The sequence below is a fragment of the Platalea leucorodia genome (assembly GCF_965183815.1).
Source record: "Platalea leucorodia genome assembly, chromosome: 10".
Taxonomy (NCBI): domain Eukaryota; kingdom Metazoa; phylum Chordata; class Aves; order Pelecaniformes; family Threskiornithidae; genus Platalea; species Platalea leucorodia.
The window spans coordinates 9,242,868-9,351,374 of NC_138832.1; the positions used below are offsets into that span (position 1 = coordinate 9,242,868).

General features: G+C 47.8%; 1 protein-coding gene across 1 annotated transcript; it reads left to right on the forward strand.

The window, feature by feature from the left end:
• Positions 1-381: 381 nt before the first annotated feature.
• On the forward strand, positions 382-68,810 carry GPC4 (glypican 4; the record flags this gene model as incomplete). Its single annotated transcript, XM_082322979.1, has 9 exons — positions 382-742; positions 31,789-31,947; positions 46,177-46,568; positions 57,288-57,453; positions 63,315-63,445; positions 63,650-63,796; positions 64,195-64,331; positions 66,540-66,715; positions 67,712-68,810. The coding sequence occupies 9 exons, from the start codon at positions 382-384 to the stop codon at positions 67,918-67,920; spliced, it is 1,878 nt and encodes a 625-aa protein (XP_082179105.1). The 3' UTR covers positions 67,921-68,810.
• Positions 68,811-108,507: the final 39,697 nt, after the last annotated feature.

Consider the following 108,507-nt stretch of genomic DNA (forward strand, 5'->3'; position numbering starts at 1 on the left):
TTTGGATGGGAGCGCGGATGCCGGGTGGGAACTCCCCGGGCCGGGGGGTGCTCAGCCCCGGCTCCGGGCTGCGGCCAGCCCTGCTGGGAGGCGAGGAGCTGGGAGTCCCCTGGGCTGCGGGCAGAGCCGGGGCCCGGGCCGGGCTCCCCGCCGGCGGCGGGCGCAGCGGTGGAAGGGGAGCCCGCCCGGGGCCAGGCCGGCGGCGCGGAGGGCGGGCGGGCAGCGCGGGGCTCCGCCCCGCCTCGCTGGGCGGGCGGATCCCAGCTCCTGATTTTCCCGGGGGCTGCAGAGGCTTGTCCCGGCCCTGCGCGATCCTGCTTGGCTGCCGCCCTCCCCGCCTCCCTCCTCCTCCTCCTCCTCCTCCTCCTCCTCCTCCACCCCATGTGCTTCCTGCCGGGCCAAGTTTGCAGAGCGCCGCCGCACGCCGGGCCAGCGGAGCGGAGCCGCGGCGGAGCGGGGTGCACGGCAGCGGGCGCGGCTCCTGCGCGGCGCGGCGGGGCAGGCTCGGCGGAGGGCCGGCTCCGGCCTCGGGGCGCTCTCGCCCGGCCCCGGCGGCCCCTGCCCGCCCGCACCATGCCGCGGCGGCGCGGCTGCCTGCCGCCCCTCCTCTGCACTTTAGCCGCCCTCAGCCTGCCGCTGCTGCTGGCCGCCGAGCCCCGCGCCAAAAGTTGCTCCGAAGTGCGGAGGCTCTACGCCGCCAAGGGCTTCAGCCAGAGCGAAGCGCCCAGCCACGAGATCAGCGGTGAGTCGCGATCGTCGCCGCCGCCTTTGTGCCGCCCCCGGCCCGGCTCCCCCCGGAGCTGGGTTCGGTTCGCCCCCCCGGAGCTCGGCGCTCATCTCGCCGGGGCGCTCGGAAGGAGCCGGGGCGGCTGCCCGGAGCCCGGAGCCCGGGGCGGCGGGCGGGACCGCGCCTGTTGCCGGCCGGGCTCCCCGCCGCCCGGCGGGCGGAGCGGCGCGGCGCGGGCGCTGCCCGCCCTTGGGCCGCCTTTCCCCGGCGGGGGAGCGCGGCGGCGGGCGGCCCCGTCCCGCCCCAGGAGCCGCTGCCCGGCGGCCGGCTGGCGAAGGCGCGGGGAAAGGGTTTCTCCCCCCCCCCCCCCTTTTTTCTTTTTCTTTCTTCCCTCCACCTTCGTCCCGAGGCACTTGCGCATCCAGGGGACAGGAGTGCTCGCAGCCGGCAGCAGTAGGAAATGGTAGCTAATGTGCTCCCACCCAAAACATTTTATTCTTTTTGTTTCATCCTTCATCTCCCTCCCAGGGCCGCTGCTTTTATTTCCCCTCCTGAATGACCTACTGGACCGCATTCTCCGCGGAACAAAGGAAGTGCCTTTTTAGCTGGAATCCTCGGAGACCACCAAGGACTCCAGCTCATGCACTGCAATTTCGCACTACTTTCAACAATAACAAAAATGCATGACTGAATGGCTCAAAAATGTGGAGTGTTAGAGGCATTCATTTCGGTCTAGGACACTGTCACAACACAGACAGACCCCAAGTAAATACCTTTAGACGGCTAAGATAGAAGCTGGGGGTAATCTTTACCATTGGTGTGCCCTCCAGATATGCATACATTATCCTTTTCACTGACAAAACTAAAATGATTTCAGCGCTTTTATATTGTCAGACTAATGATATGTGTTTAGCCTACATCTGTTTGAATAAAATTGCGGGTGCGTTTACTTCTCCAAGAAATATTTTAATGAGAAACGTCTGACTGGTTGCAGTTAAAATGCTCTCTCCCCTTCACCCTCCCTGCTTCGTAAAATGGTCTCTAATAAATAGGCTGGGATTTGAGTTGAGTCCAGCCCTCGTTGGTGTAGGATCGGGGCGTGAGCAGGCTTCCTCGTACGTCCAGAAGGTTTGACCTAATCCTTATTTTATTTGTTGTTGTTTAAGATGACTTGATGAGCTTTGGGGGATGTTGGGAGTAGGTCCTGCTGACAGGGCTTCCATCTGAGGCTCTAAAGCTGTTGTCTGTTTGACCCTGTGCTTTTGAAATAAGGGGTCAGAGAAATGTGATGAGCGAGGTAAGATTATTTTACAAAAGAAGGGCTTTCAGCAATGACACGCTGAAAATATCCGCTGGGTTATGTTGCCTTTCCAGGGGTGCAGGGAGTGTGTGTCTGGCCTTGCTTGGAAAGCAACAGGTCTTGCAAAGTTACATTTGAAATGTCATCCTGCCCTGCAGGGTGTTTTCGGAGAGGATGGTGGAAATCTTTAAAGGAGGTGTGTTGTGTACAGCTTTAAAGCGTGGTGTACCTCAAGTGCGACTTAAGATTAAACCTCGAGTGGGGTGCTACACCTGCTGCAGTTTCACGTTGCCCCTGCAAATACATGTGGTTTTGGTGTGCGTTGTGTTTAGAGGCTCCGGATCCCCTCTCTCGCCGCTCAGCTGGCGTACGCGGACGGGCAGGTGGTAACCGCTCACCCCGCTGCTGGTTTTTGGCTTTCTGAGCGTGCGGGGCTTCACCTGCCATTGCCTTTGCGGGGTCGGCACAGGGAGCCGGGGTGCTGCGAGCTGGGTGGGAGACGCAGCCCGTGATGGTGCTGGAGGCTGAGGTCTGACACCAGGGCGAAAGGTCCGTGGTCTGCATTGTGTCTTGAAAAATCAGTTGCTTGCCAAACCTGTGATTTCAGTTGGCGTTTCAGGTGATAGCCGTGTGTTTTCCTTCAGGTGGGGAAGTGAATTGGAAAGGCAGTTGGAGCCTGGCTAATCGGTGAGAACCAGATAAATGTGTGTGGGAAAGAGCTGTGTGTTTGGACGAGTATCCCGTTGGGGTGATGGTGGAAGCTGGTGATTTCTGTTTGGTAGCCCCTCTCTGCTTGCTAAACCGCGGCGGAGAACAGGTTGGAGAGGGTTCAACAGGCTGCGATGCTGATGGGATAACGTACGGAAACATGCTGTACTGGCATGAGCTCAAGCCTGAAGTCTGTGAAGTTCTGCTGTAGATTTTTGTACCGGTTTGGTGGATTGTGCTTTATTCTCCCGTTCTCCTACAGAACTGCTTTAGATCACAGGGCACAGACAGAAACTTCCTATCACCTTTCCAAAAAGGTGTCCTAAAAGCTGTGGCAAATTAGTTTCTGTAAGCGTAATGACTTCTTTACTGTCAAAGCGGGATTACTGATCCTACGAAACGTTGGCCTTGAACTGCCGCAGCGAAGCAGCCGGGCAGCGTGGGCAGATGTGCCTCTGCACCGGGCTGCGTGACGGCAAGTGAAACTCATCCCCGCCGGGTGGGCACAGGAGTCACTCAGGGTTTAGCAGCATCTCACGTGGACTTTTTTGCCACGTTTATCTTCTCCTGGAGCAGTAGGTGTGTGCAACTTTTTTTTTTCTCTCAAGAAAGGGCCCATTCCAGCAATCTTTTTATCTGTATCATTGCTATTTCAGTCACATTAAATGGCTATTGCTTGTCCATAATTATCTAGGAGTTCAATTTAATATTTGTTTAGACCAGCTTTGGGATGTAATTAGAATATGCATAAATGGCAGGTTATATCTTGCTGAAATACATAAGCATTTCTGAAAGAAGTGTGCAGCTGGTCAACTCATTGCTTGCTTGGCAAGAAGTGTATAATGTGTCACTTGTAGTGTGGAACATATAGAAATTATTTCCTTTTATGTTAACTTGGTGTTAGAGGTATAAAGACAGACTGTTGCTAGAAAACTTCTCGGAAGTCGTGGCCCATTGGTACTGCGTTGTATCCAAGAGGTTGTTAGTAGCTTCTGCACCTATAGCCCTTTGATGTATAGGTTGCAAAGCACATGACAGTGGTGAGATGCAATCTTGCTGCCCTTGGTGGAGAGATCAGTGTTTGCGTAGAGTTGATGTAGATGGTTGGTTTGTGAAACTTGACTCTTGAAAATCTCTAGATAGTAGGCAGCGTGGGGAGAGCACCAGCCTGTAACTGGTTTTAAGATGACTTTAAAAGTTTCCTGAGGAAAGGGCCCATCTCGGGAAGGTCTTGGTCCTACAGCCTGTGGCTGCTCACTTTGTTCAAGCGCTACCTGGAAAGTATCATTCCGTATTGAACCCACGTGTCTCGGGGCTGTGGTGGTGATGGAGCAAAACTCCCCGGCAGTGACCGTCTGCAGGGGCCGCTGACACCGGTTGGTCTGGTGCGGCTGCAGAACGAAATGCAAAGCGAGCTGGTGTCGGTGGCATCCGGAGACCCACAGTAGGTGGCTGTGATTTAAAAACAAGAAACCCCAACGTTTCTTTCAACAGGCTCCTTCTTGCCCTCAGGTGTTAAACGGATGGAAATTCCTTCCCTTTTCCTGCTAATTGGAAGAAATAGATGTTTCTTTTCCTGGATTGAAAGGGAGAAGAAAAAAAAAATCTTGCCTGTTGGTGGAAAGCATTATCAGTTAACCTGCGAATTTCCTGCAGAAGTGTCATGCCTTCCCTCGCTGGCACTGCAGTCCTGCTTTCGTGGTGGCTTGCAGGCAGGCTCCAGTGCGAGACGCCCTGTTGGAGAGCACAGCGCGAGCCTGGAGCCTGCCTTTGCAGGCAGCTGGGCACAAGCAGTACTCCGTGTTCAGTCTTAGTAAAGATGCTCGGTGTAATCTTTCTCTCTGTTTAAACCAAATTAATGGAATAGCTGCATTCATTTGTTGGGAGCGATGGAGAGTGGTTCTTTCACCGTGACAGAGGAACTCACTTGGCACTTGATTTTTTGACTCGTGGGATTTTGCCCAAAGTAACTTTGGCAGGGGTGCCCTGATGTCCTGCTGCTCGCTCGGCCTCAGCGTGTTTGTGGTTGTCAGCCGGGTGCCATGGCTGATGCATCGCCCAGATGTGCCACCTCGGTCGATTGGGAAAGTTGCTTTGTTGGCATTGCTGTTTTATGTATAAAGTTCAGCGAACGCTTTTCTAGTTTTCACGTGCTTCTCTTCCATGTGGCCTCTTCCAGCCGAGAAATCGTTTCTGGATCTCGTCCAGGACTGCGTTACTCGTGCTGTCTGGCACTGCTGAGCCTGTTGCAGTCAGTTTGCACAAGACGGCTCCTGGGCTCGTTGAGGTATGAGAAGTACCAGATAATACCTGGTCCTCCTCACCATCCGTTTCAAGGTGTGGAGCTACCTGGCCACCAGCTGTAGCTGCTTGCAATGACTCTTGTCCAGCGAAGGCAGTGGTCCCTGGTGGGGAGGGTGGTTTCTCCTGCCCGGCGTGCATTAATGGAGCGATTGCCTGACCACCCATGGGTGGGGAAGTGACCGTTGGAGAACGTCCTCATGGCAAAGGAAAGTGCTGGCATGGAAAAGTAAATGAGAGAATTGCTTGAAGTATTTTTAGCTGCTTCTAATGTCATTTAGCAACTGGAAACAGCGGGAGGGGGGAGCTGGCAGCATGCGAGTCGCCCGCAGGCCACCGGCGAGTGCCCCGGCATCCGGCGCTGGCGGCTGGGTGCCTTGGCGAGTGTTGGCGAGAGCCGGCGGCGGCCCCCGGCTGACTCACGGCTCCGGCCGCCGCTCGCCTGGGACTCTTTCTCTCTGTAAATCTGCAGCGCGGGGTTTTGTTCGACTGCAGCAGCACGCCGTGTCCTAGCAGCCGGCAGCGTGAAGCATGTGGTTAGCAGCAACTGCTTGCAGTGGTCCGGGCTGAGTGGGAGTATCGTTTTCCTTGGCAGACACTTCATAGAAAGTTCTGTTTTTTCTGCCAGAATAAGCAGTCATTACATTCCATACAATTCATAGTCAAATTATTATCTATTGTTAAAATTGCCTTAATTATCAGATGTTTCCTTAGACATGTAGCTGTTTTTTAAGAGGCTGAATAGAAGTGTGTACATTGTGCAGGAGGCCTGAGCTGCACAATGTTTTCAGTACTGTTTTGTAGTTTCAGGGAGATTTTCTGTGGCTTTCGAATGTCAACAGACTTTTTATTCTCGCTAAAACGGCAGCAGAGCAAGGCCGGCACGGCAGCGAGGCACTGAGTTTGCCTCAGGTCTGTGCCTCTTCCCTCCACCACGGTATTTATCCGCGGTACCTGTGGACCCAAGGAAGTTTAGGCTGAAGCATCGCTGCTGCGTGCGAGCAATAGGTGTGAGATGGCTCTGATGGGAGAGGGTCCCAGACAAGCATCTTCTGTCTTGGAGGCGCAGGTAGCGTCTGCCCAGGACCTCTGTCAGGAGGCTGGAAGGGTCCCAGGTTATTCAGGGGGGTGGTGTCCATGGTCTTAGCCTGCTCTGTGGTGCTGGCTGGTGGCTCGTGCAGACCCCACCGTCCTGGTTATGTGCAATGGGTTGCCAACCCTGGCAGTGCCCCAGAGCCGGCGTGTGTGGATGGAGAAGGGCTGCCAGTGCTTCTCAAGAGGTGACGGACATGTGGTTCTCGCCTCCACCCGTAGCCGTTCCCCTGATAAGCAGAGAGGTGCTCACCACGGGACTTCCATGGATGTGCACGTGTGTGTTGAGTTGCAGGGCTCCATCAATATCTCCCTCCTGCTCTCCTCCTCAAACCATGGGATGAAGCATCAGGATTATGCCGTCTGCTCCAAATCCTTCGCCTCCTCCCAGAAGAGGAGCTACCCTCTCGAACTGATTCCTTGCGATTCCTTGCTTTTGTTCTGCTTTTTTTTTTTTTTTTTTTTTTTTTTTTGGGCAAGGAAATTCTTGTTAGCCAAAGAGGTCAGGCTGCCAGCTCCGGTCTCCGGGGCAATAACCTCCTCGCATTCCTCACATTCCTCCTGCCTTCTCTTTCTTTTGAGATTATGAAGATAACTTCCTTCTCCCATTGCTAAGCAATTCGAGGGCCCGGGAAAGCTCTTAAATTTCTCCCTTGCTCCCTAAATTACCTTGTGTGCTCCAAGATGCCCCATAGCAAACCCCGCCAGTGCCCTGGAATGGGCAGTTTGTGCTGTTTGCTGGGATTTGTGCATCTTGGGAAGAAAGCTGCTGCTTGTATTATTTTTTTAATTGCCAAGCATTTTAATTAAAAGAGAATGACTTTGTTGTAGCCCGTCTTACCTGCTTCCTGCTTTGTTAAAGACTTTCCTTAGTGTTTCATGAAACTATTTCGCCTTTCCAGCAGAGATTTCGGGCCATCTGTGTTTTTCTTTGCCCATGCAGCATGCGTGCGGCCCTGCGGAGGCTGCAGCTGAAGCGCCGTGTTTGTTCCTGGGGATTTTCTTCTCCTTTACAGCTTTCTGGTTCAGGAAAGGTGCTCAGATAAAAGCAGCACGTTAGGAAGAAGGGAGCCGGTGAGGAGGCGTCGGAGGCTTCACATGCGTGGGGCTGGTGGCAGCCACGTGGGCTGTCCACAGGCTTTGCCCTCGCAAGAATGCGGCTATGATGGTTTTTTTTTTTTTTTTTAGGACACCATTTTCTGTTTGCAAACAGCCATGGCCAGCGCAGGCATCTTCCCTGCCGGTTCGTGCCTTGTGGTCCGTCACGTCTCATGTCCCTGTGGGGCCTGGGAGAGGGATGAGGTGGGATGGGGAAGGGGTGGTGGTCCCCAAGGGCAGCGGTGCGTCACCCCACCGGCAAAGCGCGGTGCTTGAAAGGATGGAGATGGTGCTTAAAAAGTGTGCGTGGGGGGTACCTACCGATGGGATCGGCCTTCATTAAGGGCTGCCCAGTGTTGATTTTAACATGAAATTAGGATTGTAGTGCCTCTTTCCCAGTGTAAAGCACTGCCTGATTTTTCCTCCCACCCCAAAAAAAGCACTCTTAGGAAGCACTCTTTTCTTGTTGTTCATTTTTTAAGCAGAATAATAAAATCTGTTCGTTTTCCGCCTTTCTACTCATATTTTCTGTGGCTTACACCATTGGTGGCCGATGGATTTGTGTGAGTATCCTGTAGGGACTTCTCTCCCTGATGGTTTTGGTGTAGGAAAGGTACATGGACAGCAGAGAGGAGCTGCCCTGAGCGAAGGATTTCGAAGGAGTATTTCTCTTAATGTTTCCAATTTAGAAGTTGAGAATTGTCTGGATTTTAAGCAAATTCAGATGGGAGCAAACAATGATGAAATGTTTAAAATATGTTTCAACATTTTTGTGGGAACAGGAACTGCTCTTATACAGGCGAGGCTGCAGCTTTCGGGAGGTGAAAATATGTGGCCCTTACACATTGTCAGCATTGTTGCTGCTTTTTTTTTTTCCTTCTTTTTTTAAAAATGCTCATAGGAAATTGGCTTTGGTAATTGAGTTTCTACAGAACCACAACATCCAATAGCTGTTCCTTTCCAGGGGTCACACTTAGGTTAGTTTAAGCAATGTGCAGTCAGTTTAACCTCTTGTGGTTTGTAGTGCTATTCTAGAAATTACTGGTGATTTGGGGTGTGTTAGAGTAACAACTTCACAGGAAAACCCCAAATGTCAGGGTGTCTGGTTTTCAGAGAGCCCTGACTGCTCGCCCTGTGAAAACCGGGCACCTCATGGTACGTCCCTCGAAGGGATGTGCTCCCGCCGGAAAATGTAGTTAAAGCCTTTACGGCCCGTTGACTTTCCTTTTGAAAGAAGCCGAAATAACCCTTGGCGAATCGTTTACCTGCGTTGACCTATAACATCCTCCTGCATCGAAGCACCGTGCAGAGCCCGTGCTGGATGCTTGGCGCTGGGTCGCATCGCCCTGCGCGGCCGGTCCCCCGGCAGCGGCTCTGATGGAGAAGCACCGGTGCCCTGGACCCCCAAATCCCAGGGTTTTAGAGGATTTGTTGGCAGCGGAGGGCCAGCTTTAAGAAATTATGAGCTGGGGCTTTAGCTTGGTAGCATTGACAGTTTGGTATAAAAAGCTCTGTGTTGCAGGCTGCGATGACAGGGGGTGATAAATCACTCTTGGCTGGTGCTACAGGTTCTAATAACGGTGTTTTAAAAAGATTACATGGGTTTTAATACAAACTTTTTGCTTCTTTGTACTCTCCTCTTTTTAAAGAGCAGAGCCTGTTTTGATTCAGCATTCTTGGAACATAAAGATGGAGCCAGGATTTTTACTGGGCTGAAATGCAGTTTTTTGCTTTTCCTACAAACATGAGGATCTTGTTGGCGTGTCTTTAGAGCCAACTGGCTGGCAGCGTCTTCTTTACAAGGGAGCTTGCTTGCTTGTTTGTTTTAAAGGTGACTTTGCCCCCTGGAAGATTAAAGAGCAAGCAGCTTCACCCAGCTCTGGTGGGTGCTATTAGAAAGAAATTTGTGATAGGGAGAGACTTGGCATGACAGCAGTAAGGGGGAAGAATAACCTCCGGCACCCTCCCTGGCTTTCCTTGGCCTCTTCCCATGGGAGGACAGGGCATTTATGTGATCAAAGAAACCAGCACAATTGTAAGCCTGATGGAAAATAATTCCCTTGCCAGGTACGTGCGGGCACCTGGGCAGGCTTTACCTTTGCTCTGAGTAGTGCAGGGTGGATTTTTTTTGCCCACCTCCCAACCTTTGGGTTTCTAAAGCATGGTGGCTGGCAGTTTTGGGGGAGCACGGGGTGCCCGGTGGGATGAGGCAGTGAGGCACCAGTGGCAATGCCCCACTGCCAGGGCAGAGGCACCGGGAGCGGGCGGCTGGCAGAAACCCAGCACGCAGATCAGAGGTCAGAGTGGTGCCACTGGTTTGGTTTGGACTGGAGGAAAACAAACAGGCTTCCCCTTGAGTTTTGGCTCAGTTCAGAGACGGAGCTGAGGGTGCCATAGGACCGTATACTTTTCTTCTCAGTGGGGGGAAAAATGGCTTTGATAGCGTCTGCTAATGGTTCAGAGCTGTTTACATAATAATTGTGGTTTGCTTTCATTAGCTCTCATAATGAGATTGCTTTCTTCTAGTGCAGTCGCTTGCTGTTTTGGTTTTACATGCTCCAGCCTCCCCGCTCCCTGAGCATGGCAGCGGGCTCGCGCCGGGGCGAGGAGGTGGCGCGAGGGCTTTAAGCCCACCTGGCCTCCCTTCCCCGGCTCCGAGCACCGAGGAACGCTCACAACTTGTCACTGCGAAGGAGAGGGCTCGAAGGGGGCTTGTGTCGCTGGGAGAACTTCTGGAAGACCCAGGTAGCGGTTTGGAGCATCGTAGCAGTTTGGAGCATCGTAGCAGTTTGGAGCATCGTAGCATCTTAGCGGAGTTGGGTTTAAATCCATTTTGGGTGATTTCTCAGTACAGTGCTCATCTTCATATTTAAAACCTCTTGGTTTTAGCTGTTAGCAAGGAAGAGAATCCACAGACCTGCTTCCAGCAGGAGGAAGAAGCCAGGTCCTTTCGCCTCCAAGTTCCACTGTATCAGAAGCCCTGATCTGTGACGGTTGATGTGCATCACGGATATTGTTTGTGTATACGAAGCTACCGGATTAACTGCGGCAGCCTAACCTTGATACAGAACTTGTGTGCTGCTGATGTCTGAGTAATTGTGAGCGGCGGCGTTGCTGTACGACAGGCTGCCAGCGCCTGCCTCCCGCAGCATCCTGCCATCTGAGCAGCGGTGCCGAGAAACTGCCGGGTAGCGCTGGGGGATAACACCCACTGCTGAGCTCTTATTAAATAAATAATGTCACCGGGAGGAGAATACAATAGCATGAGCGCTACCTTTTGAAAAGGTAAGGTTGGGTGTTGTTTTGTTGGGTTTTGTTTTTTTTTTTTTTTTTTTTCCTTTAAGGTTAATAGCAGATGTGCTATGGCTTCAGAGCAGCGCTGACAGCAGAGCCGAGTGCTGGCAGGCAGGGCACAGCCAGCATAGCTGACCCCGCGAGCGCAGCACTGCTCCAGAGCAGGATGAGTCCCCGCGGGGCAGTGGGTGCTGTCGGGAGGGTGGGGGGCTGCGTGAGGTGCCGCTTGCCTGTCCTGGGGGATGCACACCCTCTCCCCTTCGGCTGCAAGTGACTATTTCTTTAGAAATATACCCCAAATGATGTGCTGCCAGTGGTAGATGAAGGGCTTGGTTGCTGGAGGGAGGGCCCAGGCAGAGGATGAGCTGACCCTCTTCTTCTTTGCAAAGCAGAACTTTTTTTTTTTTTTGGGGTGGGGTGGGGTGGGGAAGGTGGACTGCTCTTGGCCACTTGGCTTCTGCTAATTAATGTGAGTTAATTGGGGTTGGTTGGAGAGCCATGGCTTGATGGGTAGAAAAGGCTTGAAGGGATGGGGCTCAGGGCTGCTTCAGCCCTGTTGAATCCAGCCCGCCAAAGGGACGTGGAGATCCCGGTGGCAGGCGCCTAGCTAGCAAAACTCCGCATAACTCAACCCTCCGCTTTATTAAAGGCTCCTTTATACCACTTTTTTTGCCATAACCCCCGTGAGAACAGCCAGCCTTTTCAGCAGCCTGAAACCTCCCTTACCGGGAAGGCTCCTGTGCGGGGAGCAGCCTGGCTGGCACGGTGCTGCTCCAAACCAGCTCCGAAGCTGCTTTGAAAACACAGTCTGTGAGCGGGCGAGGATGCCAGGTGAGCCTGGTGCTCCTGGCCAGCCTTTGCCAGCCTTGCCGAAACCAGGGACCATCCAGCTCACCGGCCAGCCGGCTCAATAGGATACTGAAAAATAGTTGTGGCGAGTAGGGGTTAATTTCTAGGTATCAAAATATGCATAAAAGGTTAAAGGAGACTTCCTCCTTGTCAGTGAATTACGGCTTTAAAATATTTGCATTCTTTCCTGAAAGATTTAGGAATAATTATATAGCACTCAGGGGCAAGGCATTGCCAGATAAACTTAACAACTCTATAATTTGTACTCGAGGCAGGGTTTCCTGTAAATGATAGCTTTGTTTAATTTTACAATACTGCTTCCAAATGTTTGCCGGGTATGAATTGCCAGCTAAACTGGACTTGTGAATCTGGAAGAGTATTTATTTGTTTGTTATTGCAGACAATAAAAGCTGCTGTATTTGGCCAAAACTTGGCATCTCCTTTAAAACTTCTAGGCATCCCTCCTCAGGCAGGTTTGGTGGGGTGGGCGGCCAATGTAGGGTGTGAGCAGCTTTCCAGCTTCTCCGAACAAAGTCCCTGAGCTGCTCTAGGATCTCCTCCTGCTCTGCCTTTCTTTTTCTGGGGTTGGGAAAGGAACGCTGCAGTCGCAACGCACATACTTTATTTCCATTACTCAAAGCCGGAGTCATGCATAGTTACAGCCAAAGACACTTCAGCAGCTCTGGGGATAACAAGATAGCTGACAGACTGGAATGCGGATTTATCAGGGGTAAAAACTGGCAAAATTCCTTATTTCTGATTCTTCTTTTTAAATAGGCCCTTCATGCTCCTGCTGCATGAGCCCACCGCGAGTTTTAACCCCTTGTGTTCTCCCAGCTGGATCCGGGGATGTGCGCTGGGGCCGCCCCTGTGTCTTCTGGGATTAAATTGCTCAGTCCCTCTTAGTTTCTAGATGATGTTTTTAAACTGCGAAGCTCTTCCAGAAATGTTTTCAATGGGTTTGTATTTTAAAGTGCAGGCTTCTGCACCAGATGTGTGTCTGAGTGACCACAGAACGTAAATGTTACTGTATGTTGCCTTTGGACTGGCAGTTTGGGAGACTACCGGGCAGTTAACATAGGAGGATTGTGCCATGAAATCCGCTTCCTTGGGATTTGATTCATATTAATTTCTTTCAGAGCAAATCTCTTTATTGGCTTTGGTTATGTTTTGATGTAGAGCTACTTTTCCTGTGCCTTTGTTAGGACCTGGATATATTTATATTGCTATGAGAAATAGGTAATCTTTGGCTCTGTAGCTTTTCAGTAATATATATATTAATATTCTGAGATGTTAAGCAATTTCTTTTTGGGGAAACAAGTTATGGCAGAAGGAACACACTTGGAAGTTAAATAGATTAAGTGAAATCCCTCAAGTACAGGAGCTAGGTTCAGAAGACAAGTCAAGCTGTTTAGTAGAAGAGTTTCAAGTTAAAATTTAACCTTTCCCAAATCATCTGTGAGCAGCTCGTGGTGCAGCGAGACCTGCCTGGTGCCAGCCCAGCACGGGAGCCCGGGGAGGGGGCTCTGACGTGGCCGGCGGCGGGGTGGGTGGATTTAGAGCTGGTGGTTGTGCCTGTGGTTGTGCGTCTCGACCGGCAGAGAATGAAGAGAATTTCACTTTTTATTGGAAAAGGAAAGGATTGCTCAAGGATTGCGAAATGCTTTATTTTGGAAAAAATGTCATTGTTTGAAAATAGCATGAGAGCAGGAGGGGGGCTGTCCCTAAGCCTGCCACAGTCTTGAAAATGTTTTTCTTACCTGGGGGCTCGGGTGAAGCTTCAGGGCTTCAGTGTTAGCTCGGACTTTTGTCCCAAGGTGTCCAGGCTGGAAGGCTGCACTTCTCCCACCCCTGCCTCGCCCTTTGGTGGTGAAGGATGGGAAACTTTGTTTGTTTGTTTGTTTTGTTTTTAAAAGAGGTAGAGTTTAAAATAAGGAAAGTCTTGACCGGGCAAAAATGCTGATGGCTGGCTGCACTGAAAGCACCTGAAACCTGGTCGTGGTCAGCACTTGGGCTCCCATGGGAGAGTTGCTGGCTCCTGGTTCTCTCCCCTCTGTGCTTTTTGCCCTGTCCCTATGTTTATCCCTTTGGCTGTGCCCCGACCACGTGGATCTGAACTCGCATGACCCCTCACCGCTTTGCTGTGTGTGCTTCTCTGGGTGTTTCTTAGCCTGTTTTATCCTGGTGCATCCAGGGGACAGGTTCATCCCCACGGTGGGAAGCTGCTGTGCTCACAGCCCATGTCCCGTGGGGCCGCGGTCATCCGCTGGAGACACCCAGCCCACGCAGGAATGCCACCGACGGCAGCCCCCGCGCCAAAGCCTTGTCTCAGCCCTGCTAGCATCGCTTCGTGTCGCCTGCGGGTTGCTAAATGCCTCCCTGCTGCAGGGACTGCCCGTGTCTCCTCCGGGCTTTTTTTTAGCCGCAGACTTTTTATAGGGTGTTTTTGCTGACGGAGGGTGCTGGGATGGCACAGCAGCAGCGGTGGGGAGGGTGGGAGCCCCTCTCCTTGCTTGGGAAGGACTAACGCAACTGGTAAATGCATCCCGTCCTTCTAGTCAACCATCCCTTCCCTGGGGCTTGCAGCATGCTGGGGGCTGTTTACCTTCCCACCACTGGATTTTGGATGGTACCGCCTGGGAGGTGGATGGCAAAGGTCCTGTTTGCACTCGCTCCTCCCTCCAGGTTGCTCAGGGCCGTGCTTAAAAAGACAAAATAAACTCCTTCGATGCCTGTCAGCAAAAGCCTTGATGCAATTGTCCCCTGGTAGGATAAGGTGCTTTCAGCTGGGCGTGTTGTTTTTTCCATCCTGCTGAAGCTGTTTGCACAAGCCCAGCTGCCGCGCATGAGAGGGGATCAAAATTCAGGTCTGCAGTTGGAAAGTCTCTGTGATACCTGGGGCTGAGGTCTCCCAGACTTGCTCTTTCCAAAATACCTAAGAAAAATGTGACCCTGTGTTGGCTGGAGGGGATGAGACCTTCCTGGGTGGGTATAGGGTTTGTTGCTGGCTGCAGGGCAGATCCAAGCTTTGGGTCCTTTTCCAGGCTAGGGAAGGGTTTCTGCAAAAGTAGAAGCAAGGCCTGGGTGGCTCAGCTTGCATGGGCAGCATGAGGCACCCAACGTATGGGATGGGCAAAGCCACCTTAGATGTGGGGAAGGAGAGGTACCATGTTCCCGTGCAGAGCAGCTCCGACAAGGCAGGTGCCCATGTGGTGAAATGTGTTTGGAGGACGGGTAGGGAAAGCAAAAAGATGGTCTCGTCTTAAAAGGCTGAAGTGGCCTCTTGTGCCCTCCTGCCCTCCCTGCGGGCAGTTGTCTTCTGCAGCTGCGTCCTTCATCTGGGATGCTGCTGTCCCTCTTGGGAGGATTTTGTTCAAACAAGCTTGGTGGTGCAGAAGCTGGCTTGCAAATTGTTGAAAAGATGTTGAGATTTATCTATGCTAACCTGAGGAGGAGGAAGAGGAGTGCTCGTGTGAACCTGCCGGCAGATAAGGCACGTGTTCACAGCTGCGCCAAGGAGAGCGGGGTAGATAGGGTGTCCCGGACAGGGAGGAATTTTTAATTTTGTGATACCCTTATCTTAATCCTTTCTCCCCTCTCTCCCCGCCTCCTCGTCGCCTCTTCTAGGGTAGGTTAAACTACTCAGCCTCGCCTTTTCCACAAATACTGGTCGGCTGCTGGTTCCAGACCTGAGGAATACATTGGGAGTCTGTTCCAGCAGCGGGATGGGTTTTCAGACGTAGGTCGCGTTTTGCTGGCTGAGCACAGTGCACTGCTTGTGTGAGCTGGGTGGCTTCTGCAACAGATGCCCAGGCTGTTAAAAAAGTAACGCTTGGTGGGAGTAGCAGGCCAAGGCTTAAAAGTACGTTTTTCAGGTAAAAATCTTATTTACAAACACAGCTGCGGTCTTAGCTCTGAGGTGGTTTGTTTAAGGGGAGATAAAGCTGAGACGTGGGAGGTGTAGGGGATGGTTCAGACCATCACCGGTGCTGGGGGGCTGTGCTCCCATCCCAGTGCCGCTGCTCCCGGTAAATGCCCCCGGGTGGGGAGGCAGCGACCCTGGCATCAGGCTCTGCCACGGCGGCATCTCCCGGCGGACGTTCTGCCTGCCATGCCCGGGGTAAAGCAGAGCTGGGCTTGATGCCTCCTTCTCCGTGGCTTGGAAAGGGTCTGCACCCCTTTTTTTCAGGGGGGCTAAACTCAGGGCTGTGCCGTTTGCAGGAGGGAGGATTTCCACTGGCACTTTCTCTCTTCCCTCCCCTGGCTCTTAGCTGTGCATGGTGGCCCAATTTCAGGGCGTTTCAAAGGTCTTGGGAAAGCTGCACCTTGGGTTTTTTGGCACTGGACTTCCCTGTCTCCTCTTGTGCCCCTTATTTGCCTTTCTCCATGCAATCCTTCAGGCTCAGCCATGTACGTTTTCGGAGGTTTGTCTTATTTACACGAACAGTTCTCAGAAAGTTCAGCTGAAAAGCAGCTTTTCTTCTGGGAACAGCCAGGAACCACTAGTGTGCGATCTTTGTGTATAAAGTTGCCTTTCTCTGCTTATAAACAGTGGCCCTAGGATGGATGTGCAGTGGACCTGTTTAGATTTAAATCTGACCCACCTCCTTGTTTTCAGTGCTGGTGTCCCCTTTGAGGAACGTGTTCTTTCCGGCCTTTTGCAATAACACATGTGTGAGGGTTTTTTTAACATTTAAAATTGGAAAGTCATGTCAAATTGTGGTGTCCTGCTGCAGACAGCAGCGTATGTTTTTTTTAATAGTTTTTTTCCCCCCCATCCAATATCACATACATAGATTGCTCATTAATTTCCTATGCAGCCTTTCTTCTGATGGCCTGGCAAGCCAGGAGCTGATAGCTGCAGAGAGCCCATCGTGTGTCCCAGTAGCCCCTGGTAGCTCTGGGAGGGGGTGAGCTGGGAAGCACACGTGCATGCCTTGGTCCTCCAGCTGCAGTGGAAGAGCTGCTGCAAGATCGAGCTCTGCTGACCGTCCCTCCCAGAGCCCTTCATCTGGGCTTGTTTCCCCAACCCTGGTTTGCATCAGATTGATGTAAGCTAATTATTTTTGAAACCGCTTTAATGGGTGCCTCTTTCTGGTCCAGCTGAAATTGAGGAATTGTTTCTACAGTCATGAGCAGAGGGAAGACGTGGGGCAGAGCCACATCACCTGTGGCCTTCCTTCCCGGGAAGGTAGGCTGGAGCGAGGGGTTGGCAGCATCGCTGGGGTCATCGATGAAGCAAGAAAAGCCTTCCTGTGCTTATGTGGGCAGGGCTGAAAAATGCAGCGTCCATTGAACTTGCTGCTTTACTGGGTGTTTGTAGTGTGCAGCTGTGTAGTGAGATGTAGCGTGGGTTCCTGCAGATAAACTCAAAGTCGAGTTGTGGCTGGGATGCTCTGGAGAAGCATCTCTGGGTCAATGGTAGTGGTTCCTCCAGACTCCTATTCTGGAAAGCTGCCCTGCTGTGAGAGGTTCCTGGCTGAAACATTGGGCCCAAAACTGCAACATGCTGTAGGTCTGGCTTGCTGTGGAAAGGGCTTTGCCTGCATCCAGGCTGAGAAGGTCGTCTTGCGCTGAGCTAAACTGGGGGAACAACCAGGGAGCTGCAAGCGTTGGACCCGTGTCGGTGCTCTGCCTTCCCTTGGGTGCCAAAATGGTCTCCATGTTGCTATGAAAATGTCTTGTGGAAAACTTTCCGCTTATAACTGAAGTCTCATTTATGTCTGCCCAGGACCTGCTCTTGGACTGAGTTTTGTTTTCTAAGCAAATGAGACTTTTTGGTCCTTGGCGGGGGGGAAATAACTTCTCCACCAACTTGGAGCCTACCTGCCCTCAGGGAGCTGGTGACCGGGAGCCAGTCAGGGTTTCTGGTGGAGGAGATGGTTTGTTCAGCAGGAGCGGCGTAGGGCTGAGCGGGGCAGTAGATAGCATAGCTCTCACAAACTGTTTTAGCTTGTGGGACCTCTAAAAATTAATTTCCAGGGGGGCCACAGCCCCTTGCATTGCCAGCTTCGGACCACTGCCTATGTGTGTGCTTCCACGGACCCCTCCAGTCGCCCCTGGACCGTAGACCACAAACTGAATGTGAAATGCTTCATAAGAGCCAAACTGTCTTGGAAAAAAAAAAAAAGCGTGGATGCAAAATGCATTTGGAAATCTGGCCTTTTGTGTATCTTTTTCCGGAGTCTCTTAACCTGCTCTAAATTCTTAAGTTATCTGCACTGTTACTGTGCTTGGCAAGCTCTGCAGGCAGGGGAAGGGCTTATTAATGTGGGTTTTTACATAGATAAATGCGGTTGTAAGTACTATTGACACATGGAAATGTTGGTGGATGCTTAGAGAAGAATCAGCTGCTTTGTGATAGCTCTGTGCCAGTTCCTTCGTTTGAATATCTTCACAAAACCCTGTTGTAGCAAAGCACATTGTAAAAAAAGGATGCATATTTTTGTGGCTTAAAAAGAAAAAAAAAAAAGCAAACCCAAAAACATACACGCGCACCCCTCTTTAGTAAAAGTTTTGCGCACATCGGAAACAAAGGCATCAGCATTTGCTTGTCAGAGCTAATAAAGTTTGCTTGGATCTTAATTTTTCTGCTTGATTTCACAAAGTAATTGAAACTTCCTTTTTGCTGCAAGCTCTTTTTTTCCTTTCTTTTTTTTTTTTTAAATATTCTTAAAAGACATCTTTTGGTCAGTGAGTTGATGGAATTTTGCTCAGAAGGCAGGCACGGTTTGAGCGCACTGAGCAATTGGTCAGTCAAAGCTTATAGGACAAATTACTTGTGTCTGCAAGTCATTCCTCCAAGTTGAAAACCACCTAGACCAAATAAACCTTGAACTAGAGGTTTTATAGGAGCTTTTGAGCATGTAAGTGAAGCTTTTGTAATTGCAGTGATCTGATAAAACCTTAAAAACCAGGGTTCCCATAAAGAAAATAGTAGTTCCACTTGAGGTGATAAAACCCACATCTGGTAAGCTTTGCTTGCTACCTCCTGATGACCTGTGAAACAGCAAATAGTCCCCGCTGCAGAGGAGAGGACGCCAAACTGCCAATGCCATGCCCTTGCTGTGCAGGACACGCACCAAAAAAAGTTAATTTGAGAGCAAAACCAGTGGCTTTTGAAGAAGGAGCATCCTCCAGCTCACATTTGCAACTGCACGACTCTGGTGTCTCGCTGCCCACTGCCCGGTTGGCACGGCGCAGGGAGTTTTAGAGGTTAGGATAAGAGGGGCCCGGGTAATTGAAAGCAAACAAACAGCAAAGACAAAAAAAGAAACATAAAACAGCAAACCCAAAGCCACAAATAGAAAACAGACTTTCCAGATTGATTAGTTCAAATTTGTTTATTTGAAGTCCCAAAAGTTCGCGTCGTCGCTCTTTCGGGGTGTCTCTCAAATTTGGCAATATGTTCACCATGTGTTTTCAGATCAGCTTTTCACAAGAAAGACCTTGCTTTTTGGTGTGTTGGTGTTGCCTTAAACTTTAAATTGAAAGGAGGGTCACAGGCTCCAAAGACTAATTTGTAGTCTTGACATGCAGGTGCTGCTCTTGAGAAAATTATGCTCTGTAAAACTTTGGTTTCGTGGAGGGTTTTCCTTGGGCGCATTAAAGAGTATTGAGCATTAAGATGTTACCTGTCACTTTTTTTCCCCATGTCTCTGCTGGAAACAGATTTAGGAATACTGATGCGTGTACTGGCTTTGGGAATCAGTGGACACCTGATAAAGTCTGGTTTTACTTTCGGTTTTCAGGATGTTTTGGACTGGAAGGTGCTTCCTACATTCAATAACAGATCAATAGTGCAGCTGTAATATATATATATATAGTATATATACGCATATATGTATATATATGTGTATATATATGTAATATATATATATAAGCAAATATATATTTGCCTTTTTTTTTTTATTTTAAGAGATTTGGCTTAAACACCCCCAAGCCCCCAGACAGAGGAATTACAGCTCCAGCCTATTAACTGTTGGCCATTAATGTCAGGTCTAAATGCCTTGATTGTGCCTGAGATTCCTAAGCTGAATCCTTTGCATAATGTTACTATGGCAAGAATGCCTCCCAAGGACAAGCAGTAACTTCGCAGTGCTTTCTCCATGCCTCTCCAGGAAGGGGTAAGTACAGTTTGGGTTGCGCTGATACCATCTCATGCCTTGGCGCTATCAAAGCGGGTGGAAGCTCCCCGCCGCCCCGGCAGCCCGGCTGTGATGTTCTTTCACATCCAGGCACGTTGTTTATCTTTAAGCAAGGCTTGGATAAACTTCCAAAATAAATGAATGTAGTAGTCCAACTCAGTCTGCTTTGGCGGAGGTTTTCTGGAGTGACTCAAATGTTATAAATATGAAAGTAGCTAGACTTCAAACGCTGCTCTTGGACAAAGTTTTCATAGTTGTCTCCTAAAGCAGCAAAAGGGAACCTTTCCTTGAAGAAAATCTTTATTTTCTTTCTATTTAACCCCCCTCCCCCCTTTCTCTTTTCATCTGCACCCTTCGTTCACGTCTGCCTTCCTGATTAAGAACTAATCAGTGAAGATAGATTAGTCCGGGAGCGTTGCAGCCCTTGGGACCAGCGCAGCTCCGGCGGGTCAGGAGCCGGGAGGCACCGTGGGGTCACCGTCGCCGCGGCGGAGGCTGGCTGAGCTGCGCTCGAGTGCACGGAGGAATGCGGTAACAGGATTTAAAGGAAACGTACAGAACTAACGAGGATTAAGGCTAATTGTCCTACGAGGGGCGGCAGGATGTGACCACGCGGGGAGCAACTCTGTTCTGCAAGGGGAAAGTCTGGTAGTTAGGGTCTTTTTGTGGAGGACTTGGGTAGGTTTTGGTTGGTTTAGTCGCTGTATGGAGAAATGGAAAATAGTGGATTCGAAAGGAGGGGGTAAAAAACAAAACAAAACAAACAACAAAAACAACCCCCCAAAAAACCCAAAAAACCCCCAAACAAACAAAAAAACCCCAAAAACCCCACCAAACAAAACCCAAATCCCAAGTTCTTCCTTAAAGACTTCAAGGCTGTTGGAGCAAATATTTCTGCAGTTGGTGGGAAACATCCTACAAATGAATGATTCTCGCCATGCCTGGGCTCTATTTTCTGCTGGCATTGCACAACTGTCACTTTGTGCAGGGAGCTGACGTCCCCCAACTGCTGAACGCTCGTCCTGGGGCTGAGCTGGTAGGAGGCCTCTTACTGAAGGACTTTGCATGCCAGTGTGTTTTGAGAAAAGGCATGATGCAGTCAGAGGTGTTTTGGGGACCTAGCCTCCCCTCGTAGGTCAGGCTGGTTACTCAAGTCTTGCAGAAAGGCCATGGGTATCCCTTGGCTTGAATAAGGGAGGATTTGGGGAGCAAAGGCCCTCAGGGTTGGTCCTCAGTGAGCCAAAGTGGCGTGAAATGCTGGCTGGAGCCAACCATCCATCAAGCGGGACCTGAGGGAGCTGGCCGGCCAGACCAGAAGAGTGGATCTTATTGTATTTCTGTGCTCGGGGAAAGATTTCTCCCTGCCTGGAAGAAAGTGAAGTTTGCACATGGCCCGGATGGAGGGATGATGCCCTTTGGTGCCACGGGTGCCAGCAGGACGCACCGGCAACGATGGAGCACAGGCACAGCTCTAGGCGGTGATGTTTTACTGCTGGGTGAAAACTGATCTCTTCCAAACCAGAAAAAAGAGCATTGCACCCGGTTGGTCTCCTCTAAATGGTGGTGTCAGACGCTTATCAGCCTGGCAGCCCCTCCTTATTTGCATCAGTGGTGAGGGAGAGGAATCGGTGGTGGCTGTGGGGTCTGCTGGGCTGGGTCATGGGGCAGCACTCGCCCGTGGCTCTCGGCAGGTGTGGACGGGCAACCTGCCTGAGTGAACTCGTTCTTCCTTGCCCTCGGGTTTTAGCCATTCCTGACAGAAGCAGTCCAAAGCTCACGGTTTTCTGTCTTGTGAGGTGCCTTTGGGACGACGGGGATGTGCAGAGGCAGGCGAGGGTGCCCAATTGCCTGGCATGAGCTGACTGTTAGATTATAGCTGGACTTTGCTACACCTGAACCCTTAAAGCTTTTTATCTTTTTGTTTATACTTTTGATTACTAGAAGTCATAACTCCTGCCCCCCAAAAAACCCCAAGAAAATGATACTCTTACAAATTGAGAAAATGGAGTGTTTCTCCTCGGTGCAGAGGTTTGGCTCACTTTTGCCCTCCCCTCAAGTGGGATTCCCGGGGCTCAGTGGCACTGGGTGCTGTGGTGTGGGTGGCTGGTGGCACGCAGGGCAGCAGGAGGAAGGAGATAAGGAGTCGGTGCTCTGGTCCGAAGTCCAGGCTGCCTTTGCAGGGTGGGAAGCAAGCCTTGCTGTTGGCAGTTGCGTGGAGCAAGGGACTTGCATGGGTTTTGCTGTCAAAGCAAGGGGAGTAAAAGTAGACCTCCTGTCCACGTCCTTAGGACTCTTGGGTGGCCCTGGCTGGTCCTGGCTCTCTGCCGAGCCTGTGCATGCCGCTCGCTGTGCTCCCTGCCCAAAACCACCCAAGGCAGGGTGAAGGAGCGTGTCCTTACGGATGAAAAACATCACCCTGCTACTTTCCAGATATTTGTGTATTTGTATGCTGCCCTTCAGAATAGTTGTTTGCAGCTTGGTGTTGTGTGGTCCCCCTGCCTTTTCCTTTGCTTCTGTGTAAAGCTGGTCTCAGAATTGCAGCAGGTTCTGCAGTGCCTGTTTTGGGTCCCGCAATAGAGAATTAATCTCTCTGGAAGTTAATTAACATCTCTCTTGCGTTCCAATTTATAGATTAGATTATTGTTTGTATAAAGCCCAGGATATTTTTTTAATTTTATTTTAAGTCGAAAACAGGAAATTGTGGCTGAATTTCATAAGCTTTGTTTCTTATTTAAGGAATTAAAAACATCTCTAGGTTTTGGGGCTTTTTAAAATTTTTGCTTGGGTCATAGCTGCCAGTTCACATGCCCTTAGTACTTCTATTCCCGTTGGTACACTTTTAATACGTGCAAATGGTAGCTCCGCTTTGTGCGATGGTGCATGCTTGTTTTTGCTTTTGCAAGCAGGAGAACTTCACTTCTGTCAAGCCCCTGCGTAGCTGGCGACATCAGAAAGCTGGGATGTTTGGAGGGGCTGACCGCACGGCCACGGCACCAGTGCCTTGGCACAGTGGTCCTTGCCTTAAAATGTGCCGGTGCCACCATTTGGGAGAGCTGTGGCTTTCCATGGTTGTGCAGCTCTCAATTGGGGAGATCTCTATTAGACAGAGTGCCTCTACAAAACCATGAACACCTTCTTTTGAGGTTTTTTTGGTCATTTGTTTGGGTTTTTTCCAAAAAAAGCATGATCCCCAGAATCACTAGGGCTGTATGACATTGCTGAAGGTTTCAGGGGTCATCTGCTGCCAAATCTGGGACTTGCCAGCAGATGACCAGTCTGCTGGCACAAATAGGTGAGCCTGGGTGCATCTCACAAGAAACTACTGTGCAGCTCTGAAACATGTTTTTGTGCATTGATGCTGGAATCGGCTATGTTTGAAAAGGAAAAGAAAAAAAAATAAAATTACTGGAAAAGTGGTTGCCAGCGGCGTACTCCTGTTTCGCCTGCCTGCCCACGTGTGGTGCCTTCCTGCACCGGCGAGCATCCCAGGAGGTGCCCGGCAGAGGGTCTGGGGAGCGTGGAGGGAGAAAATGCTGTTAAGAAGGAAAAATATTCCTGTTCAAATGACAGTGTGGCGGAATCCGTTTTGGTTAAAAGCTGCTTTTTTGGCAAATAGCCCAAAGCTTTGTGGAAAAAAACCAAACAGGCATTTTTTTGGATTTGTTTTGCCTTCTTAATGGGGAATTGGAGGAAAAAATGAGACGTCTCACAAAGAAAGTAACTGTCTCCCAGCCAGATCTCTTGTATTTACTGTTCCTTGTGCCTGAGGCTTCAGTAATTCTGTGTATTTGCTGTTCCCAATGGATTCTTCTCCCCCCGCCCCTTCCCCTTAATTGCATGAAATTATACTCAGTGGGGTTTTTTGGGGTTACCCCGTAAAATCTGCTGGACAATTTCTGTTGAATGCTGAAGCCTGATCGCTGGCTGTATGCAGCTTTTTTTTTTTTAATCATGACTTTTATTTTTACCTTTATGTATACCCAGAATTACTGCCTGCAGGTGTTGGGCTTTCAAGCTGTTCTTTGGTGGCTGATGGGGGGACAGAGGCACCACCTGTTTCAGCCATCCTGGAGATGAGTCTCTCGTGTGCCTTGTGTATCCGTCCTCCTCACCAGAGGAGTGGGGAAAAAAACAAAGATAATTTTCAGTGTAACTTGTCTGTTGTGTAACACCTCCCACTTAGGGCATGTAGGCAGAAACACGTTATGAAAATTAATTCATGCCTAAAGAATTCGGTGATAATAAAGAGAATTTGCATTTCCTAAGTTCTCACTCAGTGTTGTCAAGTAGGGTTTTTTGGTTTTGTTTTTTTAATTAAGAAACAACTCTTGGTTTTCGTTGAAGGTTTCTGTCTTAGCTAGAGCCAGGGAGAATCCTCTAGTTAACCAGAGCTATTTTACTCTTCAGGTTTGCTTAAATAATAAGTTTAATTATGTACTATTCTTTTTTTTTTTTTTTCCCCCTTTGCCTTATTTGTATATTCAGGTCTTTGTGTGGTTTCTCTCTCTTTTGATGTTTGCAGAAATGCGTTATCTTCATCTGTCTGGTTTGTGTTTGGTGTGCCACTAATTGACTCAATATCCTGTTTGTTGGAATGAAAGCGCGCTCTATCATGGCATATTTTTCCAGGGTGTAAAACCTCGCAGTATTCAGGCCACCCCGTCGGGAAGGAAATTGTTGGTTGTGGTGTGGAAATGAAGCAGCGATGGTATTTTTCCTCAGGTGAGCAGGGTTTTAACTTTAAATGAACTCTTAAAACCCCGCTAAAGGTGAGATCCTGCATCCTCCTCGTTTTGGACATCACCTGCAAAGGGCGCAGTTGCGGGCTGCAATGGGCTGTAGAGTGTTTTTGGATTTCATCCTTGGGACCCTCCACCTGAAGCTCTCCGTTGCCCCAACCTCCAAGGGAGAGCCAGGCAGGAGGGGACCTCGGTTGGCTGGTGGTGCTTCTCTGGGGTGCTGCGGAGAGCGGAGGCAGGTCTTTGTCTGTTGTTTGGGGCTGAAAAACTGCGTTAGGAGCGTGGGAAGGGCTCTCCTGGTCTGCCCCCGCCCTGGAGGGATGTCCCAAAATCACTCAGGTCGGCCTCAAGAGGCAGCATTTGCCTGGCCTCGGTCCTTCAGGGCCCTGGCTCTGTCATCGGCTGGAAGATGAGCTTTGTGGTAGTAATTTGGACTTGGACGGGTGGAAGGCAAGAGCCCTCTTTGTGTCCTAAGTTGCTCTTTCCAATAAAAAATTAAGGTTCCTAATGTGCGTTTGGCTTAATGTACACACATGGATATAAATCTCTCTTGTTCTCTTCGGTCCCTGACCCTCTTGGCAGTAAATTTGGGAACCTGAAGCTGTCAACAAAGCAGAACGGGAAAAATAGAAGCCAGACAGACCTCGGTTGTGTACGATATTTTAAGTAACTGTAGGTACGCGCTATGGAAATAATTAGGATTATTTGTTGTGTTGAAGGGAGGTATGTCACTGAGGTATTGTGTGCGCTGGCGTTCCCTGCGCCTGCAAGATGGATTAGCAGCTGAGTTAACAGATGCAGTAAAGCTCGACTGAAAATAGTTCGCTGTTGTTAAGCGTAGGTGAAAGGGCTTTGGTTTGGGTATCAAAGAGTGTATTTTGACTACTTGACAAGTTTGCAAAAAAAAAAAAAATCATTTCAATATCATAAGCTTTCTCTGTGAGTCTGGGGAATTTTTCTGTGCCACTAGAGTAATCAGCAAAAAACTTGAATGCAGATTGATTAATAACCTAAGTGGAAGCGCGGGGGAAACAAGTGGCTTTAACATTAATAAGGCAAATAAACCATTTATATAAAACGGTTGCTAATCGAGTGGGACGTTAAATATGCTGCACGCTGGCACACGCTGCCGAATTGCGGTACTTCCATAACCCTACTAGTCAGCTGTGGGAGCCGACTGCATGTGAGGATGTCTTCTGGCTTAAAAACTCCGAAGTGGCTGGAAAAAAAGGGTGCAGGTGGGGATGAGCATCTGCAATGGTCAAATCCAGGACCAGGGCTTTTGTGGCTGTGGAAGGGCTGGAGCCCCCGTGCCTGGGTTTGGGTATGTGGGGTGCTCTCCCTCTTTTGGTGCCTGTTGGGTTTGAGATCCCAGTGAGAACTGCAAATGTTTTGAGGAGGGAAGGAAGGAAAGCTGAATCTGGTTGCGTGATGGTGGCCTTTAGGATGGGAAACGATTCGTATTGGAAATGGGGTGTGTCATTTTGTGTCCGATGGTGGAAGATGTAGGAAGGAGGCTGCACAAAGCACTTCTCCTGGAAGTGCATGGACGATGTTTGACATAGTGGTTTGGGCTGGAAATAGCACCGTGTGCTCAGGAGCAGCGAGGGAGGTGCAGCTCCAAATGTCCCAACCTGGTTTGATCCGCTCTGACCAGGGGGTACCCACAGCACTGCATCGTTTGCAGGATGCGAGCTTAGAAACTTCTGACTCCGCTGCCCTTAGTGGATGCATCACCCCCGTTAGCAGGACCTCAGTCCTGTTTTACATCTCTTTCTTCCTGGCGTGCGACCATCTCCGCAGGAGCATTCTCCCCAGGAAAATAAACACAAGTCCCACATCAGCACTGCTTTAAAGCAAGCGGAGAAGACTGATCACCTGGTGAAAAAGAAGTACTCTGATAAGAGCCATCAACTAAAAATTCAAGCTTGCTGCTTGTGCCAAGAAAGCGTGCCTTCAAGCAGTGTGCGTGTGTGACAGCCTGGGAGGAGGCAGTAGGGTCGCTTTTTTTCCCTCCCTTTGGTGTTTGCAGATTAGTGTCATTTCAGCTGGAAATATTTCTATGCCAAGAAACTATCTGCGTTTCCGTAGTGCTCTTCATTAGCAAATATCTAAAAGCGGCATAAGCAGTGATGGGGGTGACCCAGCCTTGCCTTGGGGTGCAGGGACTGTTGTGGCTGTGGGATGTGCGGTTGTGCCGATAGCCCGTAGGGCTTATGGCAGCACTGTTGCAAATGGGCGAGACCTCACGGGCCATTCCTGAGGGTGCCGAGCATCCCCGGCTTGTTTCATAGCCAGGAAAATGGCAGATTTTGGTATTTTGGGTACAATTAAAGGTGATCAGATTCGGTGGATGGTTCGGTAGCCTCTTCTGTCTCGATGACTCTGCGGAGCCGATCACAGGCTCACACATTTCTTTCTTCTTCTCGCCCCTTGTTAACGTGGGGCCGGAGCAGGAGAGCTGTGCTCAGGGGTGATGCCAGTGTTTCTTGTCATCTTTGTTGGGGGTTTTGTAAAGCCTCGGTAGCATGTCAATTATATATGATGGGTGGAAGCCTAATATTCTGTGATAATTAGAAGGCAAGTCTAGTGTGAAATCGGATTAGAGCCCGGCATTACAGTCCGGGATTCCTTTGGTAGCTGGTTCAGAGGAAGTCATAAAACTCTTTTAGATGCCAGAAGCCGACGTGTGCTGGAGGGGAGAGGCAGAGCGTGAGGCCGAAATGGTGGCTCTGCTTGCCGGTCCCCCAGCAGCGTTCGCCTCCCACTCCTCCACCAGCCTGGCTTACCCCAGCCTGTTTTCTCACAGGGGAGCAAAGTCCAACAGTAACATCTCAGACCATAAACTGCTTTTGGCTTGTTTACCGAACTGCAATGAAGGGCTAGACTGTGTACAGGAGTGTTTTAAAGAAATACCCGCCCCCCGCCTCCCAGCGAACCACTCCTGAAAGTTTAGCTAGTTTTACAGCTAGGTATACTTAAAGTATGAACTTGGTCAAGGCGAGGAGAAGCGGGCTGGGAAGGCATGTTAGGCATCCAGAAACAACATTTTGAAAAGGTCTTGGAAAATTGTTCGGTGAAGGGAGCTGCTTTTCAAGATCACAGAGCCCCTGAGTTTGCGCTGCACACTTACTCATTCGATGAAAACTTGTTTTCCGACACATTGCAAAATAGTTACTGGATTTGGAAGAAACTCTGTGTGCCTGGAGTCTGCTAAATGTGGCATTTCTGTAATGGCTTAAATCATAAGTTTGCAAGATTACCTTTCTGAGCACATTTCCTTGGATGTACAGATGGTAACATTGTGTACCATTGCATTTCTATCTTTAAACCGCCACCTCCGTTGCCCAGAGGTGTGCTGTTAACTAGCCAAGGAGCAAGTGTCTTTTGTAATTTTGGTCCCTCATTTCTCTCTCTGTATTCGTATGTAATATAAAATAGAGAGAAAGTCTTGCTGTGACAGGCCATGGGAAAGATCTGCTGAAAATCCATGACAAGTTGCAGCGATGGTGTGCATATGCGGTAGATATTTGGAGTCGCTCTCTGCTACTTAAGCTCTCTTTGCCATGCAGCCCCCGACGTGATGACTGCACACCCTGCCAAACAATTCAATAAAAAGCCTAACTTGAAAGGAAGCTGTGGCAGAGTTATATTTTTGCTGTGCTCACATGGTGATAAATTACAAAAGCTGCCGAGTCTTTAACACTCAACAGTAGATGAAGAGTTGCCTTGTATGGGCATTGTTTGATGAGTTTTAACTTGGGAAATAATTATTGCCGAATGTGTCCTTGACAGTGAGTGCACACCATGAGTGTTCTTTACACAATATACATAAACGTTAAATCTCTGTTTAAGTGGGCCTAAATACTCATATTTTTCACTCCTTTTCCTTAGAGGAGTTCACTGCCAGTTGGAAAAACGAAGGGCATTGTCTTTGGTCTTGGCTCTAGGTTGGTGTTTTGCATGGGCATAACTGGTCCATGCTCATGTGGGCCACTGGCAGCAGCTGCTTTCCAGGCTTTGTTTTTGTTCCTCTGTATGCCGTGGTTGTAGCACTGTTGTGTTTTGAAGCTGTTGTCTGATGGTGCCATGCTTCGGGGTCTGTCCTTGGAGGTGTAAGCAGTTCCCAACACCACAGCTGCTCGCTGAAGGGGCATGTGATGGATCCATCACCCGGGCGGGCGATGGGACGCTGGGATGTTGCGTTGCTCTCCCTGCAAATTCAGGTGTGGGTTGAGTCCTGTGGATGGATGCTCAACGGATCAGCTCTGCTAGCTGATTTAAAACAACGGCTAGACGTGAGATTTCTTGCAAACCATGTCAGTGCCTGTTGCTTTGCTTAAGTGAGGATATATTCTCAGGGATGCGGAGGTGGTAAGGACAACCCTCCCCATGGGAATACAGGGGCCCCAGGGTCTTCCAGTGCCTTTCCCTTGGTATCTCCCACTGTGGTGTAAGAAAACTGCAAGAAAAGCAGCCCACAGCCCTAAACTTTGCGTTTTTTAACGCTGGGTAACACAGTGCATCCTCCTATGATTAGCACTGAGTAGTCGGAGCTCCTCAGCTCCAGACAGAGCTAATTCTTGATCACAAGCCAAGACCACATAGTGCTGACATGACTGAGAAATATCTTCCATAATTAGATTGCTTGGTCATTCATTTTTGAATGTCTGAGTTGCATTTTGGAGCATAATTTCTTACTGATGAACCAAATAGGATCGGTTCAAGCTTGATTTACTGTCAGTAGTGTTCTCCTTGCTTGGCTTTGCACGTGTGTCCCAGGGAGGCACCGTGCAAATCTGGGACGAGGGGGATTGAAGAAAAATTATTTTGCTCTGTAACGTTAGGTGGGATGGTAACTTTAGTTTAATAGTATAAATAAACAATATAATATATATATAATAAATAGCATAAATAAATAGTATAAATAGATATAAAACTGTTACTTGTATTTGTGAAATACATTGGGCTTTTAGTTTTTAATCATAAATAAATTGCAGTAGTTGTAAAAAACCCACTGTTTTAGGGATCCAAGGGCATCTGTGGACAACTTCGAAAGTGTCTGCAAAGTGTAACTAGGAAAGGAAATCCCACTGTCAGTAGGTTTGAATTTGCCAAGTAGGGTAGAGGCTTACCTCTCCAACACAAAAGAATGGGAAGTATGTAAGTCGTAACCACCAAAGGCAGGCATGCATCACAGAAATGGTACTGAAATCATGAAGTGCGTTTCAGGCAACATATTTCCAACATATCCCCCCCCCCCCCCAAGAAATTCAGAAAAAAACCCTGTTTCAACACTTTTAAAATGAAATTATTTTGACACTGTAAAACTAGCCATTGCTCTAGCTGCAGTTATCACTTTGCCGCTTTTTATTTGTTTCCCGTTGTGTCAAAGAGCCTTAGTCCTGAATTGGAACCAGAGCAAGGAGATTCGAAGTGAAATGAAGTGCTGGCGCTTGGGCACTTTCTTTTTTTAATGCTTGCTAGTAAGGCAGGCTAATAGAGGAGTCCCCAGGTGTGCTTCGGGATGGATTTGGTGGGCAGGATCCAAAAATCCTGGGTGCACCTTTTGCTCTCTTCTAAATGACTTATCAAGCTAAATGGAGCTGCATCCCTCAGTGCTGCACCCCTTAATGCTGTGTGTTTGCCGCTGGAGGTGCTCCTCTGAGACGGGAAGAAATAGAGTCCATGAAAGGAAAATATATCTGTAAGGAGACAGCGAGATTTTTCAGTGTTTTCTGAAGGCTGTGCCTAAGCAGTGCTGCTTCCCGTAACAGACTTTGAGCTTTCCGTAATTCAAGAGCAGTGGACGGCTTTGTGCAATAAATTAGCTGTGGCAGAATTATCTGTTGGTCAAGGTCTCTCTGTAATGCCAGGGAAAACAAACAAACAAACCCTGTAACTCAAAAGGAAAATAGATTTAGAGGAGAGGTTCTTAGGAATTATAGATAGATAGATATAAAAATATTTATATCTTATTTTAAAATGGTCCTTAAGTGTCTGAAAGGAGAGATAACTAACGTTTCTGGGCTAGAAGGTCATGCAAAGTGATGCAAAGGTTCTCTAGCTGGGCAAATGACGTTGTGAGATCTTGCACAAGGCAGGCAGAGAAGCAACCGCTCGTGTTAGAGCAGGCTTTGTTTTGCACTGTGCAAAAATCGCTTTTGTTTCTCTAAACCCACTTCTGGTGCTCTAGCAGGTAGGATGGCTCTTCAGTAAGTGCCTGGTTCACAGCTTGTCGTGAAGAGGTTATTTTCTGTGCAGGGGGCTGACAAGTTCTTTGCACCTCTCGCTGTGAGTGTCTGAACCTTGGTGGTGGTTGGAGGTTGTTGGTGGCTTCTAGGGTGCAAGCAGGTAGGGAAGAGCCTTTGCTTCTCCATCTGCTTCCTTGGGCTGAAGGATAAGGTTTGGCAGCAGGGTGTGAAATGGGAGAGAAGGCAGCAGCTTACATGTAGGCTGTGTCTTTTAAAATACTTGGAAGGATGAGTTTCTCATCCTAACTGCTTGTTTTGATCATATCTTCAGCGTTGACAAAGATTAGCACAATTTGCCCAAGTTTACACTGCTTCAGCATCAGCCTGCCTGCCTGTGATGGTGCTGTGTTGTGGGACCTGTCGGAGAAGCTGGAGCTGAGGATTGCTACGCAAAGAGTTTGTCGTGGCCAACAAAACCTGACAGCAGTGTTTTATTGGTGGTGCTAGAAGGGGACAGCTTCATCCTGCACTGCAACGAGATGCTCTAAAAGCGTTGTATAGGGCCAGATCCTGTGCCCGGATTGTCTGTGAAATTTTGAAACGGAGCTATGGTAGATACGGAAGCACTTCATGGTTCTTCTGACCAAACCAGCTTGAGCCAGATGTCTTTTAGGAGAGAATTATCCTTCAGGGTGAAGGAAGAAAAATCTGTTTGAATTCTCCAAAAACAAGCACTGAATTTTGCCCAGGATGATGACAGAACACTGTAAAATTAGGAGCTGGGAAATATAAAGCTTTTTCATGAGCTGTTGCATAAAGCAAGTATATTTTAATATCAGTAATAACTGTTACTGAGAGAGATTACTTCTCTTGTGATAATTGGAGGTGGGGGGTGAAGAAAAAAGGATTTATCTTGGTGCAAAAAGGACCATTGCTATTGATACTGTGTTGTGTGTTAACCAAATGAATTGGAAGTAATTAAAATACTCAGCAAAAACTTCATGGAAGATAGCATAGTATATACAGGTCCATTTGCTGGTTCTTCAAATTATGCTGTGCAAGATGAGTATCTGTTTATTCTGTTTATTAACTGAATAAATAAGAGGACATTTTTTAATATTCTTGCAGAAAGACAAGGCGTGGTATTTACATGTGTTGCTATAAAGTTCCTCTACAGAATCAGGTTTTGATGTGCCTGGTGCAGCGCTTGCAGTGAGGGGGGTCTCCTTGGGAGGAGATGGTGCTGCAGGTCCTCGCACCCCCTGCCTCGCAAGCCAACCTCTTTGCCCTTGCACAGAGAATCCTTTTAACTCGGGATATTTTCTTCTCTGCTTTTCAGGTGACCACTTGAAAGTCTGCTCGCAAGGCTACACATGCTGCTCTCAAGAAATGGAGGAGAAGTACAGTCAGCAGAGTAAACATGACTTCAGAAATGCCGTCGTAGAGCTTAGCAATCACTTACAAACCATGTTTAGTTCCCGATACAAGAAGTTTGATGGTAAGTGCAGAGACCTTGAACTTTCTCTCCTTGGGATAAAATGTAAAAAAATTCCCATCCTGTTGTTCTCTGTGCAGTTGTTCTGCTCTGCCTCCCCCTTTGCTGGGGAAGTTCATGACTCATGGCTCGGAGGGCAGAGCATGCCTTGTTTTGCAATCTTGTGAGAGAGAAATATTTGCTGATTAAGGCTGCTTGTTTCCCAAAGAAAGAGATCTTTCTTTCTGATTAATCTTTTGAAAAAACATTTTGCTCTTAATGTGAGATTGCAATTAGTTTTGTTGGTACATCCCTGCAGCACGTGTAATTGTAACGAGCGCATCTTGCAACCCCAATCCACAAAAATTGCTTTCCCAGCGTGTTGTGAACCAACAGGATTCATACCCATCTCACTTAGCCTTTGGGGCTAAGCAGAGCAGCAGATAAATACAGAGCTGGTTTTGTGCGGAGGCCGAGGGTTCAACTGTGATGCAGGGTCAGAAGCAAAATGAACAAAGTCTCGGCTGAGTTCCCATGGCTCGAGTGACCCTAACTGCTGACTGATAAGCAAATGAGTGGTCTCGGCATTGTCCTCGGATCCGCAGCAGTGTCCCGTCAGACTGGGTCTCCATAGGGCATGCCCGGCTCATGGGAGCTGCAGGAAGAAACTCCCTCCGGAGGCAGCTGGCACACACCCTTCCAGTGTTGCCCACCTTGCAGCCAGGCACCTTTCTTTTGAGAACCCCTTGGTACATCCCTCTTGCAAACAGCTGAAGTCGGTGCCCAGGCACTGGGCACAGCATCTATCTGAGGTCTGAGCAACATCTCTTGGTTTTGCTGCTGAGCTCTTGGTCGTGGCAGTTCCCATGGGGCTCTGCAGGTGTCTCGGTGCTCCTGGTCACTGTGGCCGCTGCGCCTGGGCATCCCCAGGAGGGAGGAGCAGGGCATCAGGCTCCTCTCCGGGTTGTCCTTGTTGGGGAATGAGGTGACGCCCAGTTGCACATGGAAATATCTGAAGAGTCAGGTGGCCTGCGTTGCTGAGGCTTTTGTTCTGCTTGTACATTGTCATTGGCGACTGGTAGTAGAGGGCAGTTCCACCGCACAGCTCCTCTGGACCTTTTTCTGCCTTGTTCAGTCACTGGTTCAACATGGATATTCTTCTGATATCCCGAAGTCTGTTCCTTGAACCTCCCAGGGACCTCCTCTACTCTGCTGCAGCAGGTAGCAACCCCTTTCTTTCAAAAGGAGTTGGCACTCAGGTGAGCAAAAAAGTCCCTGGGTATGAAATTGCAGTGAGTCAAAGTGGAATTACGCAATCATCTTGATAGCATCTAAATCTGCTAGCTAAATATTTCCTTCTTAACCTCTGTTGTCTCTACCTGCTGGTACACCAAAGGGGTGATAGAGAGAGAACCAAAGTGTCTAGACTTGCAAGCTTATTAAATGCAGAACAAGACACTTAATGAAATCCAGCCCATAGATAAGCCCTTTCAAAGAGACCAGAGGAACAGCATCTGCTTCACCTCAAATGAACGACGAGGCTTTTTGAAATGCAGCATTGAAAACAAAGCACGATTCACTGTATTAGCATCCCTGACGTGGTGCAGACGTATTGCTAGGTGTGTCTGCCCGTTTGTAGGGTGAGAGATGGCTGCAGGGCTGCATGACGGCAGGGAGATACTAAGCTAAGCTGAGCTGGATATCTGTCAAAGCACAAGGCTTCAAAATGGGTGAGCTTTGACAGGGAGCCCTGTACGAGCTGTTTTGTTTGTGCTGCATGGTTCTTCCGTCAGCCCCTTGCAGCGTGCCCTGTGCTTGTCTCATCCTGATCTTAGCCCTTGGAGTCCTTCACAGGCAAATCTGGAAGGGGATGGTGTGATCCTGTTGCTGGAAGCTGGATTTACTGTGCCCAGCCTGTCCCTGAAGGGTGTTTCTCTGCCCAGTACGAAACTAATGAAGGAGAATTAGCAACCTCCTCAGCTTGTCCCAAAGCCTAATGGCCCTGTCTTTGAGCATTTGCTGATATCAGATCTCAATCTTCATTTGCTGCATACAAAGCTGATTTAGGGATTTTTTTAGATTAACTGATTACCATCCTCCATCATTTACCTCTTGGAAGACTTTTAATCATGACTACCCTTCTCCCTCCAGCCCAGTCACCTGGAGGCTGAAGGCACCCCCTCTTCAGCAGCATTCTTGCTGGTGGCTGGGGCAGGTTGGGGAGTCTCCGGTCTGAGGTTCTCAGACTCTGCCCGAGATTGCTGTGGTAGTTTTGTTGGTTGGTTTTTAAGAGCCTCCTGTTGAGTTATCGTCTGCTTGTGGTTTGGTGTTTCCTTCCTTTGGTCCTGGTGCTTGGTTATTGGGTCAGCTGTGGTCTGTTCTGTCTTGCATGTTTGAGTTGTCCTTGTCCAACATAATTCTTCCCACTTTTTTTGGTGTAATGTGCCCAACCTAGAGGAGAGGGAGGTGATCAAGACCCACGTATTTGTCCTGATCTTTCGGTATGAGACTGGAAAAGCACGCGATCCCTTCCAGGGCTCTTCCTTTGCATTGGCCCATGCTCTGATTTTAGCATTTGAAGCTCTTTAGAGCTACCTCATTGATAGCAGCTAAATCCATTCAAATGAAAATAAAGCTGACACAAAACGAGCCATGCACCTTCCTCTGTTTAATGAGAAATCCTCTGCACAGCAGCTGTGTACAGGGACTGAGCAGGCAAGATGAGTTGTTGCAGAGACTGGATTCACTTCACTTAACTGGTCTCCCAGCAAGTGGGACGAACGCTCCTCTCACAGGGTGATGCATCTGCATGCTGCAAAAGGCCACTCCAGGATGCAGCTCAAGCAACAAACTGTGTCCTCCAGCTCTTTCAAAATCGTTGTTGCGGGTTCTCTGGCTGCTAATCTCAGCCTTGACATTCAGGTCCGAGAGGAGAGGCAAACCTCCCTTATGTGCTTGACCTTTGCAGCAGTTGCCACTGCTAAAGGACAGTCGAAGTGGCGGCACGTCCTTTGGATGGAGGCTGTGATGCCCCGTGGCTTCTGGAGCCTTTGCATCAGCTGTTGCCGGAGTGCTGTGTGCCGTTGGAACTGTTGCCAGAATTGCTCTGATCTGACACCAAAGCCGTATAGAAATGTATTATCTCCTCTTAATCGGGAACATGGAACAAGCTGCTGATTATCCATCCCCAAAGGGATGACCAGAAGTCATTTTGGCTCCTCTTGCGTAATGCGACAGAGTCAGATCCTCCTGCGCGTGTTTGGTTTGCAGACACTGGGAGAAGACTGGAGCTTTGGAGTCCCGTATCTTACATATCCTGTCTAAATATTTGCTTACAGTATGGCTCTGTATGCTCCTGGGGGTCTCTCCAGTTGTAATTTAAACAACTAATCCAATCCCAGTGTGGCAGTAAGGGATATATTTTCAGCAGTAAGGGAAATGCTTTTTTAATAAAACAAAAAATACTTTGAGAGTTGTCAGATTCCCCATTGCTAGATGTTCTTAAGGTGAAGATTTGCTGGTTTTTCTGGCACACATGACCTCAGATACATGTTTACAGGCTTCACTGAGAAATTAATGGGTGAGATTCTCTGGTCATCTAAGTGTTTCCCTCTGTGACAATGACAGCTGTGGGAAAGGCACAGAGCTGTGCAACTGCGATGGCACCTCATGCCACAGACGTGCTTATAGCAGTCAGGGCTTGAAAAAAAAAAAAAAAGTCTCTGTGTTTGTGTGTGTGTGTGTTTAAAATCTCCTTTGCCTTGACTCATCTTCACCAGTTAGTGACCTCCCCTTCCCTCTCCTAGGGATTAATAACATTAATAGGATTAATGGTGACATTAAGACTGCATAACTGCTTGGTCCCATTTATTAAACTCGAACTTTCACCTCTTCTGCCCTTTCCGGCTGAAGTTTTCCATGCCGGCGTCTGTGCTAGCCAAGCAATGCTTTGGGGAAATTGCTCAGCTGTTTTGAGGAACTGGAGCAGGGACAGGACATAGCCCATAACTCTTCTTCAGCGTTTCCGCTATTCTCTTGCTTCCTAGATCAGATGTTCTTAGATTTTCTTATTAAAGACGCCTCCTGAATCTCTCAGAAGATGTAACTGTTGTGCCAGGCCTTTCTGGGGCGAGAAATGATTTTTTTTTTTTTTTTTTTTTTCAATAGGCTGGTTGCAAGGTGATTAGGGCAGACAGAGCCCAAGCCCCTGTCAGCAGAGGGGCCGCTGAGCCTCTGCCCTGCGGGGCTGAGTCTGGCAAGCGACTGCTTGTTCTCCTGCCCCTGCGTTTCACAAGCGCTTTTGCTGTTGCACTTAAACCAAGTCTTGTCCCTTTCTTCTGCACGCTCTGGATTTAGGGAAGGCAAGGAAGCTTCTGCAACTCTTGTTGTACAGGAATGATATATACAGGAGACAAATGTGAGATGGTCCATCCCCGGGCTGGGCTGGCAGTAGGTTTGGTGTTCTCAATGCTCAAGTGACAGATTTGTACAAAATGGCACAGCCCAAGCCAGCATCTGGGAAGCTATTAAATGCCGAGAGTCCCGTTTCCGATCCTCTCCCCCTGACTTTTCCATTAGCATTTAAGTTAAAACAAATATAGAAGTGTAAAACGAAACCCCTTTGGGACAATGAGCAGGAAGAAATCGAACCCAGGCAGCAGGAGCCGGCCAGGGGTCCCCGAGGCCGTGGTGCACCCACCCCTTTGCAGCGTGGGGACCGGGCAGGGGGTCTGGAGAGGGACCCCTGTTTGTGGGCTCCATGTCTGTGTTGGGCAAAGTAGCCACAGGTATAATGCGTGGTCATGGCCTGCGTCTTTGAAGCATCCCAGGGTGCCCTTGATCTTCTAGTGCGAGCCCTGTTGTTACTCCTGGGTGCACACATTACTTCCAATAACTGGGTTGTGGCTGAGTCAGAGTGACTAGTTGTGGGGGCATTGGCCAAATACCTTCCAAACTGCTGAAACTGGGGAAAAAAACACTGTAATCTCATTTCTGAATTCAGATTTCATTGTTCAGATAACCCTTGGCTTTCAGCCACTGTCTCCAGGTAGGAGTTAGCAGGGAGGTGTGCTGGGACAGCGGGACACGGGGCTGGGAAGTATTAATAACCGGGTATGACACAGGAGGGGTGAGGGAGAGCTTTTGGTGGTCTCCTCTGTGCTGCTCTGGGCAGTGCGGAGGCGAACGGTGAAAGATGAGCCCCGCAGGTGCCCAGCCCACCGCTCCTATAGTTAGAATTTGGCAGACCATCAGGACGCTCCGCTTTACCAGAATAACTGCCCTTTGGGGACCTTCATCTCGTATTAACTCTTTTATTGGAAACTGCTTGCAAGAGCAGAGACCTGAGGCCTCATCCTGCTCATGTGCCAGGGTCCCCCGTGTCCGTGACACCCAGGACCGTGGGGCTAGTCCTGGCTGCCAGTGCATTTATCCCTGCAGGAGGCAGCTCCAGGTGTTGTGGGACCGCAGGAGGGCTGAGAGCAGAGACCTGTTGGGCCTTTGATGCTTGCTGTGCCAGAGCTGCGTGGTGTTTGTGCTTCTGAATAAATCTGTGTGGTGGAGAGAGCTCTGCCATTACAACCCGTTCTCTGGCGAGTGCCCCCGTGACAACTGCATCATTAACATACAAATAATCCAGTGGTTTTGTCTATCTGCTGCCACTCACGTCTAGATGAAGGCACAGCCTCGTTCTTCCCTCTCCAGAAGGGGATGGCACCAAACCTTATACCAACCAGGGCAGAAAACAGTGGGAAGGTCCCTCAAATTTTGCAGAAGAAGCGGTTGCTGAGAGCCAGTCGTTCAGACTTGGTTTCAGTCCTGTTCTTGCCCGTGGTGGGGATGGAGTGATTGAGGAGAAGCAGGAGGGAGCAACCACCAACACACTTCCTTTGGAAAATCCCACTTGTGGGCTTTTGTTTGTGCTTTCCCACTCACTGCAACAATAATGAAACAAATTGTCTGCTGTCTGTACAGTGGAAGTCTGTTTATTCATTGTTTTCTTTTAACTGGCTCCTCTCCATCTGGAGATTTTTAAGTAGGTACATAAACCACTGTGATATTTAGTCTTGTTTGTTGAGAAGGGTGATGCTCCTCTGACAGTGGGGGACCAGACCTCTGTTTTGGGGGGAGGAAGGATCCTGAGGTCAAGTCATCCCAGAAGGAGGAGATCTCAAAGGAGGGGAGGCTCCTGCCCTGTAAGGTGGGGAAAGAGGGACTAGATTTTGTAACTGAGCAGACTTCAGCAGTGGGCAAACCACTCTGTGTATGGCCTTAGAGGGATCAAACAGTCTTCTGCCGTCTCAGGTCTAAGCAGTTCTGCTGTTAAGATCACAGGTAAACTGTTCTTACCCTTTTGGTTTTTTTCCAAAAGCAAAGACGCGGGCAGCAGGCTTTATACCCGGCTACAGGAAACGTGCCTGGTGCTCTCTGGTTACTAATTGCTGTCAACCAGTCAATGAGCTATTGTTTGTCTGTTTAAAATTAACTCTCTCTTCCTCCTTCCCGCACAAAGGAGCCGCCTAGCCTATGCGCGGGCTCTCATTGCTTGCGTAGTCTTGGGAGCTGCTGCCCTGGGTGCCCGTTGACTTGGTGGTGTTTTGGGGGTCTCGTGGTGGGCTTGGGGGTGTGATATTCCACCGGTGCAGAGCTGGAGCTATTTTGTTAGTGTTAAATGTATTGTAATGTCTTAGTGTCCAGCTGTTTGCATGCTGGATGAACAAATAAGAGAGGTGGCTCTAGCTGGAAGAGCTCTCTGTGCAAATGTAATGAGATGAGGGGAACTGAGGTAACGGGAACGAGAAAGCCACCCCCACCATTCAGCAGCACGGGTCCTCCTCAAGCTCTGCAACAGCAGTTATAGAAGAGAGTCTTGGAAAAATATGTCTGTGTGAAATACCTTAGTGAGTGTCCCAGAAAGCTCATCTGAATGAGGCTATGCAGGAGGCAACCTGAAGGAACTTGCTTTCAGATTTTGCAGGCGATGTGTGCTGTTTGGGGTGGGAAGTTGGTGTGTTGGTACCAAATGGACCTGGGTCAGCAGGCCAGAGCAGCTGAGAAATAATAAACATGTTTGAAGGGTCAGTTGAGATTGAGGACTGGGTGCAGTGAAAATTGGATGTGGCGGGGAGTGGAGGGAAGAGCAAGAAAATGGAAGGAAAAGAAGAAGCAGCAAGGGAGGTGCGTTGGGGAAGAAGGCTGTTGAATTGTGGTCATGAGGAGGAGGATGGAAGAGCTGGGAATGAAGGACCTGCTGCTCAGGGAGGAGGCAGCGTTGGGAGTAGCAGGAGAAACCCGCTATAGCTGACCCAGAATGGGATGCGTGAGCAGCGGCAGTTCCTGGAAATGGGGATGAGGAGGCTGCGAAGGCTGGGCTTGTCCTGCTGTGTGGGATGGACCAAGAGGGGACCAAGGGCATTTCTGCTGTTGCTGCTTTCCTCATTCATGGGATGACTGTTATGTGCGGCAGGATGCGATGTGCTGCTGTTTGCTTCTTGAATCACAGACAGCAATCTCCGTACTATTCTACCCTCCCCCCCCGCCCCCACCCCTTCGTTGCTTCTTATTCCTTTAATGAGCTCAGTCTCAGTGTGATGGTGGTGATCTCACGCTGTGTTTTAGCTTCTTCCCTGCTCTTCTGGGCTCTTGCCAGCCCTGGGGTGCAGATGAAGATTATGTTCTTGGGCCCTCAAGAAACAAGAAGTTCTAGAAATCCTGTTTTTTGGTCTTTTTTTTCCTCCTGTGAGGCTGCAGCCTAGTTGTTGTTATTGTATTGAAACCTTTCACTAATCAAGCAAAGTTTGGGGAGTTGCTGTTGGGCCTCCCAGCTCTCCAAGGTTCACATGTCGGGGCTGTTGCTGTGACACTGGCATGATTTAAGCCTGTACTTCTTCAAACTCCGCGAAAGAGTTCTTCCCATGTCAGTAAGTGCTAACACATGTTTGAAAACAGGACAGAGAAACAGCTTGTGGATTTGCCCTGCCCTTCCTGAGTTCATATTCAATAAATGTGTTAACACTACGTATTCATCGGTTTCTCAACACTTCTGGAAAAAGGTTGTTAAGCTATGGTTTGTTTTTCCTTGGTGGAAATTACAAATGCAGTATATGCAATAAAGGAAGTGAAGGTGTATTAAAAGTAATGAGGCACATTTAGGGAAAAAAAAAAAAAAATCTTTTTCCTTTGGAGTAGGTGGCATGGCTGCAGATGGCTTCACCTTCGAGGTGAAAAGAGCTGTTAAACATTTGTCTCTTTTCCTCCAAATTCCTTTTATCTGTCTGGATTGAATTTTGCTTCTCATGGTAGGAGCAGCTGCAGGGTGGAGTTTGCATCCACAGATGTACCTCTGTGAAGGCGCTGGGACGGTGCCGGCGCCGGCCCCTCCGCGGCACAGCCTTCGGGGCCACGGCTCGGGCAAGAGCGTTTGTCTGGGAATCCATCTTGCTGTTGTGAACGTTTTATGAGTAAACCATTTTATGAGAAAATATAATTAATCTCTTTGTGGCAGTGTTCTCCTGTACACACTAGAAAGCATAATTGTCTGTACAGACAAGCAAATTAAAGGTTTTGGTAAGACAGACGGTCCTTAATTAATCATAATCTGGACAACATATTAAGAGTATACCCGAAAAGCTGAGTGGCAAATTATCTGAAACTAATTAATTGTGCCCATAAAAATTTAGCATGTTCCTTCTGCGTGCTTGAGCCTGGTTTTATTTGTTTTTTAAGGTGTGTTGAGTAATTGCATGTCTACCTGGTATCTGTTTGCATAGTTAATTTGGAAGCCTCAAACAGAATAAGGCCAATTGAAAACACAGCTCTAAACCAAGCAAACCTGGTGCATGGGAAACGTAGGATGTCCGGTGGCCTTTGGGAGCAGAAAGGTGCACGGTAGCCCTGATCTCCTTTTGGGAGGAGAACATGGCCAACAGATGAGCATCTGTAGAGAGCACATTGACTCAGCGGCCTTGCTGAGCTCTTGAATAAGACTCTGCCTTTTTTGCACCTTAGTTAAGGTTTTCTCTGCTCTAAAAACTGTGGATTTTTGGTGCTGAGCCCTGGGTTGTTCATCATTTGACTCTTTGCAGTTGCTGCAAGAGGAGCAAGCCGGGTGTCGTGGAGCGCCATACTTCTCTCCAGGAAATTGTTCTCTGAAATAAATGTGTTTCATTCCTGAAGATCAGGAGATTCAAGGCAAAACTTTGCACTCCTACGGTGGTCAGCTATGGGTTCAGCCCTAAGGACTCCCTGCCTGGGGCATGGCTGGAGGGGCAGAGGATACCCGTGCTTTGGTCCTGCCAAGGGGCAGATGGTGCTGGTGGTGGCAGGAGGCAGCTCAGGCCAGGCAGTTTTGCTACTTCTGTCACCAGCATTCATGGGGAAATGCCAAACCTGCCTGTGGGTGAAGGGGAACGTGCCCCTTTGATGTGTTCATCTAATTTCCAGGAGCCGCCTTTGATTTAGGTAGGACTGTGCCCTACAGCAGCGGGCTCTCCTCATCAAAAGCCCTCTTGTACAAAACCCCCACTCTTAATATATCTGAAAATGTTAGCACGAGGAATAGGAAAATGTTGCATCCCTTCTTACTGAAAAAGATATTTTCAGATGAGACCTATGAATCCAAGATCAAAAAAGATATTGGGCACAAAAATCCAAGGAAGCGGATGTATTGTCTGGAGGTGGGATTTGCCCTGTGCCTCGTAGTGGGTGGAGTGATTGTGTTTCTTCAAGTAGCTCATGTATCCGCAATTTGGAAGAAACATTGTTTTGAGTTTATTCTGGCAGTGGAAACTGATGTCGTGTGGAAGCACCTTGGGGAGGTGCGGTGCTCTCCTGCGCTGGGTTACTGGCAGAGCTGGTCTGCCCTCAAGCTGCAAACAGGTAATATGTCTTATTATCTGAAAAAAGGAAATTGCTAAGTAACTATGGTTGTGTTTTCCCGCTGTGCTCTTTTGTGGAAGGGTTTGTTCAAAAGCAGAGATTTCCTTTTCTTTTCCAGGACTCTTACTGCAGAAATAGCAGATATGTCACATCTAGTCTTTCTTACTGTTTCATGACATCTCTAGGCTTTCCCTGGGTGTTGGGCATTGAAATTCTACCCTGAAAATCAAACGGGTTAAAAGAATAAACAGAGCCCAGAACTGTAGATTGTCTGACTGCAGATTACAGTCTTTTCTATCTCTAAAAGTTAGCGGCATTGGAAATGTCATCTTCCTTTGAGCAACAAAGTCCGTAGCATCCACAGGATTTATTTTGCAATACAGACAAATTTTTAAGTTTCTTCTTGGTGTTAGGAAAGGTTTTTTGGCTCTGGTCCAACCGGACAGATCGGCTGTGTTCTGCAGACGGCAGCACTGGTACCCTCGTCCCTGCGCTCGTCCTCCTGAGCATCACCCCGAGCGACAAGATGACTTTGCATCAGCAGGTCTTAGCTGACATGGGTTGAGGTAGTAAAATGTGGACTTGCTCCCATATCAGGTTGGACCAGAGCTGGCCAAGCAGCATTAGCCCACTGCCTTGTCTACGGTCCGTCCTCTCCGTGTAACCCAGACATCTCTCCATGTTCTGCTCTTAGCTAGGAGAACCAGGGAGACCTTTAAGCCACGTGCTGCTCCTGCGGAGCCCTTCCCAGCGTTGTACGTGTTTGTCGACAGAGGGGCCAACCCTTGTTCTGGGAGTTTAAACAAGATAACTGGTAGGGAAAAGAGAGCCTGCCATCCCTCTGGATAGCAGCGTCTCGGAGAGCACCGGCAAAGTATGATTTGTCGCCTGTGAAAAATGTTTGCGTTTGACAGCTTTTCACAGGAAGCCTGTCAGAGTGATAATTTAATGAGTACAGATTGCTTGCAACACAGCTGTAAAACGTGCTTTTACAGTGCTGTAAAATAAGCAACCGAGGCCTTTGTGTGTTTGCTTTGTTTGAGAACAAGTCAGCTTCTAATACAAATGAAAGGTGGTCATTTATTTTACCCAGCAAACAGTCAAGACATAAGAGAGGAACCTGCCATTTTTCTTCTTGTGGTGGCAAGGTTAATGCTGGGTTATGTTGGTGTTTGCTAATCAGCTTGTTTCTGTGAAGGGGAGAATTAATATCTAATTAGATGTAGGGAGTTACTAGTCAGATTAGCATTTAAGTCATAAAAAGGACTTTTGGGCTCTCTTCTCTTCTTTGCGGATGTCTATGCTCGTGGTTTGCACAAAGAAAAGCTTCATATTCATTGCTGTGCCCAGGCTGATTTCTTGAAGGGGAGACAGAAACTGAGGGTGCAGGCTTGTAGTATGCCAACAGCTAGAGTAAATAATTTATATATATATACATATATACATATGTATGCATATATATTTAAAAATATTTAATTAATCCCTGCTGCTGACCAAGTTAAGAGTGCCGGTGCAACAGCTGTGCATTGCACGGAGGAAGATGTCAGCTAGTTGCCATGTATGTCCTGCCACTGGGTCTGTCCCCGCTTGCTGGCATGGGGTGGCCCCTCGTCGCCGGTGCCGTGCTCGGCATCCCTCCTCCCCACCTTCCCAGCCTCATCCTCATCCCAGGAGCCTCAAGGTGCCAGCAGGGCCACCCATGGGCCGCGCCACCGGCGCCAGTCACCAGGGCGTCCCATCCAGCACGGTTCGGGGATGCTGGCGGGGAAGCTTCGCAGGGCAGGAGGGTGGGTGCTGACTCTGTGCTGCAGGCACACAGCCTCCTCTGTCCTGCTCCCCTTTTTATTTGGAAAGCGGCACTTGAGAATGGGTGTTTTCTGCCTATGAAAATGCTGGCTGGCGCTTGAACCAGAAATGATGGCTTTGCACGTACATGGTGCCTCCTTCAGCAGTGTTGTGTTGGGGTTTCAGAAGTGGCTGGTGTTGGTGGGAAGTTTTCATTTCCTTTATTTACCTTCCTTTTGGGCAAGGAAAAGCTGGTGGCTGGCAGAGTGCAGGTGCACGGGTATTTGCTGCTAATTAGGCTGCTTTTTTTTTTTCAGGTTAATGAACATACCATTTCTAGCCCACGTGAAAAATTGCTAAGAGATGAAGTGCTCTAAAGCCTGGATACAGTTTATTCAACTTACACTTTGGAGTGGAACTAATAAAATGAGTTTGGGCAGGAGAATAAATTGGTTATGATAATATGGATGTGTTACTTAAGATAACTTTCCTGGCTTAAAACATTACTTTGGGTTCCCATAGACTGGTGGTTGGAAGTACTAATAGATTTCTTATCAATGTAATTTCAAAATCTTAATTCTTTTTGAAGAGTTTGCTGATGCATCTGCCAGCTCTTGTGCCTGGCATGAAAGTGTTTAAACAACTTATTTGGTGATGCTGAAAGGTCTGAGCAAAGGAAGGAAGTGAGCCTTCAAAATGATTAAGTGAATTAGAAATTAATATATACCAAGCTAATCTCTATAGTATAAACTCAACAGAAAAAAATCTTCCTGGAGAGGAAATGCCAGTCATGGGAACGAAAGTGGAGGTTCCTGCTGATATTGGACAGAGGACGTGTCGGGTGTTTGAAATCAATCTCTTCTTCCCTGGATCATTTCTCTTATGCTCCTAAGAGGCTGCATTATATACAGCCATGTCAGGCCCCGAGCTCCATGACTTTGTTCATCAGGAACTCGAAGAATGTTTCAGTTTTTCCAGAAAATGTTTTCTGTGTTAGGCTTTGTTTGTACTGGAGCACTTTGAAGACGAAAATCTGAACTTCAGCATACTTGTAATACATTTTAACAAGGTTTAAATTCACGCTGGGCCAAAATATTCCCCCCGCCCTGCCCCTTCTAACAACTTCTGGCTCTAAACATTACTCCTTTGAGGATTAAAAAAACCACAGAGGCATGTTTTATTAAAAAATATTTATTGAATATGAGTCACAGAAAAGCAGAGGTCAGAATCCTCAATTGCTGGTGGCATGCGTAAAATAATACGCTTCCTTGCCTGCACTGTGCATGGCGGTGGAGAGGCTGCGCCCGCATCCTGGGGTGCCGGCGTCCCCTGCGGGGCTGGAGCAAACGGCTGGCAGCCCAGCGCGCGCACCGCTGGCACACGATGGGTTGTCCAAGCGGCACCTACCCTTGCTCTCCTTAGCTCCTTCCCAAGCCAATGTAGTATGGAGTTTTGTTCCAAAATGGCCCAAATGCATTTGGTTTAATGGACCCCTCTCCTATTTTTTATTTTAATTTAACTCATTACACCAAATCTCCAAGGCAAAGGCTTTGCAGTAGGGTGGTCTTTGCTTAGACCCATGTGCCAAGGCTTTGGTGGCACTGTCTTGGTGGGGGATGTTCTGTAAACTGACCTGCCAGATGCATCGAACGTGCCAGACATCGTCAGGTCAGCTTGTTGTTGGTGTCGGAGACTTATGTGGCACTGCCAAGATGTGGTGACGGCGCTTTGGCAGCGGCCACTCTGGCACCGGGCTGTCTGGTGCTCTGGGAGGGAGAACCGACGTGGGGATTTGCTTTTAGAAAGCGATGAAACCCAAGGGCCCTCGTCTGTCCACTGTCATCTGAAAAATCTCTTTGTCATTCTTGTGCCAAGTGTTTAGCCCTTGGATTTTGAGCAAATTCTGGCTTAACTGTGTTGGTTTTTTTTTTTTTTTGTACTGCCACAAACATCTGAAGCCCTGTCTGCAATCAGGACCAATTAGGTAATTAGAGACAGGCCCTGCCCCAGAGCTGACAAACTTGCAAGACAGGAGAAAGAACCTGCAGGTAGATTTTTGGGTTTGTTTTTAAAATGTATTAAAATTTGTTAATTTTTGAGGCTGGCTTATGATCATTCCAGAAAATGAAGTGACAAGAACTGAAAAGAAAGACCCATTTGTGCAAAACATCTGTTTAATAAAAAAAAAAAAAAATCTTATTTTCTTTTTGCTTTCTGATAGTCTTGTGCTTTGAAATTGCATCTTTTAAGACGACTGAATGGTAACATAAGAAACTGGCCTTTTTTTTGGTGGTTTTGTTTTTTTCATTTTGCTGACTTTTGTCATGGTTTCAGATTTGCATCAAAAGAGATTTCACTCATGCAAGTCTTTGGATCTGGAGAGAGGTTGGGGGGGGTTGGTTTAAGAAGAGTAATCAAGAATTTTGAGATACATAAATTGCTTGAAAAGTTTTAGGCAGTCCTTTAACTTTCCATTTCATTTGGGTGATGGTCTTATTGTACGGAATTTTCCAGTTAAGCAGTGGTTGTAGAAGTGTGCGAACACACAACCCAGTGCCGGCATTTACCATGGCTTCTCTTCCTCTTTTCTAGAGTTCTTCAAAGAACTTCTTGAAAATGCCGAGAAGTCGCTGAACGACATGTTCGTGAGGACATACGGCCGTTTGTATATGCAGAACTCGGAGCTGTTCAAGGACCTCTTCGTGGAGCTGAAGCGGTACTACGTGGGTGGCAATGTCAACCTAGAGGAGATGCTCAATGAGTTCTGGGCGCGCTTGCTGGAGCGCATGTTCCGGCTGGTCAACCCCCAGTACCACTTCACGGACGAGTACCTCGAGTGCGTCAGCAAGTACACTGAGCAGCTGAAGCCCTTCGGGGACGTGCCGCGGAAGCTCAAGCTACAAGTGACGCGAGCGTTCGTGGCCGCCCGCACCTTCGCGCAGGGCCTTGCCGTCGCGAGGGACGTCGTGAGCAAAGTGTCCGCGGTGAGCTCCATCTCGTGATTATTCCCATGTCCCATGGACCCGTGATAGGTAGCATCTTTCCCTGTTGTCCTGACTGGGTACCTAAAGACGTTGCTGGTAGTTGAGCGCAGGTGGAACCAAATCCCATCTACGTAGGCTGTGCCATTGTAGAGTCACGTTCTGGGGACACCACCGTCCAGTGCTGCAGCCCAGTAGCAGGGATGTTGCCCAGGTTGATGCTGTCCTCCTGTCTAGGGAACAGCAACAAGCAGCAAATTAAATACCTTCTGCAGTGGAAATAACCATGCTTGCTTGTGTAATGGCTGTATCTTCTTCTTAATATTGCCTTCAAATTACAGCGAGTCATGGATGCTATGGGCATCTATTATGGAGCAGCTGATGATTTGCTCCTTGCTCCCAGGCACGGGGAGAGGCTGTTCGCATGAGCAAACAGTACTTTTATGATAACAGTAAGCTGGAACCATATGGACAGGGCAGGAACCAGTTGGACTTGGTGCCACACACACAGCATGAGTTAGACCTCAGACTTCTATGGTAAAGTCACTTTTTTGGGGGGATCAAACACATGTGATGTGTTGGTCACTTGAATGTTTACCTCCCTCTTCTTATAAACCACTTTGGAGTGGTTTAAGTGGGGTGACTGGTTTTGGTTTTGGTTTTTTTTTTGACATCAGATTTGTCTGTAACTTAGTCTGAGTTGTATGGTATGGGGAACAGGTGTAGTCAATAATCCCCTTAAAGTGATTGTGTGAGATAACAAATATTAATGATTTCCTTTTAAAAAAATCAGCTCATTTCCTGTGGGCTATAGCAAATTTAGCGTAGTCATTTAATAGGGCAGAGAGAGGTTTACTTTCTCTCTACCTGGTTACAGAGTAATAAAACACTAGGCTGAAAGGGCAAGCAGTAGTTTGTATCACCCTAAGTGCCAGGAAAGGAAGGGGGGGAAAAGAAAAAAAGTAGTAAAACAGAAAAGAATAACGGTTCAGGTACTCCTAGAAGCAGAATGCAATTTTGGAGGCAGCACAAGCAGCATCGTTAAGTGAGATAATCATTCAAATTGCTTTGACTTACAGGGATAATATTAAAATACTGTCTCTCCGGAAAGAAAAAAAATCTGCTTCCATGTTAATTTTTCTTGAAGAGAAACAGCCTGCGATAAGCCTGCATGTGTGCGATAGGGCAGAGAATATTAGCAGGGCAAGAGCTGCCATACTAATATATCCAGGCTCCAGGAGCAAGTTGTAAGTTAGCAGTGGCAGATTTAGGTCCTTGGACACCTTCAGTCCCCATTTAATAGTGATGACTCTCGTGTGAGACGTGTCTGTGTGCCGCCGGTTGAGGATGGGTGTTGTGGAGCTCCATGGGTGACATGCGGGGTCCCCCTTACGAGACCGCAAAATCTTCCAGCCTCAGGGACGCCGTCCTGTGGTGGGAAGGAGATGTGGGAGGGAGGGTTGGTGCTGGATGAGGCCAAGCGTTGTGTCTCCATGTCAGGTCACTGGCCCAGCCTGCTGGCCTCTTGGTTGGGGTTTCAAATTTGGTGACTCTTCTTTCTGGCTGTGTAGTGTTCTGGCAGATATTGTGGTCAGAAAGAAAGGGAAAAAGGGTTTTCACTGCTGGAGAGTGCAGATGAAGTATTCGAGTGGGAGGTCCGTCCGCTAAGCCCCAGTACAGTTTTCAGGAATGTGCAATCACTTGATAGGCAGTAAACGTGCATGGATGAGGGATCGTGTTTATGCTCCATCTGCTCAGAATTCATCAAAATGTCTCCAGACTTGACACGGGACCACGAGGGCTACGGTCCCCGCATCTGTTACGAATCAGAGTCGTGAACCCGAGGTGGCGTCGTGATTTCTCTTTCCCTTTTGAAGATCCTCGAGTGTAGAGTTGCCTTCAACTCTAGAATTAATTGCTCAAGTGTGGAAGGTTACCCAGAGACCCACTCAGCTGCAAAAATAGCTCACGCGCCGTGGACGATCACAGTTACCGCGCTTTCCGCTTCAGTTTCACAAGTTGCACTGGAAATCCTGCAACAGATTGACTTTTCAAACTGGCAGCAAAAGTCCCTGCTGCTGAATACCTAAGCTTTAGTTGCAACAGTGGAAGGAATAATAATCTTTTCTATAGTGTTTTAATCTCATTCAGTGGAAATCTAACATCCCGTTTCTGCAAGACACAATGGGAAATTCTATACGCAAGTTTAAAAGCTGATGTTTTTATGCCTGCTGCTTTGCGGTTGTGTTTTGGGGCTTCCCACATTACATATAGATTAGCCCAGCTTTGCTGAGCTCTATATAATGACTCTATTGACTTTGCTTCCTTATTATTTTTACTCAGGAGTTATAGTGGGATGACTGCTTATACCAGGGATTAACTTGAGGGATAAATCTTTTATTCTTTATGAAAAAATGTCCAAAGTAATGCAAATGAGTTTTACTTTTAATGCGTTTTGTAACAAGAGAGTTAAAAATGTTTAATTGAAAATCGTCAAGAGGAGAAATACAAACTACTGCAAGACCCAGCTGCTTTTTACTTTCCCAGGGTGCTATCAGGAGAGCAAAGAGCACTTTACAGTAGAACAACCTTAATGGCTTTTTAATGATCCTATATATTTTTACATCTTCGCTAGGGACATGCATTTAGAAAGGTGTTGTTCTTGCGTGAGTTTGGGAGTAAAGGGGGAAAAGAAGAGAGAATATTGAAAAGCTGCAAATATGCTTGATTTCTGAGCCAGAATGCTAGGAAATAACTTTAATTTGGCATTGGATGGATCAGAAGCCATGTGCTGCCACCTGAACACAAAATGGGGAGAAAGCACAGACTTTTTTCAAACTGTGTCTTAAAAACACAATTTTGACGTTCAAGTCTTCACCCCTCAAATTCCCTCCTTTGGACCCAAAACATACAAAATTCTCCAGATCCGTCCTGAACAGCAGATCAGAGAAGCCCAGGATGCTGTTTCTGCCTGCTGGAGATGTGTCCTGCATCTGAGGTGGGCCGCGAGGGGCTGGGGGCCTCCAGCGCTTCCCTCCATCGCCTGCTGACGCCTGGTGCTTTCTCTCTGACCTTCCTGCCCTCGCCTTCGGGAGACGGAAATCTGCCCATCCCCTAATTGCTCGCTTGCTACTTAGCCCTCGACAAGCACTAAAATCAGCCAGGTTAAATTGCTGCCAGCAGTGACATTTCCTGCCCTGGCCGGGGGTGGAAAAAAGGAGCAAATGCAAGCCAGAGTGACCGAAAAAGGGTGAGAACCTGCAACTGGGCAGTTCTCAAGCTGCAGAGATGTTCCCTTAATTAGTTACATGCAATTAAACCCACAGCCTGGTCGAGGGTCACGACACCTTTGAGGGCAAAGTGCCCAGGGGCTTGTTGGGTGCAGGTCAACTACAGGTATGGGATGGAGGTACCCATTGTGGGAGGAGAAGGTGGCGAAGTCAAGGACTGAGCCCCTGACAGTGTTTTGTAGGGTTGGGAGGAGCCTGCTTGACCCAAGGGCTGGGAGGGGAGGTCTGGCTGGAGGTCAGCAGTGGAGGGGCACGAAGGACGAAGCATGCAGCCATGTGACATCGAATCCCTGCTTTTGCATCACCGTCTCTCCACAGAGCTGCAGACGGGGATGTGTGGAGGGGACCTCCTGCGGTTGCACTGGTGGTGAGAGTTTTCTGCAGCCCTCCAGGAGATTTATGCTGATGAACTGTTGTTTTGGGGTTCTTTTACCACTTTTCCCTCTTGCCCTTGTGTCCGATTGTTTGAGGAACTGCTGGGAGCTCTGGAGGCTCCCAAATCACCTCCCCAACAAGCATTTGCATGCTGAAAGCCACACGAGGTGCACTTGCCACCAAAGCAGCTGGGCTGCTGGAAGGAGGCTTCCAGCCCATCCTTGGGAACCCTGGGAAAGGCAGCAGCTTCAGAGTTGTATGCAAGAAATGGTGTTTAATTTGGAAGCACAGATCTGAGCCGTATGAAATAATGCACAGTTTCGTATGAGGAATACACCTGCCTCCTCCTCTGCTGTCCTCAGGAGACATTAACAGCCCAGAGGAAGCTGCTGGAGATGTTTGTGGTGGGTGGAGGAGGTTCAGCTTCCTTGGTATCAGCATTTCTTCCCTAATGAAGTGTGATGATAGCAGCCAAGGAGGGAATTTTCTTCAAACTGTTTATGGAAGAGAATTGCAGAGGGGGCAGGCGATTGCCGTCCCACAGCTGCTCCAAAGCTGGAGCGAGAGCCTGGTGGGTTTTTAACCCCCTTTGCTCTTGAGCTGCGGCGTCTCTAATGAGGCATCCATGGAGCACAAGGTGAAGTGCTGGACCTGCATAAACCAACCTACCGCTGGCTTGCGTGAGCTTCCTTACTTCCAGCTGCATCTCCTGAACCGTGGCTCCTGGCCTTGTCAGCATGGATGCAGAATGTGGACCAGACATTAGGACCAGGAGAAGCAGTGATGAAAATAATAAAACACTAATGAATAAGAATTAAGGCCTGTACCATCAAAAATATTAGGGCACTGAGCTCCTATTTCAGTAAATGTTGTGCCCCTCATAATTACCATTTGAGGATCTAAAAGTTTGGTCAGAGAGCAAAGGTCCAGTCTCCCTTTGTGTGGTCTCTGCCCTTGGTTGACTTAAGGGGAATGTGCCCTTAATCCTTCTTCAGGTAGAAGTTTGTGTTCCTATATCCAATGAAGCTGGGCGCCCTTTGGGTAAGAGCAAACCCTCCCAGGGAAGTGACAGAAATGAAATGTGTTCCTTGCATGCATTAAGAGGAGACGGGGGGCAGATGCTTCTGCTTCATGGGCAACCGAGAACCAGCCAGAGGAGCCAAGGAGCCCTTTTAGCATTGCAGAGGGGCCTCTGAAGAAGCAATGCTGTCCAGGCAGCAATTTGCAAGCCGTGGGGCCAGACCGAGGGGCTGCTGTGCACAAGGACGTTGTCTTCCACGTGCCAAGGGCAAACATCAATGCAGAAAACAATACCAAGCACTTCTCCACATCAAAGATGACCCTGAGAAGACCTGCCAAGAATGTGGCTGCATCTGCCTCAGCTCCAGCCATCTGAGGGTCTGCGCTAGGCATAGCCTTCAAAGCATGCTCAAGCAGCAAACGTTGCGGATTTAATGTGCTGAGAGCGCGCGTGGATGCGGCTGTGGGTTTGGAGCTGATGGCATCATGCAGGAGCGTTTCAGTCCACTGGGTTTTTTTTTTCTTTTTCTTTCTTTGCCTTCTCCCACACTGCTGGGGGGGAAGTTCTGCTGGTAATTTTGAAAACAGTGTGAAGGAGAACTAGGGAAGTTTTTGGGTGTAGCTGCCAAGATAAATGATCTCGCTGTTTTGCTTGTTAAAGCAAACAGAACGCTCCTAATTATCTGCTGTGTCTCTGGGTCGGGGAGAGGCAGGAGCTTTGGAGAACAAGCTTTGTTTGAAAGGTGCGTTGGTCCTCAGGACACCAAGAGCAACGTTTACTGAATTGCTGATCCTGGTGTTGCTCCGTAAGCATTCAGTGGAAGAGGCGTCCACTTGCACCGAGGTCCCCTCTGCCCGGCGTGGGCTGGGGGTGCTGGAGGGGAAAAAAAGCACATGGTGCTCCCCTTTTAACACGTTAACGTTAAGACTGAGCAGGTCGAGTGACTGGTGGTGTGATTCTCAGGAGCTCTGCTGTTCCTCTCTGGCAGTGTCACATCTGGGGAGGGGGGAAAAGCAAGCTATAAGCAGGGAACTGAGCATAAAGGTACTCCTGAATTTTTCCTTGCACAGAGGTGACTGTAACCAGCAAGATAAAGCTGCAGCAGACGTCGCCACAGGTAGCAAATACTGACAAGGCACAGAGCCGTGCAGTTCCCAAGTATCGCCACAAAATGTGCTCCCTTGTGCAAGACCTTGGAGGCCCAAATCTGTGGTTGAACCAGATGCTTTCTAAATTATTCATGTGCTAGCACCGCTCCAGCAAAATTGGTTAAATGCATAGTTAATTCCAAAACACTTTCATTGGAATATTTGAGGTGGGGAAGCAAACCAAGAGCTGCCTGAGTGCTTCTGCTTCACAGTGAGCTGAATGTCTAGAACGGCATGTGCCAAGATGATGCTCTTGCACAACACTGAGGGAAGGAAAAAATGATGCAAGTAAGGTTGTGTTGGTCCCAAAAATTGATGCTTTGCTTGTCTAAGTTGGCTGCTCACCTGGAGCATCCCACAGTCCTTCAGTCAGCTTTGGAGTTAGTTTTTGAAGTCATGAAATCATCTTTCCATGTCACTGAGAAGTTATTCCTTCAGTTTTCTTTGTCCAGTATTGCCCTAATTCAGTTTTTTGCAAAGAAAACACAGAATAAATCAAATGTAATTTCACTGCATTTATTTTCAAATTGTTGGATTTTTATGTTTTCTGGTGGCTGTGCTGCTGGCATGGCAACGCTGTTGTGCAAGCTTGGAAAATAAGAAAGTCTGAGTTATCAGTGTTGTTATAAATAGTTATTAAAGCTGACAGGATTTAAAATGTTGTTATTAACATTCTTAATGTTAACTTGAAGGTAGGTTGAGAGAATAAAATGTGGCTCTGGCTGTCTGGCAGCTGGTGGGAGCTCCCTGCAGGACCGTCCACGGTTGGAGCTCTGTCATCCTTCCTCAGCTATTCCTTGCTTTGGGAAGGAGGGGAAAAAGAAGCTGGTTGCTTCTCTGAACTTTATCTGCTTGCACAGATCGGTTTTTCTTGAGTTTTCGTGGTTTTGTGGTAGGCTGTTAACAAGGCATTTCAATTGATAGGCATGTGCTTTAATGGCGAAGTTTCTACCAGACATATTCATCCAGATGCAGTTGCCAAAGGCTGAGGACGTAGGGTAAACTCTTTCCCTTATGTGAGACTCTGAAATGGGATGGATATGACAAGGTACCAACAAAAACTAGATTTTATTTTACCAAGAGCATGTCATTTTTACAAGAACGTCTTCACCAGTAAATGTAAGTTGGGGGTACCTCAACATATATGATATGAAACATTTGGATTAAGCCCAGAACTGTTTGCTTTTCCCTTAAATTTTGTGGATTGTGTGCAAATCCGTGTTTTTTAAGGAGTGGGTTCGATACGAATGTGAAGATTGGTGCCAAAACACATCTGTTAGCAGCTTTTAATCTTCACGTTTGACAAAGCGTATAGACATGGACAAATTGTAATTTACATGATGAAACCGCAGGGTGATGGATTGCTGCAGTGGCGTGGTGTGGAACGCCTTGGAAAGGAAATAAATTTCACAAGATAAAAGGAAGGGATTGGAGTGCATTTACTACTTTTATAAGCTTTTACAGGGTATGTGCACTACAGCGTACTACTACCTGGGCTCAAATCTACTAGAGTAAATCCTCTTCAGCAAATAAAGCTTTCTTTGGGACTCTGCTTTATTAGAAAGGAGATTATTTGGTTTTTGAGGGTCATTCTAGAGTAGAGTTTGATTGAACTTGAGTTGCTTTCCAAGATAAACACAACCCCAGAACAAAGCATATCTGGGTTTACTGTTACATACAATGGTGTTTTAAGAGCTTGCACCTGGTGTGGCAGAGCGAACATTAAAAGCTTGTGAAGAATTGCCAGTGCAACATATGGCACGGCCCACTGACAGATCCAGAGTCGGTCTGGACTGGGTACGGGCCCCTTGCCAGGGGTTAAGGTTCTCGTTGCAGCGATACGCAGCAGTTAAGCATTTATCACTGTTGTAACGAGGTGTAATTGCTCATAATCTTCCCCAAAACTCTCTCTTAGAGCTGATCTCTGGTTGTGCCTTCCTGTTGCTTTCTGACACCATAAAATGCCAGATCTGGACTGACGAATTTCCCCTTTTGTCTTCCTCTTCACCTGCAACTATGCTGCAAACTAACAGCTTCCCCGTGGGTTACGTCCATCGCTAGTTAGGGTTTGGTTTGGCAGTCACTGCAGGCTGGGGTTTCTTTTCGTCACCCCGTTTTCTCAGATTTGTGTAGGGCTCAGAGCCACAAACCTACATAGGGAAGGAAGCAAAACCCCATTTGCTTTTAAAACCATCCAGGTCTTTGTTCAAAGGACCTGATTCAAGTGACCATCCCACGTTGTCCGCTGTGGAACGCGGGAAAGCGGCTTCAGTTTCCCCTGCATCTGCTGGGATTCATGAAGATCAACCCCTATGAAATATCAAAGCGGGGCGGATGCTGCAGGATTGCAGCCATGCGGGGCGAGCCGGGAACCTAAGATGGGAAGGTGCCTCCCGGGTCACTGCTGTGCGGGTGATTTTTTGGCAGCACGCTGTGCCATGCACTCCCTTTCATAACGCTGCAGCTTTCCATGATAGGGTTGGGGAAGTCTCCTGCTCCTCGTCCCGCTTCCAGCTGCTCTAGCACCTGGCTGGTGCTATCAACCTTTTCCTAATTTTCTTCCCGAGGAGGACGCAGAGCGCTGCTTTGAGGACCAGCAGTGCTAGGACAGCTGGGATCAGCTGAGAGGCCTCAGGACTAGGTGTGGAGGTCCTGGCACCTACCACCAAGTGTCACGGGAAGAGATTTTTATTGGAGAAACTACTAAACTGGGGCATCCTTCAGGGCTCTGTCTCTGGGTGTTAGATGTTGTTTAGTTCCCTCTTTCCCCACCCCCCAACTTTTTTGTTATGCAAGGACTGCACCATCTGGATGGCAGATGATACCTTTACATTTGTCTGTTTTCAGTTTTCCTACTATAAATCATCTGATTTAGCTGGTTTCTGTTGCTTGAGCTCTTCCCAGTGTTTGAACTAGCTCTGCTTTAAAGCCATGCTGCCCCAATAGGGAGCTTTCTGCTGGGGCTCCTGCTCCTGCTGCGCCTTCCAAATATATATATATATATATATAGTATGTATGTATGTATGTATGCTCTGAAGCGTCTGAGTCAGATTCCCTCACCGCCACAAACAGCTTTCTACATCGAGCATCCTTTTGCTTAGCCAAACAGGCTCCTTGTGGACAAAAGAGGGGTAAAGATGACAAAGGAGGGGTAAACTGATGTCTGAATGTACATTGCTGGCCAGCCGAAATCCAGCACCGAGCTCCATCAGCCACAGAAAATAGTCCTTCTGTCTTTCTACCCAGTTTCCTTGCCCACTGAAGAGAAACCGTGGTCTTTATGGAGTTGATGGAAAGACGACAGATTTTTATCTGTCATCTCTTTTCATAAGAAAAGAGGGTTTAAAAATTTGCTGATGTTATTAAAAAAGCCAGCCTGATTATGTAGTGTTTTTTTTTTTTTTTCTGGTTTGTTTTTGTTAAAATCTGTTGCCTCCTAGTTTCATGGGCTGCCAACTAGTTTTTGCACCAGAAGGTCATGTTCAGTTTCTCCATAGCCCTCGTGCTGTGATGGGCTTCACAATAGTAAGGTCCTCAGTGTATGTGTAGTACCAGGTCTTCCCTGCGTACGTTCATCTCCATTCAGTCCTGTCATCCTCTCTGCCATGAAATCAGTTTCCAGACCCCCAGCAGATGAGATGTGGAGGCCATCCACATCTCCAGCCATTTGTATTGAATGACTCCTCTCTTCCTCGGGGCTGTGTGTGTGTCCCCTCCTTCAGCACAGTCTTGGATCATAATCTATTTAGAGCGCTCTCCATAAACGCCTTACAAGAAGTCTCAAGGGCATTGCTAAAACACCAGAGACCGCTTCTATTTTGTCAGTGTATCTCTGATCACATCTTAATTTTCCATTTTCATGTGTGGCTAATTAACACTTAAACTTGCTCTTGAGGGAGCTTCTGTGTTTAGTGCTTTGACGGACCCACCACGTGGTCGGCACTAGTACGTGGTGCTGGAGCTAATGCTCCTCAGAACAGCTGGGTGGAAATGGTTTCAATGAATGTTTTGAAGCTGGGCCAAAGAGTGAATCAAACATGAATGACCATGAGTCACTTTGGAAAATAGCCCTGTTGAGGGCTCAGGAGGTGACGTGCCTGCTGCAGATAGCTCCGCTTGCACGCCCAGCGGTTGCACGTTGCCTTCGAGGGTCCTCCCGGCTTGTCCTCGGCTGCGGGGCTGTAGCTGCCACATCCTTCGGGTGTGCGGAATGACAACGTGATGGGTGCTGAGTATGAACCCGGGTATCTGTCATGTAAATGCCGTGTTGCTGGAGTTGAATGTAGGGTAAAGGAGCTGGGCTCTCTGCCGGCAAGCCCTGCTGGGCGATTGTCCGGGAAGAGCCTAGCCACAGCACCGCCGAGGAGGAGGGCACGCTCCCGGTGGGTTTGGTGCGGGGATGGTGGCAGGCATCCCATCTTGGCCGCTTTTTCCTGAGAAATCCTGGCATCATCTTCTTCAGCGTGTGTTTGCAGTGGGGCTTGGATAACACAGCCTTGCATTACACCTTTTGGCTTGGTGGCCTTTTAGTCCCTTCCCTAATCTCGGATGCTTCATGTCCTCTTGGGGTGCCTGTCCTTGCAGCCCAGGGAGGGGTCCCACAATACCAGGCAGCTCTCTCTGGGTATATTGCAGTGCATATAATGTTTTGCAGAGGGGGTGACTGGCTGTGACCCCTGGAGTGGCAGGTACACCCAAGGAGGTGAGCCAGACCCCTTCATCTGCTCCCCAGATGCCGGGGAGCTCTGACCGGACAGCGGTGGCTGACCCCATTGCATCTCCTCTGCACAGCTCTGTTCCCACCCACTCTGGGGTAAATGTCCAGGGTTTTTTGCTTTCGTGACCGAGGGCTAATTTTCTTCTCCTTTCCCCTTTTTCTCTTGTAAAGGTGAACCCCACGCCGCAGGGCACGCGGGCGCTGCTGAAGATGATGTACTGCCCATACTGCCGAGGTCTGGTATCGGTGAAGCCCTGTTACAACTACTGCTTTAACGTCATGAGAGGCTGCTTGGCCAACCAAGGGGACTTGGACACAGAATGGAATATCTTTATGGGTAAGGCAATACGGCTTAAAACTGCATGTGAGTATGTACGGGTGCTGTGTCCCCCACCTAAATGGCTTTTGTGAGTGGCGGTGCTGAGCTATAGCAGGTTATTTAGGTGTCTGTGATGGCTATCTTTTCCTCCCACATCTGTGTCTACAGCACACCTTTTGCAGCTCACATTAATTTCTGACTAAATGAGACTTCTGTTGTGCCAGTGACCTCTGTTGCAGCAAGCTTTAGGAGGATGGAGCTGCCATCTGCTTGTAGGCTTGGAGTGTCTCTTCTTGCTGGAGCAAGCATGCGTGCAAGCTGTTTTTTCCATACTACTCCTTATACGTTGTTGTCACCATATAGCTGTCCTTCCCGAAGCCAGTTTTCTTGCTCAGCAGCCTGGGAGTCTCCCTGCCAGCCGGGGTGAGCATTGGGAAAAGCTGTGGGCCTGTATTTTACATTAAAAAAATTGAATGGGACATGTGTCTGAATCTGTTTTTAAACAGTTCATTTGGCGTGCGGCCACCATCCTTTTGAAATGTTGATAGGCCTTACGTGATGCTGTGCGAGTGCTTTTGCCATCCTCTTCCTCCTGTTTGTTATTTCTCTTCCGTGCTTATAAATGGTATTATTCGATATATGAAATTTAGACTGAAACGTTAAATTCTACCTTGGGTCAAAGCTCAGAAGAATTGGCAATGCATCACGTTTTGGGAGCATGGGCAATAGATAATGTTAAATGTTTTCATTTGTGCTCCTTTTCCAGGAGACTTGATTTATCTGTGAACAAGCATCCTTTGGGAGCAGTCGCTTCACTCCAGTTAATGTGTGATGAAGTGCACATGTAAAGTATCTGCCGCTACTGACAAGGCTGTGGTGCTCTTCCCATCCCACTCGTGGAAAAAAAAAAGGCTGTTAGAAAGAAAAGATTTTCCTTTCATTAAGCTGCGAGATAAAAAAAGGGAAATTGCTGATAATTGGCATTTCAGGCTAGATTTATTTAAATCTTAGAACTTGTTTTCCTGTGTTTTGTGCACTGGCTTTTCACTTCGCTGCCCGTGCCAACGGGGTGTGTGCAGGGTATTATTTTCAGAAGGCGTTTTTTTTGCCTGTGTATTCCATATAGGGAGTTAAATGCGACACTAAATTGGGTTTCCAAGTCATTCTCTGGGAGGCTGACACCCCCCTCCCCATTCCTCCCAGCCGTCTTTCTCATGAGAATATTAAGTATTTCAGCTACAATTGTTGCTGAAATAGCTGAAAGCCAGGAGACTTGCAAACATCTAGTCCAAGTAGAAAAGAGGAATCCCATGAAAGGGAAGGGCATAATGCCAGAAAACAGACAAAAGCACAAGCAGCTAATTGCTGTAGGTGGTATGCAGCTAAAAACGAACCTCGTTGGAAGCCAGCAAGCCCTGTCACACGAGACTGATCAGGGACTGCATACAATAATTAAGATTATTAAACAAGACAAAATAAATAAATGCGATTCCAGGTCGGAAGCAAAGCTTTCTTCTTGCAGCGCTTCCTCCCCAAGGGGCTTCTTGCCCACTCATTACTTAAGTATGGTATTAAGCTTTGTTACATTTATTGGCAGTATTTGCTTGCTTCTTGCACTCTGGGTTGATTCTTGCAGTGGAGTACGGATACTGAAAACTTAAGATGTGCTTTCTTTAGACAGTTTAATAACTGAACAAGTACTGGTTATATTCCAGATTTTGGTTTCTATCTCACTTTGCCACTTGAGGCAAATTAAATTAAATAGATTTGGTGTTTGGGGCAGGGCATATGTCACAAATACCCTCTCTGTGTGTGTGTTTAAAAGTTTAAAGAAATAAATAAAAAACAACACCCAAAAAAATCCATCCAAAGCCACCCCACAACAAAAAAAAAACCCAACCCACCTGCATGGGCTCGATGCTATTTTGCATTGTGGGTTTAAGTACTAAGTTATGGCTGTGATTTATTACACATCAAAACCAGATTTTGAACCTAGCAAAATAAAGATAGTTGAATGGGAGAACTTGCAACAAATGCTGCACGTATATATGAATTTGGGTGCGTGTGCGTATAAAATATGCGTGCATATGTGTTAGTTGGTCTCTACGTAAGTCACTTATGTAAAGCTTTTCCAAACTGGGATGTAAAGTTTGTGGGTTTTTTTGAGACCAAAAACTTGGTACTTGCAAGAGACCAAAAAATTGGAACTTCCTTCTGCAAAGTACCATTTAAAATTGCAGCATATGAAATAAGGACTGAATTGTACTCTTTTCTCACATTTAACTATCTTTAAATTATTTTGCCCTCTATTCCTGACACAATTGTACACCAATTAGACAGGGGTATACTTTGTTTCAAACAAGCTGTTGGGGGGTTGGAGCTTTCCTGAATGAACAGTGTTAATCTCCAGTGCCTTTTCATTATTTTATTTTTTTTTTTCCCCCCCACAAAGGTTTACTCTGCTCAAAGATGTTGAATTCAGGCTCCATATACATATCTGGAGTACTACTTTGTGTGCAAAGAATGTTTTTCCCCCTTTAAAAAAAAAAAAAAAAAAAGATTGTTGTTAATGAATGGTCAAGGTCTTCCCCCTCCTTCCCTCCCCTTTTAAATCAGATCTTGGGGTTAAGACTGAAAACTGCCTTTTGTTCTTCAAGTCAGACAGTGAGGCTGAAGATGTGGGTTTCTGATTATTGGTGGCACAATGCGAAAGAGTTGCCAAGGATTGTCTCAATGCCAGTAGCAAGGACAAATGTATGCAGGAGGAAAAGGGTCTTTAAGGGATGGTGCTATATGGTGTGGGTTGGGTCCCCCCCCCATCCACTTCTGTCTCCCCATCACAGGGAGGAGAGACAGTCTTTGTCATGCTGTGTGTTTGTAATAAATGGCCAGGGTACATTTTTCACTCTGACAGACTTTTTTTTTTTTTTTTTGTGAAGCAGATCTGAGCCACCTCACCGTGGCTTATAAATATCAATTATTTTACACCAGAGGTGGGGCAAAATAATTGATATTTATAATCAACTCCTCTCTCCCAATAATGGAGAATCTTTCTGGGAGACGAGTGCACCGAAGCTTGGTTTCTGGTTTTTGTGCAGCATGCCTCCCCTCTCGACGTGCTAGCGTTATCTTGAACCCCAGCCAACGCTATTAATGTCAAACGTGGCTGCCAGAGGGAATCGCTGCTCGCCACGACTGCTGGTGGGGACACCAGCCAGCTCCTGGTGGGAGGTAAAAGTTTGCAGGATGCCCCCAAAATCAAAACTGTGGATGAGGTGGAGCCCCCCACTGCCCCCCCCCCCTCTTTTTTTTTTTTTGCCTTTTTAATGAAAGTTTATTTCATTTAGTGCTCCTTGCCAGTATCAATCCCAGCTCCTGAAGAGCTCCAGTTGAATATATTCTCCAAGGGCAATTATGACTTTCCTTATCTTTTCTCGCCAGCTTTGGCAGCTCTGCTGGAGGCCGAATGCATTTTCTCTATCGGCAGTCAAAGCGGAGGCTGCATTCCTGGGCTGTGATACATGTAACGCCATGGCACCCCCGCTAACAAAGGACCCAATTCGCTCTACATTCCCATGGTCTTGTGGATGGCCTGCCCGGCTCAAAGTTTACAAAGACGCCAAACAGCCAGAAGAATTGGGGTTTATGTTTCCTTTCAGTCTTTCACAAACACTTTATTGATCTGCGGCCTTTCCTGGCCACTCAGAGAATTAAGTAGTTACAAAATGGAATGATTTGGGGTTCTTTTTTAAAAAAAAAAAAAAAACTATGCATTTTGTGTGTTTTATTATCTGTCTATTCATAATATTTTTATTTGAAATGAGCGGCTTCCTGCAAACTGCGCCAGGATGTTCTTTATGCGCGTGAAAAACCCCAAAAGCTTTGACAATGATGAACACATTTAAGTTGTGCTCCACTTGTTTACAAAAGTCTCCATTTGGTAGCACATCAAAAGCATTTTTCTCCCCTCCGGCACAATGGTATATTCATGCTAGCAGTCATTACTCAGAGATTTGAAGCATCACTTTATTGGAGCCCACCACAATACAGTCTAAGACTCTTTGTTTCATTTGTTATTACCTTCTTTTCTTCCTTTTTTTTTTTTTTTTTTTTTTTTTTTTTTAAATGCATTTAGTTCAGACCTGTTTGTAGTCCCTGACGGCTAAATTCCAGCCATGCCCTGCAACAGCTCCATCATTGATGCTGGTGGTGTGTGCCTGCGGGGCCAGGGGCTTTCCTGGGGGCTCCGGCTCCTCCCGGGGTTCACTCCCTAAACACCAGCACCTTGGCAGAGCTGCACGAGTCCCAGCTGATGTGGTTTTTAGGATGGGTTGATCGACTGTTTGACCCTTAACTAACACCCAGCAAATCTTTGGAATACTGAGTTGCCTTTAAAAAGTGGATTTACAAGCTAGGAAGACGTCTGCAAGTCATGGGGGGTGGTGGTCTTGGAATTATTATTATTATTATTATTATTATTTATTATTATTATTATGATGATGATGATGATGTACACAAATAGCGTAATTGTATATTTACCATCAGTTTGTGTTTTTTTCAGCGTAGTTAACCTGACTTGGGGACTAAGGCAGAGCTATTACTGAATTGTTCAGTATGTGGAATATCTTTATAGGGCTTTAACAGGTAGCTGGAGCCCGCAGCAGTTTTCTGCTTGTTGAAGGTACCTCCTGTGCTTAGGAGGAGGATGAATGTCACGAGAAACACTTTTCAAGAGAAATTAATAGCCTGACTGTGGAACGCCCATTTCGCCTTAATGGAAGGGAACAGGCGTATCCTTGGGAGCAGGGAGGAGCTCCTCGGAAGAGGGTTTCCTCGGGGCCAGAGGGGCCGTTGTCCCCTGGCCTCCGATGTCACGCAGGCTAGGAAAAACTGAAGAATTAAATGCAGCTGGAAAATCATGAGTTTGTGGCAGAGCGTCACTAAGTGACGCAGGAGAGGGGACCAGCAAACAGGGTGCTCCAGGGCTGAGGGACCGCAGTGAAAACAAATGTTAAATAAAGGTCACGATGGGCAAGAACAGATGAGTGCTTAGCACAAGGCGTGTACCTGGCGGCACCTTCTAGGAGAGAACCAGAGAGAGGGCTGAAATGCAATGCAGGGTGAAAGCCTTAATGCCAATAATAATTTCCCAGAGGAAGTAATGGGAGTTCGGTAGCAGTTATGTTTAATGATGTATTTGATGAGGACGTGCACGTCGGCACAGGAGGAGTGACCCGGTGTTGGCTGAGGGACTTTTCCATCTTCACTTACATAGATGTGCCAAATACATCATTAGTACACAACGTTTACCCTGGTCTCATGCAGTCTCCCTCTTGCAAATTGTCCATGCGATGCCAGAAAGTGTAATGCCTTGGCTTCCCCAGGCACGGCAAAGCCTCCAGCTTTCCGTAAGGGAGAGAAGGCAGCGATGGTCATCTTGGGCCCTTTCACGTTGGTGTCTTGCATTCAGGACCAGCATGAGGCAGCCAGTGGCTTTCTCTCTCTCGGCTTTGAAAGCAGTCTTGAAAAACAAATTACAGAAGGAAACCTTTAATAAACAAGCATGGAGAGGAGCGTGTTAGTAATGCTTGTTCTAATGGGAGGAGCTGATTACAGGCTGCCTTTTGGCAGGCTGTGATGGCTCTCCCTCGTTTAATGCGGCTTTTGATGTATATGAGTCCATGGCATGGTGCTGGCAGCCTGTAAGTGCCTGGTGAAGTTGTAGGCTCTGGGAACGGAGCAGACTGTTTCCTGGAGATGTGTGCTGGTCAGAAGCAACGTTGCAGTGGTTAATGTCTGTGCGCTCAATCTGTTATCCTTGTTATCTGTTCTCCTTGAAGCTCTTCCGTTAAAAGCCTTTGTTTCTCTCTTTGTGTTAGATTCCATGCTGCTGGTAGCAGAAAGGCTGGAGGGTCCCTTCAACATCGAGTCAGTCATGGACCCCATTGATGTGAAAATTTCAGATGCGATCATGAACATGCAGGAGAACAGCATGCAGGTGTCTCAGAAGGTAAATGGGCCAAGAGGACACTCAGGCTTTATTTATCCAATGTGGTTTATTTCCCTGTTCTTGTCAATAACGCTTTTTCTTTAATGTCCTTTCAAGTCTATATAAAGTTGATGTATTATTTTGGGCAGGGGCTGGGCTGTAGCCTGGAGAAGGGAGGCTCTTGTGACCTCCTATTTCATAAAGTCCTTTCCTTCTTTCATGTAGGTTTTCCAGGGATGCGGCCAGCCAAAAACGCTTGCCCAGGGCCGGACCGCTCGGTCCGTCTCCGAAAGCGGTTTCAGCGCTCGTTTTAGACCCTACAACCCAGAGGAGCGGCCGACTACAGCTGCCGGCACAAGCTTGGACCGACTGGTGAGTGCCTGGTCCTGCCAATGCCATGCAGGCGCTTCGCACCCATGTACCGCAGCATATAATTTTCCATTTGTAATTTATAGAGTTTCTTAATATTCCTTGGCTGTCTTAAACTCTCTGAGGGGTGTAATCTGCCCATGGCTCTAGACGTGAATTACATCAACGCTTGTATGTCAGAAAAGTGCCTGTGTTAAAGGCTTGGCTTATGAATAATACGTGTTTGAGGAGTGGTGTTTAATTTTGTATTAAAAAAGTAAATCAACCATCAAACACGCAACCTGAAGATCTGGCCTATACACGTCTGTTGTGATAAAAAATACCTTTCCAGCTTTACTTCTAATGAGCGTTTGGTATTCTGGATTATGTCCTGTGTTTCTTTTTTTTCTTTTATTTAATAGGTTACTGATGTGAAAGAGAAGCTGAAGCAAGCCAAAAAATTTTGGTCATCTCTCCCTGGCAACATTTGCAACGATGAAAAGATGTCTGTAGGCACTGTCAATGAGAACGAGTGCTGGAACGGGAGCGCCAAGAGCAGGTTTGGCAATGCTGCCGTCCCCGGTTAACTCTCTCCCTCTCGCCCCAGCCTTTCCCAGTGTGCCGGCTCTTCTCCCCGAGCCCTCTGCTCTGACCCCAGCTCCCCCGAGACAGGCTGCTGCCCTTATCCTTTTTTTTTGTAGATGGGAGAGCTTGAATACAAAGCTAAAGGGTTGTCCAACACCTACCTGGTGGTTTGATTTAAAGGAGAGAAATGAGTCCGTATACCTAGATAACAGCATCTCTCCTTGGACCTAAACCTCTTACCTGTTGCTCACAGGTCTGGGGACGTGATTTGTACAAAATCCTGTAGCTCGGCCAAAGACAGGGGTGCTCGTATTGTCTGACAGCGCTGTTGCCCCCAGTGCCCCCAGTTGGTGTTTCTAATAGGAGCTACTGGTGAGTTCCTTGTTGAGCAGGGGCAAGGGAGATGGGGACGGGTGACAGGTCCGCTTCTCCACTCCTGAGGTCAGTGGCACGAGGGGGCCAGTGGTTTTCACGCACGCTTTTTATGGAAAAATAGTTACAAAACTTCCCCCCCCCTTCTAAGGAAGAAATTACCAACACATGAATAAGCCACAGGTTTTCTGTCATATGGTTTATGTAACTGCTTAACTTTTATTTTGGAAATAAAAGTTTCTTTTTTTTCTGTTTGCTTACTGAGGAAATAAGCAAAATCCAAGATGTTCCATTAAGAAGATTAGTTGTTGAGGGTTTTCCAGCAGTTTTTTAAGTTATAACAGTTTTTGCCCTTGATATTTTTGGGGCACAGAACTGAGCCATACCACATAAGTTTTGCACTGTTCTGTGTGGCCTGAATCTGACTCACTCGGCCAGGGCAATGGTTTGGGTCTCTGCAACAAGCAATGGCTCTGCCCTCCTGAGGGCTTCTTTATCAGCAGCTTGTACAGGGCTTTTCGTGGCAGATTTCCCCAGTGTGTGAGGTCTGGCATCAGCAAGGAGTGGAGCTGGAGACTCGGCAGCACTGGGCAAGGAGACAGAGGCGGGTGTCTGGGGGAGGCTGGACCCTGCTCACTGCCATCCTATGTGGGCTGTGCCAGATGTTTTGCTTTGCTGTTACTCTTTTCTCTGTGGCTCTAATAAGCTAAAAGTTCAGTAGTCTTCCACGCTTTGGTCTCTCTCTGACCTCTTTGCCACATATAATATTGATCATAATAATAATAATAATAATAATAATAATAATAATAATAATAATAATAATAATAATAATAATAAACCCTCCCAAATATAGGACAGGGTTTGAGCATGCCCTTCAGACGTATGATTATATCTCACTGCCTGGTCTCTGGGATCAGTAGATTGTGCTAAAGACTTTTCCCTCTCTCGTGATGCTGATGTTGGCATCATAACTAAGAAAAAGTGATTTTTCTTGCAAGTCAACTCATTGGAGGAGGAAAAAAAAGAGTCATATCCCTGCTCTATAAGATGATACTCCAAGTACCTGTTTCAGGAGATGCATTCTTTTGGGTTTTGTTGCTCAGTCTCTCTTTTTAAACCAAGAGGCCATACGTGTGTTCAGACCTGAGCGTGCACACCTCCTCGGGCAGAGCAGCTCAGCTCTTCTCCGCTCCAATGCATGGGGTTGTGTTATCTCATCTTCAACAGCACAGATGTTTCTCCTGCTGGGGTTATTAGGGAAATTGCATCTCATGTCTGCATAGTGAGAAGTACACATTTAATACTCCAGCTTGATGGTTAAGGTGCGTTATGCAAAGTCAGAATGACATTCTTGCCTCCAATAGTTACTATAGTTTTCTCTGGGATAACTATGGCCCCAAAGGTTGTTTTCCCAAAAGTGTCATCTAACTGGGCATCAAGGCATCTCAGCAGCTTGTTTTGCTCTGTTGCCTGCAGCAAGCTGATTTATGCTGTTGTAAGCCATTATTATTATAAACCCCAGATCTTCCTTCTCTTTTCAAGTTGGGGAGAAAATTGTCTTTCCCCTGCCTTTGTGGCACAGGGTATATGAAAACAGTGTTTAATTTCACATGCTACAGGGAGGGGAGATGGGGTAAGAAGCCAAAGAAGGGCTCCGTGAGGGTTAGCACGTGGGAAGATCGCGTTAGGCCCAGGGTATTGCCCAAGCTGGAAACGGGGGTGGCATCGCTGAGTTCCCACGCTCTCGCCCTTCGGCGCGGCGCCCCACCGAGCTGCAGCTCTGGTACCAGCAGGAACGGTTTCTTTTCAGGTACGACTTTGCAGTGACTGGAAACGGCTTAGCAAGTCAAGTGAATAACCCAGAGGTAGAAGTCGATATTACCAAGCCAGACATGGTGATTCGCCGACAAATCATGGCTCTGCGGGTAATGACCAACAAGCTGAAGAATGCGTACAGTGGGAACGATGTCGACTTCATTGACATAAGTATGTTTGCTGTTGCTTGCCTTTTTCTTTTTCCCTCTTTAATCGGATTTCATGCTAACATGGGGTAGTTGGTTAAGCTTCAGCTATGGGTAAGCACGTTAGTAAACAGGGTGGGAACCGACATCTCTGGCAGGCTGCGCAAGGAGAGTCGTTCCCATAGAATCGTGGGACAGTTTGGGTTGGAGGGGACATGTAAAGGTCATTAATCTAACCCCCCTGCAATAAGCAGGGACATCTTCAACTAGATCAGTTTGCTCAGAGCTCCGTCCAACCTGACCTTGAATGTTTCCAGGGATGGGGCACCTACCACCTCTCTGGGCAACCTGTTCCAGTGTTTCACCACCCTCATTGTGAAAAATTTCTTCCTTATATCTAGTCTGAATCTACCCTCTTTTACCTTAAAACCGTTACCCCTTGTCCTATTGCAACAGGCCCTACTAAACAGTCTGTCCTCATCTTTCTTATAAGCCCCCTTTGAGTATGGAAAGGCCGCAATAAGGTGTCCCTTGAGCCTTCTCTACTCCAGGCTGAACAACCCCAGCTCTCTCAGCCTTTCCTCATAGCAGAGGTGTTCCGGCATCTGATCATTTTTGTGGCCTCCTCTGGACCCGCTCCAACAGGTCCATGTCCATCCTGTGCTGAGGACCCCAGAAATGGATGCAGGGCTCCAGGTGGGGTCTCACCAGAGCGGAGCAGAGGGGCAGGATCCCCTCCCTCGCCCTGCTGGCCACGCTGCTTGTGATGCAGCCCAGGATACGGTTGGCTTTCTGGGCTGTAAGCGCACGTTGCCAGCTTATGTCCAGCTTTTCATTCACCAGTATGGATGGCTGTGACGAATGGCACGCAGAAGTCGCATTAACCAGAGGACCCGCGCTTGCATCTCATAAATGTCGAAACATCCACGCGCTTGCCTTTTTCCCCCCACTGCTGCCTTCTGCAAGCGAAGCATCGTGCTGCAGATGGCAGAGGAGGACAGCGTGTTTTTGTCTCCCGCAGGTGAGGAGAGCAGCGGGGAGGAGAGCGGCAGCGGCTGCGAGCTCCAGCAGTGCTCCCCGGAGTTCGAGTTCAATGCCACCGAAGTCACCGGGAACTCCAACAAGAGCGATAAGAACGTGAACACTTCTGCCGCTACCAGGAGCGGTTTATCACAAGCAGCCTTGCTCCTTAGCATTTTGTTCTTGGCCATGCAAAGACAATGGAGATAATTGTGCAGCGTAGGGGGGGAGCGAAAAAGACTTTTATTATCAAAGTTAGAAGGCACCTGCTTTCACTTTTATACCATCTAGGGACTTTGCTTTTTAAGTTAATGGACAACAGTGTACAGTTTTTACTATGTTGCCACTGGTTTTAAGATACTGATTATTTTTTTTCCCCTGCTATTTTGGGAATAACAGGAACGGGGACTACCAGTCTGTCCTGTTCACCAAGAGTCCATGTTAGAAGTGGATAACAAAAATGTATATACAAGCCTGTAGTTAGCTCTGCATTTGTGTCTTTATCACTTTTTTTTTTTTTTTTAAATTTTATTTTACCATATTTCTTACAAAAACAAAAAAACCCCAGGGTCTTCTCGTGGCCTGTAACAAGTATATGTTTCTGAAATGAGAAATATCTGTACAGAAGCAGGTTTTATTTATCATGTTATCTTATGGGGAGAAAATAATTGCCCAACGAGCAGAAAACATGTTTCATGTAGTTAACTTCCCATTTATCCACATTATGTTAGTTGCCTTATCTGGAAAGAAGTGGAAGTAATTTGTCTTTATTATGCGGTAAAACAGAAGGTGAAGGCAGAGCTGCTCAGTGTGCCAAGTGCCCCGTTTGCGTAGGGCGTTAATGCCAGGAGCAGGTTGTACTTTCTTTACAGGAGGTTTGGTTAAATTGAAAGAGACTACAGAGAATTCCAGTTCCGCAGACGCTAAGAAGAGTTGTCGTTTGTTCCCCGGGATCCTTGCAATTAGCTGTAACTCCTGTAGGTCAGTTCCCGACGTGCGTCCCCCGTGGGAATAAGGCATTAAACTTGTTCGGTTGGAAGCAACTTGTGTCGCAGATCCAAATGCCAACATGTGTCTTGTCTGCAAATTTGTTAGATGAATGCTGGATTAATTTTTTAATTTTTTTGTTTTTAAGTAATACTTTGTGGGAGGGGAGGTGGGGGGGTGTCGGGTTTGTTTTTGCAAGAGCTTTGTTTCCTCTCCGACGGGGGGCAAAAGGGAAGGAGCAGGCGGGCAGCGACCTGCAGCACTGTTGCAGCCAGATGGGAGTAGGAGCAGGCAGGAGCTGGCAGGGCTGAAGACGCCTCCATTTCAGTGTATTTGGTCTCCTGGGAGCCGGTGCCCAGCGGCTGTAACTTTTCGGCACTACCTGAGACACCCTCCTCTCGCAGCTGGAACAGTGTTGTGGTGAACAGCAACTCATTAATTAAAAAAAAAAAAAAAAAAGAAGTATATTTTTAAGAAAAGAGATGAAATAATTTTTAAAATAGTTTAGGGAAAACAAAGTCTTTGGAAAGACTCAAAATTATTCTGCGCGTCTCCTCCTGCTTTAGGTAGCCTTTAGGGCTGGCCGGATGCTGGGATCTGGCCAGGAGAGCAATCCAGAGAGAGAGGGTTTTCTCTGTTCCACCCTTGTGTTGTAAGGATAATTTTCTATTTTTATATTGAAGCATTAATTACTTGTTAGCTCAGGGTCAGCGTTATATTCAACTTTATTTTCACACCAAATTTCTGCAAAGCTATAAAGACGGAGTATTCTTGGCTGGTATAAACAATCCTGGAGGCTTAATTTTACTAGAAGTAGCCAGTTATTTATTAAAACATGATGTTAGTAGAGTAGGGATATTCTGGCTAGATTATTTTTCTTTAGAAAATAAATCATGGAAGCATAAAATTGAAAAAGTTATAAATTTATGTGTGGGAAAAAATGGATTGTAAATAGCTAAGTTGCCTTGTGAGGAATTGGAAAATGTGCTGATACTTAGAAACTACCTCAGTTCTGAGGAATTTCCTTTCTAGCTTTGAGTGCTATTACATTTACTTGGTAGAAGTGAATCTGGTCTCCAATATGTAGCTGAAAGAGTTATCCCTATAGACCTTGTTAGATTGTTTTTAATTTAGAGGGTTGAACTACATCCAGCTGTTTTCTTTCAGCTAAGTTCCCTAACAAAGAGAATTTCTGAATTAAATATTGCTGATGGTTTCCATGACTTTTCCTGATTTGTTTGGTTTCATGGCATTTTCTGATTGCCCTTTAATTATTTAAATGGTTCTAGCCATTTGAATTTTAATCCCGAAATAAACAAACCTTAGATGCACTACCATTGTAAATACGTCGCAGTAAGGTCTGACTGGATAACCCTTCTGGCTTCGACCCAGCTGGCAGGCCGGCAAAGTTAAACGAAGGAAAAAAAAAAAAATCAAACTTCTTCAGAGCTCAGAGAATGGTGGAACAAAAGCCCTTGTGTTTGGAGGGGCTGACTTCTCCAACATCTCCCTTCTTGGCGTAAGTGTTCATATGTAAGAAAGTTGCTTGTAAATTCTCCTGCTTTCGAGCGTTTCTGCTCAGAAAAAAAAACGTTTCTGAATTTATATTTATCGTTTTACATCTAATTGCTTACTAATTATTATTCCTTAGTTTGGTACAAGCCACCAATGCAAAGACCTGCCGTGAGTTTTAAACGTGTCCAGTTGACTTTGTTAATAGCACAATGATGCTCCACTATATAAAGGACAGATTTGTCACCTGGGGCTACAGGAAACAAGAGTAAACATCAATGTAGGATGATCAAAAGTTGTGTTCCTGCTTTTATTTTGTGTTTGTGTGTGAAATTGGCTCTCTGACATGAGCTCGTAAACTAAACCATACGGGTAGGGACGAGGCATGCTGCTGGCTTTGAGGAAGGCATGTGCTCCGTTCCTTCAAGTATTTCTTTTTTTTTTTTTTTTTTTTCCACGTAACCATTGCCATTATGATCACGTTTTAAAGAAAAATTCCCATACGTAGAATTAATAATTAAAATTAATGGGAATGGTAACAAGCTTCAAATGCAAAATGAACCGGAGAGGCGGTGGTGTTGGTGGCATGTGAGGTGCTGTCTCCCAAAGAGCTGGAATGAAAAAATGCAGCCCTTGAAAGGCCCTGATTTAACAGGTCTGTGCCTCTCTTGCTCGAACACGTACAACTCCGTGCTGCAAGAGCCCTGCCGACGGCACCCGCACGCAAGCTGCTCTGGGTTTCTCTGGTGGACCAGCCTCCATGTTTACACTTCTAGTAGCAACAAAGGGGGAAAAGGACAGCAAATAATGAGACTCTTGTAATCGGAGTCTCATTTTGTGCTGTGATGGGTGCTGTGGCCCTAAGTCAGGACAGTTGACCAGGGCAGCAAGAGGAGCCCTCCTGTGCCCCCAGGGCAGGGTCCTGCTCCTGCCCCTCGGCTGAGCCAACCTGGCTTTTGTCCTCATGGGCAAGTTGGTGCATTAATTGTGGCAGGTGCAACCTCTCAGTGCATTGGTCATTTCTTAGACTTGATGGTGCTGAAGTTTCCATCACCATCCTCTAATTGCTTTAACTGGATGTAAGGCTTGCTGGACCAGGCAAGACCTCTGGCGTGGTCCTGGCTCCTTTCTCATGATAGCATCTGGTGTTGGACATTTTAGAGCAAGGCACATACAAATCCCTTCCATCTGTTTGGATGCTTTTAATTATCATGTGTCCTCCAGTAACTCCCGGCCCTGTTTGTCACCCTCCCCCCAAAGCCACCCTCTTCCCTCTACCTTCCTGCATCCCCCCGGTGTGAATGTGGCAGTGTCCCCCCTGTGGTGACACCAGCAACCAGATCGGTGACAGCCAGCGGCAGGGGCTGCTGCCCTGCTTACGTCCCTTGCTTGCCAGCACAAAACCGCAGCGTTAATTCTTGTCCCCGGGAAGGCCCGTGCCACCGGCACATCTCCACAGCCACGAGCGACAGACGCTCGGGTCCTGCTGGTGCAGGCAGTCCTGGAGCATCTTGGGGACCCTGAGGATCACGGATTGTGCGTGTGGAAGCTGGTGGGCATGGCTGCTGCAGGAAGCCTGAACCTGGATAAATCCATCTCTGACTCTTGGAAGAAATTAACTTGCACCTTTTTTTTAATGCTGATGGCTTTATTTTTCCATGTAAGGCAGGCTGTGTACCTACGATAACTGCAGAGTGTCGCTGCCTCAAGTCTCTGCCTGATGTGATGGCCAGTGGCCACCTGCCTGCAGTGGTCCATAAGTCAATACTGTGATACCTGCAGGGCTGGTGGGATGGTGGCCTGTCCTCTGCTGCTTCTCTTCCTTGGGATGCCATCTAGGGCTAGTAGTAATTTTAAAAATAAACAAATAAAAGCATAGAAGGATTGCAATCCCCCTCCTGGCTGCTGGGATCTGTGTTGGCCTGAGCTGCTACGGGGATGGACGGACTCACAGCCGGGAGCCACCCTGGGAGGGTGAGCAGTCACTGGGCCAGCACTGTCCCTCCTGCCTGTGTCCCCTGGGCTGGGGTTGTGGTCCCCGTCCCAAATGGTTATGCAGTGCTGCGCTTCACAGCATCTTCTTTCAAGTGGCTGTGATTTAATGGTTTAAGGTAGCTGCAAGACACACGTTGGTTGGAGACTGTGCAATACTGGTGTTTTTAGGACCACCTGGATATGAACCAGCCCTAGTAATGGTTTTCATTTCTTGATAATGCTGTTTCAAGCATTATGTTTGCTGGGTTTGGTTTGCCTTTTTTTGTTTGTCGTTTTGTTTTTGTTTTTGTTTTTGTTTTTCCTTCTTGTTTTTTAATCCGCTGCTGCGGTTTGTTTGAGGGCTTGTAACAGTGTAAATTGCCTGGGAAGACACAGCTCTTTATGGGCTTGCTGTAATTCTGGGTCAAGTGTGCTTAAATTGCTGTAATTTGTATCTAATGGATTACATGGATCGAGAGCCCTTTTATAACTACTGGAGCAAGGAGGGGCTGCCCACCCGGGGAGGAGGGGAAGGCATCCTGGGCATGGCCTGGTCCCTTTGTCCCTCTCCTCTGAAAGGGGGGACCATCCCTTTTGGTGGTCCCTTGGGCTAGGCAGCCTGGCGAGAGCGGGGGGACTCTGCCAGGCGCAGAAGGGGCAGGCGGCCACGGGGGAGAGGCTTTTGCTAAACCTGGCAGGCTTTGCTAAGTTACTGGGTGACAAATGAAGAGTAAGTCCGTAGGCATGATCGCAATTGGAGGATGCTGATGGCATGTCCTAACGCATTGCCTTCCTCTGTTTACTGTCCATGTGCTGTAGGCTGGGTGCTGGGGGGGAGCTGGTAGAGATGCTTTTCTTCCCTGAACCTGCTCTGCCTCCTTGGCCTCTGCCCTTTTGGGCTCCTTCCAGCCCCCTCACAGCGGCTTTGCCCCGTGTTTCCGTGCTGCCCTGGCTGCTTTTTCCCAAGTCTTTGCTCTTTGTGGTGGATCCTCTTGTGTGCGCCCCATGTCCCAGCAGGAGCAGAGCAGGGATGCGTCTCTCCTCTAGACCTTGGTGGTCTCCCCTGGAAGCCACCTGTGTTTAACTCCCAACTAGACCTTGCTGTAACCATTAAAGCAGGAGTTTTAACTTAAAAAGCAGCTCTTAAAATTTACATCAGCAAACCTGCCTCAGGTTGGTAGCCATTTCAGCAGCCAGGTATTGTCTCTGTCTCCTCGATGGCCACACAGGAGCTAAGTGGGAGCAGCTTCATCCCTGTCATGAAATCTGGGATGCCCATGCTCCTCTTTCATGTACTGTGGCAATACAGTCCCCCTACGTAGCTGTTCATCTTCCCAGCATGTCCTGCCGCATTGTCACCCGCTACATGTGTCATTAATTCCTGTAATCTGATGCAAATCAATATGCTAAACCCCTCATTAATTGGGTTACTGATTTATACTAATGAGACTTAAAATCTTGGAGAAGGTTGAGGGTATTTGTTTCTCCTCCGAAGGGCTCGACAAGCTATTGTCAGCCCCACAATGGCTGGCCCTTGGCTGGGCTGGTAATTGCCTCGTGACTGTATTTGCATCGACATAATGGCGAGGATGTTAGCAGGAGTTAAGACATCTCATCTTTTCCTCTGAACGGGAAAATTCAGGATTAGCAAGGTGGAATGCGGTTGCTGGCGGCCCCATTGTGTAGGGTGGCTGCTCTTCACCTACATCTCAGCTCTGTCGGTGTTTCCATTATAAACCTGCTTTTCTTCAGAGCTTTATAAGCTCAGCCATAAAAATCAGGCCTGCCTGAAAACTTGGCACGTTAGGAATTGGCCAGGCTTTTATTTTTTCTGGTGGGAAGAACTGATGATTATTTTTAGAAGAAATTGTTTCGTCTGTGAAGTTTAATGGGTTGAAATGCTGTTTTGGCATTCACAAGCCTTCAAACCAGCTTTGTTGAAAACCCCATTTAGCATCATCAATAATACAGTGATGTTGAGGATCCCCAGGGAAAGGCAAATAAAACAATAGCCGAAATCGTACATTTTTAAAGCTAATTGCTGTACATGTTCAGCCATTTCCCCCATGCCAGTACCACACACGCGCTTGCTGTCTTGTGCAAGAAGCAGATCTGAGGACAGTTAAGCCTGCAGGAGGCTTTTCACTGACGTTAACAGGAGGTGCATCTGCATTTCCAGGGACTCTTTTACAGAGGCAAGGTCACAGATCCATATCAACTGGATTGTTGCAGTAGAAAAGCTATTCTGATTTAACCAAGAGCCTTTTTTTTTTTTTTTTTTTTTAATGGCTGCCTTCATACAAATCCTCATAATGGAGTGTATTTGTATCAGAGCTGGTATGTGCAATCCTAAATAAATCTATGCCTGTGTCGCAGGGCTCTGGAGACAGCTTTCCATGCATGTGTCTTGACACTACCCCTCTGATTTTGGGGATGAGCAGCTGCCCTCCTCTATTTGCAGGTGAGGAGCTGGGCACCCTGATACGTGCATGGGGTAGTGGAGTAAGAGAAAAAGTGGCTCTCACTCAAATAGTCCTAAATGACTTTGTTGTTTGCTCTGAATTTCCCGTGCACTAGCATAGGCCATTCTGCCTTCATGAGGATGCTTCAGGTAAAATGCCTGGGGAATGAGTACCTCTAGTATCTCCGTGTCTTGGGGCAAGTGGGAACTTTGGCTGGTGTGTCATGGCTTTGCTACTTTTGCTTTTCCCGTAGGAAAAAAAAAAAAGTCCAAATTCAGAAAAAAATTAAAATACATAAGCACTGTTTATTCATTATTAAGTTCTTTGGTTGGTTGTGCATTCAAAAACACTTCAATATTGAATAAGAATTTGTTGCTACAAAATGGTGGTGGGATTTTCAGGTTTGAGCAGGAACAGTCGGGGATCAGCGTTTACGTGGGAGAGCGAGGGCTCTCAGCTAGCCAGAGGCCAAGAGAGTCAGTATTACAAAGAAGCTGTTGTCTTTGATAGAGGTCTTCCGGAGCCTCGTTGTCTGAAAATAATTAGCCAAATAAATTAGGTGTGTTCTATTCCCTGTGTGTTTCATGCTAAATAATTCTGACATTTGGCTTCCTAGCGAAAGGGATAATGTATGTACAGCAGAGTGCTTAGCTGGTCTTTTGTCAGCCGCCCCCACGACACCCCTGCTCGCTGCCACCTGCCCGGAGGGAGCACCTATGGAGGAGATGGGGAGGGCTGTGCCTTGCACAGATAATAACGGGCAGGAGAAGCTGTCGGGGAGCCTTGTGCTGACCAGAGGGATGGGGGTGAGGTCCCGGAGGAGCTCGTGGCCGGCGGGATGGTTGGTGGGCAGAGCTGCCCTTCGGCTCCCCGGTGCAAGCGTGCCCTGCCACGGAGGGCACCTTTAACTGCAAACTGACGATTAGAAAAGGGGCAAAAATTCCCTTTCTCGAAGGTGTGCTCCATCACGGTGGTGCTGGCACGGCACAGGGGCGAGTCGGAGGCTCATCCCGGAGCTCCTAGCGTTGTGAGGCCGACAGGGAGACGGGAGAGGAGTGCCTTGGGCAGCACTTGGGCTGCATCTTGGCCACCCACTTGCTTCCTGTCCTTTCTTTCTGTTGTTATTTAAAGTACATTAAATGGAGGTCAGCCTCCTGGTGTTGTATTAGCAGCTTCTTTCCCCAGAGGGGCTGGTGGTAGCTCCTTTTGGCCCGTGCTACCGCGGTGGTTTTCTCTGCGACGCGGCAGGTTCTCCATCAAAAGGCAGTATTTCCCGGGTTCCCTCTCTTGATGGTGGTTTTCTCATCAACATGGCATGATCTCCATCAAAAGGCAGCGTTTCCCAGGTTCCCTCTCTTGTTGGCCACCTTTGCAACAAACATTGCAGAGGCTCTCACTGACCACCCTCCCGACAGAGCCGTGCTCACCCCATGTGTGCTTCTTATGGCAGCGTTTGAACGCCGCTGCAGGGTGAGGGCACTTCATTTGCAGCTCGGATGGGAGGGAGATGCAGCTGACAGCAGGGCGCAGGAGCCAGGTTTGTACGTGGGTTTTGCGCTGCACCTTCCAGGCGATTGCAGGAACCAGAAATGAATTTGAGGCTTCTGGGAGGGAAAACCTCTGGCAGGATTTGCCCCTATTGCATTGCAAGGGTGGTTTCAGTTTCATGCCCTTGCTGCTCACACCTGGAGCATTAAAGCAGGAACCCCAGCTGTGAGGAGTTGCTAAACCTACACAATTGTGAGGTGCGTGGAAAACTTGAGTAAAACCATGAGCAAACCTGTATTTTTGTCCTGCCTCGGTGGATGGAGGAAGCAATGTGTTCCATCCTTTGGTTTTCAAAAGCATTAAAGGGGGAAAAACCCCACCAACACCAAAAGCCCTCCAGCCCCACCACCACGTGCACGCTGGTTAGGTGAGGCAACACAGGAGGCTTCCTAGGAGTTTGCGGTGATGAAGGTTGTGCCGAGGCTGCACGTCCCCACGGGGCAGGCAGGACCACGGCACTGAGCTGAGCATGGGAGCTGTCCTGGCCATAAAGAACCCCAACTCCTTATATGCATGTAAGCAATATAGTGGTGTCTCCACCGTGGGAGTGAGAATCGGGGCTCTGTGCAAGATGCCTTTCCTCCAGGAAGACGGGGATTTCAGGGACCCATGTAAGCAGGCCTGGGGCTAAGCCCTGTAAACCTCGGGCAAGCCGGCACGTGGTGGTGCAGCCGCCTCCGAGCACCGGCGGCAGCCGCGGCTCTGCTAATCTGCGGGCAGTGGATTCCTGGCTCTCCTCTTCTGGGCCCGGCGCTGAGACAGCGGAGTGGTTTTAATGAGAGCACATAAGTTAAAGTTGGTTTTCTCCTTTCAAAATTAGTGGCAGACTATGGCTGTTCAGGTTGCTATTTTAACTGCTCCAGATGGCAAGCACGGCTCAGCCGAGATCAATCCGTAATCCAAAGGAAATACTATTAATTTCAAAGGAATGTGGTCAATATTTAAATGTTTTGGATCTTTTTAATATGTAGACGGTGGTAGTGGTCTAGCTGGGCTTATTAACTCTGCTTTTGGAGCAGTGATTCTATTAGCATGAATTAATGTCTATTAACATTATTGATTTTCATTTATTTTAACATGCGGGCCTGTAACGATATTGGTTATTTTAGACATTCTCCAAGGCTGTACCGAGTCGGGAGCTGTTGGTTTAAGGCCTGATCCCACAAGCTTTTATCCTTCCAGTTCCTACTTAAGCCCTGACTTAGCTCCAAGTCTGTGGAGCGGCTCCCGCTGACTCCAGCAGCAGTTGGATTGAACCTGCTCTGGTCCTGCTTCATCCAGCCCTGAAGGCTTCATCTACAAAGAGGCTTTCCTGGTCCTTGCATGGCCGAGGTGGATTCTAACCCTTGGAGCACACCACTAGCCACCATGAAATATCCCCTCTGCTCTACCTCCACATCATTTGGTATTTCAGTAACATTCACATACTCAAATATTCAGTAATTCAGTATACAGCGGGGAGCCAACCTGGCTCTTACACCCGTAACCTTCAGCAGCGAAGGGTGGAGTGGACCTGGTCTGTATATTAAACTCTATTTCTAAATCAAGCCCAGGCAGACCAATTTCTCCCCTCCCCTGACGTTTTGTGCCTATTAAATGTATAAAGTGCTTGTAAGGCAAAGAGTTTGTAATGAGGAACAGAGTCTTCTTGAATGTGTTGTTAAAGGTATGGAAAAAATGGAAAGCTTTAAAAAAAAAGTTGTGTCCTTTAAGTCAGGTTGAAGAACAACTTAGGCAAACAGTTGGAGATAGGGCTGCATCTTACAGAGCTAGAAATGGACTCGTTTTTCAACAAAACAAGAAGTTCATAAGTCATCGTGTTTTTAACAAAATATCTGTTTTCAATAGCTGTTGAAATATTTTACTTGTAGAGGTCACACATTCTTAGTGAAAGATGTATGTTTTTTTGGTTAAAAATATTTTTAAAAGCCAAATGATTTCCATTTAAAAAAAAATGTTTTAAATCACTGGTGAAATTACAGAAAAGTTGCACAAGAAGAAAATTATAATCAGCCTAGATATATTTTTGGAAAAAGTAGGCGCTCAGGAAAAAAAAAACCCAACTCAAAATGCAAAAGATTTCACTCTGCGTCAGAAAACGCTCCCAATAAAAGGAAACCTTTGGTTCCTTTGTCTGAAGAAACCTCACCCTTTGTTCATGTCTAAGAAAAATGTTTCTTGTTACTGAGAGAGTGTTTGCCTTGCATGAAAAAAATGTTTCTGTGGGAGATGTTTTACATTCGAGTGACGCCAGAGAGCCAAAATGTTGAGCTATATTGGCTGTAAAGAGCACAGCCTGATGAAGCTGGAACAATTCAATTGGAACAGGCTGCCCAAGGAAGGGGTTGAGTCTCCATCCCTGGAGGTATTTAAAGACGGGTAGACGTGGTGCTCGAGGACATGGTTTAGTGGTGGACTTGGCAGTGATAGGTTAATTGTTGGACTCGATGATCTTAAGGGTCTTTTCCAACCTTAATGATTCTATGATTCTGTGAAGCCCTTTGGGGAAAGGGGAGGATTTCCCCTCCCTCTCAAGGCAAGTGTGGATTTCTGGATAAGGCTGGGATCTTTTGGGGTGGGAAAAATCCAGGGCAGGCGATGTATCAGCCTGCATGAACGTGCATCGTGAGGGTTGTGAGCACAGCCAGGGGCACCGGTACCTGGGGACCACGGCTGGAGCCCGGTGCCATCGCCATCTCCACCGCCCTGGCTGAGAGCACATCTGGACTGCACATCTGGCGCTGTGCATGCCTGCCCGCCCGCAGACACTGTGCTATTTCTGCCTCTATGCACTAGATGGCATTGCCAACTTAGCTACGGGGAGTGGGCTTTGGCGGGGCTGTGGGCAAGGGGCTGCAGCCCCCGGCGCTCGCTGGGCACGCTGACACCCCGGCGCTGCTGCCCGCTCCAAGAGCGTCCTTTTGGGTAGTGCTTGGTGAGCGTCCAGAAAAAAGCATCATTTGCACGGCTCCAAGCTCTTGTGCACTCTGCATCAGCAGTGCTGTCAATGATAATTTGTGATTTTATTTTTATTTTTAAGCTTCTGTTTACTGGGAAGAGCGCGATACAGCTGCAGTGTCTGACAGGAGCCGGCTCCAGGGTGCTGGTGCTTGGGCATCCCAGAGCTGCTGGCACTGTCGGTGTGATGAGGGCCTGGGTTGTGCTGATCCTTAGCAGCTCTGGTCCAGGCCGGGGTCCCGCTTTTGGGCACTGCCTGAGCACAGAAGAAGAAATGGTCTTTGCTGCTGCCAACAACCCCTACAGGTGAGCTGGACAAATATGAGAGAGGCCGGGTCATTGGCATCTTAAGGAAGAACCTGAATACCAGAGACATCAGTTCAGCAGCACTTCTTGATTCCCCGTTCAGGCTATTCCCTTTCACTGTGTCTAATAAGAGTCTTGCACCCGTCTTCTCTGTCTCGGTTTCTCACCCGGTTGTGTGTGCTGGGCTGAGATCAGTAACGCTGAAGCCAAACAGAAAGCTGTGGGCAGAGGGTGCACCTGAGCGGTTGTTGCCTGGTTCCTCGGGTATGGCAGCTGGCACTGAATGCCTGAAGAGCATGCCAAAACTAGAGGAATTGTAAACCTGTGAGTCGTCTTAAACTGTCACTTGCTCCTTGGAATCCGAGCTGCTTTTTAAGGGTCAGAGGTACCTTGCTGCTATTTGTGCGCTCTTCTATCCCTGTGTCCGTTTGCAGAGAGCAAACCAAGTCAATAAAATCCAGGAGGGATGCCTGGGGTGGATCTGCAGCACAGCCGCATCCCTGAAAGCACAAAACCCATCCCAGGGTGGGTTCTCCAGGGCGTCCGCCCCACCGCGCAGCCCTGGGATGCTGAACAGCGCGGGGTTGAGCAGCCAGGGCTCCTTGGTGCCCTCCTGCCCTGCCCGTGCCAGCCCCGAGGCTTCACTGGGACAAAGGCGGCGTTGTTTGTATCCTGCCTTGCAGTTTCTCTTGAAAACAAAATCCTGAGTAGCATTCAAGTAAAACCGAGTTCCTGCTTTCCCAGATGGCGGTCAGCAAGGGATATGCTCCCCTAGAAATGCCTGCCATCTCCCGCTTGTGTCCTCCTGGGACACTCAGGCGGGTTGACCCCAGCTTGTTTTTCATTTAGAGTTGCCTGGGGTGTCCATACAGGACACTGGCATGTGGCTGCCGATAGATCTAATGATCAACAAAAGTATTATTTGTGTTGTGTTAACATCTCAAAGTATCCATGTCCTCAAACTTTCCAAGCTGCTTGGCTATGTCATCAGTTGCAGAAATACTCAGGAAAAATTTTCAGGCTAAATCTTGCCCTGGGCAGTGAGGTCTGCACTCCTGTTGGAACCCCGTAAAACTTAGTGATACAGGAGACTTCGTGATGCAACGCGGCTCTGCAGACTTGCGAAAAAACTTTTCTCTGCATGTAAGTAAATGTTTGGTTGTGGGGAGACCTGCTCACACCACTTTGGGTATTCAAGTTTCCATGGAGAGGGAGCTGGCTGCCTTTCCTGCCTGGGAGACGCGAGGCTTGGAGCAGAGCTGCTCTTGGAAAATGAAGCGTTTGTGCTCGCTTGAGTTCCCCGGAAGGAGGACTTGGCCTGAGTGTGGTGTTCGGGCCACTGCAGCCCTGTCAATCAGCGAGTCTTGGTTTCATGCCTTGTTTTGGATGAGACATATTTTGCATGATCTTTGGCAAGTCATTGCTCTGTCTCTGTTACCCCCTCGGAGGAACAGACGTAAAACCTTATCTGCAGCAAAGAACTAAGATAGCTGCGAGCTAAAAGTGCTGCTGCGGGACTCTCCGCTCCCATTAACCCCCTGCTTTGCTGCTCTGCACCAACGGCCGCACCAGTGTGATGTGTTGCCATTTCTGATGGATTACAGCAATTCTCCCGTTAGCGTGAGCCAGCCGCGTGTGCCGGCTCTGAAGCTTGGGTTGCTGAGCAAAACTCCAAAAACTTGGTGGTTCATATTTTAATGCTGAGCTGCGTTGCATTTTTTTTTTTTCTTCCTTTAATTTAAGCGAACATACTAATTGTCTTAGGAGTCAAAAAATCTGCCATCATAAAGCCTATAAATTTGCTGCCCCCGCCTCATTTGACTAACCTAAAATGCAATTCACTTCTTGGTATTCCTGCAGACCTGGGTAATGTGACATGTTGAGAGAACCAGAACATCTGTATTGGGGCCTGTGAGGTGGCCAGGAAATGTGCATTTTTACTGCACGCTCAGGAAAGAAATCTCATTAGATTCATGGGATCTCCAACCAATTCTATTCCCTGTGCAAAAACCAGGCCTCAAGCAGTGCAGCCTGCATATTTAAGGCAAGGAAAATAAAGCATCATCATCTGTAGTGCCCTTCTTAACGGGATGAATTAGGAAGCATATCTATGGACATAATCCTAGGGGCTACTGTAAGTATAAGTGATTGTAGAAGGAGGGTAAAAAAGTGTGTCAAGGTCTTCAGCTTTATTAAAGGAGCCAGTTATGCGTATGCATGAACCTGGAGTCCAGTGTTCAAATATTATGATTGCACCAGACACTCCGAGCGGTGTTCATCTGCTAGGTAAATAACAGTGAGATACTCGTATTTACAATTTAAATTGTGTGAGTAGTCAGCTGGCCCTCGCTCTGCCAGGCTTGACTACTTTCACTGCACATTACTCATCAAGGCAGCCGGCGTCTTGAGAAAGTCTCTCAACGAGACTTGCCTCGGAGGCTGCAGGACCTCGTGGTGACTTGATTTGGAAAAGCAGGTTAGAAACTCCCCCTAAAGCTCTGACCCAAAGCTTGCCATTTAATTCAGATAATGTCCAGTAACATCTTTCCCAGCCAGGGCCAGGCGCCGTGGGTGATACATCCTCCCACCTGCGCTACTGCCAGTGGCTCTTGCCCCATCCCAGTGTCCCACGCTCAGAGCCGCGTTTGCAGCCCGTTGCAGTGGGAGCTCCCGGTGCTACAGGACTTCATTGAACCGCAGACTGCCGATCCTCACCATGGCCTTTCCAACTCAAACATCAGTTGGAGATCGACTACCAAAACGGTAATCTGCATGGTGATGGTACCTTCTGCACCACTGTGTCGGTGCTGTGTCTGTTATCCGCTGTGCTGAGCAGTTTGCAACCCTGACATGTCTCCGAGCAATTCAGCGTGCGATACTTCTGGGCTGTGTGCTTTTGGTTTGCTCCCCCCCCCCAGGCCTAGGAGCAATTCCTTTGGCTCCATGGGACACGCCATTAGTGAAATCTAAAGTAATTGCTGCACTACCTGTGATGACAAACTAGGGATGACTCCAGTTGCTCAAGCTGAGCCCTCTTCCCCCTGGTTATAAACTACCTTAGGCTGGTGCTCAGACCACATATGAATAATGTAGGGTATGTTTGCAGGCACAGGCAGTCATTAGAAGTTAAAAGAAATTCAAGTAGAGACTTAGAAACTTATAGGATCCCAAATTATCCCTCCTTGCACCACTGTTCAGGAATAGTAGTACAGGCTTATTTATACTGATTTTTAGTGATGTGTTACATTTCTGCTATTCTGAAAGGGTGTAAAACTGCGTTGATCTCAGATTATAAAAAGGCTTCATTGTCTTTGTTATGGAGATTTTGGTTTGAATTTTGTTTGACATTTTTGAGAAATTTTAATTTTGTTTGAATTTTTGTTTTGAATTTTGTTTGTGTTGAGGGATGATGTCTGTTTGCTGCTAAACAACATGTCCCCCATCCCTCCCACCCTTACACATAGGGTTTCTGAATGGAGGAGCTAGAGGAGGTCTGTGCTCTTCTGGCACTAAAATAAATCAGGGCAAAAAGTAGCCTGATCACAAACTATCCGTTTCTAAAGGTGATCTCCAAAGCTGAGGTAATAACTGCTAAATTATCCCAGTGACCAGCAAACGGGTGAGTCCAGCTTGCAAACTAGTAGTCAGAGGCTCCCGATGCTGTATGGAGACGGTACGCTGTGGTTTTCACGTGTATCAGCGCCGTTAACTCTGTTGTAAGTGCAGAGCCAGCTCCATCTAAAGTTGGGGACTGATGTTAGTGCTTTCATAACAGAATTAATACCTAAAAGTATGTTTCAGAATATGCTCGAGACATGATCTGTCTTTCAGTGTGTGAGCTCTATCTTAAAATTACAGCTAAACCTCTGCAGTTTAGTATCTAGGTGAACGTTTGATTATCTAGGAAGAAAGAAAGAAAAAACCTTAAGCATACAGTGCTGAACAGCGGGTTTTATCTCGATGGATTTTGTTCGTAACCTCCTTGTGGAACTTAACAGAAAATTAGATCTCTGCCACCGAATTCTTAAAGGCATTAGAAAACACTATGGAGAAGATCTTACCTTCCATCATATTCCACTCCAGTGACTTTTAAAGAATGCAGCTGTTGCTCTATTTTTGCATTCTTTCAGACTTTTCCATAGGGGATATTTCTAGTTTTGCGAACAGTTTCCCATCAACTCAGTGAGGAGGGGAAAAAAAAAAAAAGACAAAAGGCATTTTGTCTTGGGGAAAATCTCGTGTGCTCAGCTGGAGCCCTTTCCTGCAAAGCCGCTCTCCCCAGGCCCGGGGAGCTGCTGGAAGTTCCCATGGCCGCTCCTTTGCTCTGTGTGATGGGGGCTCAGGGATGCTCTCCCCAGGCGCGGATAACACGGTTGTGTTGTGCCACGTGTGCAGGAGTAATGCTGGTGGATTCCCAGAGCTAACGTCCCCAAGGACGTCAGTCAGCAAACCTCCCGCATGCCCCAAAATCGCCATGTTTAAAAAAGAAAAAACAAAAATTTAAGAAATATTGTAAGGAATATGTTTAGCATTTGTTTTGGCTGGTGGTGTCTTTCCAGCCAAGGAAGTCCCCTCTGGCTAAATTTTGATGGCCCCACTGTGGGTGATGAGTAAATGTCCCGCCTCCCTCTGTGACTGCCTTCACCTATCCTGGCGAGCAGGCTTTCCCTTGAAAAGCTGGCCTTTTTGGCTGAAGTTTTGCCGTATTTGGTCCTAGCCCAAGAGGTTATTGTTTAAAGATCTAGTTCAAATCCAGCCAAGTGACTTGGGCGAGGGAGAAAGACTAAGGCATGGAAAGGTTCGCAGCTGAGGCCATCAGGGAGCCCACTGAGCTCAGGCATCCATCCCCAGCCCAAAAGCCCAGCCAGATTGTGAGTGTTACTGGGAGGTTTTGCCTTTCCTCTACCCAGGTGACTCAGTTTTGGGCTCCACCAAAGGATCGTGGCACATTGTGTGACTCTGATGTTCAGCTGAGGAGGAATGGAAATGGGCTCCAGTGGCAAAGGTATGAGGAGCAGGGTATTTCCTTGTGCTTTTCCGAAATAGTTGTGCGTGATGCTGGCTATGAAGTTAAAATGAAAGATACCTTGTGATTTATTTTTTTTCTTCTTTAAATACATATACATATGGAGGGAGAAGGAGTGAGAGAGAAGGGGGAACTTTTGGCTGGTGGCTTTGGGCAAACAGAAGATTGACCCAGCAGCATTGCTTGCAGGTCAAGGAAGTTAAATGGAAATAAAACAAAATTATTAAAACAAAAACTGATGGAGGAGAATCATGTTTCCTGGAGGTTTTTGCTTCTCTTGGGTGTGGTGGTCTCTCTTGACTGGGCGTCGGGCTGAGCTCACCGCCGGGCGGTCACCGCACCGCCTGCCGTGACCACGTACCCCGCTTTGTTCTCAGCACGCAGGGTGGGGTGTTTTATTTAACTAGATAACTTAGAGCCCTGGTGGACTCCAGGCTGCTGTTTATCTTTCTGCAATGTCAGCGCTAGTACAGTATTCCTTTCTTTTATCTGGGATCTTTTTGTTTAATAAGTGCTAATCAGAAATATATGCTTTCCAGTTTTCTTCTCGCAAACACCACAGAGACTTGGACTTGCAAGCAAGATAAAGGGCAAACAAAGGCTTGGGGGAATGGTGAGCCCTTGCCTGCAATGCCCTGGTGCAGGGATGGTCAGGCTTTAACCCTCTGGGCTGGGGAGCAGACTCTTGCATCACAGGGATGTTGGAATCGACAGCTCGTAATATTGCCAAGCTCCTTGGGAGATGCTATAGTAATGTTTTCTTCTCGGTGTTTCTCACGCTGCCCCAGCTTTGCTCTGGTTTTATTCCTATTCCGTGGTCGGAGCACTCAAAGCTTGGGCCTGAAAAGACGGGTGTTAAATGCGATGCTGGACCAGCACTGGATGTGAGCTGTGACTCACTGGTTCGGAGCCATGCGGGTGTCTCCTGCCTCCCAAACCACCCACTTCCCAATGAGAGCCAAGCCCCGACATGGTGCTCGGCTGCTGGTGCTCTTCACCGCAGCGGGGGCTGATTTTGGGCTGCTGGGCATTGCGGGCTCCGCACAGTCACACCCTACCTAACGTATGTCCAGCAACTCCGCATGCACGTGGGATGCAGCGACCAGGCTTTACTCCGTGAAGATACAGCATGCTGCCTCCTCCGGTGTCCAAGGAACGGCCTTGGGGTTTTCGTTTGGTTTCATAAGAAAACTGTGCTTAGGTAAAAAAAGGAAAAGCTTTTGACCCAATTGCCTGATTTCAGTCCTGTTTGACACGTGGGTCAGTATCCCAAAGATATTAAGCTTTGCTAAGTTTCATAAAAACAAGTAGCAGAGTGGTGGAGGGGGACTTAAGTTGGTCCCTTTGGGGAGAAGGTCGTAGCGTGAGTCTCAACCTCGGTTAGTTGCCTTTAGAAAACCCACAGGCAAAAGCTGCAGAAAACTAGGTTTCCTAAGTTTAACTGTTTGCAGGTCTGCTTATTTTTCTTATACGTGTGCCTGCAAACGAGACCTACATCTATCTTTCTTTCCATTTCACACTTTTTCACCCCATCTTGAAAATAAAATGCTTTGTGGCAAGACCCTTGGCTCACAAAAGAGACCTGAGAGTGAGAAAATAACAGCAGGAGAATCTGGGGGTAGTTGAAGGAAAACCTTAGGTCAAGCCTAAATATCAGCAGAGATGTGCTGTACATACCCAGACAGGGAGCAGGAGGGGTGTTGAGGCATATTTGGGACTCTGTTGTCTCTGAGCTATTTAGTACCTTGTGAGATGGCACAGACAGACTGTTAACAATGAATCTGCTGCCATTCAGGGCACGCTTGAGTCATTGTGGTTTAAAAAATAAATTATCATATAAATAGCTGCTTAAGAATCTCAGCCTGAAGACCACAAAATCTCACCAGCACATAGCTTTTTTGGCTTACGTAACACCATGTCTACTTGCGGAATATTTTGGCCGCATTTTGTAAAACCGCTTCCTATTTAAAAAAAGAAATCATAGGAAAAGAATAAAGTCTATTGTCAGTGACAACTGCTGGTGGTTTCCTAGTGCCTCTCATTCCAAGAGGCTGAGCATATCCTAACCAGATTTTGCATCCTGTCTTCACTGAACCCACCCGAGATGCTGCTGTCTTGGGGGCACCGGTACCCCCTGCCCTGGCTACCCCGCAGCATGCAGTGAGCAGGAGCGCCCACGGGTTTGCTTTAATGCACTTTCTGGGCAGTTTTTGTGAAGGACTGGCAGGTTTTGACAAGGCAGAGGAGAGTGTGGTGGTGAACAAGCAAACGGTTGTGCTCCTGCAGTTGAAAAATACCACTGGGGTTTTGTTTCACAAGCCGCCTCCTCGTGAATGGCATCCTGTTCTGCTGTCCCGAAGCAAAGCTGAATATGACCCGTTTGAATCTGGTGACTCTATAATGTGAAAAAGTGCCAAGGCCTTTGTTATAGGCCTCTCTCCCTCTCCTGGTGCTATGGATGGTTAATAACAACATTTTTGTTGACTTTAATGGGAGCAGGATCAGATACCAAGAGCGAAAATCCTCCCAAGAAAATTGTTCTGAGTGAACTCCAGCCAGTCAGCTTGAACATAATCCATCCTTGGGTTTTCCCACTGTGCTGGTTCTGTCCAATAAACTGCTTATTTGTTTTATTTCTAATTGGTTTTGTTTGCTTTATTTGCTTATTTGTGACTTTCCTTTAGGGGGAAAAAAAAAAAGGCTGGGAGGTACGGCAGTGCCACCGGAGGCTGTGGGACGGCGCACACGATAATGACCCTTTCAACAGGTTTTTTTCTCAGACGTTCGGCAAAGGTTTGCAGTCCCAGCACAAAATGTGAGAATGATGTCTGTATCACAAAGGCATTTTCCCAGCGTGGCTGAGCTGTGACATGAAACAAGCTGATTTTCTCATGAGAGGGAAGTAAATCCTTGGAAGTGTTATTTTTCTAATGTTTTATTTGAAAAGTCCTAGCATGACCTTTTCTTGATGTTGCTTTTTCTTTCTCTTTTTTCTTTGTAAAAACCCTGCAGGACTGTGATTAGCAAGATAATGAATACCATCTGCTTTTAATCAATTCCTTCCTTTTCTCCCAAACCCTCCTAACTTCTAATATTAATGGAAACAGATTTGAATACTGGAAGGGGCCGCTCTGGAGAGCGCTTGGGTATTTACTAGGTGAAAAGTGAAATTGCACAGGTTTATTTCATGGGGTAGGGCATTTGACAGGTGCAATTTTTCTTCTAGATGTGTTGCATGCCTGTTTTATAAACCAAAATGCATACTGACACATGAGATTATAATTCTGCATTGGAGGGAAAGTTTAAGAAGGGGAGGTGACCTCTCACGCAAACGGGAGCTGCTGTCCAAGCTCTCCCAAAAGGACAGCTCTTCTTTACCGCCGCAGTGACACACCTGGGAGTAAATGGGATTTACAGGTAAAGCAGGGAAGCAAAGGATGCTTCCCGGGAGGAAAGCGATGCCCATGCTAGTTTGGGTGTAACCCCTCAGGTGGTTTTGCAAAATATCCAAATGGGACTTGCTAATACAGCTTTCCTCAGTGCCTGTGCATCCAGATTTCCATTGTATAAGTTTATCTTGGAAGCTGAAAAAATTTGAGTTCATCTGCTGTCAAGCCTTGCTTCAGATCAAACCATTTTTTTTTGCCCCTAGATAGGAATCAGTTTGATTTGTGCTTTTCTCTTAGGTTGGAATCAATCATCCGCTCTGATTTGAATGACCATTTTACCCCTCTAAAGGTTCGCATTAACAGGCATTCCTGGGATGTTTTCTTGATTGGGTTCAAGGCATTGTGTGTTCCCATCTGTCCTGGCTGATTGCGAACCAGCTCTGCCAGCTAATCTTGGCTGGGAAACCTTTTCTTTCATGCATCGGTCCAAATTGGGCTGAGAAGAGAAATCACTGTTTCTACCACAAACATTTCCAAACCCGTTGTGATTGTGACAAGGAGGGAGGGCTGGTGTTCTTCTGTGCCTGCTCATGGGATGGATGCACAGTGCAACCATGCAGTGAGTGCTGGTGGTTGGGGTGCTGTGGGTGCTCTGTCCCAGAAAGCTTAAGCTCTAAAAAGACAAGACAAGAGGAGCTGAGAAGGAGCTGAATGAGGATCCCCAGGAGCCTGGGATCTGTGGTGTAACCAGAAGCATTGCTGAGTGAAAACTGGGTTACCTCCAGAGACCTGCATGGGCCAGTGTAGGCACTGGACTGCTTGGGTTGTCTGCTCAGACCAAACCTACAGACGTTATTTGCCCGTATGGTTCCTACAGGGAAGTTGTATCACCGTGATGCGAACAGCCTCTGTTTATATTTTCCTCCCCTTTTTGAAAACTTTGTTCACCTTTTCACTGAAGTCCTGGATATTCATTGTGCTTCATGCAATACTTAGATTTTGGGCTGGGGATGGGTGATGCCTTTGAGCCTAGTCTGGGATATCCCCTCCAATATCCCTAATCAGTGACTGTGGCCCCCGGATATTTCAAAGGGAATGGGTTTGTTTCCATTGCACAAAGCTTTCTGGGGGGTGTTGCTGCTGCCGAGGGATCCTGCAGGCCTGTGCCACTGTCGGAATTAAACCAGGACTTTGTCCGTGAGAGGACAAGATCATAGAATCATAGAATCATAAAGGTTGGAAAACACCTCTGAGATAATCAAGTCCAACCATTAACCTAACTGCCTGGCCCACCTCCAAACCATGTCCCTAAGCACCACATCCACACGTTTTCTGAAAACTTCCAGGGACTGTGATTGCACCACTTCCCTGGGCAGCCTGTTCCAATGCCGAACCACTCTCTCCGTGAAGAAATTTTTCCTAATATCTAATCTAAACCTCCCCTGGCACAACTTGAGGCTATTTCCTCTCGTCCTGTTGCTTGCTATCTGAGAGAAGAGACCGACCCCCACCTCACTACAGCCGCCTTTCAGGTAGTTGTAGAGAGCGGTAAGGTCTCCCCTCAGCCTCCTCTTCTCCAGACTAAACAACCCCAGCTCCCTCAGATGTATAGAGATGCTTTGTCCTTGACCTGGCATGGGTTCAACCTGGGGTACCACACTCCTGCTGGTTGCTTTTATCTTCGCAGGGCTGTTTGGTGCAAGTGGGGCAGCGGTGTTTGCCATTCGGCAGCATGCCCCACGCACGCACGGTCCTCAGGCTCATGAGGTAAAGCACAGACAAAACGACCTCTTTTCTGAACAGGAGCTGGCTGTAAACATCTTGAAACAAGTTTCCAGTGGAGAGTTTTTAACTTCCCCAGCCTCTTCCCTAATCCCTTGTTACAGGAGCTTTTGGGGTGAGACGTCTGAAGTCGCACGAGAGACATGCATGTAATACTGCTGATTGATTAGCTCACACAATTGCAGGAGCTAAAGCCTGATGCTAACAAACAACACGCTCTTGTTCCCTCTCTCTCTTTACAGAACGGTGCTGGCGTAACATCTTACACTCCCCCAGGACGTGGAGCCTGAAGTGAGCAAGCGTGGGCTGGGACAGAGCCAGGACACCGTCAGGGTTGCAGATATTGCTGGAGTGGTACTACAGGTGCCTAACTGTGCTTCTCCAAAGGAGGGATGCTTTGGCGCGTGCTTTGCCTTGCCTTGGAGAGCTTTCCCCTTGGAGAGCCCTGAACAGGGTGGCTGCAGGAGCCAAACCTTCCTCCTGGAGCTGTTGCTGAAATTCAAGAGTGGATGGAATGGCGGGGGGAGAATAACAGTTGATCCTGTTTGCCTCCAAGAGCATGCGTGTGCTTTTCCTGCTCCTCTGACCTCTGAGAGGCTCTGGTTACAGTTTGGAGAAGGCGCTTCTGGGATGCCTCAGGAAAATGCCGCCTGCTTGGTTTGGTGCTGAAGACAAGCATATGAAAGCACCGCATGGTGAAGATAAGGCCGCGAGTGGCAGGCACGTGGCAGGAGCTCCGCATCCGATCCCTGCACGGAGGACGCTCCCTGCGCTTCCCATTGGCACCCACCTACTGTCAGCCAGCCTGCAGTCGTGTGAAGGTCAGGCAAAAATAATAGCTCTCTTTGCAAGGCTGATTAAATGAAAGCAAGGGGTAGGGAGGAGGAGGGAAGAAAAATGGTTGTGGTTTGCCAAAAAGCTTACGTCTGACACCTACAGATTGCTAATGGGGGCAGGCAGAGGCAGCAGTGGCTAATGAAAAGACCCCTTACTCTTAGCAGCCATTTCATGTGCGTAGACTTAAAAAGCATCCCTCACCGCCCTGCTCCTCTGCAGCTCCAGTCAAGGTGGGTGTGGAGCTTGGACATTTTTCAGATTCTGTGTTTCTGGCCCCACCGAGGCTGCCCTGGCTCACCGCGATGTCACCGCGCGGGAATGCGCTTTCCCTGCGCTGGGACATCTCTGGCCAACACCAGATACCCTTCCTTCCTGCCTGCTCCCATGGCGGGGATTATTGCTTTTGGCTTCTCCTGGCTTTGAAAGGCATCCAAAGAGCTCAGCTCTCGCAAGCTGAGAGCGGAGACAGAAAGCCTCTCCCCGCCTCACCTGTTTGTGGTTATTCAGCTCCCTCCCTTCACGCTTTGGCACAATAATGGCCTGAAAGTAAAACAAGAGGCAAGTTCTCCCCCCGGCTCAAAGCGCTGAATGAAACCCAGCTAGTGGGGCCTATTGAGACAGCATCGAGACAAATGTCAACTTTAACACAAAGAGGCTTAAATGACTGACACAGAAAGGAATAATCTCGGATCTGTTTTCCAGGCTGCTCCCCAGCATAGTTGTGCTGCAGACGGAGACAATTTTCAGTTCCCCAGGGAGATTGTATAGCCAAAAAAAGATACTTGGTGGTGATATGCTATAAGGCTAGGTCATGAGAATGGATGTTTGGAATAATGACAGAATTCATTATAGACAAACTAAATTAAGAGAGCGTCTTGAGAAACATATGGGGAGGAAATTGCCACTGAAGCCCTGCAAAGTGTAGCTTTATTTCTCATTCTACTGGGCTCTCCCAAAGGCCTCCGTGAAACAGGACAGGGGGTTATAGGAGGCATTTTGTAGCAACTCTCTGAATTGGTTGCATTTTTGTTTGGAGAGAGGGGAGGCTGTTGTGGCTATTTGCCTCTCAGTCTTCTGGAAAAATAAAAGTAATTAAGGCTCATAAATAATGGGATTGAAATAAAAATATAGCCACCTTCTCGCCAGAAGTGAGAAGCAAATAATGTCCTAGTTGGTGTCTTCTCCACCTTGCTCAGACCTTAGCAGCAAACCTGGCTGAAGTGTGGGTGCTGCACTCATCCATGCCAGGCACCGAGAGCATCCCTGCCTGCCCCCGCGCTGCATTTGTCCATGCCAGGCACTGAGAGCATCCCTGCTGCCCCTGCGGCACCTCCCAAAGCAGCCACTGGTCCAGCTGTGCCTGGCTGCAAAGAGCTTTGATCCCATAGCAGCCCCTTTGGGGGATGTGCCTGGGGCCTTGCTGGAGGCTCCACGCAGGGTGGGTTTCTCCCTGGGGTGTCAGAAGGAGCTGAGGAGCTACCCAGGAGGCCCTGAGCAGGATTAATGAACCCTCAGTCCAAGGAGTGTCTTCCCCAGGACCTTTGTTGTCTGCGGGACTCACCAAAAAGTGTATTTACTTTTGCAATTATCTCTTAATTCAAAGCTGTCTGGTAACAGCTGGAAGCCCCGGGAAAGGTCCCTGTACCTGTGCAGCCGGTGGCCCCGTGGTGCTTTTGGGTAGCAAATTGCTGAACAGGGACTCGGGGCTGCGGCCGTGGGCTTCCAGCAGGGAGCAGGGTCCCAGCTCGGGGCCGGGCACCCTCACCCCATGGAAAGCTGGGGCACACATTTCTTACTCGTATCCCTCTGGAGAAGAGACTGCAGGAATGTAGCAAGGAGCTTTTAAACTCATGAAACAGCAAACAGCTGGAGTATAACAGGGTAGTGTTTAGTAGAAAATAATCAGCCTGGCAAAACTCAAGATGAACAACTGAATAAGAGGGGAAATTAGGGCGTTTTGCATGCTTCATTTATATTCATATTTATTCACATACATATATAAGTAACACCTATGTGTACATGCCTGAGAAGAAATGAAAGCAGGTCACAAGTCTGCAGTGGTGTTTGCCTAGAGCGTAGTGCAGGAAAGGCAGAAGGATGCTCTGCGTAGCCAGCACCGGTTAGCCTGGCACCTGTCCTGTGCTAAGTAATGGCAAATGTGGTCCCAGATTCAATTAGTAAAGAATTAAAGGATTAAGATTCAATTAATGTGCGGCATTATGGAAATAGTCCTTCTTTCCAAAGAAACCCGCTTTCATTCTTTGCCTCCCCAGGATCTGTAAATCAAGGTGACAGGGAGGCACAGCGCATTTTGAAAGATGTTTAGCCTAATATTTCAGGAGGTCGCAGCGGTGGGACGTGGCAAAGTGTTTAAGAAGAAGCTAAACAAGCAACCTCAAAGAGGAGCTTAATGGGGGTCTACTGCAATAGCCTCCCTGGGTCTGGCAGTGAAGAGGCGTAGTTCAAAAAAGTTGTATTATTTTTTTGATTTAAAAAAAAATAATTTCCGCAGGGTTTGGGGCTTGGTCCACTGGAAATTAAAACATATAAAAATATATATATATTCTTTTTGTAAAGTGTTGGCACTTCAACTGCCACTGAGCCTAAGACCTTTGGGGAAGGCTCTGCCTTCTCCTGGGTGGTTTGGGGTGCGGGACTGGGGGGTGAGACAATGTGCTAACCCCAGGTTTTCTGCCTGCGCTTAAAAGGATTTGCCCTCGCGGCTAGCTCTGATGCGGTGTGGAAAAGGAAAAGGACGGGGAAGCTCAGAGGAGCTGACAGAGGCAGAAAAAGGGTGTGAAATTCATACTATCTGGTGTGTCTCCTTTGATGTGTCATGCAGAGATTGTGCAGGCGCTCAGACGGGAAGGGGTTAACACGTTTCTCAGTAACCATTGAAATGGGGGCTGTTATGGTCTATTTAGGCAATGATCTGTTACAATATCAATGGCATTTTCGATGGCAGTGTCTCCTATTCTTCTATAGAAATCACAATAGCTTTGGAAGTTCATGGCCATGGCAGTCTCAGGGACAGATTTCTGTTCATTTTTCTTTGTTGTGAAGATTTTTTCTTTTTTTTTTTAAAGTAAATTAACTCACACAAATGCGAAAGAAGCATCAAGTGTGTGACCTTTAGACAAAAGCTTCAGATTTGTCATTCTCTCTCCTTAACTTATGCCACGGCTCTCAGCAATGCCCCAATACAATATATAGCCCAGCTTGGGCTACCTGGCCACAAATAGCTGGGCAAGGCTGGAGTGACAACGTGAAATCTCCATTTCTATGCTGTTGTCAGCTTCTAACACTTAGGGAAAAAAGTCAGAGTTGGGGAGAGGTTTTAGCTGTCTGCCTCCCATGCATTTAGATAGAAAGGGAGCCTCCCGGCTCGGCCCCTCTCTGCTTCTTTAGAAACCAGGGGCTAATGCAGTCCCCAGGACTGTCTGGAGAGGTTACCCGCCCAGCCTTCACTTTGATGATTGATGACAGAGGAGAAACTAATGATATTTTATTCACCTGTCAAAAAAATTACTTGCCCTGGGCAAGGCAAGGCTAGCACGGCAGAATTTTAATGCCGCTCTTTCTACAAAAACGCAGTTATCCCATTTCCCCTAAAATATTATCTCAAAGGGAGAAGTGCTGTCCTGCTGAGCCCATCGCTCCGGGATGCTAGGGAGGGGAATCTCTCCCACCTACAAAGTGGGAACTTTGCACTGGGAGCATGAAACGGGCATTGCAAGGGCATTCCCAGGGGGTCCCCTTGCCTACGGGCAAGCAAAAATCACCAGGGCCTGTGGATGTTTTGAAGTATCTTCCCAAAGAAGGCACAGTATCTTTAGATCAAGAGACCCCCCAATAACCGGTTGTGCCTTAAATGTTGTGAGTTTGAATCTCCACCACAGACAGCTTTCTTGTGTTTTATCCCACTTGGATGATTTTTTTACTGTGTGCATTTATATTTCTTGATTCCATGTTATTACTATCATCTCTCTCGTCAAGGAGCTAACTAAACGTTACCTGCTCCTGCAGCTGCCTGTTATAGATGGCTCTTCCTAGACCTGACAAACTACATGTAATTGTTAGCAGAACCATTAGTTACCCTGCTTTCTCTTAGGTGTAGCTGGCTGCGAAGCTGTGTCCATCTGCGCCAGCCAAGACACCCCGTCTGAGACTTTCTGATGGTTCAAAGTGAGTAAAATACATTGGAAATTAGTCCAGCAAAGTCAGAGTCATGGGAGCTGTGGAGACTTTTTTTTTCGTGTGTCCTTTATCAGCAGATCACTCTGCTGGACGTTATTCTGGGCTACGCCACGAGTCAGAGGGGAAATGTCCACCAGAGCCCAGCTCTTCCTCCAGCTTCACCGTGCTGCAAGCAGGCTGGGTGGGGTGGGATGGTTATGAGCTGACCACCAGCAAGTGCGAGATGAAACAGGGCTTTTTGAGGTGTACTGAGCAAAATGTTGCCTCCCGGGGAGGGACATTGGGTGCCAACTGTGCTGGCAGCAGGAGAGCAGACCCTGCCTCACCTGCTGCTGCAGGTTGACCATGAGGATCTCCCTGCACCTGCAGCGGTTTCCCGTTAGACAGAAATGGCAACGGCATGAAGTCACCCCACTTAGGGTCCCGTTGCATTTGCCAGGGGACGTTCCCGTGGCAGAGCGCTCCCGGCTGTCTCTTGGCACGTGCTCCTGAGCCTTTAATCATCTGCAACGTTGGCAAAATGTTTCCTCAAGAAGACAATTGATAAAGCGGATGAAAAGGGATCTAAATTCCTAGGCAGGCTCAAGCTTTGAAAAGCTGGATTCCCGCAGCACAGCTTAAAGTGCAGATGTATGAAAAGTAAACATTTCATCTTAATGCTAGCACAGGTAGAGCTGTTCAAATGGGATGCAAACTGCTCTCAGCAGCTGAACTAATCTGAAGTACCATTAAAATTCATAACAAAGAAATCCACAGTGCAGAAAATGGCTTCTTTTGACCTATTGCTGTGTCGAGGTGCTGCTGTGGTCCCCATGGGCAAGACAAGGGGCCCCCAGGCGTGCTGACAGCAGGACCTAGAGGTCCAGGGTGCCTCTGCACATGGGCTGGGGGGGCTTCTCCTCCCCTCCCCGGGATGACATTTTAAGCTATGCAGGGCAAAGCAGAGCTGCAACCTGGTCCTGGTGCAATGAGGTCTCCAAATGAGTTCAGATATGGCAAGGAAATTGAGTTACGGTGTCTCTTATCTGCTCGATGTGAGAACGAGAGGCAATACGTATTGTCACCCTCTCCGGCATGGGCCGCTGCCAGCGCTCCGGCGTGTGCCGGGTTAGTGTGCGAGGGATGTCAGCGAGCGGCGATGCTTGCCGGGGGCTGGAGAGCCCTTCGGGTGACTTTGCAAGGCTGTACTTCTACAGGAGCTGTGATTAGAGCGAGAGGTGAAATTGAGGGCTTGGGTGAGGATTGAATATTACCATTATTTTTTTGAGCTTGGCTGACTTTTTTTTTTTTTTTTTTTTTTTTTTTGGAAATTAGATAATGTGACTGCCACTTTGAGTTCAGGGTCTGGTTGCAAGGACTTACCTCTATTTCACACCAAGAAATTTGTCTCGACGTTAATCAATGCAGGTTAAAAAAAAAGAAAGAGCAGAAACTTAAAGCGTTTGCAATACGAAGGCTCCAGTATGCTGTAATTTCAGCCCCTTTTCTTCCACCTCCATGGAGAATACCAAAAAAAGAAATGTTCTTTTTTGACATCTCCAGTAAAATTATGGAGATAGAAATGAAACTTATGGAAATGAAAGTTGCTGCATCTCAGGGACGCCAGACTTTGAGCACAGAGCCTCCACAGAAAGTGTGCAAGCTCCCTCTCTTGAAAATCTCACTTGACTTTTTAAAATTCTGCCCTGTTGTGATAATTACTGTGTTGCTGTTATTGCCCCCTGTAAAATCACAATGCCATGATTTATTTTCACCGTTTCCATAGGAAATGTTGACATTTCAGCAGAAACTTGAAAACCCAACTCTTTTGCTTCAGAAGAGCAGTTGCAATGCTGCAAGCAAGCGGGAGCTTGGACATGTCCTCCCCTCACACTGGGAATTCCCATGAGATATGGTGCTGGGGTGTATGAAATGGCTCGCTTGGCTTTCCAGAAGTTTGGGTTTTCAGTAAGAAACGTGTATGTATTTTTTCCCCGTAGAAGACAGACCTTTCTCGTGGGGTGCAAGAGCAGCAGACCCACCTGCGATGCTGTATCTGCCCTACTGGGGGGCTGATGGACATTTCCAGCCCTGACCTCTGAAAGTCCTTTCTAGGTGTGTTCCGGTGGACACCACCAACATCCTTATGAATGAAAAACACCGTGGAGATGGACGTTACCTTCATAACGGCCTTGATGTTTTTAATGCTTTTTCAAAGGACATGGGATTTTGTAACCTTCTTCCTAACCTGTGGAAAATGCATTGAGTGAAAACTGAACTATTGAGCAAGTAACGTGCCCACACCTCTGGGAAGAGTCACTGAAATACCAGACTGATTTGCAAGGGCTGTGGGTTTGCCGGTACACCTCCCCAAGCTATTGCTTTACATTGCCACTAAGTGGCAGTCAAGTAAAAAATATAGTAAAATGAAACTTTCCTGAATAAATATTTCATCTGATGTCAATGCAAGGCATAGAAGCAAAAGGGAAATTTCTAAGCCTTAGTTCCTGAGCTCGGCAATGCCCCGCTGTTTACCCCGGGAAATTAAACCTCGGGAGCAGATGGCGATAGCAGAGATTGTAGGAATACATAAAGGTTTTTCTCAGGAGAAGTTGAGTGTGCAGATGGGTGCATTGGGGACCAGGTGAACAGTTCAGCCAAGTTCTGCCTCCTGAATTGGCCAGCGTGCTATCCAACATTTACAAAAATCAGGCAAAACAGGTTTGGGGCATCAATAAGTGACATAAAGGTGTGCAGAGTTGGCGTAAAAGCAGGGAATCAGGCCGGTGGTGATCTCTACTCACAGTAACTACGAATGATGCTATCCTCATGCAAAACTAAGATTCCCCACGTAGCAAGCCCCTGGGTAACGTTTGGCTCTGATGCATTATTAACCATTTTAATTTTTAAGTGGTTTGAAAGATACTCAGGTAAAGCCTCCTGAAAGCAAGGCAGAACTAGGTCAGACACAGAGTGCGTTGGCTTTAATTAGCAACCATGCAGATTTTTTAACCTTTTGTGAAATTCGGGGACCTCCAGTACCTCCCCTGCTCTGCTCTGGAGCCGAAGCAGAGATGACCTCTTCAGGGAGAAATGGTAATTGGAAGTGTCAGTTATCTGAAACTTTTATCCGAAAAGACAGGATCCTGGGCACTGTGCCAAGGTCCTTACGTTTCGAATATTTTAAAATATTTGAAGAAAGTAGCATGCGTGGCATAAATTTTAATGTTCAAAGGACTCCTGAGATAACAGGTTTTTTTCAAGCATAAAGCAAATAGTAGAAAGGGAAGATAACTATCACAAAGTCATCTAAAAATGCCAGGGGGGGTCTGTCTCAGCCACCAGAAAAATCTGATGGTGTGGACCTGCTGAATTTCAACCGAGGCCAGCCCAAATTCAGTGTTTCAATTGCTGGTTCTGCATACAGTTTTTCTGACCCACACTTAAACTGTGCTTACAGATGCAACATCAGTCTTGAAGCCAAGGAGGCAGTGCCCAGTCATCTCCAGTGTGTGGGTCCTGGAGACTTCCAGCAGATGCTGTAGCAGAGCTGACAGCAGAAGACATTTGGGATGCAGCAGTGCTGCCCGTGCTAGGCCTATGGTCAGCCAGAGCAGCGAGCTCAAATAGGTGTGGGGTGGGTTGTGGTCTTCCCTTGGGCAGGATTTCTTGGGGTGGTCCTGAGCATTTCCCCATCTGATGTGATTCCCCCCACTTCCCAGAGCATCTTCGTGTGGGAAGTCCCCTGGGGCGGTGTCAGCACCAGCCATGCTCTGCTTTGCCCTGGCATCTGTGCAGATCTGGAGCCTTTCTGAGGCTTCTTTCCCCTCTTCTTGCCCCTCCAGAACTGAGCTTGCTCCCTCGGATATTTCACTGCCTGCGGCTGCCGGCACATCCAGAGTACACTTGCAGCTAGAGGTAAACCCCTGCTCTGCGCTTGCTGGTGAAGCTTAAACACTCTTTGTGGGATCGATATTCATTCAGCGGGCTCCTTCACACCTTCCTCCCCTTCTCAACACCGCACCTTGTTTTGCTGGTGTAAGTTATACACAGGGCCGGGGCTCTGCAAGGGCACTGCCCCTGTACGAGCTAATTACTACAAGCAGCCAAAAAGGGGCCAGGCATTTCAAACTCTACCCAGGCTGCTATTTCTTACTATTTTTTCCAAAGGTCACACCAAGTGACCGTGTTTTCAGCTTTGACCCTATCTGTTGCCACTGCCACTATTATTTAATATTTGGAGGGGCAAGGGAAAAAAAAAATAACGTTGCTTCAAAGTGTTGTGTTTTTGGAAAAAGCTTGGCTGAACACGCAAGATGTGCCCAGGCGTGCGAGCCGGGCTCCCCCGCAGGGGGTCAGAAAGCTGTAAGATCTCGAGTGTTGTTTTCTCCAGAAGATGAATGTTTCCAGCCCAAACTTGTGCCGCTTCCAGCCCGCCCGGGTGCAGCGGCAGTGCCTGCGGGATAGCCTTGGCATGGGTTTAGCCGGGGACTGGGACAGGTTGCAGCTCGTCCAGGCTCAGTTGGTGGTACCCGCTTCTCAGGGTGACGATGCTGGCACCCTGGGGGCTCGCCCGGTGGAGGGTCCCTGTGCATGAGGTGTTTTCTGCTGCAATGAACCTTGAGTTCAAAGCACCGGGCCGGCGGGCGGCCACGGGAGCATTATCTGCGCTTTGCAGATGGGATGCTGCAGCGTGGCCAGAGCCAAGCGCTGGATGCGGATGGCGCGGTGCTGGCAGGAGACTCCTCGCAGCGTGCTGCTGGGCGCCCGTCCTGCCGAGACACCTTCTGCTGGAGCTGCTTTTCATCAAAACCTGGCATGTGTTTTCTTTATGGAGCAGCAGGGCCCATTCCGGGTGGTGCTCCTGAGCCCCTCTGCTTTCCTAAGGGCTTTTCCCTCTCCTTAGGTCTAAGTTTGCAGCAGCCTTTCCTATTTTTGAGCAGAAACACTGTAGTGCAGACTAATCTGTTTATTTCTGGTTGCATCTTTTCATGTACTGATTTAGACATCGGGTTTCCTTTGTAGTTTATCTCAGCCTCCCATCTGGATTCACTCAGAGGCTGGGTGCCGTTCTCCATCGGTGTCACACCATGAAATAGCAGTGAGCTGCAGACAGTGTTAGCTCTGTGGAGAGGACCTGCAGGCACTCAGGTAAGTGCAGAACTAGAGCTGTCTGGGATGTGCTTTTGGAGTTGATGGCATCCCGTTTCTGACCAGTTGTGCACCCAGGATTTACAGAGGAGAGCAGAGCTGTCTCAGGGTAGGTTGTCCCCAGCCTGCGATGTCCTCTTAGTCCCCGTTTCTCTCCTGAACGCAGGCTGGGAGCTATGTGCTGTCCCCCATCTCTGCTCCTGCACCGTCAGGTTCACTTTGATTTGTTGAAAGTGTTCGTTTCATTGGAAATCAAATGCTCGGGAAATAGCAAATTAACCTGTGTTTGAATTTCTTCTGCTTCCCACCTGGTGACTCTGCCACCGGTTACAAACTCAGACTATCAAATGCTTTTTCCTTAACCAACATCTCGGTAGAAATTAGATACATATGAGAAAAAAAACCGTGCTCTGAGTGTGGCACGACATATTTCTGACTGTTTTAACCTTGTCAGTGAAGTACCAAAATGGATTGGCTGTTGGAAAGCCTACGGCACTATTCTTTGCTGCTGAGCGCAGATGGGGAAATTACCTTCCACTCTTAAATCTGCAACTCCTGCCCTTTGCATGATGATGAATAGAAATATTGCAAGATCTTCCTTTAAACTCGGAGGTATTAAGGACCCATTTTACCAACAGAGGGAGAGACATCTAGCTTTAAATGTGTGATTATCCCATTATCTACAAAGGGAGAGAGCTGTAGCTGGAAGTTAGGCATGTCCTGAGGTTCCTTGCTGAAACAGAGCCTGACAACAGAAGAAATACAAGGAGCTCAAATTTGCCATTACCGGTGCTGAGACTTTGCTTTAAGCAGCTGGAGGAGTGGGTGCACTCAGGGGGCTGGTGCTGAGGTTCCTTTCCAGACACCAGCTCAGGGACACTCGCCATTTACAGAGGGTAAGTACGCAGGGTTAGATCCTCCCCTGGAAAAAACTGAGGTGTTCTGCTGACCCTATTGGGTCTGTGCTAATGTATATCCAAGAAGGTCTGGCCTTGAAGGCTTCTAGAGGCCTTTCATGAAAGTACCACCTACTAATTTTTTTTTTTTGAACCTGCAAAACATCAGCTTGTCTTTGTACATTTGTATTCATTTTCAGTGCACGTCTTGCAGCTAAATGGCACTAAATGCTGTGCTGTTACTTCATGCAATTGGATTGATTTATATGGGGTTGCAGTGGTCTCATTAGGAGCAAGATTTGTTGCTTCTGTTAATACTCAGGGTTAACTTTTGTGTGTATGTGTGTAGAAGATAATAATGGGAAAATGTTGATAGAGAAGAATGACTTCTATAAACACAAACATATCGGACAACTCTGGGAAGTCACATCAGCTGGCAGCAATAGCTGACCAGTCACGCTGGGCAGCGCGTTCCCTTGCTGCGGAAGGTACACGTTGCCCCAGTGACACAACCCCTTACACCGTACAGGCGCTCGGAGAAGGTTTCCTGGTGTGCTAAGACATGACAGGGTTGAGGACTGGTGAGTATTCATCTGCATCTAATTGTGCTGACAGCACAAGGCCAAGCAGCTCATGCCCACCAAATGAGATCTAAGCAAAAATACCATAATGCATGCCTGATTTTCAGCTGATTTCTTACTGTCACAGGAGTATGATGAGTGCTCTCACAAGAGTATGATATGAGTGATTTGGGTACCACTAGAGTCCCAAGGCCAGCTCTAATCCATCTTACTGCCCACCTTGCTCATGTATCCCTATGTTGCAGGACGGGCAATAGGGAGAGGAATGCATGTCAGTGTGATGGCATCTATTTTGGGGAACCGTGGCTACAGCTTAGGGCAGAGAGCTACTTTGTAATTCACAGCTTTAGAACTGGTTCAATTAACAGAAGTTTACTTCCAGATGCTTTTAATGTGAGGGATGCTGTCAACCTGCTTGTGCTGCTCCCATACAGCCTTTGGTTTTGATTTTGCAAGTTTGATTTACAGATTTCCTTTCTCAGTAAAAGCGGCGGTCATATTAAGCCCGGGAATCCTGATGGATTTCAGATTGAATAGCGTGAGTCTTGTGTTAATGCAGGCTAGCTGCAAATAAAGGAGGAAATCCATTAAGCGTGTGGTGTGCATCATAAATATTCCATAACACAAAAGTGTTAATGTAATGATGAGAAAGGAAAAACAAAGGTGTAGGAGTCAGGAAATGCCGAGTGCTGAAAGCCCACTCCGAACACCTCTAACTTCTGCATTAACAGCCCTTCGGATGATAAAGGCCACCCTGGGCTCCCCATTGAGCACTGCAAGCAGTGCACATGTATTATTTTTTTTTCTTTTTCTAATGAGACTTTGAAATGTCATGCAAGTTTTTGCGTAACCAGCCAAGTTTGAGTGAAATTGTTAATCAAATTTAACACAGAAAACCAAGTGACTGCGATGTAACCAGTAATGACTTCAATGATGCTGTGCCCACTTACTGACCATGCATTTGTCCTTTGATGTACAGTTGGGTAATCGAAGCTCCTGTTTACCAATTATTAACCCAGAATGAGGCACCGTGCTCTGGAACCACACAAAGTACGTGGGAAGCCCTGCTGTAACGCAGCAAAGTCTGTGCCTCCAGGTCTGCTTCATATGTTTGCATTGAGACCATTACAAAGTATAGTTAATTATGACAGTTACATTAGAAATCAATCCAGCGCATCTGCCTCGGAGTCTAAAAACACTGAACCGAGCATGTGGAGCATTCAGAGCAAATACAAAGAAATGCAGCGTGTCACCAAGGAAGCCTTTCTGCCAGCTACAGAGACAAATGTTCTGGCTGGATTTTAATAGGCGCATTCATTACTTGCGCAGCTATGCACGCCGAGGCAAGGATGGAGCAAACCCAGCCCAACACATGCGCACCCACAGAGAGCCCCGCGGTCCCCTGGCACGTTTGTAAGGCACAGCCTGCAAACCTCCCCCATCGCCAGTGCTTACTGCTCCCTGTATCACCCGGCAGAAGCGATGCTGTGTTCTCCACCACGGGCACCAGCTTTTCGGGCTTTTTTTTCCTGGGTGATGTAGAGTGCAATGTTTTTTAGGTGTTTTCCTGCTGTGGGTTACTCTTGGCGAAGAGGCTGGCTCCTGTCGCTCACCCTCTCCCTCCCGCACAGTCTTGCAACCTACACCATCACCTCGCTGCTCCTGGCAGCCCGCCGTTACAGCACTCACTCGCTGTTAGCAAACAAGGAGGCATTGTGGTTATTTCCAAAATCTGTAATGATGGAGGGGGGTGAGGAGGTATGACCAACCCTTTGGCAAGCAGCTCCTGCCTGTCGAGGTGTTTCTCAAGCTGGTGAGCACCATACACAGGGGAATTTGGCCAGCCGGGGGGCTGGTGGCACAGATTGAGTGGCTAGCTGCGAGACTCGCAGTATTTTTCAGTTTGCTTTCAGCTCCCGGGTCTGAGCAGCACAAGAGGTGGGCCCTGGGCTGGGGTGTTGGGGTGTCACTCAAAACTTCCCCAGCTTTCCTGGCAGCCATGCTGCTTGGTGCCAGGTAGAGATGCTGCAGGTTAACATCTGGTGGCTGCCGCATGCATGGTGTGAGCAGCAGCACCTTGACGGAGTTACGCTGGCAGGGACGCTCTGACCTGTCCGCTGTCGCAGACAAGTCTGTCTGTGCAGCCAGCAGAGCCCAGCACTGCAGCTGGACGGCACCACTTGCCTCCGGGACTTGGCTGTTTGTCCATCCCGCCTGTGACTGTTCTGCTGGAAGAGCAACACTGCCTGAACCCTGCGCCAGGGAGGCATGTTGGCTACGGCTTGTGCGAGAGCCCAACTGGGCAGATGGCTTTGGTCTCGCAGGGTGAGCGCGCAGTGACAGTACCTCTCCTGGTGTCATCTAAGTACCGGGACAACAAAAGCGGTGAAGCCGAAAGAGCGTGGGCCTTAATACGAGTCAGGTCTGAGCTGGGCGCTAGCTGCTAGCCCAGGTTAAGCATTTGCTGCTGCTGTTGCCGGTGCTAACTAGGCTGTGCTGACATCCTCTGGTGACACAGTTATTCTGCTGGGGAGGCAGGACTCAGCCGCTGGAGCCGGAGAGCTCGGGCTGGAACGCACCCTTTTTAGTACAGGGAGTATCTTTTCTGTAATTTGCACTTGGCTTTGTTTGCGGAGAGCCCCTGCAGCACCTGGGGGCTGTCGCGCTTTGTGGGATGAGAGCGCTGGTGTGTGGGAATGCCAGCAAGGCAGATCTGCCTCCTCCGCACTGCGGGGTGAGGGCTCCCTGCAGACAGCTGACAGCAGCAGCAGACGCTGCAGGCGAGGGAGCTGGGGTCTCGCCTTGTCTCAGGGCTCCGAACTATTAACACGATGTGCCCAGGCTATCCCGCTTGTCTTCGGAGCCCATGCCAGATTGTATCTCTAGACTGACTACCCAAAATTATCTAATACATTTTGTTTTCCCATCTAAAACCCAGTGCTGCCACTGTTGCTCACTATTTTCATCCCGAAGCAGCACTCAGCCTGACCGAAGCCTTTTAAAGCCCAAGCCTCTTCGAGACCAAAGCTGTGTTGATTATCATCAAATGGGACAGCAGGGACCGGAGCCGGGTGGGGAATGGGGAGCATCCTTCCATATGCCAGTGCCTATCCCAGGCCTCTCCGATCACCCAGTGTATTTTTGCACGGCGGGGATCTGACCATTGGACAGGAGCAGGGCTCTCTGCAGTTTGCACCAGGGAATATTTTCAGTTTGGATTCAAATCCGAGGTGGAGGCTGCGTGGCTCTTTAGAGCCAGATGTTTGAACTGCAGTTTCACTTGGCTGAATGAACTTCAAACACCAGGCTGGCTTGGAGGAGACCGTGAAGGATCATGTCATGCTATGCCATAGACCCAGAGTCAGCTAGGAAGCCTGACAGCAAGCCGGTGATAAAACATTAGATCAGCTTGATTTGGGGTCTAATGCTGGGGTTTTCTGCTGAACGGCTCAGTAGGGGGATATTTATCAAACTCCAGGGGAATGAGGTCCCCTTGTTTTGAGGCTCACATCAGGGGCAGAGCTGTAAGTTGTTTTTACATGGGAAAGGCCCCTGGGATGGCGATAAAACCAGGCTGGGGGAGGGGGGACTGAAATACTCTGGAGTTGGCAATCCTTATTGTGTTTTGTAATACTAATCTGTCAGACGAGGATAATTCTGTCTCTTTGAGTCAATGAGGAAAGCTTTTTCCTGGATATTCAGCACAGTCCCCAGGAAGGTATTTTACCCCTGCTCTCTGTACATTAACGGTGCCCCATAGCTCCATAGGCTGCCTGTGGTGTGGTGGGGTGGTTGTCTTGGCCTGTGTTTCAGCATCCCTGGGCACTCTTATGGGGTTGTAGGGAAGTTTGTGAGGGGCTCGTGTGCTTAGCATGAGGATCTGTTGAAATGTGAATTTGATTAGAGGAAGAGTGAGGGGCTGTAAGTGGTACGACTGGTTGTGGTCTGATTCTGCCTGGACAGGCTGCCTACATATAGCGATGGATAGTGTTTTATGGACGTTGTCCCACCCGTACATAGCAGGCACATGAAGTTTACCCTGACCTTGCAGGGGAGAAACCCTTTGTGGAAGATGTCATCAAATTAGGCAGAAGCAGGTGGCCCTTCAGACACTTAGACAGCAGAGATGCCACCTTTCTCCTTTAGTTTTTTCTCCGACAAATATTTATTTCTGTCCACAAGGCAAGAAAAAAACCTATTCTCCCCTGCTTTTCACTTTGTTGCCATCACTCTCTGGTTTTTGATGGTGCTCACGCTTGCTGGATTTGAGACTTTCTTGTTTTGAAATGTCTTGAGGCTATTGAGGACCAGGTGATGAAAGATGACCTTTCCCTGGGGGATGCCCAGCCCAGAGCACTGTGTCCTTTACTGAGGCGTGTAAGGCTCGAAGCACTGTCTCTCGCTTTTGTGCTTGCTGTTGTGTGAGGGGCAGGAGGGCAGATGCTGGGGAGCAGCGTGGGCCCTGGCTGCAGCAAGGAGCAGTAAGAGAGAGCTGGTTTAGGAGACTCTTTGAGCCCTGCCTGTGAAACCATCTAGTTTCTGCTGGTTTCTACGATGTCCTTGTAGACTGTAAAGAAATTCTATACAGGGAGCTAAAATGGTCAGATGTCCTGCGCTTGCAAGAGAAATGTAGCTTCAGTATGGATCTAGCAAGATGCTGTGCAATGTGATGGATAGATACAATACACAAAATGTGACATGTTTCTTTGAAAATAATGTTAGAAATCCTTGGCTTATTCTTGGTTTATTGGTACAAAACAAAAGAAAAGAAGATAAATCCGCCTATCGCAGAAAGTTTTCCAACAAAAAACAAGAGAGCTTTTGCGACGTATGTTATTTCTACATGACTGACACTTTCTTTCCCAGAAGCTTTTGGTGCCTTGGTCTTCATTCTATGGCCAAATTATGCGTAAGAGATCTCGTCAGATGTTGCCTTAAAGTAATTGAGTAGTAGAGGAGGAGCAAGGTTAAAACAGGGAAAAGGCAAAAGCACAAATCGTCTGTTAACTTTGCAGAGTGCGAGTTGCTGATTTCTAGTAGATCAGCGCGCAAATTAGCAAAGCAGCAGGAATGGGAATGCTGCAGTCCAGCTTGCTAAAAGCAAAGCAGCGGCCAGGCTCATCGTATTTGTCTCTTTCTCTGACCCATTTAGATTCCTTCCTCTTAAAGGACGTTTCTCCAAATGACAGTGTTTAACTAATGCAGAATTCCTATGTCTGAAGGACAGTCTGTGATCCAGTCCATTGACTCCTGATTTCATTTAAACTGCAATTCATTATTTTCTTCCTGTGCTCATTCAAGAACCCATTGTTCATTACTCTTTCATCACTCTATGATTGGAACAATTTGTATCTGTCGTTCATACATTGGCCAGATAATGAAATAATAATTTGTGCATCTACACAGTATTTTACATTTATTTTTCACAGTGTATTTCACTTCGTAGGGTCATTTTATCATTCTGGAACAAATTGTGATCTTGTTTAAGCATTTGCTAGTTGGTAACAGTCTGCAACTGCCAATGTCAGGACACATGTCTGAATATTGCTGCCCGCAGACAGAACGGCGGTAAAATTATTGCTGATCCTCCAACTAACAAAACCAGCCCATCTTCTAGGGGGAAGGATTCTACTTTGGATCAAGACGATCTTGATCCAAAGTACACTGGTGTTATTGAGCAAAGTCCTACAGTCTTTCCCAGGGTTTGGGTCAGCCTTTCAGAGGGAGACATAATAAGAAGGGATAAAATTACCTTAATAAAAATGAAACTAGATGATAATGCACCCAGAGCACAATTATGGTGCTATTCAAATGAGCTCCTATTCTCAAGGAGGTCAGCAAGGTTATGATTTCTAGAGGGGTCAAGAGATTAGGAGAATAAACTAATTATTCTGACATCAAATAGATAGAAAGGTGATTGCTGATTGGTTAATTCATTTTTCTTCTGTGAATCTATTTCTGTTCAATTAATTAAAATGACACATATGTTATACTCTCCAAATATCACACACATTATTATGTAAAGGTTGAGTTAGTCATTATGTTGGAAAAGGTCAGGGCTTGAATTTAATGCTGGAGGGAGATACTGTCTTCTATTCACTCGTCATAATTACCATCCAGTTCCTGTCCTACCCGCTGATGGGATCTCGGCTATGGTTTTCAATGGACTTGCCACGCAAAGTGTTTTGGGCCTCCCTCCAAGAGCAAAAAGCGGGATTAAATCAGATAATGCAGTCTTTAAACCCATTGCTTTGGCATGAGAGCTGAGCTGGATCAGTGGTAGGATGTGTAATTCTTCTGCCTTCCACATAACTCAAGGTATCACCAGGGGCCTCTAGGAGAGATGAAGACTCCTTTGTGTTGGAGACTTTGCAAGAACAGCTCTGGGAGATGCTTGGGCTTTTGAGGTGTGGATGCACAGAACAGACCGGTGGTAGAAGAGCAGATACATGGAGGCATGGGTGCCTTTGCTTCAGACCCATTGACCTTGATATCTTACTTGATCAGCCCCGTGCTCCTAGGCAGGTCTGATGCACACAAGCACTGAAGCACTTGATGGTAGTGAGGCTTATAAATGACCCTTTGTTCACCTTTCAGCTCCACAGGGCAATGTAAGAGCAGAGATTTCTGCTGCTGGTCAGCAGGTGAGTGTCAGTGATGAGTGAACCATAAAAACGAGCCGTTCTTGCTGCTAAACCTGGAATGTTTCTGCACACTGATGGCTGGGCTCAGAAATAACCTTGAAATGGCTAGAAACATTTGCACCTCTAGCAATGCAGACAGAAGACAAGAAATGAATGCCAGCAACAGTGGTGTGAGTGTGGACAAGGCATGGAGACTGGTGTTCCCACCTTGTCCTGGGAATGACTCCCTATTTCAAAGTTCTTGTGAAGGTGATGCTCTTGGAGCATCTGCTATATGGATATGTGGGGTTTGGTGTTCAGGGCCATCACTCCAGGACACTCCTCTATTCATGGGCTCTTCCCCCAGGAAACACCAAATCTCCTAGAAATGAAGAAGGTCAGATGGATATTTACTGGGCTGATAAAACAACCACAGAATATTCCAGGTTACTATCAAGCAAAGAGTTTAAACATTTGCTTACGCTGTCTGGAACAGGAGTGACTGAGGGGACACATGTGGCCATGCATTTTGCCAGAGTCCATAAACATAAATCTGTGGTCACGTTTGTAATTGTAATGCCTTATGTGA